We start from the raw sequence: 144179 nt of genomic DNA on the forward strand, positions 1-144179 counted from the left end.
GATATGACGGGTTCAAGTTCATTGAAATTATCCATCCTCGATCACTTTTAGTCAGCTTTGACGAAACTCCTCTCAGCTAGAGCGTCTTCTTGAAGTGACAAGCAGCCTTGTCACCTGACCTGAATACTGCACGCTGATTCGCTAAAACTGACTTATCGGGTTGTGTTCACCAACAACAAGGGTGCTTGGCAGTTTCTGCTGTAAAACATGAACTCCCGATGCCTTGACAGTGACAGAGAGATATCGGCTTTTGTGACAAAATGTGTTTAGGGTTCAGTCAATCTTGTCAGACGTCTATTTCAGCTGAGGAGATTAAAGGAACACTCCACCATTTCATATTAAACTATGTTATTCAATTAACTAAGACGAGTTGATACATACCTCTCTTGTCTCAGTGCGTGCACTCAATCGCTATGGCGCGCGACGACACTTTGATAGCACTTAGCTTAGCCCAGTTCATTCATTAGTGACCTAACAGAGATGAAGTTAGAAGCGACCAAACACCTCCATGTTTTCCCTATTTAAATACAGTTACACGAGTAGTTACACGACCAAGTATGGTGACACAAAATAAAACGTGGCGCTTTTCTAAGCAGGTAAAAAGGATAACTAGATAATGTCGCTTCTAACTTCATCTGTTTGTTCCCTAATGAATGAAGTGGGCTAAGCTAAGTGCTATCAAAGTCTCGCCGCGTGCCAGAGCAATTGAGTGCACACACTGAGACGAGAGAGGTATGTTTCAACTCGTCTTAGTTAAGGGAATAACATAGTTTAATATGAAAAAACGGTGGAGTGCTCCTTTAACGTTATAGAAACACTCCGGCAGACAGTACATTGAGTAAACGAAAATGCGCGCTTTGGCGGAAATGTGTAGATGGACGTTACGTGAGGATGTGGAGAGTGTGAAAGGTACCGTATATCAATATAGACGTTTGATCGATGCATCGATCCATAACAATGTATTGTTACACCCCTAGTCTCTTATCAGTAAAAAGCCAGATCGCCTTTGCTTGTGTGAACAGCATATTTGTGTATTTACTAGTAATTTCATTCTGGTAATTTTAAGGTTACAGTAGGCTACAGTTGGTCTGATGCTCCTAGCCATGCTGGCTTGATTTATCGTGCCTTCTTTGTGCTTGGCCTCTTTGCTGCTTGCAGCTATAGCCTATCTTCTTCTTCTTCTTCTTCTTCTTCTTCTTCTTCTTCTTCTTCTTCTTCTTCTTCTTCTTATTATTATTATTATTATTATTATTATTATTATTATTATTATTATCAACTAGTCATTCCATGAATCATACGCTTTGAAATAAACATTGTAAACTGGAGGTACAAATATGCAGCAACCCTATATCAAAGATAAAGCCAATACTTTAAATAAATTTAAACAGCATATTCCGTGTTTCACAAACTGGGCAAACAGTTGCATTGTATTTCATTCTTTTCAAACATTTATTCATCCAATTGACCACTGAATCATTTGTGTAATTACTACAAACGCCTATAGGGGTCAGTGCTAGCAGCTCCTGCATACTTTCTAAAAAAGGTTTTGGATGCATTAATTCCCTCTGTCTAGTTGTGAAATAGGGAAATTTGGCAAAGTTTAAAGGATAGTGTCCTGACCCTTCTTTCCACTTTTTACATCTAATGTATCCGTAGAGCTGTATAATAGAGGTGAAATGCACCATCTGTTCTAATTCCACCACAAATGAAAGAATTGACTTGTCAAAAATTGGTTGTCAAGGTAACGTGCAATCTGGTGGGACAGGTGTAATGGGGCATTTTATCAGTGTTCTAGGTTTGTGTAACTGAGGCAGCATGTTTTGTATCAGTGACAATGTGAAGCCATTTTATGTTGCTTTCACAGAATATACATTTACAGAGGTGTTTTGTTAATTTGCTTTGAGTTTAAAGAAATGATTAATATTTTAAAGAGGTATCTATTGAAACATTGTGTTACATTGTTACACAATTTCAAGGTTATTGGCTTTAAAAAAAATAAACACATGCAAAAATACACACAGATGCCAAATATACTAAATAGACTTTTTATAATGTCTTTTATTTGCATGTTCTTATGTTTGTCTATTTGTGCATAAGTGGCAGGTTGCCATAGCAATGCCCTGGTACCATTCCATCACAGCTGGGATGAGAGCAAAGACAGGGGCCTGACCCCTGTTTGAACCTGGTGGGGTGTGATGCCTTCAAAACACAAGCCGGTCACTTCACAGTATGAGCCAACATATGTGTTCCACCAGCCATAGGGGGAGAGCTGGAATATAAACAGAGACCTTCATATGGTCCTTTACAACCTCTGTATGTCTTTGGACTTAAGACGTAGTTTTGTTATTTAGATAGAGTGTATCTAAAGTGTATTTCAGTTTATTTGGTATCTTTTTGACTTCAGTGTCGCATTCTGGTTTTAATTTGTAATATTATATACATATGAAGAGTTCAGATGCAAAAGCCTCTAAGTGCCATCTGAAATTTTCTTCTAGAATGATCATTTTTATCAAGCTTGTTTATTTAAGTTCAATAATTTCACTTAAATGGCAATGCAAATTACCTATTAATTGTCATTTAAGTGAAGTTACTTAACTTAAATATACAAGCTTTATAAAAAATATCATTATAGAAGAACATTTCTGATGGCACTAGAGACTTTTGCCTCTGAACTCTTCATATGTATATTATATACACAAGATATGTTGAATTTTATTTCACATTATCATCTCGGGCTCTTTTATTCTCTCTCTTGCATGCACACACATACACACAGATGGTGGGTTTCCATAGACATAATGAATTTTATTCTGTACAAACTATGCATTCTATCAGCCATAACTCTACCCTTAACAAAAACCTCAATGCATTCTGTGTTTTTACATTTTCAAGTATGATTTATAAGCACCACCAGATCAAATATTTCTGGTATTATCCTTTTGGGTACATTTTGTCCCCTCAATGTAGGGAATACCTGATATGAACCAGACACACAAAAGACAACATCCCGTTCGTAAGATCAAGGTGTCTACCTCTATGAAGCCAATATCAATATGGCTTACAGAAAAAACAAATAATATTATGGGTGAGAAGATGTGTTTGTTGATGAGATCGAACATGTAGACATATCCGACTTAAAAGTCTGTTACCATTTGCATCACTTCACCTGTGCAGTGTTTACTGTATATGCAGCATAAAGTAGATGCTTCATTTACAAAGCACACACAATCACATTCAAAGGATCTCTGCCATTATGATGTATTTTCAACACAAGGGGCAGTATTGCTCTCTTTGTACTCCCTTTCACCCTGCAGTATTTTAGAATAGAATTTGTGAGAGAATGTTTTAGCAAATTTAGGATGTTCTGATGGTGTATTGATGGTACCATAATTAGCCTATCTGAGGTTCATAATTTGCAACTTAAAGCCTAAAGTTATTATGACACGCTGTTCATGTTATATATACAATATAGCAGAGACAACCAGTAAACTACAGCCCCTGAAAACATTTACATTTGTATAGGTTTTTAATCTTCTTTGTTTGTATATACGAAGCAGGCTGGAATAATATAATGTATGGAATAGTATTTCTTTGTCAAACATAATGTAATTTGTCTTTGTGTTATCTCTATCAACTGGTATTGAAAATGCAGAAAAGTTTGCAATGCAGAAAAGATGACCTCTCATGGTTTGCTGAACACAATGGATATCATCCTTACAAAACAATACCCTCATACATGCACACACACAAAAAAACATCCTGGCAAAGCACAACAAAACATTTACATATACTCTGATCAAAAAAGGAAGTGGAAGAGCAACTGTAGCTCCGGGCTGCTTAGCAATAATTGACTTGCAGTCTCTGCATTCCAATTCATGAATAACAGTCCTCAAGAGCTGTAATGTGTCATACGAGCCTTGTAGAACAAGAGAAAGAGAAAGTATGAGAGACTGACAGACGATGGAATCTTTATACTTAGCACTGAATACTGATATTAGTGAATGAAAATTAGTAGTATATGAAAGTAATGAAAATATTTGAAAATACTGGACAATGTCCCATTTTCATGATGGTCATTACTTGAGCTGAAACAAGTACAGTGTGAAAACCACACCAAGGAATATTCATTCAAAAGACAAAGAGGGGTTGAAATGAGGCATGTCCCTAAGGCATCAGACATCACAGCTGCAAACTTCAACAAGAGTCACTGTGGGTCACCAAAATGTATGAAACATATTACCTCCATCTCTGCATTACATGTGGCTGCAGGGCTTTGAAAAAATTCCCATTTGAAACTGGTTCAGAGGTGTGGGGTTGGTTGTACAGTGCATAGTTTAGGAGCATTCAATCATTAAGATGGTTCATATATGAGGAAAAAAAATGTAATTTAACTCTCGTGTTGGCCTGTCACACAATATCAGTCTTGAGAACATGAGCTATTTTGTCTTCCACTAGTATACATTAACAGTGAAAACTGCGGAGCCAGCAGTAAAAACTCCCCGAGCTAATTTAAGCATAGATGCATACTTTTTGTTTTTCTCCTTTTCCCTTTAGAATCCTGTGAGGACCTGTTATCTGGACACAGACAACACTGACAATTGCCTTCAGCATCTTATGGGGAAACCTTTGGTTGTTTGAATGTGTTTTGTAAATGAAGGTTTATTTATTAATGTAATTCTACTTTTTTTTTTTTAAATGACCGATTTAGCTTTATTATTGATAAGATTTGAATCCAGGATGTTGTAACTGTGGAGTGTGAGGGGAATATCTCTGCTTAAACCTTCTTGTTTAACTACAAATTGATTGCCGTTCCAAAATAGGCCCTCTCAATTGTGACGTGAACCTGTGACCTAAGGATGATAAAAAAATATCCTAACCTAATGAGATGTTGGTCATCTTGGTCAGCCCCCTGAGACATTGGGAAAAGATTAAACCGCTGTTTACGTCGCTAAGCTAACAGGCTAACACCATGCTAATCCCACTAAGCGGCTGTTTATGTAAACGCTCGAGCCAAGGAATCCCTGATGAGGGCTTTATTGACCTAAGGCTCAGACATGTGCGCGCACACCTCCACGCATTTAGATCACTTCACAGTTCCATGGACGTGTCAATGGAGGGATGGACAGATGGTCCCAAAGGTACTGAAATGGACACACACACCCTGTTCCTCTGACCCTCATCCCCATACAAAAACAGAGAAAATAAGACTAAGTTAAAGGGATAGTTCAACCAAAAATGAAGAGACCTTCATACACAGAGAAGCTATTTTGAAGAATGTTGGTAACCAGTCCGTTGACAGTATAGCCAATGACTTCCATAGTAGGAAAAAAAAAAATGGGGTACATCAACTGTTTGGCTACCAACATTCTTCAAAATAGCTTCTTTTGTGTTCAGCAGAAGAAAGAAACCCATACAGGTTAAAAACAACTTAAAGGTGAGTAAATTATGACATCATTTTTAGGTGAACTATCCCTTTAAGTTAAGTCGATTTCTGAAAATCAAGGACATTTGTAGTTCAGGGGTCAGTAAATCAGTAAACTTCAGTAAACTTCCAATGTCATTGTATATGTATTTAAAAAAAAAGACAATTCAGGTTTTGTGTACTTTGACCATAGTAAATGTACTGTGATGAACTTTGGTATATCATATCATAGTCTTAATATTCAACAATATCATTGATCTGCCTGCATTGACACCATTATATGAGAACTGAACTGAGCTGGACGATGACATCACTGTTTTGGCCAAACAATCTGTATTGTAAAAAGCGCTATATAAATAAAGGTGACTTGACTTGACTTCATCAATGCACACTATGAACAGTTCGAGACTGTTTAGAGTAGTTCGTAGAGCACTCTTGTTACCCCTACCTAACCATTAAATGTTTATGGTTATGTAAAATGTATAAAATATAAATTCATATTTGTGTCAGAAAAACACTACCTGCAATGTTCTGGAAATGTTAATTTATGGGGGTTTAAATAATAGCTTATCTGTATATTTTATTAGGTTTTTTTGTAAGTAAAACTTCTAAGTAAAAGATTTTTCTTTGTAACAAAATTATGTTTATAAACTTTTCTGTCTATGCCATCTACTTCTATCTACTTTGCAGACTGACTGACAGACAGCCATCAACCTCAGTAATCTTAAATATGAAAAATTCAAATATGTACTGATCTGTAACTTTAACTGTAAGTTAAAGACACAGTTATTAGTTTAGCATGATTACATTTTCTCTGTGTTCTTCAACCTATTTAGGCAGAAATATAGTAGACTGTCCTAAAAATGACCTCTTGATAAAACTCTATAGTGATTAATAGATTTATCAAACAAATGGTCTCTTTTGAACAATATAAGACTTTTTTTTTTTTATCTCCTTCAGCAGCCAGCTGCCAGTTGGCTATTGGCGCTTGTGTCTTCAGCCTCTCCCTGTCCTGTCTTAGTATTGCCGTGACTGCGTTAAGTTCCTGTCAGGATATTGGCTGACGGAGTGTTTAGCATGCACGCTGGGATCTGGTGTCTAAACGACCAAAATGCCAGTCTATAGATCACGAGGGGACTAAAGATCACATCACCGGCCACACAGACACATGGGTGACACGTCACGCTCCGATGGAATGATCCCTGCCAACGTCCGGCAGTGATGGTCAGGGTAAAGACAGCTCTGTCATTAGATGCTCGCTTGTACTGGGAATCACTTAACCACTGTTGCACAAATTATAATGTGGGAAGATAATAGTGCACAGGTGTGAGCCTAAAAGCCCAAAGAGGTCAGGATCTGCAAATAGACCTAGGCTGTCTATGCAAAGTTTTTAAAAACGAGGAGCCTACTGAGGCTTTCTGGTCCAACACTAAACAAAACAGCAACAGAGCATTAGTTTACTCATCCTCATGGTGGGCTATTTGTCTGTATGAAATGCCACTAGACTTTAACCTATAACTAAGTGACAAAACAAGGGAAGGAACTGCCAGAAGGTTTCTATTAATCGCAGACCTCTCAAAAGTTGATAACTTCATATTGTCATTAGACATATTCTGAGGATCATGGCGGTCAATGGCCAAAAATATCACAAGCTATATTTACTGTAAACTACCGTATACTGTATACACCCATAATTTTCTCATGCACCCTCGTGTTGTCCCATTGACTTCATTTCTTCTGTCGAAAGCAAATAAGATTCATCAGAATATCTTGTGTGTTCTACAGAAAACCAAAAAATCATACGTTAAATAACAAAAAATAACCATCTGTATTTTTATTAACTAACGTTAACAAAGATTTACAAATAACAAATGTATTGCTCGTGGGTTAGTTCATGTTAGTCAATACATTAACTAATGTTAACTAATGAACCTTGTTGTAAAGTGTTATCAAAGAATTTACGTTTTTTTGGGTGAACTAGGAATCCCTCTATTTATCTTATTATCCACTTGTCTGGATTTGCAGACTTAACCAGTTTAATGTCTCTAGTGTCCTGTCTTCCAAGTCTAGATCAGCACCTGGTGATGATTCAGTTTAGTAACCTGTCCATCATATCCAAGTCAACTATGAACAGCCAATGCCTCGTGGGAGATGTAGTTTGCATTTCATTCCGGTCTCATGCAGGTGTGTGTTAGGTGCGACTTGGCTTTGCCTAGAGGGGACAGGCAATAATTACTCTTGCATAGCTTCACTGTAGATGTCTGACAGCTTGTCTATCTTTGCCTTTCTCTGTTTTGTAAAAGACATTTAGTGTGAGAGTGAGTAGGCGTGTGAAAAAGACATGATGTTTCAGTTCATAAATATATGAGTGTCACAGCCCTCCCCGGGTTGCATTTCAAGAACAAGAATATCATTATTACTCAGACCTTGACAGTGTGACTATTGTTGGCATTAATAGGGAGCAGAGAAGCAGTTGTTGAAAACCATGATGTACAAATGATAACACTAATGTACCTCTAGCCCTACAGTCATTCTTGTCATTGAAGACCATACCTTAAAATGAGCATAACTGACCGTCATTTTACTGGTCTCCGTATTATTTATATGATCTTTATGAAACAAATGCATTTCCTGAAGCTTATCTAAGTATATATATATATATATATATATTCTTTCTTGAAAAAGCAAGATATATGCTTTTAAATGGATTGATTACTCTTCTGATAGCTGAAAACTCCACATCTCTGTACAGCAGAAAAAATAATAATCATCAAATCATCAATTTGTCACACAGAGGACTAATTGCACCTAATCCGCATACAATGTTTAAATGGTAGGCCTGTCAAAAGGCGTGTGAGTGTCATTTTTCATTTTGATCTTGTATGCCTTGTGTATGTGTGTGAATTCTTTGCAAGGAAGTAAGACTATTTCCTCAGGGCTAATTGGTGCAGGTGAGCTGAACTTGAAACAGAATCAGTATTATCTGATGAACTTTGGTTTTGCTTGTAGGAAAAACTGACTATGGAAATTTCCCCCACATTTCATCACCTATCCTTTTAGTCCCCCTCTTTCTTGCACTGAAGGGCATTAATATAACTTATTATTATAACTATTATATTATATTATATTATATTATATTATATTATATTATATTATATTATATTATATTATATTATTTAAAGTTGCTTATCCATACAGGCCCTTTGACTGGACTGTTGTAAATATATTTAGAACAAGAATTTGCAGAAGCTCCTTCAAACACATTTCAGAGCTCTGTGGAGTTTTGGTTTCAAAAGTTGTATATAGTTTTGAAAATCAGAAGGCTTTAATTCAGCTTATTGTCAATTCACGATTACTCCTCTCAGTAACAGGCACAGGTATATGACTAAAATTTTTGCCCTACAGCCATTCTTATGCCATACATTTAAAAAAGCATCAGACAAGTTTATTACTAAATGTTTGATCGGTTTAAGCATGAGCCTTTCAGATAAGAAATACTCTAAAATTAATAGGCTATATGGGCCATTCTACAGAGTTGGTTCAAGGTCAGAGTTGGAAACGTCTTGAAAAAAAAAGGTGTCTTTTCCACAAATTTTGTATGTATAAATTTTATAATATCCAAGGTACACATTTCTAGTAATTGTGCAGTTAATTATCATGTTGTATTTTCAGAAGGTTTTGGAATATTTTTCCTCTCCCCAAATTTGTCACTACCAAAACACAATAATAAATAATTTAATAAGAAGGCTTATATTGACCTATTGATATTTTGTTTACACCTACCTTGTAAATATATATTTTTGCTATTTAAAAAAAGTTTTCACAGGTAAATCAATAACAATTACAATTTTAACAATATTTCAAGTGTAATTTATAAGATTTGTTGTATTTTGAACCTAATCTTTCTTTGTAAAAGGCATTAAGTTAATCATACTGATTTCAAAGTTAAGGATTCATTAGTTTGAATATACATTGAACCAAACACTATAATAACATCTTAGTTGATAATTCAGTATACTTTATTTTAGACAAAACATCCATGTTTTGGTTGTGACGGCACATTTTCTGTTTATTTCCCCAAAATAAATGATTATGTGTTCCCTTTTGTCACTACCAAAACAATGATGACATGTTTCGGTCATGACTGTTTTGGTAGTGACAAATTTAGATACTTTTGAGCCTAACTCAAAGATGCTAATCAGCACATGGTTAACTAGCACAGTTCTGAACAGTTGTACACACGCAACAACAACATTTTATGGAAAAACAATTAAAAAAAACATGATGTCACAACTGAAACTTCACCACGTTTCGGTAGTGACTGTTTTGGTAGTGACAATATTAGATACTTTGAGCCTAGATCAAAGATGATAGCCAGCACATGGTTACTTAGCACAGTTCTGAACAGTTGTAGACACATAAAAACTATATTTTTGCTTAATTGCAGAAAAAAAGGTGCTTGGTAGTGACCTCCCTTAAAGTTACACACAGATTTTCAGACTTTTGAACACATTACCCTCAAAATGATGGTATCTATAATGAAAGAGAGGCAATGAGAGAGAGAGGCACACAAGAATATTTCCTGATCAAAAATGTAGGGGTGTGGTTAAAAGCAGTCTCAGCCAGTGGAAAAAAACACACACTGTTTTGGTAGTGACATGAAAATGCAGGACACATTTTTTTTGCATAAAGTTTTATGATTAAAAAAATAAAAAAAAATAAAAAAAAATAAAAAAAAATAATAATAATATATATATATATATATATATATATATATATATAAACTTTACTTTTTAAAAGAAATCTAAAATATATTTTTAAAAACAACAATGGAAAAAAAATATTTCAATATAATTTTCACAAGTTGAAATTTAGGGGTTAGGGTTCGGGACAGCCACCTTACAATTGAAAGTACCCAATAAATTATTATTTTATATATATTTAGCTTACTTATATTTTTAATATTATTGTGGGATTCAATAGATAATAGAAGGATCTTAGTAAACGTCTAAAATGTGAATACTTAAATGCGTTTTTTGGTTGTCGGACAGCGGTTTGCACCAATTCTGTAGAATGGCCCATTAGTTTGTGTGTGTATGAGCGCATTCCTTTTCCCCCCTCATATAAATGGTTGTGTTCGTATATGGATATGATCTAAGATGCTTTGTGTATTTAAGTTATTGTGGGTCTAGTCATTTCAATCAAGTAGTGGCACTCACATCCGTTAAGTTGTAGCGAGACGTTCTGGGAGGTGTTGACAGATCGCACAAAAAGAGCATGCTAAAACGTTCAGTCCATCTCCACGGTTACCCGATCTCCTGCACAGAGGAGAGGTGCCTCATTGGCTGCCAGGCTGGGGTCACTGTGAGGTTAAGACAGTGTGATGGATGGACCTCTCTCTTTCTGTCCTTTTTACTCTGTCTGTCTCTCTCTACCCCCCATTTCTTCCTCTTTTTCTATCTGATTCTCGCTTGAACACCCCTCTGTAATGTTCTTCTTATATCAGCTTTGCTCTCATCAATTTTAGGCTAAATTATAGGCATAATGTATGACAACGAGAATATGTCTATGTCTATATGTCTATGTCTAATATGTAAATTCTGTGTGTGTTATTACACAATTTGTTTTACTGAAAGGACGGTTACATAATCACAAGAACACTAAGGAAGTGGAAAAGTTAAGGTGTTTACTACAACATGTCTTGTCCATTGCTCTCTAACATGCGATTTCCATTGTCAGCTGCAGGGATGGACATTTGGAGATGTTTTCGTAAATGCTATTGTTTCTAACACAGGAAAAGTCTGAAGTTTAAGTTGCACAAGCATCGTTTAAGCATATAATACTTGTTTTTTCCCCCCTCAAATTATTTGAGAGATGTTTTATATTTATTTTATTCCTTCCCTATCATCCTTGCCTTAAAATGATGTAATTCTTTGTTGACATAATGGAAAGAGCAAAGACAAGATAAGTGCATGTATTTCCATTTCAGTCCCAGTATTTCTTAATTTTGTGTAAATAAAATAACAGTAAGTGCATTTTTGCTATATGTGCATATGTTGCTTAACATGTATTTTGTTAAGAGTGTCTCTGTGTGTGTTATAATACTCTACCACTTACATTAGGTTAGCATTAGGTTGTTGCTGGCTGGATTTTCTGACTCTTAAGGCTAAGTATGTTGCTAAGAGTGCGACTGATCAAAGTAAGACCTCAGGAAAATTAAAGGTTTTAGTCTTGATTCTTCAGTTTTGCCTTATTTACACCTATATGAAAACTAATTGATTTAGAAATTTGGGCTCATATCTCTCTATATGCAGAGTGAGTACATTATTTAATTTATATTTTCCATTTTAAAAAGAGAGAGAGAACAGATTAGAACTGAGTGAAATGTAACTTTTTATTAACCAAACACGCAGACAAAAAACTATAGCACTGTTTGAGGTTTAGAGTTTTCAAAAGAATTAATACATTTTAGGACCAATCCACTAAGATAAAATTAATTTATGTTAGACATTAGTTTTTAACATCAAACCTACAACAGCGTCCGCATAGATGACCTTGCTGTTTTTTCCCCCTCTTGCACTCTCTGTGCATAATCCAAAGTGACCAACAGGTGTACCACCTTCAGCAACACAGACAAAGAAAAAGACTGTAGAAGACATGTGATTTCAAATGGGCCAATGCGTGCAGTATGTGTTGCAGTGTTGTTGTTATGTTTATTCACAATTCAATGGTTAGTCACATAAAATCTTTTAATTTTCAGTCAGATAGAAGAGAATGTTAATTTGGCAAATATTTAATTAAATAGGAAAGGGTTTATATAATGTATATAAATATATAATATATAATAAATAGGTAGATTTTATGTATTTATATGTATATATTTAATAGCTAGAGTCATTGATTGCCATATATGAAATTGCATTAAGTAACCATTACTTTGCGTTAACGTGCCATGACTTTTTTTTTTTTTTGTAAATTTAATTTATATAAATTCCTTATATACAGAGATGTAAAATATGGCCTCTTTCGCTTGATATAGATAATGGTATGATAGCACTCACTCAGTGTAAAGATCTCAAAAATATTATCTCTCAGACTCAGTGACCGATAGGCTAAATTGACCCCGGGGTTTTCTTTCGAAGGTCAGGTCAACCTTTAATGCAAACCCACAACAATTATTCTTTAAATAAATATCCACGTGAAATAATCCATTTTTACCGAAATATTATTTTCTACAAAACAGAAACATTATCATTATATTATTATCATGGGATGATGAATAGAGTTGAATTTGCTCTTGTTAGTTTTTTTATAAGAACTGAATGTAATAGGCTCATTTAATAGTTTCATTTAAAAGAGATAACTCAATTAACAAACAAATGCATCACTTATAAATAATAATAATAATAATAGTGTCTCATTTTAATTAACATTTCAGTGACATATTTCGGGTTTTAATCATTTGTTATCAGTTTCCTTAAAAAAAAGTCAAAATAACCTTTAAATATCGGAAAATATGAAGATTGATATAGGCTATAAAGATAACACAAACGTTTTTTTGTAACCCGTTTTTTTTTTTTTTTATTGACGTGCCTAAACGGAAAAGAATATGATCGCATTTATGTTTTCACAGTCACGAGCCTTACTGCTTAAGTCTGGCGATTAGAGACGCGAAAGGAAGACATTTAAATCTCATGGAGATCACTTGACTTTAAATTGACTTGGCTTTATTTCCTCAGGTTCTTGCTTCGGTTTTATATAGCCTAATTGTAAATTAGGCCTATTTGCCAAATGTTGATTTTTATTATTTATGGTTATTTTGATCAAATTATTTGGGTAACTTTATTAAACTTTAACACAATGCAACCATGCATATTAAATATATTAATATTGGTCATATTGGTAAATGCATAAAAATGGCAAAGAGGGTCATATTTTTGCGTTATAATTGACTTTTCATCACTTAAGCATCACCAAACAAACCAAATTGATAACTCAAAGTATTTTCACCGCGTTCAGGAGTGTGCCCAATGTCAGAAAAAAAAAAAAAACACAGAAAAATCTTATTCATAAAGTTGAATGGAAAAGTTTTCTCTCATTTAATAATATTAAACTGAATACTAATACTTAGCAGTGTTTTCAGTTAAGAAAATACATTAATACGATTATTGTTTTAAACATACAAACAGTCTTAGAAGACCTGACGCAACCGGACCAGCTCCACACGTTCTCACACGCAACCCTCATGTGCAGGTGGTTTTAAGGTAAAGGTGAAGCTCAATCAAGACCGTTGTGTAGTGTGCGTATAGTGAACATTTCGGCCTGTCGCGCTCTCTGTACTCAAGGAAGTAAATAAGTTAACTAAACGAAACTTTTAAGGTGTTGTGTGTGTGTGTGTGTGTGTGTGTGTGTGTGTGTGTGTGTGTGTGTGTGTGTGTGTGTGTGTGTGTGTGTGTGTGTGTGTGTGTGTCTACATAACTATTTTTGATTTGTACCCAGAAGTGACCAAAACCTGACAAAATCTCAAAAAACCTCCCTTTGGGACGTCCTCATTTGTAAATCTTGTAAGCTATAAAATAATGTAATTAAAGGTTTTTTTTTTTTTTTTTTTTTTTTTTTTTTAAGTGTAAAAATGCAGAAGGTTTTGTGTGATGGGTAGGTTTAGGGGTAGGGTTAGTGAGAGGGGATAGAATATATAGAATAAATGTGTATAAGGACATGGGTATTACACTGGTATTACAACATAAACGTGGTGACATTTCCTCATAATGTCCTCGTAATTAAAATCGCTTAAAAGCATTGCAAACAATGTTTTATTAAAAATGCTGAACGTTTTCTGTGATGGTATAAGTTTAGGGGTAGGGTTGGTGTAGAGGGACAGAATATACAGTTTGTATATATATAGAGAGAGAGAGAGAGAGAGAGAGAGTGGCCAGATTTATTGTTCAGACTTTTTGCTCTTTATATTGCTCTTACTGCTTCACTCGACTGATAAATGAAATGAGGAAACACGTCATCAACACGGACGGTGTCAGACCGACTCATTCTTGTCGATAGTTGAGATGATTTAATCGATGTTCACTTTTTTTTTACCCCTTGTCCTTCGTTTGCCTTCATTCGATAAACTAACAGGTCAATCGGGTTGTCATCACGAATGACGGTGACAACACTGCGCATCTTCTTTCGTGGATAAACATGCTTACCATGTGCCAATATATTTTTGTCCCTGAGGAAGAAACAACGCGCGGACGCATACATCAGTTACGGAGCCAGAGAGTGAGGTATTGGTAGATTATGCAAATCGATGACTCAAACATAACAGTCCAGACAAAAAAAAAAAAAAAAAAACTCTATAATGAACACATTTATCTAAACGTTATATCTTGTAGATGGCCGGATTCAAATGTAAAGCCTATCACATTGTCAGTAATATTTTTGAAAGTTAAATGTGGCTGTGTGCGGGATATGACAGGCATTAATACAATCAAGAGTAAAGGACCAGTGTTCAAACAAATTGTATGAGAATTTTTAGTTCACACATTTAATTCACCCGTATCTTGATCTTTTTCTAAAGCATGTTTCTAACGGAGACTTGTGCTTTCATCTCCGACTGATAAAACTCAGTATGACCAACGACAACTTAAAAGAATTGCGCATCATGTTCTCACAACACATTCACAACATCAGGGTTAACACTATTCACGGTCCAGAAAAGTTGTCAGTTTCTTCAAACAAGCATTTGCCGAGAGTTACAGTTGATTAATCTCTCTTAATAATACATTAAATATATTGCACTAGGCTATTTCTTTTGGTTCTTGAGGTAGGCATTTTTGACAAGTGGTGTACAAGTCCGACAAAATACATGTGTAAAGGTGCAGCATTTGCTACTGTGCACGGAAATGCACAATCCACTTGTTCTATCTAGGTGCTTGACAAGGTGCCCAAGACTATTAACAGTCATTTCACAATAACACAAAGTAGCACAGGTAAATACACTGAGTGGTCAAAATGGTCCAGGTCGAAACAAAATTGTGCAATGGTCTCTGTATGTCACATGATGATTTTAACAATGACCTTGAAACAAGAGTAACAGTTCTGCAACAACAGGTTGGCAGAACAAACGCCGTTTAATTCGAGGAGTAGGCATCAACAGGCGGGGAAGTGGGAGAGGGCGTGGAAGGTGCGGAGAGCGACTTTTCGGATGCGTCCTCGGGTTTTTCGAGACCATCCTTCAGTTCGGGCGGAGATTTAGGCAAAATGCCTTCCTTTTCGCGTTTCTTTTGCTTCATGCGGCGATTTTGGAACCAAATCTTCACCTGAGTCTCGTTCAATTGGAGCGCAGCCGCAATCTCCACACGCCTCGCGCGAGTCAAGTACTTATTGAAATGAAACTCCTTTTCAAGCTCTGTCAGCTGTTTTGTGGTAAAATTAGTGCGTACAGTGTTTGGCTGCCCACCAAATCCATACTCCCCAGCTTTCCCTGAAGAGAGACGAAAAACAGATTAAAAAAAAAATGAGTGCGCATGCATTTCATATCAGTCTCTCAGTCTAGTCCCCCCCACAATTTTACACAACCAGGGTGTTTGGAAAGTACTTTTCCTTTTCAATCGTAGCATAAATATTATATCAGTCAAAAAACAGACATGACATTTAAAAGTTCTCCAGGCACTCACCTGTTTTTGGCGGGTTCCGTTTAACCTTCATCCAGTCAAATGTCTGCCCTGTGGACACGCCATCTGATAGAGGTGAACAACAAGCATCGTGATGAGATACATGCAGTGGGGACAGCGGATTTGAGCAGCCCGCCACAAACGTCAGGTTCGCCTGATCTGGACTATTACCATATGTGGCTGAGGCGTACTGGAACTGGCCATGGAGGTGAACGTTTCCGCCACTGTAACCATGGCGATGGTGCTGCACAACAGTGGAGGAAATATTTCCAGAGTAAACTAAAGGGCCGCACTGGGGAAAGCTCACAGACGAGTCCACATCCTGATTTAGGGCATAGTGACTGTATCCGGTGCAAAAACTTTGAGTCCCGTAACTTGGATGGGCGCTGTAGGTAATTGACAGAGTCCCGGGGGACTGGTACGAGCCGGCTTGATGTGGCTGAGGGTTAATTGCGTCTTGTGATGATCTACTGGACATGAACCGCTCGTCCCCACTGCAGCTGTTTACCCTAACAGCACACGATGACTGGAATGTTGAAAGTCCGTGGTCGCCATGGAACGCTCTGACTGAGCACGAGCCTCCGCCACCTCCGTCTCCACCACCACTTATGGACGAGAAATCTAAGAATGTGCTCATTGTAGCATCTTCCTGTGCGTTTCTGCGCGTGGCTGCCACACTGACAGATATTTGGGCCCCGGGACTGATTAACGTCTCACCACTCACCCGGGGTTGTGCCGAGCCACCCTTCTGCCTCCTTCAATCAGTCGTGAATTGGGGGTGTCCGCGCGCTAGTGATATGAATGACCAGTGACAGTCACGTGGGCCGGGTCAGCCAGTGATCAGTTGCTCTGTCTCATCTTGATCTTAAGTGGCCTTGCACTGACAGGTTGTCGTTAAAGACCAGACTTATGTAAATGCCGACCTCTTGTCGATCAACATGACGTAGGCCAACCTTAACCCCCAATTGAAAGGATGGATTCGCTGGCAGAGGAGCAAGTGTCTCACAGACAACGTCCAGGCAGCATCAACATACTGTTGTGGGGAAATATGTTGAAGAAATGCGTAAGGTAAGATGAACCACAGGAAAATAATATAAAGGGAATGTCTTTTTTTCCTTATGCGCTGCTTTGTGAGGCTGTTAGGCTGTAGGCTAAGCATCATCTTTTGTCAAAAAGATAAAAATGCTGAACTGATTGTATTATTTTTGTTTTTGTTTACTATCTTTTCATTAGAATGTTTTCATAATTTAATAAGACTGAGCCTTACTTAATAAAAAGTCTGTGCTAGCCAGCCCACTGCAGCCTATTTATTACCGCTATAAGCGATTTATGTCTAAAACCTAGGCATGTGAATTTCAACACCCGGCAAAAAGGAAGCGGACTCTGTTACAAAGGCTACTCGAAAAGATAAATTAACTTTATTGCTTGTTTTGCTTAATGTGTGTTTTGTGATCAGTGTTCAAAAAGCGATCAGTTATCATAAGCAAGAGAGAGAGTATAACTATATATCTCCTAGCCTGATGGAGCAGGGAGACATGCGCCCCCTGTGGATGAAAATGGGAAAATTTCTTACAGATGTCCAATGTTTTTTTATCCTCAAAATGGCGCTTTCCACAAGGTTCTGACGGCCTAATATGTCTCATCCCCTCTTTTTAACACTCTTTTTTTAAAATCATGGTCCTTCATAAACAAGCAAGCCAGAATATTAACATAGTATAAACAAGAACATTAAAACAGCTTCACAGCCAATGCATTTAAGCAAAAATGTGAAACCGAAGTAAAAAAAAAAAAAAAAACTATAGTAGGCTCTTGCAGTCAATTCACATGAGACAATATTTTTCTGGAAGATGTTTAGGAACATGAAAATACTGCTTTTATTCTAATGATATTTTATTAATATTAAAAAAAACATTTGAAAAGGGTTTTTTACTATAATGGTTATAAACCATTTCTATCACAATATTTCAGTCAGGTTAGGAGGACAAGAAAAAAAAGCTTAAAAGAGACTAAGACAAACTGCGCATGGCACGCACAATGAAATAGTTTATGAGTGGTTTGTGTAATCCTAATGCCGGGTGTTAAAACGGCAATAAAAATGAATTATTAACCGTCCACGTGGGTTGTACTTCATGATCCAAAATCTTCTCAATGATAAACAGAGAGTGAAAACGCTTATTTGGGTAGACGTTTCACATGCAGTGATTGTCTTGGTGCTGTCAGCTTGCCTGAAAGACTTTGATTTATGAGCTCGTTGTGGAAAGATACATTCTTGGCATTTCCCCGCGCGGAGCGGAGAAAAGAGTCTAAGACAAAGAGCGCACCATTGGCGAAGAAACCATACTTGAACACGGTTTTACGACTTAAAATATAACATTTGAAAAGTTTACACCAGTATGTATAATATCACATGTGGTGGGAATAATTATAGAGTTTATATTAATTTGCATCGTTTAAGGGGGAAACAAAACAATATAATATTTACGTAGTGCACATTCATTGAGAAAATTAAATAAATCATTATATTTCTTAAATAAAAACGAAATTAAATAAATTAAAAAAAGTTTCCTAGCACTGATTCATGGCCCCTAATTACATTGCTGCAGCATGTAAGTGAGAAAAAAATGTAAAAATATAAAATCTGTGTGCATTTCACACACATTTGTGTGACTTTTCTTCATTTTCTTCTTTTCATGAATCTGATCATTCATTTTAATTTGGTTCAAGTGTAGGCTAATGATTATAACGTGTTTACATTTCGTAGCATAGCCTATACCAACGCTAATAGGCTAGTTGTTGCTGTGTGTGTTTTTATTTATTTATTATTTTAAAATAGAATATTGTCTTGAAACTAGTATTTACAACGTGTGTTTATTCTTACAAAAATAAGCAACAGACAACATACAAAAATACTAGGAATCTACCCCTTCTGTTATGAATTAGGCCTATGCAATGTAGCCTATTACTGAATACAGCGCCAAAGTCTTATATCTTACCTTCGATATGTTATGATAATCGTGTCGGTTATCACGCATCTTGAAAATAACAACAACAACAAAAAAACTTTCAAAACTCCTGAATTATCCGTCCATTTGTCCACTGATCCACTTTGTTAATCATTAGTTTGAATTTTGTGAATCAGATGTGGTAAATTAATCCGTTAAAAAAAGAAAACCCCGTTGGTATATCATCTGCACATTCCAGAGACTTATTGAAAAGTGTAGGTGAAGTTGCATCAGACAAACATGAGTCGGTCGAAAAAATGTCGAAATCCTGCACAGCCGCGGCCATAACATGCGGGGAACCGCAGTTATCCGGTCTGGCACATCGGTTGTGTGTTATTGTCCCCTTGCCCAGAGCAGTAGGTGGCTTTCAGACTTTTTTCCATAAAGCTGTTAGAAAACATTTCAAAAGTTTGCATGTCGTTATCATTACAGGGCTGCCCGGAGAGTGTTGACAGGTCGTTTTGAAAAGAGTTTGACTCTCGTACACCCAGTCTACCATGAAGCAGGCCACAAATGGAGGCGTCCTCGTCGCTCAGTTCACCACTATCATCAACGACAGTCATCTTGCTTATCTCCCCATAGATGTCCGAAATATGGGTCTAGCGTTTATGTTTCATCCGTCGGTTCTGGAACCACACTTTGACTTGGCGTTCTGTAAGGTCAAGCAACGCGGCTATATCCACACGGCGAGGTCGGCAAATGTATAGCTGTAGTGGAACTCCTTCTCCAGCTCCAAAAGCTGTGTGTTTGTGTATGCTGTTCTCAAGCGGCGCGTACCTCCTTCTCCACTACAAGCCGCCCTCGGGAAGCTCGGGTAAGCCTAGAAAATATAGTCCAAAAAAGAACACACGAATTGTTTTGTTACATAGTCAAAAATAGATACAATAACAAACAATGCATAACATGAAAATACCTAGTATTTTTCTATCGAAATGTTAATGTAATGTTACCTGTAAAATGCGATAAAAAGCTGATAAACTATAAAGCATTATGAAAAACACTGTAGACCGCAAACAGCATCGCCAGTGTGTGCGTGGTACCGACCAGTATCTTCTAATGAATGCCTGAGCGTCCCTCGCGCCACAACAGTAATCTATCATTCTTCGTTAGACGTCAGACATCAGAAAGAACCTTATTGATTCGAATTTAACTAGATAGTCAAACATTTTATATAATTTTCACATAGACTGCAGCTACGAGGTAAACAGCGAGAGGATAGTTCAGATGTAAAGAAGGATATGACGATGCTCATTTTTTCTCTCAGACCTTAAATGACCTTAGTTCTCTTTTCGGTTAGATTTTCCTAAACTCACCTTTTGGAGAGAAGCAAATGACTCCCACTGTAATAGTCAAGGAGCCGGTTGGTGTAGGAAGACGGTTTCTTTTATTGGTCTTCTTTTCGCTCATCCACGGGTTCCGGGGTCAGAGAATTGGAGTAGGCTACAGTGGGCTTCCCCCATCTATGCTGTACCGGGGCCCTACATGGCTTGGCTGACTCCTGAGGTTTAAGGTGGGCTCGAAAGGAGGTAGGATAAGAGGGTAAGGGTTCGTGAGCGCTGAGCTTTTGACTGATGACTTTTGAAATGAGTCGTCAACAGGGGGGAAAGAAGTAAGGCACTCAGCTAGCCATGGCTGACTATTGATGAAACCCGTCTCGCACTCAAACTCGTAATTCATTGTAAACCTGTTGTCTCTTGCTCCGAGAGCGCGGGTAGGAAAAGTTTGGCTTCGTTGAAGTCTATGATTTTTCGCTCTCAATTAAATTAGGCAGGCTATTTAAAGAAAACTATTAATTTTAATATAGCCTAACTATTCATGCCATATATGGACCGCTTAGGCTACTATTCATAATACTGAATTCAAAAAGACACTGGAAAGTCTGAAAAGTCATGTCACATGATTACCTCAATGGCAATTTGGGGTTTATTCAAAAGGATCCAGCTTGAGATCGATCCGAAGAACTTCTTCCAGCAACTCCTCTCTCAAGAGGGAGGTCACTCCTGTACTGTACATCGGTGTCATGGTGAAGGCAATGGCCCTGAAGCTTCCTAGTCAGACTCAAGCCGGTGCGTCTAGAGTCTCCTTTCTGCCATCGTGCATTCGGTCTGTGTATTCGTATCACAAATAAAGTGGACCAGTCTTGCTCCATAGCCTACATTAGCCAAATAAGTTACGCCTGCTACACTGGCAGAGAAGTTTTTTTTTTTTTCTTTTTTTTTTCCCTCATGTGACCTGAAAAGACAGCGGTTTCAGCCCAGCTCCTCTTACCATTAATACTGCACATAATGCATTGGAATCACATATAGCCCTCCCCCACCCAAATCTATTGATGTAACGTTCCGCCTATCGATTCTTAGGATAGCCTACACTGGCTAGACAAAAACGTACAGCTTCATATTTAACAGAACATTCTGTAAGATGATCGCACTGAAATATACGTATTCTAAAATACATTATTAATCTATCTACTTATTTGTAAAATACCGTGCAATATAAAATGTAAATTAAAAGTCTGTATATTTAATTATGCTAAGATGCAGGACCTATACGTCGTTCTCAGTAAATATTTGAAGTAAAAAGCTTCCTGATACCAGATGTTTTCGGCTAGAAGTTTTTTTTTTTTTTTTTTTTTTACTGAGGAATGTTTGAACAGTGTGGATCAGAGTAAATTTGCTACTAAATACGTAATATCAAATACAAACTCTGTATGCTCTGCTCTAGCTCGTTCTACTAACCTTACATTAGTCTACTATGAATATTGTTGGCTTTATGTGAAGTAAAAGTTTGAATTATAATTATTTAAAAAAAAATTGTGCTGAATACAGCCTATATGCGGATTATGTTTAAACTTTAGGAAACGAGTAGCCTACTTGGTCGTTTGTTTTAGTGCTTATATACTAAACAAAGAGTTCTAGAAGCCTGCACGCGATCAATCTTACTTGCCAAAGGGTCTGACAGCCTCATGCCCCCAAAACACATTTAAACCTTCTAACTCTACGCGAATCAGATCCTGGTAGAACGAGAGGCTCCATTGCAGAGTTTTGCCTCTATCTCTCTCATAAACAACCTAAAGTCCACATCCACTTTCACATCGAAGAGTAGGCTAAGTAATTTTCTTTTATATTGCATAATTTGATAAAAGGATGCGCTATTTTTGTTGTGATAAAGGCTTAGTGTTATTTCTTAAGTAGTTATCGTTAGGATTGTGAGAGTAGAAAAGAGGTTGGGGAGTTAGCACTAACTCCAAGTCAGTGAAACATGGCCCTGTTTTCATGAAACCTATAACTGGCTACATATTTAATGTCCTTAAATCGATCAACTTTGCGGCGTGAACTAGATATCCCCAATGTCTCGCGCAAGCTCAAGAAAATGAAAACCAGTTGTTCTGACTTGTCTTGTAAACGTATACCATAGAATGAGGGCATTTTACAATTTATTCCAAGTGTTGCAAAGATTTATAACATTACAACGGACAGTCATGTATATAGGATAGTGAAAAAAAGCTCTTTGCTTACCAATATTTTCAAAGATGACACTCTTTTAATATTTGGACATTAAAGTTAGTATTTTTTACTAGCAATTGTGTTAGTGCGACTTGTGTAAATGAGATTGTTAATCAATCGCCTTTTCATGTAAAGTGAAATTACAAAACTACACTAAAGACTTAAAATTGTTAACAGGAATAATTGTGTATGTCTGTCTCGAGTAGGCTACTGATGACAGTTGAATAACATTTCAATTGAATTGTTTCTGATACTTCTGCGTTCTTATTTTATCATTATTTAATAATCGCATTATCTTTTATGCAGTAACTGTCTATTCTTTTTCTTGCACTGTTGTTGACCCAAAAAGGGGCTGGACTTGAGCATTTCAGAGTTTTAAAGACTTTTTTTTTTAATCCCCCAGGCACTGCTGGAGGCCTATAGGAGACTGCCACTACAAAGGATGGAATTGGTTGCACTTTTCACATACTGCAAGCCTGCAGGAAATGACGGTTCACCACTCATTAAATATATGCAAAAGTTGCTTGTTTGTGGTCTTTTTCCAAATGCCTTTAAAAAAATAAAAATAAGTTTTACATTTTACTTAATTTGAACCAAACAGTGACATGCATTAAGCAAATGATCTGATTATGATTATTTTGATTGCTAATTGTCTGTTTTGGATGCTTTTGTTGTGTAACCCCTTTTCTACGAAGGCAAATACATAAGCTCGTCAGTTAGTTTCTTTTATTTTTCAGAAGTGGAGCAGCATGGAATGTGTGACATCAAAAATATTCGAACAAATAAAAAGTATCTGATGTCTTTTTCGACTGTTTGAGCAAGACATGATTAACATTCGCAAACATTGATTAATATACGAACATAGCCTACTGACCTTTGATAAACCTGTAAAATTGCCTGTTAGCACTTGACAATATGTTTAAGCGCTGACATGACTGTGAAAATCCCCGGATGCATTTTTCCTTTTACCCATTTCTGAATATCTGAAGGGTTTGGGCTACATAACACAAACAATCTACTGTCTATGGAAACAAATAAATACATTTGAAGGACTGACAGACACGAGCTCACGCTGTATAACAAAACTGTTGGGGGAAAAAAACATGTAGGCTACATATGCATCCTTCCTCAAGTGCAAAATGCAAAACAGAAAAGAAATCGTGGACTATAGGGACAATTTAAAAACTTTAAAATCAAAATCAATTTAAAAACATCATAAAACTGTGTTCTTATACCCTGTTTCAGATGAACTTAAAACAATTCAAATAGCCCTACATATGCCATGACATTTAGCCTACGGTTTTAGGAATTTTAACTTATTTTCTATATATGTAAAGTTGAACATAAAACAGGATCGTTTCAACTGAGGCTACGTCAGGAAAACTATGAACAAAATAGTTGGCAGAAAACGCAGTCAAAACGGGGACGCAAATGTGTGCCGTGGACGGGGAGAGAAATACATTGTATCAATCAACACTATAGATGCGTCAGTTTGGGCGCTTCCTGAATTCTTCCCTGAGAATAGTGCGGTGTAAGGTCTGTGAATGTGCATGGGTTTGGTTCGCACCCTCCTTGCTGATGGCTGTTTCCCATGGTGATAGCGCCATTGTAGTCTATATTGCCTTGAGGTGGATGGGGTAGATGTGTCAGGCCAAATACCGAGGCCCCCATACCTACCAAAGAATCCGAGTAGCCTCCACCGCCACTGACATAAACCGGGCTACCCTGCACTTGCGTTCCGTAATTGTTGTTGCCTTGAAGATGATGCGTGTCGTATTCAGGCGTGGCTGTGCCAGTCCCCGGATACCGTTTCTGAGGAGGCGGGCAGTTATTCAAAGGAGGTGGATATGACGTAGGCAGGCTATACGCATTAGGCTGGGGTTTGCTATACGATGCTGGAGAGGGTGAGTCGTAGGGCACGCTGTTAACCAGAGAATGCATTGAACTTAAATATGCAGTCCCACCCCCTCCTCCGCCACCAGATGACAGAGCAACGGGACTGTGAGGGGACTGTGCTCCAGGAGAGGGCATCATTCCAAGCCCCTTCTGGTCCTTTTTGTACTTCATCCTGCGATTCTGGAACCATATTTTAATCTGCCTTTCCGTAAGGTTGAGCAGATTTGCCATTTCCACTCGTCGAGGGCGGCAGAGGTAACGGTTGAAATGGAACTCCTTCTCCAGCTCTACGAGTTGAGCAGACGTGTATGCAGTACGAGCGCGCTTGGAGGCGGCAGAACCTGGGGGACTCTTGTCTCCAGCACAGCTCTCTACTGTTGAGGAAAAAAGTAAAGCGAAAAACGTTATTGTGTATGCCCCACTAAATTGATCTCACTGTAAAACAATCATCACTTTAAAGATTATAGAGTAATACTACCAGGATATCATTGGTAAAACAAGCACATGATTACTGTATGTAATTGCTTCTTCGCAGCAGGTATATTCTATACAAATAAATATGTGGGATAGTCTGCTCCGTAAGTGGGGCAGAGCGAGAGTGCAATCACCTGGCAACTTGTTTTTTTGTTCCCCCACAAATGTGCTATGACTGAACTTTTCAGCACTTTTTGCTGAAAAAAATTCATAGTATAGTAATTATCAAATAAAATGGTTGCCTTCCGAATGAAAGTAAAGCCGGTAGACATACGTGTGTGCTGGATGTGTCATCTGTAAGTCTGACTGCTCAGAAGCCTTTGAAATAATGCTAAGCTCTGAATTGTCACTTGGAGCCAATTAAAAGTAGAAAATGCTAAATTCCATGTAGCATAGATGCGTGTTTACATATGACATTTATGTTAGTTGGCATCATGTTCTAAAAAAAAAAAAAAAAAAAAAAAAACAGAAAGCTGAGAGTAGCCTACTCAAGATTAGATGCGTAATATGGCTCGTATGCGTTTATCTTACTTTATAACATTTTATATCTAGGCTATAAATGTAATCACCTGAAATGGTACTACAGGATTTCTGCTTTGTGTTCTGACGGGACTCCTTCATCCACGGAAAAATGTGTTTTCTTGTAGCTGGCGTTGGAGGTGAGTGCCCAGGATTCTCGGTGGTGGTATCGTTGCTCGGAATTTGGTTCAGGGCACTGGGCGATGATGGACCGGAAGGGGCAGTAGGGGGCTGGTTGTTATCGGGGATGTCTGGTACTGGGGCTTGTGTCCCGTTACTCCGTTGGCAGCCCTCGGAGATTTCATTGGGTTTGTGCAGAGCTGCAGAGCCACCAGGGGACTGCAGGGAGCAGGCCGGTCGATGGTACTCACTTTCCACATGAAGGGCCTGGAGATATTGCTGCTGATTGGCATCATAACCTAAACCGTTTGCGCTTTGATAGGGGAAGCCACTGTAAATTGCCGAGCCGTCGCAGTAGGTCGCTTTTTGCATCTCGCCGTTTCCCAATGTTTATTTCACTTTCTGACAAGGTCCTGACACCTTCGTAGAAGAACATTGGTTCAATGTAGTCACGTGACACCTCTTCGCCAATGGGCTCTACGGGTGAACCTACGGTGAGAGAAGATACGTTGAGCGGGTGAAATAAAGCCTATCCATCTTACTTTTCAAAGCTCAGTTGACACTGTGGCGAGACTGGGAGAGCCAGTCACCACTTACCTTATGGCCAGCTGCAACAATAGCCAAAATAAGCGAAGAGAACTGAGAGCATGATAACTGCTTGAAATATTTAACTTAATCACACTGTCCAATCAAAATAATATATAGCCTAGTCAATATTAACAGGTTTAAATAAATAAACAAATTAGCACATAAAACTATTATTTCCTGTAAAATAGAGCATTGTGTTGACGTAAATAAGTAGTGTGAACCGAAATAAAGTATTAGGGCGATAAATAAGCAACAACCATTGCCGTGAATTTAATGCGATCTTTATTCCAACACGATCTCCTAGTAGGCCTGATAGCACGCATTGTGTTTGTCGTGCTATTTATACAAATAAATTACTTTTTGCGTGCTTGTGCTGAGTTTGTCTTAGATAGCCTTTTAATTTTAATGTTGACTCTCTATATATATTTTTTCTATTCTAAACAAAGTTCATTAATCAAGTTAATCTGTTCTTAAGATCTTAAGGTGTTCCAGAACGTTTTAGTCTACATAAATTCAAGCCCCTGCGTGTATTGTTTGGGTTTGAAAGTTGTTGCAGGAAACCTGAAAAACCGGGCAGACGCGCGTCTCCATAACCACACTGAACTCTTCCTCCAAAAATAATGGATAGTTAACTGGCATCAGTGGATGCATGAGGAGTCGTCAAGCCGGGAAAATGCTATCGCTACGGCCCAGATCTAATGCAGAGCGCGGCAGTAACCACTGAAACGAATTAGGCTATACATTCGCCTGGTACAATGTTCAACTCCGAAGTTTGATAATTGAAAGGTTAATACCCTATTAAATTTATCCCAGAATTCGACATGCTTATATAAGAAACAAAACGAAGATCACAAGAAAGAAAACCAAGAGAATCATGATCAACTTAGCGCACAATAAAAACCATGTAGCCTAAATCATGGACTTTTTCAGGAATTACATCGTTAATAATAACAAATAATACCAGCAACGATAATAATAATAATAATAATATATACCAATATATTTCGGCTCAATAATAATAAAAAATAGAAACAAGCGGTTTTTTTGTCGTTGTTTTTTTTTTTTTTTTTACAACCAACGATGTAACTGTACTGATATCAGGCCCAAATGCCATAGCCTACATGATACCACATAATTACATAAAACCAAACCAACAGGCCTCCTTATTTCCTAGATTAGCCATCCATGTTTGACTTCCAATAATTCACTCTCTGGCACTATCACAGGAAAGCTAAAAGAAAAGCCACTAAAGCCACAAAGCAGGAGACCCAGCTGCTGCACGGGAGGAATCTGGCTTGACTGTGAGTGAGTGTGTGTATGTGCGAGAATGAACTCTTCCTGAACCGAGATTTCAGTCGCGCGGTCATAAATCACAAACTCGCCATTTAACAGCCATGCGAGAACTCTGCCTCTGTCCCGCTTACCTTCCTCTCTGACGAGCAGCGCGCAGCACGGCGCGAGCTTCTCTCATTCAGCGGCAGAAATCGATCAAACAGCGGTCCAGGGTAAAGCTAAATCGGAAAGACAACAAAGCCAGAGCTGCACTTGCAGAAGTCATGGGACGTATCTGCAGTAAAGATGCGACTCCGTCGCGCTCGAGGATTCAAATTCCTTCCTTCTGTCTTTTTCTCTTTTTGACGTAAATCAGTATAGCAGCCAGATAACGAAAGTTGTCTCGTGCGCCCTGGTCGTAAAGATTAAGCACCTTCACACATACACACATATTACATACTACTAAATGACCGCCTGTGTTCTCGGACCTATACTAAATGCCACCATGGGCTGCGCTCTAGTGAGTCTTTCGTGTACCACTAACGTGCACAAACTAGCACGTTAACACATACTCATGCACACCCCAGTGAACTCCCTCGAAACAGAGCGTCACCGTAGACAAGAAAAATTATGCAAATGAAGCGCCTTCTCAAGCACAGAAAGCTGCTTTACTCCCATGTGAACACAGTCAGGATGGAATACATACAACTTCATAAAATCTTTTAAACTAAGCTCAGAACTGGACTATTTGTTGAAACTATGTCAAACCTAATCGTAGCAACACTGTAGGCTACCTATTAGTTATTAAAGAATTCAAAACTGCAATACAGGTATTATACTGAAAAAGACTTAATTACTAAATACTAATAGGCTACAGTAATCACAAATTGTTTAGGGAGATTATACATCGCAGAAGTAAACCACTCAATAAACATAATAATAGTAGCTAATAATAAACAACAACAACAACAACAACAATAATAATAATAATAAATGTAGCAGTAGCCTAGTAATAATAATATACTGCAACATTTCAATAAACTATTTAACATTTAACAAATAATTGGTCATGAAGACTGAATCAAGGACTATCGGCAATAAAAAGCAAAGGATGCTTTTGTTGCTACACAGAAAAAAGGTAATAAAACTCCCGGACCTCCAAAGTAGCAGGAAGAAAAAAAGGGAGCCGCGAGCTGGGGACGGGAGGTTATGGATCAAACTCTTCTGCATACGAATGAATTACCAACATCAGCTTGTGTATTTTCTCGGTCAGACGCGAAGATTTATGTCCTTACGCAGCACGGCAGTAAACACAGAGGCAGATTCCTGTTCCCGCGCGGCCCAATGTGTTACAGATTGCCAAAACTAAAGAGAAAAGAGCGGGCGGCGTGGGTTGGTGAGTGGGATTTAAAAAATCGTTGTGTATGCGGTTTTCCTACAATTTCAGCATTTTGAACATTTGCACCATTGTTTCCTTTTTTCTTTCATTAAAACGATGACTAAGGGGTTTCATTAATGGCGCGGAAACTGGTAAGAAATAGATTAAATGATTGGTCATTTTTGTCAAACATTTCAAATAAAAAATATTGTAAATCACTGCAATTTAACTTCTTATATTAGATGTGTCTTACAGCAAAACATTTATTAATCCGAATGTTAATCCGTAGCCTTTTAAAACCATTTTCTCACGTTAGCTTAAGAGCATTGCAGCATACTCCTTCATAATGACAATTGGACCATAAACGTGGCAAGAAATAAATTCTGTCTTCATTTTACATGTAGCCTAGGTGTGTGCATGCGTGCATGTGTAAGCCTTTAAATAAATGGAATGATACTAAATAATAAAGCAAGACATGGTGGTTGTGAAATGCAATTGAGAGCTCACCTTAAGCAAAACACAGTCTCTTGCAGGCTTAGTGATGGGGCACATTCATTTATTTGGAGATCTACGACAAAAAAAAAATAAAATAAAAGTATTGTCATTTTTTGTCTTTTCTCATAACAATACCTTTGTTTTGTGTTTTCTCATATCAACAAGAACCAGGAGAAATGTAAATAGTTGTAATGTCAATGACACTTAGCTGAACAATTCAGTGGGCGCACTGTGATACTCTCTAAATAAAAATAAACTCGCTTGTGTTTGTCACTCATTTATGTATTTTCTTTATTTTATTTTAATTAAATAATTTAGACAGTAAATACTTTTTTCTTTTCTTTTTTATTTCAGCTGGGTTGCATGCTTCTACTCTAAATCCATTTGAACTCATTACGAATGGTTACTACTTTAACTTCAACTTATATCTGACACAAATAGCGTACATAATAAACAGATATTATTATTATTAGTATTAGGCTACCGAAAACGATCTTGGTAATATCCTTAAGGTTTGTATAAACATGAAAAACAAACGAAAGCTAAAAAACATTAGTGATGAATATCAATTTTAAAATTGATTCTTGCCTTGCTAATATAATTAATTACACTACTAATATATCAAATGCATATGATAAAAATAACCCCTAGGATTAACAGCACAAATAAATCAAATTAATGAATGTATTTTTACAGTTAAAGATAAATATTGATGCAGGTGTGAAAATAAGAATGCATCATCATTAGGAATATCATAAGGAATAAAATACTCGGGCAAATGCATCGAGTTCTCCTCCATTGTGTTTCCTTCCGAGAGAATTTAGATCGAATAGTCATTAGCTCTCAAGCAGCGGCCGCCCTTAGTCCCCCAGCCCATAAATCAAGACTCGAGCGTCGTGACCTCGCGAGGCAGCGTGCTTCTGGATGATACTCCTTATATTATATCCTCGTTTCCCATGCGAGCTCCGCAACAATCCGGCCGCCACTGCTCTGTTGAGTTTTATTCGCTGTCTGGTGATTTATTCTTTCTGGGAAAACCCAGTTTACACACCCTCACAACCTAGAGAGCTTTACAGCCACGCAAGTGTTGCCGATTTGAGTCCACGTGCAATACAAATATATTATCATTAATAATTCACACATTTAAAAATAAAATGTTAGGATAAAAATTAATATTTTCATTCTGAAATTAACTAATTAAATCATAATGGTGTGAGAGAAAATGGTTTTTTTTTTTTTGTTTTTTTTTTTGGGCAGCAGACAAATTTTGAAACGTTTGAAATGTATTAGAAACTACATAAAATAGCAAGTCCATGAAGTAACATTTAGCTACATTTATATTAGATTTATATTTTATTACATACATGCAGACTAGGTATTGATAAAAAACATTTGTTCCTCAGGTTTTGTGAAATGAAGCAGATTCATTCTGATTTATATGACTTTAATACATTTTTTATTTAATAAAAAATCAGTGTAAGTTTCTTTACATTTTTAAACAATATTAGTTTTGTAAAGTGTTGCTTAAAGCAACGTAACATTCATGTAAATGTATGAAACACAAATAGATGTACATTTACGAGTGTAATGGTTGTTTCGGTGCCGGTTAAGTGATGAATAAAGGTTGATTCTTTAATATGCTCGAAGTTGAGTTTATTTGAATGATCTTGAGTCCTACTCTCTCCTGTGTTTATCCGCCATTGTACGGTAACTGACCTTCTCTTTGAGCCGCAAAAACTCACTAGAGTAATGAACAATCAACGGAAATACCTCAAAATAAAATCCATCCTCATGGTGCGCAGGGCTTTCTGTCTTTTTCTGTGTGGAAAAACATATCCGTTCATGACAGCTGTATAACATCATCCGCAAAACGTACCAGGGTCTTTCGTTCTTTTAATTTTTTTCTCTCTCTCTCTATCTCTCCGGCTTTCCAGCAAGTCCACAATGACCCAACCCCACTTTAGTAAAGTAGGCTAGCGCTATCAGCACAGCAGCAGACCGGGGTTCGCATGCCATCCACCCCCTTCATCATAATATCGCAACCATATTATGCGCCCCACTCACGTGACCCAGTGTCTATTAAAAAGGAAACCTTTTTTGATCTGTGAATCATTAATAGAGACTATTGTTGGTCCCCTTTGAGTAGGATCACAAAGATGGAAACGATGGAAGTCTGTGATAAGTCGAAATGTAATATTCTAGTCTTAATTTTGGGCCTTTTTTTAACCAAACGACCGCATCACAGATCAGCTGAAACGTTATAATGAGATTGGTTGTAGTCCGTTGCATGTGAGAACATTTGGTGTTTTTTGGGTTTGTGGGGTGTCTTAAAACCATACCTCATAACATGAATAGTCTGCTTGTGTGCCAGTGTTACTCCTAAAGGAAATAAATGGATTCGCAGAGAACAAATGAAGTTCTTATTTCTTAATAATAATAATAATACAATCAGATTTCCTCCTATTTTTCCCCTCTGACTCTCTCTTAAAAATGCACCATCCAAATGCTTGCTACCAACTAACTACATATATTAAAATCTTATACACCACTGTTATCCTACTAAATAGCCAACCTGTAAAGAACTCGTGTGTGCAAGGTGGCCCTCTCTCGGTGATTACGGTGTATCAGTCAAACAAGACTGCGAGTGGAAGTTCGTGTTAACAGCGGACCTACCAAGCATCTGCTCTCTCTGACCTTATAGAGTTTGCTCTTGTCAACTCTGCAGTACTAAAAATTACAAATGCGCATATGCAATAGTGTATGTGTTAATACTATTGTGTTAATTACTATAGTTACTATTGTGGACATCATAAACTTTAGTTAGCCTACAAGAATCATAGTCGCTGTAAAGTTACATCTTTTTTTTCTTTTCTTTTTTACAGAGCAGTGATCTATCAAGTCCATACCTCAACAAACAAAAGAAAGAAGACCCGTCCCGAAAAGAGGCCTACTCTTTACACCATTTGGTGCTTGTTTTCCGGCAGCAGAGTGTTTACTGAAAGCTCATCCACCAGACGTGGTGAAGCCTTGTAGATAATTAATCACCTCAGTCAGGCAGGACCGCTTCTCCCCCATGCACCAATGCTTTGTTCTCTCAAAAGCCATAACTTGAAGGAGTACAAACTTTTTTCTCTCCAGATTTGAACATGAGCTGAACTATGTTATCATTTTAACTACATATTAATACAATAAGAATCTTTGGACAGAGGCCAGCGCTGTCCTTTTTTGAGTGAACAGTGCAAAAGCGATACAAAATACATCTTCATTTTGATGTAGATGAGTTACTGATGTGCTTTCAAGCGTGACTTATGAAAGTCAGATATTTTAAAGGAGTAAACAATGTTTCAAAACCCGCTTTAGTCGTACTTCTTCTATGTTGTTTGTAGGTGTATTCACCTGCCTGTTATAACTAGAAACCCTGGGGTGTTGCGAGACCCAACGCGAACCTGCTGATTTCCCTGGTGCTGTCTGTTTGCCTTCATACATTTCAGCATGTCTCCATCCTACTCACCCGAGCACTAAGTGCACTACGAAGGCTTTAAAACAAACCATTCTGAACCAGGACAAAGCGGGGTGCGAATATTCTTCGTATTTTAAAAGGCCTATAATTTTGATAACATCACTTATTTTTATATGACTTTATTATTATTAAATTATTAACTTCATACCAACATAAACATATTTCAACAATTTAGTGTTTTTTCCCCCTTAACAAAGTGGCTTTAAAGAAGCCAACAGGCATGGCTGTATTTTCACTCTAAATGGATCGTGGAGAATCGCCAGGGGACAGAACAAATCTGTTCTCAATGCTGACATTTGGAGCTCTTCAAGCAAGCTAAGATTACTACCACACGCAGACGAAGATAATTCTTTTCCGCGGACATTATCAAAGCTAATAATGACGTACAGCTCAAAGCAGTTTGACCATGTTGCCAGTGAAAACGGCAATGATCTTTGACTGCTTATTGGATAGCCTATGAGTTCGGATGACGTTTGTTGAATGTGAATGGAATAAAAAAGTTGAAATATATACTTACGTTTCTTTGTATCCTGTGTTTAGTTCTTAATAGAAACAAGACATTGACACATACACAGTGAAATTATTTTGTGGCTTACGAACAACACATTACGATTATCATAATTGTTATACGTTACTGCACTGTTTACAATTGCCATGTATATGAGTCAAAAAACACTACCACTTAAATGACAGTGATTCACTATTTAACGTTTGCAAATAAACTGACCATCTATAGCCTACTTAACCTCAAAAATCTCAATTATTCATGGAAAAATCGTTGGATAATCTTAGTTCACATCAGTACAAACAACATCTGCATAACCTGTAGCCTACTTCAAACATGTTCTGCATAGTTTTTTTATATATAACCTTCACAATATTAGCTATATTTAAAAAAAGATTAGATTAGGCTACTTACTCCAAAAAACCCTTTTTGAAGACTGACCGGAAGAGGACCAGCTGGTCGGTTCTGAGAGGTCTGACTAAGTCGACGGTCAACTGCAAAATGAAAAATCCTACCGAACCTCGTGTGTCTATTTCTAACCAAGATGTAGCCTATCTATTATTTAATAAGGTCATGTGAGCCAGTCAATTAAATTTTAAGCATGGTAGATTGAGAGGTGAGGTGCTAGTGTCATGATGGAAGTTTAAATTTCCTGTCTGTCAAGATCTGAATCAATGATGACGGACTGAGACTCTCATAGTGGCTGCAGTTTAAGGATTTTCTTTCGAAATCTGAATATTTATACAAACATCATCCTTAAAGTCATCCTTACTGATTTAAAACCACAACAGACCGCAACATATCATGAAACAGATCGTAAAAAGACCAGACACTGTTCAAATTCAAAATCCAATGTTGTCTCTGTGTAATAATATTTGCTATTCTGGTAATAATTACACATAAAAATTATGAGTGCACTTTAGATCCCTAAATTGGTATTCTTAAATGATCGACCATTCCTTTAGTTTCTTCGATCTGTCTATTTAACGTTGAAGTCTAGATTTCTTGTGTTTTCTATAATAAACCTCTTAGATTAGCTTGTTCAAGGGCGAGAAATTTAGAAGATTTGAACATTTAAGAAATATTTTGTCAAATAAGGCACAAAGTAAACGTGTTTCGTCTCCCCTAAATATTTAAATAGGCCATATTCAAGTTCCACTACTGCCCCATGCGTTCGAGGAATAAAAGGACCATGGTCTGTGAGGGTGCCGAATATGGCGAGGTCAGAGGTTAAGGGGTCGTACACAGTGCTTCAGTTTGATGATTGGACAGCTCATTTGTGTCCTTTGCTTGACCCCAGCAGAAGTTTACACCGGTAAGTAGCCTACTGTCCGTCTCTAATTTATTTCAATAGACTTCTATGGGGGAAAGAGTTAATGATATTTGTTATTTAAATAGCCTACATTTTGATTTTTAGAAAGTGACTGCAAAAGAGATTTCGCTACAGTTGGGATCGAATTTAAAAAATGTCTTTGTCCTGACAAATAAAAAGCAAAAAGATTGGGTACACAAACGAGGTCTGTTTATATTGAAAATATCACTGAAATATAATAAGTGAAATCACGAATTAGTCAAATGGTAAAACAACAAATGTGTGGGATTTCATCACAATACCCTAACAGTTTGTATATTTAGAAAAAACTACTGCAAAATACTGCATTCATTTATATAATTCAACAAACAGCAATGCAAGCTCAGCTATCGGAATTTTGTAACGTTTTATCGTATTACAAGTTAGCTTGTAAAGTTAAATCTAAATATAACCATTACAGCTTGTAAAGGAACACCAATATAACCATTATGCGTATGGCGTTTTAATTATTTGATAAACAAAAAAAAACAAATATTAGTCTAGTTGAATAAATAAAAAATCACATGTTTGGTGGAAAAGTAATTAGATTTGTGAAGTGCACCTTTTTATATAATGTTATAATGTCTTGAAAATCATATTAGCAAACATAAAACGTTGGTCTAAACAGTATTGGTCTCGCAATATGCGTAATAAAAATTTCGGAGGCAAGCTTTTAGTCCAATGCGAAAATTTCCTTTCAGTTTTAGGCTATATAAAGTTTTGTTTTTGTTATGGATTATCAAAATACTTGGAATAAAACGGTATTATGCCTCAGTCAACAGCTAAATACCAAAGGCCACCTTAGTCCTTTCTATGGATTAACCTAAAGGGATAATGCACAATAAAGTCATATTTATTATTTCCACGGGTAGCCTACAATTGCATACAGGCTTACTAAAACAACTTGACATCATTCACCAATATACAAATAACCAAATACACGAATATTCACAGCTTTGATGACGTAATTACACTTAACAATACTCTAAAATATGTAACTAAGACAAATAAGATATCTACTCCAGGAAGATTGTTCCTATACTTGTGCCTTCATGTTAAAATGTCAGTTTGTACACGCGTCACTATAGCGTTGATCTTCACAAACAAGACTCGGTATGCCTCGGTTAAAGACAGAAAACATAACGATCCATTGTCCAAGTTAAAGTACATTCTACTGTTGTTCCTTTAAGGGAGAAAAAAAAACTATTTTTACAGGAAGGATGTGATTTCCAGCTCAAATTAGAGTGGAGGAAGAGGTTGGGAAGGCAAAGTTAGGTTGCCTCGTCGGACACTGAATAAAAAGTGACCCTGTGAAATTCCGATCCTAATACTGCAATGTGTTCTTCTTTCTTGTTCAGTTCCGTCTGTGTCGATTTGCTTCTAGCACTATAGGTTCGAGGAACACGGCGTGGGAAGCAGCGTTTGCTGCTGCTGAGTGGCATCCGTTTTCACGTGTTGGTTGGAGGGCGCAGAGCTCGAGGAGCGGATCTTTGTATTGGGCAGCTTGTGGTCTTTCTTCCACTTCATGCGGCGGTTCTGAAACCAGATTTTCACCTGACGCTCAGAAAGACACATAGTGTGTGCTATCTCCACTCGTCGACGTCGAGTCAGGTATCGGTTAAAGTGGAATTCTTTCTCAAGCTCAAGAGCCTGCTGTCGTGTGTAGGCGGTGCGAGACCTCTTGGGCACTCCTCCAGAGTAGCTGGCGGTCACTAAACACATAAACACACAACCAAGCAGGTGTTATTGACATTCTCAGGTATAAGTGAGATGCCGGATAATTAGTACACTTACTGAATTTTTCGAAGAGCACTAAACGAGTAGAGTATGAAACAATGGATACGCGTCGTTCGCCGACTACAGTAGGTTTGATGTAATTAATTTGGTAGCATTGCAACATGAGTCAAAGCCTATGGGAAAATAGCTCAATTAAAAGGCCTGTTTGGTGTGAATATGGTCAACGATAAACTTTCTTTTGATTCATAAGAAACAAAAGGCAAATGGCCCGGGCGGAACATCGAGGGAAATCAAATGTGCGAGAACTCCTTATAACCGGGATCTCGATGGCAGTAAATCCTCTAAATGAGCAATTACAACTGGGTTTGTTCCCTACATGCCTTCCGATAAATGCCCTCCACAGGGCTCCTAGAGCTTTTATTGCCCGTGCACATTACTTACCAGTATTAACATGGACTTTTTTCATCCAGGGATACACCACCGGCTCTTTACCCTTCTGTGCGCCTGGGAGAGCCTCTGACACGAGGCTACAATCCTTGCTCGCAGTTGAACCAGCACAGCTCTCTGTGGTGAGGCGGGGTCCATGATTCTGCGGAACGGATTGAGGTTGCGCGTGATGACGGTCGGTGAAATCGTTGAGGCCGTTGGTTGACACATTACCGTAATCATAGCTCGGCTCTTGGTAGTTTGATCGCGGGTATGATGTCTCCTCGTGATGGGGGAAGCCCGCGTCTTTCTGCCGCTCATAATAATCAGAGGACACGGGCATGTATCCGTTCTGCTGATATTCCTCGCAGGGTGGGAAAGAAGGTTCGATGTAATTTGAATTGATCAAGTAGGAACTCATGATCATTAATTTGAAAAGTGCAACAATTCTAATTTTTATCGTGCTGTCGTTTTTCTGATCTCTCCAAAACCCACCTACTCCTCTGTCAAATGTACAAAGTTGGTCGGTCACGTGAGAAATGCGACCAATCAGCGCCTCCTGTGGGCATCGTGTAAACAAGCACCAATAGCAGGCCAGGCATCATCACAGCAAAAATGTGTTCGAGCGGTATGCGTCTCTTTTTGTTATCGAATTAAAATATGAGAAATTAATTCGATATAGTTACCATATACATTGAATAGTAAACGAAACAGCTGGCTGAATGTATACGATCTATGTTAAAATGATATACAGTGATAAAGGATTGAAGTGCAACAGAAGACGTGATTTATCACGAAAGCATCCCCTTCCAGTGTTAATGCCCTTTCTGATGACAAATGTACAAAAATAAATCTCGTTTGTTGTGTACCACGACCTGCAGTTCTGTAGGCCTACCCTACAGGGACGTTCAAATTTCTATAGGTTCCTCAAAAGAACCTTCAAGAAGGCCCATGACCACTTTCACAAAGCAACTAACACAGTGCACCTGTTAATGAATAGGACAAAGACTATTTTCAAGCCAGCAACAGCATCAACCAATAATTTCACACGTCTTTTGCAACAGTTTTTACAGACACAATAAACGGACTTAGTTGTAGAGGTTCTACCATTGGCATCGTCAATTATTACGAAATATCATCATCTAGACGATCTGCTCAAAGCAGCCCAAGCATGTGCAGTCAATAAAAACGAATGCATACACGAGCCTTTCAGTGTCACAAATTTGCATCTTTTGATTTTGAAATGATTATTATTACCGAATTAGTATAAGAAATACCTCACATATTCATTAAAACCAAAAATACATAAATGTAGGCCTAGTCTAAATAAATAAATATGGCATTCTTTCACAGAAGTCCCAAAATTAAATATGTTGGTCATACACACACAACACACACACACACACACACACACACACACACACACACACACACACGTATATATATATATATATATATATATATATATATATATATATATATATATATATATATATATATATATGAACTGTCCAGTTAAACTGGACAACTTATAAAGAACTTTAATGTTCTGCACAGTAGCTTATATTCAACTATGTTTGAAGGTAGCCACTGCTTAGTTGTATCAGTTGTATTTATTGAAGCAGGCTTTTTATTAACAGCAATACATAGCAGTCTTGATGGAGTTATTTTGTATGAATATTGCTTGAATGGTAATGAAAATATTTTAAAATCGTTATAATAATGTCTGCAATGTCACGTTTATGGTCTTGAAATATCTCTATGGAACACATCTCAATGTTAAGAAGTGTTAAAACTATCAATGATTTTTGTATATTTCCCCTTTCCTGTGAAATGCACAACAACGAATCTATTCCATAACTTTACCATATTTCTATTGGACTTATTGAATTTCAATGTTTATGTGAACACTAAAATATGAAAAGGCCTACCTTGTTTAAGTTCGTGAGCAAAATAATATTCCTGACCTTGAAGCTCATAAGACTGCCCAGATAAACGAATATAAAGAAACATCCCTCTTGCGACAGGTAGTTCCAATGTAACGCTTCTTTATCCTTAATATTTCCATGTAGTGATTCACCAGCCACCCCGAACGGAAAACTCCTGTTCAAGCATCCACGCAAGATTCACGTTATTAGGACCCACAGCCTCAGAACCGCTCTGGCTACCTTTCTTTAGCTACACAGAGATAACTTCGGTTTGACCTCTCCGTGACTCAGCGTCCATTTCGTCTCTTATTAATCTTGTTCATTGACAGTCTTTGTTAAACAACAAGGCGTGCCCCGTGAAAAGGTGACATTTTCATATTTGTTAGACGCAGTGACCTTGCATTTACCCCGGCCTTGGACTTCATTTAGAACAGGGTCTTATATATATATATATATATATATATATATATATATATATATATATATATATATATATATATAATGTAACATTTATCTTAATTTTCAACTTCATTATAACAACATATTTAATAATAATAATAATAATAATAATAATAATTGTTACTGTTATTATTACAAATGTTATTATAAAATAGTTGTATTTGATTTAACCTCTTGATAAATTCATATTGCTAACGTCTAAAGACTTTAACCCGCAAGGTTTTAACAAAAAAAATAAAAAAAATAAAGAAAAAAAAGAAGAAGAAGAAAAGAAGATTTAGATACCATGTCGTCTGCTATTCATTATATACTTCACTTCTTTGTGTAAAAAACTGGAGAACTCAAAACAAACACCAACGCTGCAGTATTTACATATTTAAATCAGGTAAAACAAACAATTTATCAGATGATCAGAAGAAAGAAAATCCTGATTATGGATATTTAAATCTCACAACTACAATTGTTATTTATTGATATATGAATAAAATATAAATAAGAGAGATCGTGGTTAGTTATCACATTTTTTACTCCAATGAATATCTATCAGAGTATTGAAAGTCAATTTCAGGAACGGCGTCTGGTCATATAAGTTGCCAATAAATTGACTATAAAGAAGCTTAAACATTAAACAAATCAACAGTGAATGAAACACGAAAAAATGTAAAAGGTAACATACATTTCGCCAACAGATTAATCACCTTCAGTTTAAACCCGTTAAAAACTGATTTACAAAATAGCCTACTATGGTATTGAAATTTCCGATTTGAGGACAGAATTCCAACATAAAGTTTGCTGAAACCAAAATACAATCAAAAATCTAAATAATTTAAATCGCGAGCATTTCAGTATTTCAATTCATAGCATTTCAATCTTATATTTACAGATATCTCCGCAGTATTTCTCCGTGTCACAACTAAAAAGGGAATTTCCGCCTATAGCAAGTGTCATCGGGTCTTCTGTAAACCATAAACCTGAGGTAAGACCCGTAAATTAAGCTTAATGAATATAACCTTGGACAAAATTATTCGAAATTACTTTCATTAAACAAATTTTGCCGATACAAATGTGTGTGATACAGCTTTATTAATCTTCATATATATCATTATCATTATCACTATCATTAATGCCATTTGTTGTTGAAATTTTCTGTAGGCTATTACAATTTTTTTTCTGGAAATGTCAGATAGCCTATTGCACAAAATATAGCCTAGGCCTATGCATTCTTTAAAAAAAGGCAATTAATAGGCCTATTAAATGACCCCAAAGAGATCCAATAAAGATATCTAAATTCGAGGCTTTAGATTTGAGGCTTGTAGCCTATTCGCGATAACAGAAATATAGAGAATTAAAACATATATATGGCGTCGATGCGTCTTCGCATATCCAAAAGGAGATGGGGATAAGTTGCCTACTAAATAGCCTAAAATTATTTGTAAGACAATTCCAAGTCATTTTATTACAAATCTATATGCAGTCTCGGCCTCGTTCATCCCTAATTAACCGGTAAATAATGCTAGACAGATTATTTTCCTTGTATTGTTTTTCCTTTTTTTCCTTTTTTTCCTTTTATTCAATTAAACTAAACAAATGTTTGGTTTTCAAGAATCCAGACAAAGAGAAATCAACGCTTCAGAACAAAGAAATGCTCCTTGCGGAAATATGATCAATCCTAAATGCAAATGTCTATAGCAGAACTTTTGGTCATCAAATGCGATTTATTCAAAGGAAATTCACCAATCAAACCCCTTAATAAAACCTGAATGCTCAATCTCTGGCATAGGCGGAGGAGGTAGTCTCTTGGGGATGCCAACCCAGGGTCACCCAGCTTGCAGAGTTCATCGCGAGGTTAGACCAGAACTCACGGGATTCACAGCTATTCCATCTTTTGTGCCATTATAAAAGTGGCACTGCGCTCTACAAGAACAGATGACAGCTACTTGTTCTGACGTAAACTTTTGACCCCGGCCCTCCCCCTACCTTTACAATCGCACTCTCTCTCTCTCTCAGACAAACAAGCACAAATAAACAGATGGACACAAACAAGCCTTCGAGCTCATCAACTTTCTTTCGCCCTTTCTCTCTCTCTCCCTCTCTTTCAATCTATGCTATCGTTTTCCCAATGCATCTTTTATATCTTCCATTTATCATGACCATTAATATTAGGCCAAATCTATTAATATGGTATCAAACAACCTTTATATCTGCAGACAGCTTGGCCTGCTGTAGCCATCAATGTCGTTCTGCTGATATCCATGCTGCATCAAGATTTGTGAACCATTTCTATTCTACTGAGAGTCCCTGCAATTAAAGGTGTGTTCAGGAGTTATTATTCTTTCTCTTTCTCTCATTTTTATCCTTATAGGGAAAAGGGGCGCCAATACGGGTGACACTGAACTTGGCCAAAAGCGAGCTCTGCTGGTGGTTTACGGCGTGCGCACATTCATCTTCCTGCCGCCGCTGACCTCACGGTGAACCAGGAGCGAAGACATTTTTCTTCAGCACGTCTCTCTCCTTCATTGTCTATCGAATTCTGTCTATCTCCCACTCATTCTCACACATCGCTTTAAGTATGTAGAAGTTATATGCGCATTTTCTCATCTCATCTGCATTAACGTTTTTATTTTTCGACAATATGCGTTTTATGTGCCGTTAAGATAAAATAAAACAGCATTGCTGAGCATGATAACTACAGTGTTCCTGAGCAGTAGTGGTGCTATAAGATTTTGTTGAATAATAATTACTCATTTTTAATCACAAGATTGTCAGTTGGTTAAAATATCCAGAAATATTAACAAATTATCCATATTGAGAGTATAAAATGATCTTGCTAACAAAGTAGGCAAAATAGCCTATATTTTTGCCATTAAAGATAGATAGATAGATAGATAGATAGATAGATAGATAGATAGATAGATAGATAGATAGATAGATAGATAGATAGATAGATAGATAGATAGATAGATAGATAGATAGATAGATAGATAGATAGATAGATAGATAGATAGATAGATAGATAGATAGATAGATAGATAGATAGATAGATAGAACAACTCCCTATCCTCTGTTTCAAAACTTGTAGGCAGGTCTGGCAGGCGGTAAATTTGTGCATCAACATCCAAAAAGTTTTGAAGGGTGTGGCTGATACTAGAAAAACTGACTTGAAAAAAGTAACCAAAAACGTCTTTACAATTCGTAATTTTATGCAGTAGGAATGAAGCAATTATACAGTCAGAGAGCAATGCCCCCTACCACTCATCTGCCGGACAAGCAGGTCTTCACAGTACAAACCCTCATTAACACAGTTGAAACTGAGTGCATTCATGTTCTGCTCATTTTTTCACTGAGGGCCTAAAGAAAATTATATCTCTTAACAGAAACTAAAAACCGAAACAAACCAACTTGAACTTACCAGGATCTGACTCTCGTCCACCCGAGTGAATCCGGTCGACGTTTTTCCAGTCCATAGCAATCTGGTATGTCAATAGAAGTTGTGGTAAGCAGTCAATGAACACCTCTAAGGTCTGCAGAGAAAGAGAACGAAGCTCCACGTCAGTGCGATTAAACTTTATATGCGATATAGTGTCGACTCCCCAAAACCATAAAACTGACTTTAATTGCCACCACGTGACTGTTTTATGGCCAGTGAGCCTATCTGCCGTTTTACGATCTAATTCGTGGAGAAAACCTCATTATTTATCTTACCCGCCAATGTCACGGATCCAGAATGGCAAAGGGTCTAAAGTTTGCTGCTAAAACCCTTTTCAGATTTCCAGAGAAGAGAAGAGTGCGAAACACTGGGCGTGGACGCACACTCATGTTGAGAAGTTGGCAAGGGGAACATAAGTACCCTTTCCACATTGGGTGAGTAAAGTAGTGATTAGTGCGTCCCATAGGCTACCTGTTGAACCACTCAAACTTTTACAGAAATAAACAAATTGTAAACAAACTAGAAATGGAACATTTCTTGCTACATATTTTATTTAGGTTTTGAAAGTGGAAAAGCTGGCATTTTTGCATTTTATGACTACTCACTCTTACATCAATAATCGAACAATTATGTGGTGCATTTGACTTTTATAGATACGCCTGCCTCTTTTATATACACACAATCCTTATGGGACAACAAACCTGACAACAAATTTAGATCTAACATTTTAAGTAAAAACTTTATTATTATGAACATTGCATTTATCGTTGGCCACATTGTTTTCTGCACTTCCAGTTATCATTCAAATTTCACAAGAAGGTAAATTAAATAATTCTAGCTGAACAGTTCAGTAAAACACACAAACATATTCAAGTATAAAAATGAGGACACGACAAATATTCGGACAAGTCTGAACATAACGATTTTATCAATACACAAAAATGACAGTAACACGAAAAAGAAACAGTCTTCTACTTCAACTTTACAATGAATTAAATACAATCGATATTTAATATCGAATTAAAATAAATACATTAAATACATCAATTTATATGTACAAACAGGAAACATAAAAAAACAACAACAACAAAAAACGCATTTAAGTTATGCTTCATTTAGCAAGAGTCAAAAACCTTTACAGGTTGGCTTACCAAATGCACCAAACATTTTTCGTCAAAACGTGTTATATTAATCGACACCTTTGTGTGGCTTTTCTAAGACAATGCAAAGGTCATCCACATTAGCAACATTACATGAAAACACAGAGGGGACTTGTTTTAATTACTACTATTATTGTTATTCCGACAAAGGCCGCAGAACAGGGCGCAACACTCTCTCACGACCAGTGGAAAGTTCTTTTGTGAAATGGGAAAAACCTTCATCCCCTTGTAAAACATACACTTATACGTGTGCGCGGGTGCGTACACACACGTATTGAAACACTAACAATTTAATTTATTCGTTATATGCACATTTACAATATACACATTTTCAGGGCCGGTATCCGCTTCCTGCAGCCACCATATTCATACTCTTCAATTTGTTGTCCTTTTTCCATTTCATTCTGCGGTTTTGAAACCATATTTTGATTTGTCTCTCTGAGAGACAGAGTGTGTGTGCAATCTCAATTCGTCGGCGACGTGTCAGGTACCGGTTGAAGTGGAACTCCTTCTCAAGCTCAAGTGTCTGGTAGCGTGTGTAGGCTGTCCTGGGCCTTTTCCCCTCCGGTCCGGTCAAATTGTCTGTTATACACAAAAGTGTGACATTTTCACTTTTATAATTGAATGCAGCCTAAAATAATACATGTAATCACAACACAAAACATGGTTTAAAGGACATGCCTCATCTTCAAAGTATGCGTGCATGGCACGCTCTCAATGACAGAAAGCATAACATTTAATTCGTTAAATGATCTCAAATGAAATCAGATTTATAATGAATTTAATAGCACAGCCAATTCATTAATGGGTAATAGACAGGGCAATTGATAATAGCTACAATTGGGTTCTTTCATTTTAATAAAATAAAATATATTTTATATTATGTTCCGAGACATGGAGTCAGTAAACAACATGACAGCATGCTGGAGGTGACAAATTTCGATATAACTGTCCAAAACCAAAGTAAACTACTGTATTTGCATTAGACGTCCCCAACTGAATTTGTGTAATTTGACAGGGGTTCATTCACACCTTACTCCGTCTTACTCCAACAAACATAAAAAAACAGAACTTTGTTTTCCATTTACCATGACTTAGATGAAGTTTTCGCATCCATGGATAAATCTGCGGCGCCTCGGATACATTCTGTGAAGCTGTCTGCGCACTTCCCGGCGGCTTTTCTTCCTCCATGGACGCTTTAGGGACGTCCTCGCGACTGAGAACCGTCCCGACGCTGTTGGTCGCAGAGCCAGCGGTGCTCGCTAGTGAGGTTTTCAGGGCGCGGTGTGACTGCTCGCTGACAGGAGAGTTGGCTAAGGATGAGCAGGGGAGAGGGTCAGAGGAAGTCTCGGCGCTGCGCGCGGTAACCGGTTGATTGTACCGGACAGGCGTCGCAGTTGGACTGTCTGTGTAGCTTTGAGTTTGCTCACCAGATGAGAGAAAGTGTCCGGTGGTAGAGCGCCCGGTGCTGAGATCCATTCCATTGTAGCCGTAAGCATACCTGCCCGAATGCATGCCCGTAGAATCTCTGCATTGGCCACTAGAGCTGTGGTCTCCATAGTTATGTAAGGGATAGTCCGCGCCATTTGGATAGCGACCGCAAAATGAGTTCACAAAATAAGAGCTCATTGGTTGACAATTACCTTATAATTATTTTTAGTTACTACAACTACCTTGATGGAGAGAACAATGCTGCCGTCTGGGTTTGATTTGTATCTCTTGGTGGTTTTGAGCTTCTATTACACCCTTGCACAATTTATGATGAATTATGGAAATGAGTGAGACACAGACTTAATGCTCCCTTACGTAGGCTCCCAAATATGGGGTACGGCTTAGAGTCACGTGTTTTTGTTGACCAGTCGTAAATCCTATTCCGTGACCTCCAGCGGTAAACTCACGCGTAAGCAGGAAATCAGGGTGGAATTGTTTGGATACGGGAGCGCGCAACAAGAGTTTCGCCGAACTAGCTGTTGTTTGCCCCGCTAAAGATTGGAGCCGCGCGCCACCCTCTGGTTAAAAGCGGTACTACATAAACCATCAGACTGGAAGCGAGCACGCGATGGGGTCATTCAGAGGGTAACGACTCTGCGGTAGAAAAATTGTATCTGGTGAAACAATGCACCGTGACCTGCACACAAAACACGCACCAGAATGTCTAATGGATTCAGTAGATCCAAAGACAAATGCATTTAAAGGTTTGAAATAAAGAACCGACAAGGATATAAAAATGTAATACCAAAGGATACCATTCTTAGGTCTATAGCCTACCCACTTAAAATAATAAGGAATAGCCTATAAGGAAAATAAACAGTGGTTTATCAAATAAAGAATTTACGTAATTCGGTATCAGGTACACCACATTCTCTTATATTATCTAATTTTAACATATGGTGCATGATCATCGCTAATTAATATAGTAGCTTATGTTATAAATCAAGAACATATATGGAAATAGTTAAATATGTTGAGCTGTGTGTCTGTGTGTGTCATGTCCTGGTAATCCTACGTCATGCTCGAAGACGGCAATACAATCATTTCTGACCTTGTGCAGGGGACCTTTTTTTTGGTTCCTATGAGGAAACAAGCTTATAAATCATACAGAATGATATTTTTTGAAAATCTAAAATAGCATAGCTTTCTGCAATGGGGTTTAGGGGTAGAGTAAGTGTAGGGGGATAGAATATACAGTTTGTATAGTAGGCCTATAAAAACCACTGCTGAATTAAAATGTTTAATTCTTCTTTTAATACTTTTAATTGATGGCCATCTGGTCTGGTTAAAATAAATTATCTTACATTTACTTATTGTTGTTTGTATGCCAACTGTGATTTTTTGAAGTCTGTGTGATTATGCTGCAAACTTACTTTCCCTATGGGGACAAATAAAACTGACCTCTCATGATTCAAATACGTTGGCCAGTGGCTTCAGAGGGAAAATGTATCTAATATAGCTAACTATATACAATATAGGGAATAGGCACATTCACAAAAATTACAGTTTCTTTGATTATAAGAGGAAAAAAAGAGAAAAAAAGAGAACTTTCATATATGAATGAATGTGTTCTACCGGTTTCCTTGACAAGCTGCCAATACCAACATGCAGGAATAACATCAGCAGGATCTTATGATGAAGAAAAGAGCAAAGCGGTGACAAAGTAGCTTGCCCCTTTATGCTTTTTGTAACATTGTAACCTCGTAATTAACGATACACGGCACTATATGTGCTATACAGCCTATGTATCGTTAAAATTCACCTTAAAAACAACTTTTCTTCTCCGCAGCTGCTGGTTCTGCATTATATAAAACCTTATTTAGGCCTCCTTTGACAAGACGACAAACAACTAGTTGGCGTCCTGAGATATTCGCTTAAGTTTCGGCTCTAGTTCAGCATCTTAAGATCCGACAGTTCCCGTAAATATCGAGCAATCTACTTGCTGGTTTTACGGTGCTCGTCGTATAATTACGCACGAAGATAGTTCCAATGACCTTGAGGTCGCGATTCGTCACAGAAAACACATTGCTTTGTCTTTGGCTGAGCTTGATTAATTTAGCTAAGCTTCGATAATTATGGAAATGTGGTGATAAGGATTAACTGTGAAATGTGGCGCGAAAACGTTATAAAATTCAAACAGAAATAAAAAGATAATAGCCTAAGTGATAATAATAATAATAATAATAATAATAATAATAATAATAATAATTCAATATAGGCCTACTTAGGCCTATTTACGTTTTTTTTTTAAGGCTATACTTGTTCTTCCGAAATTCAACATGCAAATTGTTACATTGTGGTAACACAAGACGCCTGCACATTCTGGCTATTCCAATAGGATAGATCCAGATATTTCAGGCAAGATCATTCTCTGTATAAATGTAATGCCGTTAATGCTATGAAAAGTAATGTTTTTGAGCTGTATCATCGGCAAAGATCTAGACAGATTCCTTGCCGTTTCACTTCACATTTCAGTATGTTACATTGTAACAGCTTGAACAAGTGAACTTAAACCACTTGCTTGTGCAGCCAGTAAAGTAGATCACCATCTAGTGGTGGTTTTGATGTACCATTATTTACCTCGTCATTCGTTCACAATTGAAGAGTTATAGAATTATGCATATCTCTTATGAATTGTATTCGTTTGTAATAATAGATTATATGGGATAAATTAAACATCCTATAGGTTCCATTTCCGATTAGGATAGGATGCTATATCTTCAACTTGTTTGGGGAGATTTTACTTTGCTTGCATTGTTTATAACGTGCTGAAATAAAAAATAAACAACTAAAAGGAAATAAATAAAATAAAAATATGAATGATTTAAAAGTACCATTAGCCTATAGTCTGCCCTATCGGATACTGTACGAAGGCTATAACCCGTTTTAAATTGAGGTGTAATTTTGCGGTTGTCCTACAGGTGACGGCATGTAGGCCTATATCATTATGCACTTTAGCACTCGTACGACGATTTTCAAAAGTCCTAATGATAATAAGCTTTTAATTACTGTATTTCTAATTTTATTAGGCGATTTGTATTAGCCGTTTATAGCCTATTAAATATCCTACTTAGACTTCTTTTTAAGAACATGATCTACAATCTGATTAATTAGCCTACTATTAAGTTATATGACAACAATTATTACTCGAAACCTCAAACTTTTCTGAAACAAGGACCACACCACAGTTCTTGCCTTAACAACGCATGATTAATTAAATAAAATAGCATACTGAATAGTAGGCTCTTATTCGAATACAAATAGCTTATGTAAACTTATTCCAAATAGGAAAATAATAATAAGCAGCCTTCTATTCTTATCAAGTTTTTATCAAGACATGACCATTTTTGCAACGTTTAGGCTACTGCAGTCATATGACATACCCAACAGTTTTTAAGGAACAGCAGTAGACATTCTCTTGTGGATAACAAGAGAATACTACAAACAACAACAGCAACAGCAGCAAACAAAAACAGCATCACCAGAACAACATCAACAACAAACTTAATTTGAATTTTTCCCAAAATGTGCAATATTAGATACATTACTTCAAAATCAGTGCGATGGTACAAAAACAACCCAAGTCCTTACCGTTCAGAGTGTCTGTTGGTCGACGAGGGCAAGAATCAAAAGCTGGTGAAAATACTTCACAGATCTTCGGAAAGCTTCTCTATCATGCCACAGTGTGCCAAACAGGATGAGCAGTTTTCTCTTTTCCGTAGGTCAGTGCTCACTTCGTTGGCAGCGAATGTAGAATATTACCTCAAAATTGAAAGACAAGAAAATAACAACGACGAAATTGTGTGTAAAAGCAGAGGTAAAAGAATGCTAGACAAAGCAAGGTCAGAAGAAGTATGCTGCTCTATTTTGGGTAGGGATACATTCACATAAAAAGTTAACGTTCATGTGGCCTCAGACACGTGACCAACGTGGTAGCCAATAGGAGCTAGCGGCAGCTCATAAAGTTGTATGGCAAAGTAGTAAATTTTCATAAACAACAACAGATTTATAGCTTCTCCAGGGAACAGAACAGAGGTGGGGGCTGGGAAAGCAATGTTTTCAGCCAGGCGCCATTTTACAGAGAGGAGGAGCTCACAGGAAAAGTATCCTAACTCTAAAGACTTATCCGCAGTAGTGTATAAACAACTTTTTTTCATCAATTGTTGAAATTGTCATATTGCTATAAATTTAACCATAATAAAGACATCGATTTATTATTAATAATAATAAAATCATTTCTTTATTAAAATAAAATATTAGTAAAAACATATTTGAAATCATAACGGAAACATAAGGATTTTAAATTATCAAAATATTGTGGAGGATAACTGATCTGTTCAGGTGTTTTTAAAAGAGAAAATAGATGGGACCACCATAATTACACAATATGTTTTACTTTAACACATAGGCATGTCCAATTCAATTAGGCTATAGGTAGCGCAGGGTTACAAGAGAAAAGGTGAGAAGAAGATTTTGTATTATTTAATGGAAAAACCGATCAGTGTTCTTAGTGTCTACATAACCATTTTAGTTGTTAAGTTTCCATTATGCTCCCAGATTTTAGAAAAATTCATATTGATGTTAACAGAGCAATAAAGAAGACGAGTTAACGCATTCTTAAATTGTGGCCATTTGACTTAGGCTATGATTGACTAACTGAACGTGTTAAGACAATAGCATCTAAATTTGATATGCGCAAATATAGGAGTTTTAACATTTGGTGTCCCTTGAGTCTATGGCGTTGGTTGGGTCATGTTGGCCTGTCGCCTTGTCAATAAAAAATGATCGAAATTTTACGTAAAATGCGTAAATTCGTAAAATGATAATTTTTTTTTTTAGATTTAACCATTTTAAACTGCACGATTACTCCAAAGAGAGACATTCACTCCATTTAGCCTTGTATTAGGGTGTCATGATCATACATAGGCTATCATCGCTAATGAAAATGATTCTTGGTTTTGTGTTAATAGATTATATTAGGCCTACAGTTTAAAAGATGCCTGTGAGCTGTAAATAGTATTCTGGTCAGTAGTTACTCTGTAGCCATCTGTTGCAGTAGCCTATAAGGCACAATAACATCGGAGATATAATAGTTTCTTTAACAGAGTATGTTATAAATCTTGCAAGCAGACACAAAGAGAGAAATCAATTATGCAACCAGATACGCATAGGAGATCCTCTAAATTAAGAAGCACTGAGTAATTAATTTATTACCACAGAGCCAAGACATTAAAACGTTTACGACTTCACACATGCATGAACAGCTGCATCGGCGGCTTTGGGTATGCAGTTACGACTCTGTAGCCTCTGACACAATAATATAAGAAAACCTACACAAGATAGACTACAAGCTGTCTCAAACAAACGTGAAAGTCATACCTTGCGTTCTCATTTGAAGATACACATCCGACTGGTTCTGTCCGTGCCATATGAATTTGGGGCGGGATATATCCAAGTTCCTTCTAAATCCCCCATGAGCCACAGCTTGGCCATGTCATGTGTAAGTAACATTTTAGAAAGTCATTTCCTCCTGCTGTATAGACGACCATTTGTTTCACACAAAGCAACATTTCTGGCCAGTGCTGAAGAAGAAGAGTGAGTGAGTGCGCCCTGCCCATGCCTGTGACAAATATTCCAATTTAATTCAAATTCATATTTTTTTCATCGTGCAGAATTGTTGAGCAGGAATCCTTGCTGTCGTTTTTACGAGCCAGGGTGATATACAATCCCATTACAGCCAGAGTTCATATTAAATACCACTTCACTGGCATTGGGTCCATGAAGTCACATGATTACTCCGCAAGCACTTAAACAGCCAATAAGCATTGCTTTTGCCTTTTCGTCAGATTGCATGAGTAGTTAATATCCAAATCAGTCAATGGTCCGCTGAAAATTCTTATGAAAATTAGTATTTAAAAATATAGAAATACTAATGAGACTTAGAATAATACGACTTTAGATCGTTTTTGATTTATTTAGAAAGTCTTCGAAAAAATCCATTGATTTGGCAGAACACATCTTACATTTTAATAGCTTAGTCTTTATTTCTTTTTTCTATTTCTTTTTTTATTTTATTAAAAGTACATTTAACAGGTTCAAAACATTAAAAGAAAAGTTTGTTTAACTATTAAAATTCCATTGTAGTATTCGGTATGTATTTCGTTTTATAGGCTACATTTTTCATTGTTGTGAAATAGAAAGGAGGAAAAATGAAGTATACAGGATGTTTGCATGAAATGTAATTTTATTTTAAAAGACGAGCCCTGAATACACGTAACATAAAAAATATAATGGAAGAAATTTAAATTGTAGATAATTTTGCCAAAAGGAAACAGTATTTGAATAAAACACAGGGTGTTCCAAACAATAACATAGACCTAGCTTTTATTTAAAGTACAGGTTAATCAGAGCATTTTCAAAAGTGCAAAGTTTAAAGTGCGATGTTTAAATGTAAACCAGATAGCCATCTACTCTAAAAACGCCAGGTCGTGCGTGTTATTTAATTTAATTTTATTTATTTATTTTCACTGGAGAGCACACAAGGTAACGCCAAATAGGCATATTACGAATTGCTGTGAGATTGTTTCGGTAACGCTGTATATTTTTATTCGACGTCATTTTACAGACGTGCAAAATTAGCATACAATTTACAAATACAGATGCCACTGCTTTTATGTGCTCATTTCACCTCCGAAAATGTCAATATTATGATTATTGTGTGGACTTTAATGCATTTTGAAAGACAAAGAAAACTTATTACAAAATAAAGATTTATATTACCAGTTATTACGTGTAATTTTGGGTGTGCATAGTAGACTAAATGTTAGTCTAAATTGTAGATGACTTGTAGAATAACCCAATGTTAGATCGATGTTAGTCTCAGAGGGAAACATCTTACGCTATAGGCTACTTGCTGGAAGGACCTCGTATAAAAATCCCAGAAGGTGCTCTTTAGGCAAACATCTTAGCACTTCAGTAGACTGCAAAATATTTAAAAGCCTTTACAGTTGTTTTGGCTGGTCACATTTAGAAAAACAATAGCCTATTTGAAAACACACACACACTGACACACTATGAAGAAGGCTTGTGCCGATATGCATTCATAGATTTTCTACAAAACCGTAACTGGAGTAGTTTAATCCAACATGTGTTCTGTATCAAATTTACCCGATATTTTTGCGAGAGATTTTTTTTTTAAAACGGAATGTCAATAAATAGACATTTTCTATTACCAAGATATATGGATAGAATATGGAACAGTGGATATAGTTAATATGGAATTAACATTAACATAGGCATTAAATGCAAAAATAAATAAATCTCTTTCGGTTCAATAGGCTTACTGACTAATTAAAAATCGAGAATATAAACCAGGCTTGACTCATAATCCAGACGGTGCTCAAATGATTTTGCTTCACTGTTACAATGTAAGTTGTAATTATTGCTTTACATTTACAATAGAAATAGAAGAAAGAGCATCAACATTTTTTTTTTTTTTTTTTGTTTTTTTATCAAACAAAAATGAAACAAAGGAAGCCATAAAAAACAAAACAAGATCATGGAAGCTATTGGAAATAGGCTAGGGCCACTCAAAACATTTCTCAATTATGAGGTTTTACTGACATCAAGTGGCCAAACTGTATAACAATGCAAGCAACTGTAGGCCTCCATAACTACGATATAATTTAATTTTTGCTTGGGCATCCACGATTAGACATTGTGTTATGGCCAAAATAATTCCCGCAAGTGAAAGCAAGAATATGAAAAAAAAATCATCATTTTCATTTTATTAGTGAGCACTGTTTTTTAAACTTCTTTCTGGAGAATTTGCACTGACGCCTGCATTTTACCATGTATAGGTCTACACAAAGGGTGCCATATAGAGTAAACTGCAATTAGAGACCAATAAAACTAGATTATTTCCGCTGGCTTTTTGTGCACGAAGTCGAGTCTCCCTGAAAGCACAGGGTAACTGAAGAAAATAACAGCACCTCTCCAAATGGGTGTCGGGCCTCTGGAAACGGTCTAATTGTGTCTGGACGGCCATAAAGCCATTGAAAACGGAATGCCAATGTCTGTTGCCGCGTCTGCGATTCATTGCCTTGTCTCCATGAGGAGGCCTTTGAAGTCAAAGTCCATCCGCTAGCCTATATCTGTGCCACTTATGGGCTTCCTCCAGGCTATAGTCTACAGTAGGCCTTACATATTCACATACTTTAAGGTTTGTTTAAACAGACAGAATCTGAACAGAACAGAACACCCCGAACTCCGTATCATCAATCACCTCATCATTGAGGTCCAAACGACATGTCTGTTCTTTTAATTCCACAGATTCATGCACACATGGTGCGTTGTTCACTTAGCCCAGCTGTCGAGTCTCATAATATCTCTGTTGTGTTGCGTTCTCTCGCCTCGCAGCGCTTTGCACACCATAAACGGTTATAGCAGTAATTGTCTTTTATGGCTGCATGCAGCTAACAACCTCATCTTACCAGGCCGGTCTACAAGACTGCTCTCCCCGACTCCAAACTCGCCCGGCATACCCTAGCCTCAGAGAACATTCCTCAAGAGCTGACGGCAGGTCTGTGAAATGGTTTGAGTAAATTACAGGCCAAAATTAGCGTCTGTATAAGACTTTAAGGTTTGAACACTCTTTTACTTCTACTTCTTCTTCTTTTTATTGTTATTTACATATCGTTTTGCGTTTTTTTTTTCTCGAAAAACAGCTGCTCCTACTAGGCTTTAAAAAAATCATCTTTCTCAATGAATCCTTTTAATTAGGACTGTTTACACAGCATCCATTAAAGTAAAACAATAAACCAACAGCAACCAATAAAAATAAAATAATTGTAATAATTATACAAAAAAATAAATCTAATAGGCATAGGCCTATATTTCCCTTCCCTTAATGCAAAATACAACTTTACGGAAAAAGTCTGAAAAGGAAAAGCACAAGAAAATCTACCAAAAATTACACAATTAAAACTTTACATGTAGGCTACAAGCAATTTATTACATCGTTACATTACAACTTAATTGTTCTTTCAAAAATGTCACGAGGAATACAAAATATAAGGGAGACTTGTTTGGAGATATGAATTGCTTTTATTATTCAATAAATAAAATCACAAATGACATCTGAGAAAATAGGTAAACAATAAACAAAAATAAAATAAAAATAAAAATATGACGGTCAACAGACCATGAGGTATTTGTAAAGTTGCCTACAGTGCGTTTATATCTACAGCTCAGTATCTAATTTTACTTGTTCCCTGAAGTTCGCAGACTTCACCCATTATCACATCGTGTGATATGGCGTGAAAATGTTGGTCGATTCAAAACAAATAGGTAGTGAAGTGACTAGTGGTAATGGCATATTAAAAAATAATCTAAGGTCACACGATCTCAAGTGTATTATCTTTACATAAAACTGGGCCAAATATTTCTAGACAAAATATAGGAAAAGTTACAGAACAAAAGAAAATGTTAATTGAAGGTCTGAAATACACACCTACAATCGAAGAAATAGCACATATAGCTCCGACATATTTAGGCTATTCATTCCTAATAAATTAGGTCTAAATTAAATACAGATTGTTTAAGGCTGCATCAGCGAACGTCTGAAAAATGGATTTGTGCCGTATTCATTAAAAGTGATCCACATATGACAAATAGCCTATAACTCAATAAAACAACACGATCCCAGCTTGCTTTAAGTCAAATATGGTTTGTTTGAAAAGAATGACACCTAATGTAAAATTCCACGACAATCATTTCATTAAAAGGATGTATCATCTCACATCCTCACATACACGAAGTGCTTCATTCGTCCTTCGTTCCATCTCTTTTAAATTTTTTCATCTTCATCCTGCGGTTTTGGAACCAAATTTTGACCTGTCTCTCCGTGAGGTTCAGTAGACGGGCGACCTCGTACCGCCGGTCGCGCGTGAGGTAAGTGTTAAATAAAAATTCTTTCTCCAGCTCGAGGATCTGGTGCTTAGTATAGGGGCAGCGTTTTTTACGCGTTGAGCTCGCGTGAAGCCAGTTGGACACAGGGTTGTCTAGGGAAAGGTATAGAGGCATATGGGAAGGAGGGTTTCGAAATCATAAGCGAATAGTGAATAGTTTTTACACAATGCCCTATCTAAAATCCAGACGAAGGCATAGCCTAAATCACAGTTACCCAAACATAGCCTATGTCTCAGAGCCTCGTAACAGTCACGTCTCAATGTAAAATATATCACCGTCAAAAATATTACAGCAGTTAACTACCAGAATCGTGTTAAATACATAAGAAAGGTGCATAATATAAGTTTAATTTCATTGTAGCCTACTATCGCACCATCTGGTCAGCCTTACCTGGATGAGCGCCCGGTTTCTCCTCGATATTGCCTCCCTTCTCAGCAGTCCGGCTAGATACTTTCTCTGTGTCGGTAGAACATCCCCCGTTAATGAAGCCTCCGGGAGGGAGTGCAGCATGTGAACTGGCCTCAGTGCCGTCCTCATTCGTTCTATTTGTATCGGGTTTGGTATGATAGTGATGATGTACCGTCGGTAGCTCAGTGAAAGGCAGCCCACATGCAGAGTCCAAAAGCCAAGACTGCACGTAATCCCCAGCTACTTGAGGCTGTGTATGTGGCTGATACACTGACGGTACACCACTGGAGAAATGCGTTGGGATGTGGCCCCAACCTGAGCCACCATAAACGGCTTGCTTTGCCGGGAATGTGCAGGGACCGATCTCTGTATGATCTGTGGGTAAAACGGAGGGCCTGTGCTGAATGAGCCCTGAACCTGAGGAAAAGCGAGTCTCCTCGTTGTCCGGCATTACAAGAGAGTCAATATAGTATCCTGTCAAAGCTCCAGATGTCGACATGGCAGGCACGCACTCTCATGCATACACACACATAAAAACATCCACACACACATACAGTAACACGCTCACAAAATAACAATCTGTGAAAATGGAGAGGCAACTTCCCCCTCGCAAAGCCCCAGTCAAGTAATGAAGTTGAGAGCAGACCGCCATTTGATTGGGTGAGGTACACACGTGACAACACACACACACACACACACACACACACACACACACACACACACACACACACACACACACACACACACACACACACACACACACACACACACACACACACACACACACACACACACACACACACACACAAAATCAATGGAATTTCTCAAAAAAAAAAAAAGAAAAAAAAAGTGAAATGTGTTGCATTGGTTCCAATTAAACTCTTCTATACCTGTATAAACCACAATCGAATAAGCTTTACAAAGAATATACAAAAAAACTATACAAAAGGTTTTCTTTTCTTTCTTCAGACAAAAGCCACGGGTAAGAGACATTGCTAGAAATGTATGTAATCAAACTGACACTATGATGCTATTTTTATTAATAGGATTAGTATTAATATTAATAAAAGCTCTTTCATTTTTCATAAGTGTTCCTTACATTTTCTGTACCAAGTCAGTTTGAATGTTATAACCATTTGACTTTATTGTCTATTCGATTGAGTTTATCGTTAATAAAATAGTTAATATAATGCGTATAATGTAGGCCTATAGCCATTAACTGTCAAATTGTATTTTTTCACATTCGTCATATTCTTTATGGATTTTATACATTGCTTGAGACATGTATAAGGCTTCTGTTTGGCTACAAGGTGCATTGTGTATTTTTCTTGTTTCAGTTTGTTGCAGTTTGTTGATATTCAATAAATTTGCAAATACAGAAGATTCTGTATAATCAATAAGAAGTTATCTCTTTTAGTCCACCATTACAGTATATTCTCAGTCATACTGAATATGTTGGAATAATGTACTATGTGAAGAGTATATTTTAATGCATAAAGGACACACATTTCTTTAGATAGTAATATACCAGCAACAGCTTGTTGTTGAACACCAAGTGAAAATATAAATGAACAGAATTAGCTGAACATGGTAGCTTCCCGTTAATTCAAGTCGTCGTGTCCATAACAATACATCAAACAATGTAACAATGTAACTAACAACTGTAACCATTTTATTTTAACAATAGTGTAACTAATCCCTCTAAATTTCGTTGTTCAGTAAAATAGTAAAGGTAACACTTTACAATGAGGTTTCATTTGTTAACATTAGCTAGCTAATACATTAACAATATGAACTAACGAAATAACGAACTAATGTTAATTAATAAAAAGTTCATGTTCATATTAGTTCACAGTATATTAACTAAAGTTAAGAGATAAAACTTTCGATCTTAAAAATGTAGTAGTAAATATTGAGATTAACATCATTAATAAATCCTGTCCAATTATTGTTCATTGTTAGTTCATGTTAACCAATAAAACATTATTGTCAATTGCAATAGTATTATACGATCCAATATTATTATTATTATTATTGAAAATATAATAGGCTATTATGTAATACTATATTATATTATATTTAAATATTATTATAATAAATGTTGTTGTTGTACGTTTTATTCGGCAAACATTGCCCATAAATAGATTATACTGTATACATTGTATGCTTTAGATATAAATCATGGTAGCCTAAAAAAGAAGAAGAAGAAGGAAAAAAAACAGAATCACACATTTTTTTAACGGCAAAAGCAAACAATATAACACGTAATACAAGAAAACTCAAGAAAAATTAGTAGCCTAATTACTGTTTTTTCAAACTTTTTTTCTTTTACTTTATAATCAGGTATATTTTCTACAGCCATAAATACAAATAAAGAAAGTCTAATGTGCATCGGCTCAGTATTATGAGCCTCGTACAGTAGGCCTGATGACAATGCAGACAAAGGCTATATCAAAAACAAATTACACACACACACACACACACACACACACACACACACACATACATACATACATACATACATACATACATACATACACACATATATATATATATATATATATATATATATATATATATATATATATATATATATATATATATATATATATATATATATATATATATATATATATATTATTATTATTATTATTATTATTATTATATACACACACACATATATATATATATATATATAAAATATATATATATATATAATTTTTCAATTTTTCATATTGCTTATTGGTCCACCAGTGATTACAGATAGTCAGAAGCATTTTACAGCAGGAAACACCACTACTTTTCAAAAAAAGAAGAGAGAGAAAAAGAGACGGAAACCGCATGGCCCTTTGAAGCCGTAAACTGCGATAGGGTGTTTGTTAACACAACCGAGTTTTACCATAGGCGCTATTCATGCTTTTTAGGTCTTTTAGCTGTACTGGAGTGCCACCATAAAGCCAATCTTGTCTTTTGTGTTCAGCCACTTATACGGCGCTAGGCGGAAGCCAGGAAAGGCCATTTCTTTAGCTCAGTGGAACGCCACCGAGGTCGCTGTTGCTTACAGCAGACGTGGCCGATTACGGTGTATTGGACGTAACCGAGGCCTTGTCAAGGCTGTCTACATTGAGTTCGAAAAATCAGTCTCTGCCATCAGCCCGGTTCACTAGCAGAGCGATAAAAATAAAAAATAAATAAAAATATAACTAATGTCGATTATGTTCAAAAAGAGGTTGCATTTCGTACAATTGAAAAAGCAAGGCTGTAAAATGTATAGCCTAATGATCATTTAAATGCTTTCGGTCTGTTTCGATATCCGCTAAAAAAAGATCGTAGGTTACTGACGAATGAAACTGGGGCAATTAAGACAGTTTCGTGTTGTAGGGTTTAATTATACAATCCCAACAACATGAAACTACCTAAACCACTCGACAGTCTGGTTCAAATTCTCGGGAACAAAAAACGAATAGTAGGCTACGCTATGTAAACAAATCTCCGGCATTGTCTTTAATTTAATCTTTACAAAGAACTATCAAACAACATGCATTTTCCGTAACAGCCAAAACCAGTAATGTCAGAATAGCACCTTACCTGTGTTAACTTCAAAAAAATTACCAAAAAATGACTGTTTTCCAACGCTTGAAATCCGAACGTCTTTATTCCTACCTCTATCCAGTCTCTACTGAGGGTATAGTCACTCAGAAAAGTGACGAGCCTCATAAAGTAGCCAGCAATAAAACGCCACAAAAGAGGACTAAACTCGTATAGACTGTCTATACATGTAGTGGCCGGTCGCTGAAGTAGCCTTGGTTTAAATACATTTCCGCCGGAGAGAACGGAAACGAAATTTATGACTTAAAAAATCTAGAACGTATTAAATGTTGAAAATCCTATTTGTTCTCTAAGCGAAACTCAACAAATGTCAAGTAAACACAAATGCAAAAAAGGCCTATACACACACACTGCAAAAGCAACATTGTAGCCTATTCAAACACATTCTGCCCACTATCCACTTTTTTTTTTCTTTTTTCTTTTTTGTCGAGGGTTTATGTCGTTCTTAATTCATTTTATAATTCGTCGTTCAACGACCTTGGTATGTTAAAGATACATAGAAGCAGCCTATGCTAGTAACCAATGATAGGCCTACAGTAATGTGTAGGCTATAAAAAAATAAAGCGCCTGTGCGGGCACGGTTTCAAAATATTTTAACTTATTAGCTAGGCCTATATGATTCTTTAAAAATGCATAGCCCACCATTACAATTAAATTCAAAATAGACACACTAATACATCCATTTTAATTTAAGCTATACTCTTCAATTAGGCCCTATATTTTTTTCTTTTTTCACAATGCTGGGTGCTGTCTAGGCATATTGCAAGAACAAAGATAAATCGATTACATTCCATACGTTAGTAGGCTTTGAACCACATGATTATCATCCTCGAAAATCAGATAAAAAAATCTCGAAGAAAAAGAAGATGCAGAAAACAAGTAACCTAAAAATATGTCGCTAGGCTTCTGGTCATGATGAAAACTCATAACCGTGCTAGAGTCCGCGGGTCTTTTGTCTTTTCGCGGGTAATTTCTCCACTTCATACATGGCGGTTCTAGGGAACTATTTTGACTTGACTATCGGTCAGGTGCACACTGCAGACAATTTCTAGGCGGCGCTCCTGAGTCAAACTACATACCCTATATAGAGTGTAGAGTAACCTCTTCTCCAGCTGTAAGGTTTGTTGTTTAATACAAGGACAGCTCTTCTTCCGGGAAGTCTTCCGTTTGCCAGTTTGTTGAACACTCCATGTTTCCTGTATGAGATATAAAATTAGTAAAGTGAGTGTTTCATTATCAACATAATAAATAAATGTAAGTGTTGTTTTCAAAATTAAACACAAAGTAAAAATATTTTTTAGAAGGCTTTACGAACTAATATCAGTAATCTTCAGTATTGGCCTGGATTGATTGCATGAATACAGTTGATCTTTATTTCTGTATACATTTTTAATAGAATAGTTTTAACCAAAAGTGACATTCTTTTTAAATATATTTTATTTTATTTTATTTTATTTTAGTAATTCATTAGCCTATTAGTATACGACATGATTTAAAACCGTTTCAACACAGTTTAGTAGGCTTAGGTATCTAAACCTTTTTTCTTGAGTCATGCAGATATAGCATTTACCTATATGTTTGTTGTTTATGATATTTACCTTAAACTAAATATCTGGAAATATATTAGGCCTAGCCTACTTTTAATTAAATAAATTCATTTATTTTCTGCACCAGTTTCTTACATTAATGGCTTTAAGTGTAAAGTTAAAGGTATGGAGAGCAGACCAATTACAAACCGATTAACTTACCTTTGTCACATTACACCGAACAATAGGCTATATCAAGTATCAAGTTCTGTAGGCTTGACATATTTCCCAAACGTGCTTTGTTTCTTGTGCATCTTCCTCATCTCCATCTTGTCCCTTGATAATACTAGCCTATAAGCAGCCATAGTAGAGACAGGATTCGACGTCTGATATGATATGGTCTGTCTTATTCCTGCAAGATACCATGATAAAGTTATTGGATGTATAAATCCGACGCATCCCGTGAACTATAATCCTCACTCACTGTGGCTGGCTGCTTCTTTAGTGCACTTCCGCTACTCGAACAACATGCCCGTTTTCTTTGATGTCCTGAGGACAGAGGTAAAAATCTATTCACGATGCGACACGAGCTTCTCCAGACCACATCGCCATAGTGGTCATGGTTTGGACAGCCCCATTTGTTTAGTTTTGTTGGTTTATAAAATAATCATCCAAGTCAGATGCTAAACTCCAGCTGCTGATGCTGGTCAACCTGCCAGGTTCAGTCCGCTTATTAATTAAGGAATCCAAATGACGCTCACTCCCCGCTAACTGGCCCGCCATTACCGGAAAGTGTTTGGAGACGAGAAAGGATGGGCGTCATTTAGGCTATAGCCTACTGCGTTTGACAAACTGGATGTAAAAAGGTGCCCTCATTCAATTCAGTGCAAACATTTCAACCAGTGGAAGCCTAGAAACACAAAGCCACACCCCTTCCATGCCTTCGTCACCTGTCTGTGGTGGAGCAGCAACTTTTGGACTGCAGAGAAGACCATGTGGGGCGGCTAGATTCTCGAAGTAGAGCTAAAAGGTGTGTAGCTATGTGTGGAATTGCGGGTTGCCACAAACTTTTTTTCACCCTCAGTGTTTGAAGAAATACACAACGCTCACACACTAAAAATGCTCGGTTGTCTCAACAGATGTTTGGGTCAAATATGGACAAACCCTATTGGGTTTAAAATTACAATGTAAAAAATGTAAGCGAACGGTTGGGTTTCTCCACATTTGACCCACACAAGGATGAAAAAACCAGCATTTTTTAGATTGTTAAGACGACCAAACAACTATTTTAAGATGCACGCTAATTTTATAGATTATTTAAAAACATATCGGCCTAGCCAACTCGAAATCGGGAGAGTCAGTTTCCCATCAGCGTGCGTTAATAACAATTAAATAATAATGTCGATTCTTTAATTAATACGTGTAGCATTATGTGTGGGACAGACTTTCTGGTGCACAGAAGTAGGCCTACCGTCATCAAACTTGGCCAGAATAGGCCTATTCATTTTCTTTAAAACATCCACATGCTAAAATAAAATAAAACAAACAAAACACTGACAACACAATGTTTCTTGGGTTGCAAAACTCACGCAGTTCGATATGACACTGAACTAAAAAAAATGCTGTTATGGACAAAGCCAGCCGTTGGGTTACATTTTTAAATTACATTTTTAACCCAACGTTTGGGTTTGTCCATATTTGACCCAAAATTGGGTTAAAACAACCCAACATTTTTTAGAGTGTGACGCTGACACTGGCTTGTTAAAATTCAAGTTTTAAAAAAAAATGTGAAAAGGGGATTTATAGTTGTAAGACAATCATAAATTCCACCATAGGACCATTTATCTCTCTTTCGATATTTTAAGTTGATTTTAAAATAAGGGCGATCTAACCTTTAACCTTTATTTAGTAAATGTAACAGTGCAATTTAAGGAACTATGGATATTAAACTAACTAATATTCTTTTGCTTTGCTATTGTGTTGCTATCCTAAGACAATCATCTCTGGAAATTTGTCTTAGGTGTCATTTAGTGGTTAGATTCGTGCATATATGGAAAATAAATACTATAGGTCACATTTGACCCACACAAGGATGAAAACAACCCAGCATTTTTTAGATTGTTAAGCCGACCAAACAACTATTTTAAGATGATACTATAGGTCTATTAGGTCTTAAAGATAAGATACTATAGGTCTATTAGACCTATAGTACTATTTTAATACTATAGGTCTAATAACAAAGTAAGGCTTAGATTGGGGACTACACAAACTTTTAGGCATTACTATTTCAGTCCTCATCAAAATAACAACAGCTGACCAATTCCTTCTTTAATATTTGTCGATCTAAATCTTATCTTTGATATGTCTTTTAGTTATAGGCCAAGGTACCAAAGTTCAAATGTCAGATAAACTCAGCACTTTTGCACGTTTTTTTATTCCCAAGATCGAGTTCGCTGTAAGAGAAACCCAAGAACAAAAATCTCTCATTTTATTGCTATCAGCGGAAGCATTTATTTTGCACCAGAGACAAATAGTCCACACGCACTGTAACACTACCCATTCGCCTGCTCTCTCCTTTTCATGTTGTTACTGAATCCCTCTTGCGGAAAGTCGCGATAATGTATCACAATTACAAACACCATTTATAATGCAATTTGTCAACCGAAGAGAAAAAAAAGAAATGTGCAGACAGCATACTCACTGTTAGCTATATTCTCCAGTTAATGTTCAATGATCGCTGAAAGCTCGAATGAAAACGTAAGCTACTTCATTTCTGAGGCCACAATAAATCCTTGATTACAGCTGGCAATAAATCACCTTAACCATTTTTGTAAAACATTAATCTAATAATTTTGCCTAAAATATATAAGCGAAAACGCATATCTTTCGTATCCTTAATGGATTTCTTAAACGACGGAGCATAGTTAATTTGCCATAAACTTTTTGATTTAGTGGTAAAAGTTGTTTTATTAGTGTTAATGCCCTCATATTTTTCACTATCATATTTAATATAATAAGAACAGTAGACGTTTAATGCGTGTTCTGGATCCAGACAGTTAAAGTTGTGGAATGTTTTAGTGACTTGCTGAATTTAAGGGAGATCGGTTGGAACACCTGCAAAGATCTCAAAAGATTTGAGTCTGCAGTCGATGTTCCACGGCCATGACATTGATCTCACGAGTGCCTCCCAATGGAGGCCGTTTGAACATGCTCGTGATGGGACAGTTATTATTGCAAGTAAATATAGACAGAAAAAAAAATTTTCCAAAAAAGGAAATAAAGCAGATGAAACAGCACAACGCGCCTAAAAAAAAAAGTGTTAAATTAATACAACAGATAGAAAGCACACGAACACTTCGTAATGCCGCCCCTCAATATCTCTTTGCCTCTGTACCCCTGTCCCCTTGGAATCGTGGCTAATAACCTTGGTTCTCAGACAGTTTATGGCACCACACTGCAATTGCCCAAATGCTCCAGACACAGACAGCTTTTATGGTCGTGTTGCTGAAGCAACAAGGAGGATGTCCCCGTAATTAGGCGGATATACCTCAGCGCCTCAAAGGATGCGCCAGCCAGGCCAAGTCGCTTTGCAGCAAGCAACCATAAAGCTCAGTCTTTCTCTCCCCCTCTTATACTTTCTACTTTCTTTCTCCCTCCCTCTGACTTAGTTTATTGCTCGTAGGATGCCATATATGAACGCTACGAGTACGGCCATAAACATTCAGATGATAACTGCAAAAACTGTAACCACAGTGCAATTGAAAAATTGTCAGGTAACAATTGCTTTATCTCATGGTCCGAGAGAGTTCTTGAGAAAAAAGGAGAAAACAACAACAACAACAACAACAATAAACAACAACAATAAACATTGTTCTTCATGAATGCACATAATGCGCATGTTTATGCTCATGCAATATTTTGCCTATATACAATTATAAGAAAACGGTGTACTACAAATATACTTTGTAACTCTTTGGTTATTTAATTTAGGAAATATATGTTAAACATTATGTTCTGGTGATGATGTTCTGGATTACAATCGGCCAAACCTTATTTTAACCCCGTGACAATACGGTGTAGAAGAACATGGGCAAATAAGTTTCTTGTGAGAACAGTTATGTAAAGAGTCCACTTCTTAAAGATAACCTTATTCGAGTCCGGAAATGTTGTTTATGACTGGGATGAGATTGAGCGAGTTTGCATTTTCCGTGCTGTCAACGAGCTTATTGTCTCTTTGTCCAGAGTTTGCACCAAGTGAAAACTTTGAATATAGGACTAATGAGTACATAGTTGCTAGTAATGAGTTTAAATTTACAATCCCGAGACGGCATGTAGAAGAAAGTGTTATTGATTAAAGTGTTCACTAACAACGACAGTGGATATTCCATTTAGCAAATCAAATAAATAATTCGAAAATTGGGTGCAGTCTGCTTCTAGCACTTTTTCTTCTATTTGGTCTCACAAAAGTCATTGGGCCAACTTGTACAACATTCCTCCACAGAAATTAACACGCCATACGAATGGCCTGTCAAAAGTCTTTCCTTGTTTATACCCATATATTTCAGCCATTTGCATGTCCATCATAAATGCAAGGGGAGAAGTAGCCTAGGCCTACTTTTTTAGTGTGTATCACGAGCTTATAATTAAATAATTTCTGTTCGCCACAAAATTGTATACGTTTATTTATTACGAGCATAAAACTTAAAAAACGTACATAAATTATGTGAATTTAAATCCAGTCATAGGACTATATGCTCTCTGTAATTGTATACAAGTGAATGGTGCCTTGTCACGAACTTGAAGTTAACCGCTGAGAGTCTATAACGTCTCGTATGTGATCTCATTATTGCAGCTGTTGTATATTATCTGTTGATATTTCCTTGTTCTAGAGCAGTGGGTTGGTGTAGTACTGTAACCGGTCCCGATTTAGTTTCTTTTCCTTCATGCGCCGGTTCTGGAACCATATTTTTACTTGGCGATCGGTGAGGTTAAGCATCCGTGAGAGCTGAAGTCGTTTCTCTTTGTTGATGTACACGCTGAAGAAGAATTCCCTCTCGAGCTCCCGAATTTGAAATTTAGTGTAGGGACATCTCTTCTTGCGTACCCTGGGTCCACCTGAGACAATGAAAAAAAAAAAAAAAAAAAAAAAAAACGTCATTGCTCTTAGTCTAGATTATAAAAGATAAGAAAAGCCTATAGGCTATACATTATTGATTATTGAAGTTATTAATGTCAAATATATAAATTTAGGCTAAACGAATATATTATTTATTATTACATAGGCTATATTATTATATAACATTATATTACTCATATAGCCTATTATCATTATGAATAGGCTAATAATATTAGTAATGGTTGTCAGCGTTAATTACTAAATACGAAAACAATAAGTCGAACTGTTTTATTTTAGCCTACAAGCTAAATTTTTTTTATCTAAAGCGTTGTAAAATTATATATATATTCTATATATTCTTATTTTTTGAACCAGTGGAAAAAACATGTATGAATTACCAGAGATATACGAGAAGCTTCCTACTCTAAATGTTGTAAGCATTCCTGTGAAATCACTGCGGCCACTTAAACGCATTTTAAAGTTCAAGTTAAAAGTTTCAAGTCTTTTCATGGCCAATTTCAATTCCAAGCACGTGATTCTCACAGTTTATAAGTAGCCTAGGTTTTGTTGGGAAAATCTCGGCCCCTCTATAAACCTTATACGCTTATAAAACAGCATATAAAAATTTAACAGGAGCGGCAAGATTGCAAACTTTCTCGCATGACAGTCTCGCTGAGCTCATACTTACTGCTCGCACCGCTAGTCTTTTCCTCATTGTTTCCGGAAGAAGATTCTGGACTACTGGTCTCCTGTCGCTCCTTTCCTTCGGAGTCCTGCTCCGGCGCGGGCGCTGGCGTTGGCTGTTTGCTGGAGTGCGTTTTATCCCTCGCTGCAAAGTCGCTGTTCGCTACACTGTCCGAGCCGCCGTAAGCGTTGTCGAAAAACTGGTCAAATGCTTGAGGAAGCACCCCGTTTCTTCCAACACTGCCGTAGAAATTGTGCGCGGAGGTCGAGTTCGATGAGTGATAATACGCAGATGCATTATTTTTGGGGAACATTTCACCAACTGTAGTTGCCGCTGGTAAACACTCCCTGTGTACAATGTCCTCCGACGGATAACACTGAGCCAATGGACCCCGGTGAGGCCATTTACCGGACGCGTCAATAGCATAGTCACGGAATGTAACCTCCCTGACATGTTGTACCTGAGGCAGGTTAGAGGAGTAAGAGTAGGTGACGGGACGAGAAGACTGACTTTGAGATAGAAAAGAGGGCAACGTGGAGAAATCAGCACCCGGAACGTAATACGTGCAGCTGGGCAGATACATGTTGGAGCCAACGGAAACCCTCTCGTCAAAATCCATCATTGTACCCGCGCAGCGTCTAGCTTGGGCTAGCGAGACCTATACGCAACGCCCACAACATGCTCTCATGTGCGCGTGCCTCTTACCCGCGTTGTAGGGGTATCGAGAGGCAGAAATGTTGAGACGTAAGATGACGTGGAAATTCATCTCTGTCCAGTCCAACTGAGGCCAGGATCACGTGATCTGGAAAAGAAATTGATAGATCCTCGCTCACTGTTTGTATCGACGAGAAAGCTATCCATGAATTACGAATGTATTTGCAATGTCTTTGCGAAAACTAGTTCGTGAAGATTAAAAAAATCTCTGTTGAGGCGGCGGAACACATAATCAGGGTTGTGTTCAATTGTGTTTGAATATATTTTAAACTGGAAAATAGACGTTATGATGTATTAGGCTACTGTTTTCTAAATGAAATTCTAATAAACAATTAGGCTATAAAGTATTCCCAGAATAGCCTGCTGTATATTCTTATAAGCTTATAAGTTTATAATTTTAATAATTATAAAAAGCAAACAAGTTTTTTTATATAAAGGCTGTTGAGAAAAGTGTATGGTTTACTGTAATCCAGAAATCATATATAGGCCTAAATCAAAACATTTAGAAATATATTCACGATACATACAGTGTTTCAATCATATTTCTTATTTTGTTTTCATTAAGTTATTTGACACATATAGCCGCATGACATTTAACAGTTAATGATTATGCATATAAATCAGAACACATGATTATTCGTAATAATTAGGCCTAGATCGTTAGGCTACTTCTCTGTTCAGTTTTTGCAATACTCATTCCAATACCAATTAATGTATAAAGGACTGACGAATACCTTCAGTTGCGTGTCACCGCGGCCTCTTTGTGCGTTAACGCGATAGGCCTAAAGTTTTGACATAGCCCTAGGTCTACTAAATAAGTGATACATAATTTAAACTTAAATTCAAGAATTCCATTATTCAAGAATACCTTATTTTATATAGGCATCACAAAATTCTGGCAACTATCTCAAATTTCAGAACCTTGTTATTGTTTTTTTAAATATCGTGTGTGTGGCATTTTGTTTTGGCAGCTCTTTTTTTTTTTTTTTTTTTTTACTTTTGAAAGACCCGAGAATAAACAAGTTTAACCGTAGATTTTAAACCTGGATTAGGCCGGTATAAAGGCCTCGCTTTTCCACAACGCATTACCCTTAATCCCCATACGTGCCTCTGAGGAACGCAGAGGGAGGTGAGAAACATGAGCCTCGTTTAGTGCAACGTTTATAATATTTGCACGGTGTGATTGTCGGGCTTTTTAAAATATTCTGATTATAAGATTCTATTACCACCAGTAATAGGTTCTTCACGACAAATAGTAGAATGACACAAACACAAAATCGGTGGCCCCGAGACCAGATGCTCCGCCTCTTCGTCAACTCATGACAAATTCCGCGCCGTGTGCTTTAAAGCTTCCAGCATTTGGGACCTAGTGTTACGGAAACCTGCGATGGGCAAGCAGAGAATTTGATGCAATTTGTACGATCTATATAGTGCGACCCCCTGTACATCTTTTTTTTTTTTTTTTTTTAAACAACTATGCTGCTCAGCCGAGATGAATGGGTAGCACTGACGCATATCTCAGCTAAAGACAACAATTTCTCTGTACTCCAAAAAAGTAAGTAACGACTCTAAAGCGAAGCGCTACAGTTTAAGAGCAAGGTAAGATTAGTTTAAACAAAATAATAGCCTATTTATAATAACAGGAACATGGATTGAAATAATAAGAATATAGCCTATGAATAATAGGCCTACGATATAAAGCCACACGGACATTAATATCCAACTACATACAGGCCTACTTTTTTCTAAGTAAGAGATTGTATCAACTTGCTATAAAGTTATGACATAATGTCATTCTGTTGCTCTTGTGGCTTTCTCTTCCCCAGTGTATCTATGTCTAGTCTGATGTCGCGGCCCGCACCCCCTCCCTCAGGGTCGACTTCAAGTTCGGGGAGGGGGACGGGTTACCGCCCACCGCGCAAGTCTGAAAAAGAGAATGAACAACAAACGCCACGCAAGCCACTCTATGCCCCGGATGGAGTTTCACAAATGTCGCTTTCACATAAGGGAACGACAGAAAGCAATAGTATAACGTGACAAGTAGGGGAAACCGGGCACTTGAGGGGAAAAAAAAGAGAGAGAACGAAACCACCCAATAAAATTGTATAGGCTACTGTCTCTCTCACACTAATGCCACAAAGTAATTCATAACAATAATTGAATAGGCCTAACCTATATCACACGCAGCAACACGCCGTTTTTAGTAACCGTAAAAAATAATAATAAGCTAAATAATATAATATAATCAAAAGAAGAAAAAAAATCATGTTTTTGCAGCCAAACTGGATTTGGATCTTGATGGAGTGGCTGATCCCCATGAATATCACTTTTAGTACGACAAAACTTTGTCAGTTGTATTCTAGAAATCCCCATTAACCTCAGCGAAACACTGCAAGAGCAAGTCTATCACAAGTGCAGAAACAGCAGAACAGTTAATGAGCCCTTTGGTTTTTTTTTTTTTTTTTTTTTGCTTGGCCATGAGGGCGGAGAATTAATGGTCTGCAAAGCTTCAAATTAGATTACAAGTTACTTATTTGTAAAATGTTCCTATATATTAAAATGCATGCAGCATATTATGATAATTTCTATTACATTACCAATTTTTAAAAACAACAGTGTAATGTAGCCTACACAATAATTAACAACAGTGATAATAAAATAAATAATTTTACTGTCGTCAAACAATTGCAAATAACGCTAAATAATGTAATTTAGCGTCTCTTTACTTTGTACATTCCACTGAGCATCAAACGAAGAAAAGAAAACGAATACCAAGATGGAATTAACTCTAAAATTTTCGATTCTATTTGGAACTAAGCTACAAAGACTTGAAATTGGCATGCAACATCCGCTACCCAAACATCCTAAAACTACAACGGATTTAATTTCACTAGTAACTCCTGTGTTATCTACAAAGCGTATCATGTAGATATATTATGTGTATAATTTCAGGCTATGTGACCGCTTAAAACCTGTATCTTTGTATTTTTTTTACACTTTTAAAAATATATTGTCAAAGAAAATTGTTTGAAAGTGCACGACAATTCAGGGGTTGACTGAGGATGCAATAAATTCATGACTTAAACACATGCATGTAAATGTTAGTCATGAATAACTATTTGTTTAAAATGGTTAAAGCAAAAAACATTATATATATATATATATAGCCTACATATATAGGCTACACATAGCCAACATATGGGATTTTTAAAATTGTAAACAACTTTTTCAAGTTTAAGAGTTTGTTACATAATGTATTGATATTCAGCGATGTTGTTTTTGACTAGAACAAGATCAAATAAATAACGTTTTACCATATGAAGAGCATTTTAAGTATGAGCATTTTCTGTGTTTAGAATAGGCCTATAGCGTTGGGATAATTTATGTTTGAATTTGGAGGTTATGATTTTTATTTATATCTCTACCATTTCCTTCACCATTAGAAGTGTTTTAAATACGTTATAGCAATATTATTTGATCGAGTCGTGTTTTAAAAAGGAGCGCGATAAATGCGCATGCATCTAACAAATATATCTCTGTGTCTGACAAAGACTTTGCGTCATGAAATTCTACATCAAACACATTGTCAAGAAAGTACTAATTAACATTATGAAATATAAAATAGACATATAGGCCTATTTTTAATAAAACGGATAAACCAGACGTACGCTTGAGATATTGTATGTGGCCTTGGCTTTCATTGTCTAGACGACCACCCTGAGCTTTCACCCCTTCTAATGGCTCACAGAATGAAACCTGAGAAATACCCGCGCCATTTTACCAGTCATTCACAAATCTCTAATCTTTCTCACAACACATTCCGACATTCTCTCCTGAAACATTCGGGTGTTTGAGCAAAAGTCTTGGGTATCGCCGAATTATAGCTAAAGAACATAGGCTATGCAATAGCCTACTAGTTTCAATTAATAGCCTACTTCTTTGGTCAGTTGTCTATATTTAAATCTTCATTTATAACTATCAACGTTTTTAGTTTCTTTGTTTTCTATCAATACGGACATGTAAAAGGGTTTTATAAACAAAAAAAAATCACATTAAAATGATTTAAAAAAAAATTTATTACAGGTCCGTTTTAGGACAGTAGGCCTATAGGCTACGATACAATCGAATTCGGACTGAAAGTTCACTAACGGACAACTATAGCCTACAAAATCCAGGGAGAGAGAGAGAGAGAGAGAGAGAGAGAGAGAGAGAGAGAGAGAGAGAGAGAGAGAGAGAGAGAGAGAGAGAGAGAGAGAGAGAGAGAGAGAAGGAAATCCAGAGATAAAATTATCCCCCCCCCCCAAAAAAAAAAAAAAAAGATTTGAAGGTGCGGTTCAATTTTTGTTCTGTAGATGGCGCCAGAAACCAGATTTACTAGTGAGCAAAGGACTCGCGAATGGTTCAAATGCATTCACTCTTTCGAGACATTACGTCAACACAACACAACAGACCTTACACACACAGACAGGCTGACGCAGAAACCTGAAACGTGACTTTGGAAGGCATAAGCATTTTTTCATCTTCAGCATCAAGTCAGTTGGCCTACCTAATTATGAAAATCTAGCTAATATAGCTAAAGATCAATATCGGATGTGTATAGCCTACAATAAAGAACCTAGAAACTGTGAAGCCTATTGCCCTAATTATTTGTTTACATGGCATAATAATAACAATAATAAACTATTTTGGAAATTCATGAGGGCCGTCGGAACCATACCATGAAGGTTGTAAGATAGGCCTATCGGCTACACACAGATTGCTGCAAAATAAGGACATTCTGTTTGTCTAATGTTAGGCTACACCAGGGTGTTATAATTTTTTTTTTTTTTTACTTTGAAATTTACTTATGTAGGCTAAATGTGCCAATCGCGTGTTAAATTAAGGTTTAAATTTTTTTATAATTATTCAATATTTTGGCCTAAAGTCTGTTTAGACTAAGTTGTGTCGGTGACAACGATTCAGCAGTCAGCCGAATTCAAAGTTTTCTTGATAAAATCTTGATAAATTTTAACCATCTTGATAAAAATGACTTCCTGTTAATTTTGTTGATCATAATACTTTATTTTTAAACGTAAAAAACACAACAAAGGATGGCTAAAATAATACGTTTAAAAAGCATTTTACATGCACATGTCTGTTTGTGTGCGTCCCTTTTTTGCGTAAAAAAGAGAATTTATTCCCCATGAAACCTGATCTAAAAATTACTCATGACATGATTATAAATAAAGTAGGCTGCTAGCCTACTACAAAAACTATACTGAAATGAAAAGCCAGAGCATAACAACAGAATTCGAGAGGATTCAGCTGCAGTCGTTCTATAAAACAAAATGTAGGCTATTCCAAATTCTATAAGCTTTCTAAAATAAATCTACTTTTTAAAATTCTTTAAAGATGTAGCTATAATTAAAGAAATTTAAACTTAACATCACGTTAAATTAAATTACACTTTATGCCTTGTAGCTATGTCATAAGAAATCAAGCCTGATGAGCAAATTTACAGTTTTATCTTCATGTTGTCCTAAACTATAGGTTCGATGCACATTAAAACGCCAGAGGCTTGATAAACACGATATTCTTAGAATTTGTCCTCTTTGTCCGGCATGTGTAATTGGCACAAATTGACATTTATCTTCAAGTCTTAATTTCTGTCTCAATTAAACAAATAGTCTGCAACTTAAATGTTTCATGTAGGCTATATAAAATACATAATATGCAATCGTACATGAAATTTTATTGACCGAGAAGCAACGTGAACAGATTCAAGCGATCTCAAAATAAGATGGTAACACTTTATTATAATTTTATGATACATTTGTTAAAAACAATATTGTCCCCGAGATCGCTCTTTTGTATAGACTTATATTTTAATTATTTTGAGTCCATAGCCTATTTGTTTTCTTGTTTTTATTTTATTATATTATTAACCAATTTGCATACGCTCTGTGGAAATTAACCTCAAAGACAGGCAAAAGTAAACTGAGTGAGTAGATAATACATTAATACATAACAGATCATTATGTGGGATTCAATTTGTACAAATGTTTCCTTTTAGGCTTATTCATTTTAATAATTAAAATGACTAAGGCCGGCTGCTTCACTTACAAATGTACATCAGAAGATGGCGCAATTGCTCTATCATTCGGCTGAGGTACGCACCCACCTAGTTTTACATAACTCAAGAGCAAATTTGAATGCAACACTTCTTGTTACAGCCTACGGACAGGGGAAAAAATCATAGTATATTCACGCTGAAGACATAGGCTACGTCTTTTACAGTCCATAAAGTTTTGGATACCATCCAACAGGTCATTTACTTGCTTGCATCAACTGCTGCATTTACAAAGATTCTTGGCGTGTTAAATGCAATTCAAGTTCAAGCTTTGTATTTTTGCCATTTTAATGGTTCATTTTTGTCATGTGGTTTGATGTTGCAATACAAGGGTATAAATTAATACGTCGCCATACATATTTTTCTTAAGAATGGTTTATTAGGACGGATTTTGCGCAACACTATACAACACACATAGGCTACTCTTTAACACACACAGTAAGTTTATAGTGTATATTATTTTGGCACAAATATGACCACAGATTGTACATGGACCTGATAAACTACAGGCTCCATGCCTCATATTCTCCAGCATGATACGAAATTTCATGAACTTGAGATTTCAAGCAAAGTATAATATCAATTATAATCGACAATAGGGGTGGTGGAAAAAAGTCGTACCACACTGTAAAGAGTTACAGTATCACAATTTAAATATCCAATGTATTTCTCTTCATTAGATATTTTGGTGAGCAGTAAATAATCTCAACAAACAGACTTATCTTTTGGCCCTCTTTGTCCTGAGTTGGGAATATATGGCCATACACCGTTTGCAGCGCAGAAATGACGCACCGCGTCACTATCATCCCTGTCCGATCCAGAGTGATCACTTCAAAGCAGTAGTCCAAGGAAAACATGTATTCGTCAAAACGTCTATAATTTCATAGCTTTGAGTGTGTGTGGGCCATCACTGTTTACAATTGTTCGTTTACATTTACACAGAGCAAAAGCTAACTGCTGCTTTTTAATTTGTTGACGACTTTTTTCTCCTTTACCCTTCGGTTCTGGAACCAGATAGTGACCTGTCGTTCAGACAGGTTGGTCTGAGCGGATATCCGCCTGCGTTTGTCCTTGGTGATAAACTTGTTGGCGGCATACTCCCGTTCCAGCTCCTTTAGCTGCAGCTTGGTGTATGGAACACGTTTTTTCCTCCCGCGGCGGAAGGAGCTGACGTCTGTCCCTCCATGAGACACTGCCTCTGAAAAGAAAATTGCAATAAGAGTATTGAAATGTGTTTAAGGGTGATTGCACAGTACTGTGTGCTTTGTTATAGATGCAATATGAACACATCGTTTTGATACGCTGAAAAAAACGTAATACTGTATAAAACTTTTTCTTCTTTTTTTTTTTTTTTTTGCGCTATTCTGACAATAGCCTTACCTGGTATAGAAGACTTCCACACGTTTCCAGTCTGTGGCTGCTCTTTGGTGCAGTAGACCTGCCCGTTCCAGCCACTGGCTGTGATAGCCCACGGTTGGTAACTCTCCATTGGTAATAAGGACTCGTGCCGGGGCTCTGCAGGCCCGCTCACTGCCTGGACTACAGGCACATCTAGATAGCTCGGAACCGGCTGATACGGGCTCGAGGCGTAGCTCGAGTAGAAGGCAAACTCCTTGGCGCGCGAAGTGGTGTAATCTTCGCCTGTAGAAGCGGACGTGTCCATGTATTTTTCCCCGTAAGGTGAGGAAGAGACGGGGGATTGGGTGCATGGCTTCACACCTCCACCGCCCCCGTGGTGGTGGGACATTCGGCAAGGATAGTATCCACCGCCACCGAAATATCCGTATGTAATTGAAGCGCTGGCTGAACCCTGGACAGCTGAACATGGGCTGCATTGCTTACCAGGCTCACCCGCTCCAGCGGCAGCCACTTCGCTTGAGGTATAGGCAGCGCTGGGCGCAAGAGAGGCAGGGTGAGCCATCAAATTCCTGCACGGGCTCGGCGAGAAGTTACCTCCCGTGAACCCTTCCATATTCTTGCCGGTGTCGTCCAAGCAGCCACCGTTATCATAGAGAAACATGACCGGGTCAATCCAGCGCGTGCGGAGAAGCAGTGACGTTGTCATAGCCCGTCGGACATTGAGACGTGTGGCTCTTTTTTGAGAAGCCCTGAGACTGAAAAAGAGGAGACAGTCGATTCCGCGAGAGTCAAGCGGCTCTGACGCACCCTGCGCACGTCCAGGATCACGACTCGATTGGCTCAAAACTGGTCATGTGATATGTAAACTAGGACGATAATCACCTCAAGTGCTAACAATTAAACCGAGGAAAAATGCAGTGATGTGAGATTACTATCTGTCAAAGGATTTTACCCGTTTAAATATGTTGAAGAAGTTGAATGGATAGATAAACGGAAAATGGTGAATCCAGATGTGCTCCTTCATGCGATGTCATCTCTGTATCCACTTTCATGGAACTACAACAAAAAGGTTCATTAGGTACTGTTTTGTTATTTAAAATAGTCACGAGCGCTGGAGTAAACATTTAACGAATATTGTGTAATTGTAGGCCTATAAGCGCACAAGATTCCAGTTTTTTTTTTTTTTTGCAAACATCCATTTGTGCACGACCGCCATTTGTGAGCGGCTGGCACTGTTCAGCCCTTGGTGGCCCTGCAATCAATTTGAAGATTAAGATTTCAACAGAACTTTTTAAGATTTTTTTTAAAAAAAACTGCTCACTGTTAACTGCTCAATAGAGAGGTTTAAAAAGTAGACCTACATAATTTTCTCAAAAATGTTTATGCTACTCTCTAAATCTTCGAATAATTTGGACATCCTCAAACAACAGGCTATATAGCCTACTCGTTCATCAAATTGTAAGCATTGCACGACTTATGATGCAATACAACTGTGTGCTACAGCAAGCCAGGTGTGCCCTTTAACGGTTAACAACGAAATCTACTTAGAAAATTGGTTGCAAGTGATGGCTGTTAAAGAAAAAGGTCCAATTTTTGAACGTGGCATGAAGTCCTGCTGCGACGGCTTCCGTTTTGTTTACAAGATGCGGAGACAGAGAACACCCCCTGTATTCGTCTGTGCGTTTTACGTGCGGAGCTGACGCGTCTGCAGGCCAAGGTCAAGTTGAAAGTTGTCGTCTGACCGCGACACTGTGCCTGTTGGCCTATTCAGACTTTGATGGCTAGTCTCAAAGCTTACAAAGGAGAAGAGTCGAATGGTGAGAAATCTTTGGTGAATGAGATACGTCACAGAAGCCTTTTACTTTTACTGGCCAGTCTGGCCTGCCACTTTGTATCACAAATGTAAGCGAATCTGTGGAGAATGAATATAACTTAGTCTACAATTTAATACGATTTCGTTTCGATTTTGTTTTTGGAAGAAAACGACGTAGCCTATAGGTAAGAAGGTTGAAAAGCGTCAAAATATTGGGCGGCCGCATATAGAATGTTTTCTGAATGCAGGAACAAATTAGTATTTGGTTCTGGTGTTGCATGAAAATTATTCTTCAGAAATTTTAGTTAATTTAGTTACAGTTAATTTGCAGTCCAGAGCGCGCGAAATTTCTTTAATGTAATTCTACATAAATTATGCTGATTTATAAAACACATCATGTTTTTTTTAAGTGTAATTACTTCCTGATGTGTAAACTAAGCTACTTTTTGTTTTCTTAGTAGCTCGAAAACTACACAATCGCATTATCCGAGACATTTTATATGTCCTTTTTTTCGCAGACAAAATAAGAATATGCGTAAGTATAAGTAGGCCTCATTATTATGGTGAGCGCATATATAGCCTTTATAAACATATTTTATTATTATATTACATATTTATAATTACATATTTTATATGTTATTTCTTTATTTTCCTGATTATTCCACATGCTCAACTAGAATGTATTAATATGACAATGCAAAGATTTAAAAGTAAACGCATCTGTTGTCTTTATCGGACGACTTTTGAACCTCAACAACACTACAAAAGCCTGCAGAATACTCATTCAGACTTTTTGTCCAGAGAAACACACAGCACGGGCAACATTATTATTATTATTATTATTATTATTATTATTATTTGTAGTAGTAGTAGCAGTAAGACTAGTATTTAAAACTAATATTTTACTATGATTTCAGGCTAGTGAACGTGATGTGATGTGATGTGATGTGATGTGATGTGATGTGAACGCTAGTGATATTAAAAATAAATATATATTTTTTTTAGAAAATTAGGTTAAATAATACTGTGGGGTGGAAGGGAAGCGCTGTGCGTATAGCGCATGTTGTGATCTGTGGGCAGCAAGACTGTGTTAAATAACAATAATGCAGGACACGTTTGTGATTCTAAGCAAGAAGAGTAGCCTATGAGTATCTTGAGATATAGGTATCTTTTATATCACACAATGAATTCTACTCCCACCACATGTTGGGGATATTTCTTGTTTAGGCAACTAAATAGATAACAACATCGAAAGGCTTATTTTCACTGCAAAACCAAAATAATATTTTAATAAAATATTTGTTTAACGTGCATTTCAACTTGTTGTGCATTCAACTGCAATGAATATTTAAAAACAATAGGTTGAATGTTTGTATAATGATTATTACGAAATAACAGAGGTAGCCACAAGCAACATATTTAACCATAAAAATATGGAAATAAGACATGCGGTTATCATCAATTGTACTGGGAACATTTTAATAAAGCCACATTTTAATATTTAGCTGCATGAAGTCAAACGCGTTGAGAAGTTAAGTGCAATGCATAGCATTGGACATTGCTCAATCATCAAACATTATCGGTAGTTAACATTTATTTTTGTGTATTAGGCTAACTTTTCAGTAAAGATGAACACACAAACATAATGTTAAATAATGGTTCATTGCATAAGGCAAATTTTTTTTTTTTTTTTACAAGTTGTATCTCAGTTGCTTTATTGCCCATGAATGAACAAATAGTGTTTTAACGAATGCCTTAAACGAAATAATCGATTATGCACAACATGAATTCCACAGTAAATGCTATATTTTTTTCTGACTTATGAATGAACTGAACACTACAAATTCGCAAATACATGTTTTGTTTATTGATATTATTACATATTTAAAATGTGAATTAAATATGCATTTGTATGACACCTTGACGCATAGAACAATAAAAACGACATTTAACAGTTTAACACTCGTTCGTCGAGTTAACCGTTGTAGTTGTCAGGCCCAAATTCAAGGAAGGCCTTGAAAATAAACCTTGTTGATAGCAAATTGCGTAATATAATCAACACATATATCACATTGTTTATATTGCATATATATCACTTGTTTATCACATTTTGTGATAGGCTATAAACGATCTATTATTAGGTTATTCCTACTCCCCTCGCTCTCATTTTTAACTCAGCATTTAATTTCCTTCAAAGTTTTCAAATTAGAGACGACAATTCGGGTAAAATTCGATTAGTCTTGTATGTATTTATCCACATATGGCTTATTTACAAAAGTCATTTATAGGCCTAAACAAAATTAGCGTGTGAGTTAAAGACAATTTCAAAGCATCTATCAAATAGGCTACAAAGTTCATAACAAAAAGCGATACAAAAATCAGAGACAGTCGATGAACGTCTTAAAATGAATTTAACTCATGTATAGGCCAGTGAGATTTCGGATACGCTTTAAATTTGGACATCCTCCCAAAGTAAATGATATTATGGAAACCAATGTGCACGTGTTTTGACATCTCTTCTGGTACAGCGTCCTTTAGTTGGCCACTGGATCACTGCAGATGTAGAGTTTATTTTATTTTTTTATTTAGAATATGTACTTTTTGTATTACTTTACTTTAAAAAGTATTAAATTACTACATATTTGAAAGTGGGAAAGTGAAGTTAGTGGAGACTATTCTGTGCGCGTCATGGTCAAGTTCAAGTTGGGCACTGTTGTTAAACTTCTAGCGGAAGTTTGGGAAGCACTGTGGGCGGACCTGGTTCAGTCAACGCGCGACAAGGCCTAAAATTCCCCTCTGATCTGCGTTCACACCAGAATTACAGAAACCGCAACATCTTATGAGTCCATTTTGCTATTTAATCCCATAATTAACATTATGGGATTGACAAGGAGAGAGACTTGTCAGGAAGAAACCACGATAAACTGAGAGCAAGTTGAGTTCAGTGTTCCCGTTCTACTAATAGATCACTTGAACTGTCAATCAACCAAAGAAAGGAAACACTGTTGCATGGGGGCCAGGGAGTGATGACATAAAAAAAAGAGAAATCAATCAATAAAATAGCCTACCACTAAGAGTTTAAATATTAGGCTACTGATTTATTACTTACTAGGCCTAAGCATGTGATGGTAGGCTCAGTTTCAAAGGCGTAGCTGGAAGGGAATGCTTTCAAAAAAAAAACAAAAAAAAACAAAAAAACAAAAAAAAAAAACACGGATACTGTTAAGTAGCCTAAGCTTGGTGGCCAAAAAAAAAAAAAAATGGCATTGGGAATATACAAGTATAATGGTAAATTTAAACTTGCTATAGATACGATTTTTATAGAGGAAACGTTGTGTTAAAATTTAAATGTTTCGAAGGGAAAATAGGAATAAGAAAGATTCTTAATTTAAGAATGTGAGAATCATTATTATTATTATTAGATAACTGGGGAGAATTAGTTGCGATAAAATTCCAAAATATTGACCAGCAGCCTAAAGTGTGTGAGGAATTTATGCAACCTCTATATAACTGACAATAATTTGCGAATTTGTCCATTGAATTTAAAGACTTGGTTGAGCAAAAAAAAAAGTACAAGATGCAGCCTGTGCTTTCCAGGAGAGAATTACAAATATATGATTGTTTAAAGTTCAAGGACGCCTGCAAGGACTGCCCACAAAAAGGTTTATATGGAATGTACACAAAATGAGACATGAGGAATGTAAATCAGGGTCCATAGTGTATGAGCCATAGTCAGGCCAAACATATTCATTTATTCAAATAAAATTGTTCTATTTACATAATTTTAAGCAATTTAAATTTGACTTTTATTCTCTATGACCTTGAAGATCGGATGGCACCTCTTGTTAAGAGATTTGATAGGCTATTTGTACAGCCAAAAGTTAACTTGTTGCATTGATACTTAAATATATTTTTGCAAGCTAAAAAAAAGGTCCATGTTTGAGGTAAAAACATGACAACAAAAGATACACAAGTCTACAGATTATTAAGGAATTAAAAAAGGCCAATCACATTCTGAAACCATCTAAAATTCATTATAAAGCTCTGCAATACCAAGAGAGAGAATGCAACGCCAGCTTAAGTCCTGGTGTTTCACTAACCACACTAACACTAGACACAACCACACTAGAAATGGACACTGCAATCAAAACAGACAGAGCCCAATTGGTTGCACTTTATTTTAAGGTGATTTAGTTACATTGTACTCAAATAAGTACTGAATAATATTGATTAATATATTTACTTTGGAGTTACAATAAGGGTTAGGGTTAGGGTTTGGTTTAGGGTTAGTTACTTGTAATTATGCATAATTTACTGTTATTACTTTAGTAAGTAGCCTACGTGCAGTATAACATGTAACTAATAAGTCACTTTAAAATAAAATGTTACCGCCCACTTCTCTGCCAAAATTCACAAATGACAGAATCATCCAGTAAATGTTTAAACAGATACACTGCACATTTGACAATCTTACAGTGAGAAACTCTCAAGGGAAACACAAGCACTGCTGTGTGATTGTATGTGTCTGTCTGCCACAATATGGGACAGTAAGTGATCTGAATCTGTCTCTATTACTAAACAATTACAATGCAGTTCGTCTTTTCGATATTTCGGCAATTCATATTTCTTCTTTAAATTAGTCAATTTTTTTCTCTCAGAGAGAGAGAGAGAGAGAGAGAGAGAGAGAGAGAGAGAGAGAGTTGCAGTGCTCTTATCTTTCCTAACAGGCGAGGGCGCACGAGGACAGCTTTGATGATTCAGAGATCTGTCACCGCGGCCACACAAACAGCGTCTGACGTCACTGCACAACATGCGCGTACCCATCCACTCAAGGCGCACCCGAGGCGCTCCTGAAACATCCCCGGATTTCCCATGCGCTAAACTACAGGAGAGGACGTGAAAGAAGGCTGATGATAAATGAGAAGACGGAATCGTTGAAATGCATACAATATAATAATCACTGAGACAATAATCACTGTTGTCAACAAAGCCTTTGAAACGCAAACTTCATAAAATACTCTACTAATCACCCCTTAACCTGATATGGTCACTTAGGCTTACTCTATTGGCATTTTTAACGATCTCGTGAATTATTTTAATTAACTTAATTAAAATGAAATGATGTTTTTTAATAAAAAAAATTTGGGCAATTTTGAAAAATGTTGTAGGCTACATGTTTTCTTTAAGAGAGATGGGTGGTTTGTGTGCAATTAAGTCGAGCTAATTACATCCCAGTGGGTTATGATTCTATTGCTGCCTATGTGATGTATCAACAGTGTTACAAGTTTATAAGGAAAAGCCACACAGTTGTAGCAGGTTATATTACGCCACCAAAACGATGAAAGTCATTTGGTTTGAGAAGCAATATCAAGTTTAAAACTACTGAGGCCATATTCTTTAAAGCTATTGAACTTCATCACAGCTTTGTTGCGATTTTTACTACCCGAAATCCGACATCAAAGCCTCCTCCCTGAAAGCAAGCAGTGCGCTAGGTTATCTTTGCAGTCTATATAATATACCCGACAGACTCGTCTCCTGGAGCCCGAAACTCATAAGCCTCGCTATCATTAAAGGGTTGGTTTTGTCAACGACCAAGAGACAGAACAGGATTTTGAACTTTGTCCATTTCAGTCTGCTCATGCTTTCAACTATAGGCTATATGTGAGACATGCAGATAAAAATAAATCAAAACAAGTCAAAAATAAAACAAGACAATGGAATCTAAGATTTGTAAAGAAAACGCTTTGAAGAACATCATAAACAACATAAAATGTAATGGGGAAAATAACCAATTTGCATATTGCAATGATGGGCAGGCTTTGAAGACCAATAATTTCTATTTCTATTTCTTTGTTTATTACCTGTATTGTGGTTCATTTAATATTAGAATACGTGAAATTATAACACAATTGGAAAAAATTGGTAGGCTAACACTTTATTTTAAGGTGACGTATTACACGTTATTACATGTTAATAACAGTAAATAATGCGTAATTACAAGTAACTAACCCTATAACTCTATTCTACATGTTAATTAATATTAGGCTACTCAGTACTTATTTGAGTAGTTTCTGTGTAAATACGTCACCTTAAAATAAAGTGTAACCAAAAAAATAACGTGTTAATAATTGTGAATATAGAGTCTAATCATCTGAAACCAAGAGTTCAAATTGAAACATTCCAGAAATAAAACGGGAAAGCTGCTTCCCGCCAGTAGGCGGTGAGGGTATATGCATTGTTGGCGCGGCTCAAACAAATCTAATTAAATGTCAAATAGCCTGTTATTCTTACTCCTGGTCACGGGGGCCTGACCTTTTTGCACTTTACTTGACACCACTTTGGAAGATCGAGTTAGGGCGGGAGGAAAAGCGAAGGGAAGAGAGCGTGACTGAGATGGTGCGTTGAAGAAAGGATGGAACTTGTACACTTCAAATTACGCCACTGGCAGAGAGACAGCCCTCCTCATCTATGGAATATTCCCATTCAGTCTGACGTCCTCCAACGCGCACTGACTGTGTTGATCGGCGAAGAACATGTGCTAATATATTCCGAAAGGCTGCCATTATGACTCCTTCCTATCCAAGTGGGCTTAAGACAGGGAGATAATAGATAGGGTTTTACCATATCTACGTTCTATCACATTATTCCAACCTTGACTGTCCTCGTTAATGGACATTAGTTTTTTTTTTAATCCATCAAAAAGCCCTCAACCACACTTTCTTCTCTTATGTGAGAAGATTATCTGAGTTCAGTAAAACAAAAATTCCATTGATATTCTGGTTATTATATTGGGTCCACTATGATCATTTCAATTAGCCTAACACAATAATAACAAACACCTTCAATTCACTTACGACATTTCTAAGGGAGCAATATGAACAATGCTGAGTCAAACACTTTATTATTATGATGACACAATCATAAAGTGTGAACATCTTGTAATTTAAACGTGTTAAAAAAGGTAAAGCTGGTGCATCTTTCATGCTTCTAGTATTCGGTGATGTAGCCTTGAATTCACCTCTGTCTCTGCTAGACTACTCTCCCACTCTGTTTATTCACTCTAAATCGACGCGTGGCGTCACTGAGCCTTCTATTATGACGACTGCCCTATTAACAATGACAGCGCGTGAGGAGAGAGAGGGCAATGGTGATCCCTCCCAGAGTTCGTGCAGCACTCTCGAGCGCTCGCATCGCACAGCTCCTCGTCTGCGTTTGCTGCTCCAAACTGTTTACCAATCTCCGAGAGATCTGGCCGTCTGCTCTCGTCTAACGGTTATGGACAGCGCTAAGGACATGCTGATGCGCGCCGAGGGTGGTCAGATTGGCACACTGTCTGCCAAAACTGGCTCTAATTTGACGGAAGCTACCGGAGACCCCATGCGCAAGTTACCGGACAAACAGATTAACCAGAGCAGACTAAGCCCAGTGCCTTATTCGCAAAACCTAGTGGATGACGCGACAAAGGGACACCGTAGCGCGAAGTACGGAGATGTGACACTTGCTAGCAAGCCCTCCGCGCCGGACAGAGACCTGTCAGACATTCCCAACAAAGAGGCCAGCAGCTCGGATGCGGAATCAGACCTCTATGAGGAAATAGATGTCAGCTGTACCCCAGAGAGCATGGATTACCCGAGTGGACAAGGTAAAAAAACAACAACAACAAAAAAATGTTTTATAACGACTCATCGTATTCTTGTTTTATTTGCATTTATTTATTCACATTTTCTTCTCGTGTTTTTAAATTCTCGCTGAGAGAGAATACACGCGAGCATATTGTCACGTTTAATCGATCTGCCGTGTAGCTCACTGCTTGTGAGCGCGTTAGATTGTCAGCTCATGTAACGTTATTGCAAGCCTTTTGAATTAACGAGTCAATTATAAGGCCACTGTGTACCTGGGGTGTTGTCTGGGCTTTAACATGTTGTTAAGTCATCTTCCACCAATCTCTAACAACTCGTTAACTTCTTTTTTTCTTCATTTTTTTGTTTAAGAATGTTCTTTGTAAATACGGTTGCATTTAACTATTCAGTGTATCATGTGTTCTTTAAAATTCTTACGGAGTCTCTCAATTCATACTATTTCATACTATTAAACATTAATGAAAGAAATAGTGCAAATATTAATGAATGATCTTGCTGTTTTTAGGATATGCATATAATCAACAAATTAATGATTCAAATAATTTTCCTCCTAAGTGCACATCAATTCAAATTAAATGCAATATCAAAGCAGAGCATTGTTTAGTCTATATTTCGAAAATAAATCATAATATGTTTAGAGATTAAGAGTGCATGTTTTATTAGATTTTGATAAAGAAAAGCTAATAAAAACATGCAGTCTTAATCTCTGAAGCTTTTATGCTTTGTTATTGTTGTTGTTGATGTAGTAGTAGTTGTTTGCGCTATCGTTTGTCCGAAATGATTCCGTAATATTAAAATATGGAACTGAATTCAGACTCATCTTATATTTTTTTTCTGTTATCATGCAACCAAAAATCATCAGCAAGAGATGTAGTGAGAACTCTTTTAATTAATACTTCCAATGCAAGGTTTCTGCTTACCGATTTATGTCCTAAAATTACTAATGTTTATTTTCTGTAAGGACTGGCGATGGGCTCGCCGAACCACGGTAAAGAAGTCGGTGTGGACAACAAGATGGGCTCAGGCCCCGGTTCTCTCAACTATGCTTCTGACCAGATGCGAAGGTATCGAACAGCTTTCACGAGGGATCAGATATCACGACTGGAGAAAGAGTTTTACCGGGAAAATTACGTGTCCAGGCCACGTAGGTGCGAGTTGGCGGCTGCCCTAAATTTACCGGAAACAACAATAAAGGTATTGCATTGCGCCACCGATTCTATATTGAAAAAGGTGAACTGATTGATAAGGCTACCAACGAGCAATGAGTATAAAAACTCTGCCAAGATTGCTCCAATCAATCAATGCGGGCAATTCATCAAACAATGAGAATGGTTAAAAATGACGATAAGAAATACAACGATCACAATTCCATATGAAATATGCATCATACCTGTTTTTTGCTTAATTATGGGAGCATTCCTCTTGGTTTATTTCTTATCCAAATTGGCTTTGCTTACATGCACCAGGCCTCAGTCATTACTATTATTTTACGCCTTCTTTGCTGCTTTTGGTTACAGGTTTGGTTTCAGAACCGTCGCATGAAGGACAAGAGACAGCGGCTGGCTATGACATGGCCGCATCCTGCCGACCCCGCCTTTTACACCTATATGATGAGCCATGCTGCAGCCACGGGCAGCCTGCCCTATCCATTCCAATCTCACCTTCCTCTACCTTACTACTCTCCACTCAGCGGTGTGACTGCAGGTTCAGCCTCTGCTACTGGGAGTCCATTCTCCAATCCTCTGCGCTCGCTGGACAGCTTTCGGGTGCTTTCGCATCCATACCCGCGTCCTGAGCTACTGTGCGCCTTCAGACACCCATCACTGTACCCCAGCCCGGGTCACGGGCTTGGTCCTGGGGGAAGCCCATGCTCTTGCCTTGCCTGTCACGCTGCCAGTCAATCAAACGGGCTCTCACACAGGTCCAATAACGCAGACTTCTCGTGTTCGCCCACGACCAGGACTGAGGCCTTCCTCACGTTCTCGCCAGCAGTCATCAGCAAATCAACTTCAGTGTCTTTGGACCAGAGGGAGGAAGTGCCACTTACCAGATAAGACGACAGAAAGAGGCCATGGATTCTTCGGGTATCCGGATCAGTTTTGGGCACTTTGGCAGTATTTAACAAGTCAACGCATGAACTACTCAAAGCAGCTTTCACAACACAAAAGCAATCTGCTTTAGTTAAGGTTTCGAAACTGTGGATGTTTTCCAGTTAAGAGGCTATATGTTGTGCAGAGTCTTATTTTAACACTGTCAGGTCACGGACTTTTAAATAATCTTTGGAGAAATTAGATACTGATAACAGAGATATCATATTAACTCAAATACATTTTAAGTAGGCTACACCCGATACAAAAATGTGACAAAGGAGACAAGGAAATGTATTTGTAAAAAAAACGACTGAAGGATATAGCGCAAGAATCTATGATAATTTATACTCTTTCATAACCAAATTGACCCACATGCAGTTTTTCACATTAAAACGATGTTTTTCATCTAGCTTTTTAACAAGGGGATTTGTTAACCGAGCACGGTTGGCTCATTATTCCTCCTCCACGAACACCCGGTCCCGGTAGCACACCGAAATGTGCAGATGCGAGGGAAATTAAGGAGTGATGTATTCGGAAGGGAGAAATTTTGAATGTTGAATTAATGATAATGCTGCACGCTCAGAGACTTGTCTGCCAAACCGGTAACAAGGCGCCAGGGGAGCGGATTAAGAAGCTCCATGCGAGGCTTGCTGGCTTGACGGGAGAACATGCGCTAGAGATCCATTGGACAATCAGATGCGGCAAATTGGGGCGAGCCAGAGATGTCTGTCTTCCCCGCATACCGTCAGCTGAATACCATCCTGTACCGTCTCTTCCCGGCCTTGCTGTCGGCTTCACCTTCACTCTGAGACACACAATACAATTGCCTAAATATACACACAAGTAAAATGGTAAATCCCGCATTTATAACGCTAATATTTATGGACATAATCAGATGGCATTATTTATTGATTTATTGACCATAATGTTTTCCATTTATGTATTTTGAATTTAACTCTTGCATCAAGTTTTCTTTTATGTATAGTTGCATACTCCTATTCTGCTCAGTTGGGTTGATTTCGGGTTGTGGAAAATGCGCGAAAAATGGGTCAGTAGTGTTCTGGTTAAGTTGAATTTCATAATAAACTATTTCAAACGAAAAGTGACGAGTGACTAATGTTTATTCTTAAAACGCCAAAGGTGTAATTTGAAAATCTTTTACATTAGTGATGGAAGACTGTAAGTAATAAGCTACTTTCTTTCAAGATTTGTAGAATTAATTTATTTTATTCGCAAATGTATCTTTCTAGACTTTCTGAAAGACGAACAAATCATTCAGATGTGAAGAATCTGAGAATGAAAATTGATGAAAACCGACAAGTAAATGACAATAAAAGTAGGACAGCAGCAATCTTAAATTTGACACAAAGTATTGCTTTCAAATGACAGTTTATCACCTTTATCTCTTATATATGGCCTCTATTTTTTCATCTGAAACACTGAAATGATCTAGTAGCTTGGACATAACTGAACATCTTTATCTGAAGGAGCTGTTAAGTAGTCCCCTGCCGGGCACCGTTAGTACAAGCAATATTCCGGCGATGTTAATAGAAAGATTGGAATGGAATGTCTAGTGGAAATATTGGAATGCAGAAAGATCGATGATGGCTCCACCTTACCAATCAACTCACGTTAATTAGCTGGGTTGTCTGCGTAATTGTGGCACCTGGAGCGGCAAATTAAAGCTTTCTTGACATAATAGAGAAGGTTGGATATTGCGTCTAACCATCACATGTCGAACTGCCTAGCAAAAACTACAATATTAAAAAATTCAAATATAAAAAAGAACAAACTTGACTGCCCTGTATCAGTTTACAGAATTAAAAACAAATAGACAAACTAAAATGCATTGCAATTTTCAGAATTGCAGTTATTGCATAGCTGTTTAATTATTTAAAAAAGAAAAGAAAATAATAATCTTGTTTGTTTTTCAATTAACCGTGTATGGGTTATAGCATGTTCAGTCACTTTTAACTAGGCTATATGTTTTAAAATAATTATATGAAAATAGGTGTTTCCATTTTGCTCTTTTCATCTGATATGTTACAAACAAAATGTCAACAATTGCTTGTGATCGCTTGCCCAAACAATTTACCTCCTCCCACACTCGAGCCCCACCGGAACGTCCTGGTTGCGCACGTGATTGATGGCCTTATTAGAAGCAGCTCTTGTAAGTGTGACCAAGTTGATTAAAATGCATATGTTTGGAATAATACGCCATTTAAACCAGAGCAGTTAACTCGAAGTCGGATTTATGTCCGCTTGTTACATTAAATTACCAAAGGCAAAGGTAAGAAATGGCCAACGATTCAACTGACAATTAATAATAAAAGGGAAAAAATACCACATGGGGCTGATAGTTCACCAACGTCTAATAAATTTCAGCATGTTTGATAGCCTACTTAAAATGTGACATTTTATGCGCGTAACCAACGCCGGTTTACCTGCAACCAATGAGCATATGGGATAAAAAATAGGCCTAATAATAATAATCAATAAAATAAAACCTATGTCCGTTCATATAGTTATTTTCAGTCTTATACAAGTAGAATTGCTTACTTTCAGCCCTCGGAATAATTAATCTGGTCTCTGATGTAACCTCGGCTCATGTCACCTCTCTGCATATCCATCATCTTAAAAATGTAATAATGAATGGAAATAGTCCGATGATAATAGTACACACCAACAGTACTAGGTCTATGAAAAAGAGCGTGTTGAAGATCATATGACTGTAATTGTGAAAATAAGATTTGACATCTCGTTTCCTTTTTTCTGGAGCGACAATACTCTAGGCAGGGGCGGTCCCGCGCATCTGTCCGTTGGAGCGCATCTCAAGGCGGCGACTGTTTAAAAGGCTGTTTACGTTCTAATTTACAGCAGGCAGAGCAAGGCGTGAATGGACCGCTCACTGCCTAATGATGATGAATGGGGAATTAATGCACAAGTGTACGGGACAATCTGAGCCTTCATCTGGTTAAATAGGCATCCAGTGGTATTAAGAAAGTAGAGGTCACATTAAATCAATCGGGTGTGTGAAAGTCATATTCCTCTGGCATCTATCCGCGTTATTTACGGTGCATCGAAGACAGTGAGTCCAGACTGAAGAAACAAAGCAAAAATTGTCCGTTGTAATTTACTCAAAAGGGAGCAAGTATGATGAACACCGTTTTAATGTTATAGAACTGGTCTGGTTATTTAACCTATATGTTATTGAAGTACATGTCTTTATTTATAGCATTTCTGCACAGCTTATTCTGTTCTTTTTTTTTTTTTTTTTTTTTTTTTTTTTTACCAAGGCAGCCAAGTTAGGCCTAAGATTGGCTGCTTAGCATATTAAATTTCCTCCTCCCAGGTGAAGAGGGAAGCTCATATCTCAAAAGCAGTCTTGATCACCTAGGCTAACTCAAGAATCAGATTTTGTTGGTCATACTAAGACAAATTTGCAACCTCCATACATATCTGAGAACATTTTCCAAAAATTAATCGTATCTTTCACAGCATGATCATTTTAATAAGATTTGTTTAATAAAAAAATACTATTTAAAGGATGTCTTGATGAATATTAAATGGATCTGCACCATTTACTGTAAGAAATTAGAATGGGTTGATCATTTTCCAAACCTTCTGCTTTACTCTTCTAGCCTCATTTGAAATGTGGGTTATCTTGCAATGAGATAATAGTAAAAACAAAATATTTCAGAAACATCACTGAATATTAGGCATTCAGTACTGGCTAATCAGTCCTTCAAAGAACCTATTTATCTTTTTGGATCTGTTATAAGCACTCAAACATAGGTTCACACCATTAGTTACCTTGGAGAGCTCGAGGAAAATGTTGTAGAAACACAAAGGCCAGAAGGAGTTAAACATTCTGATTAGTAATACCTGAATAAATATTATGATTTCAAACAATAGTGCTGTGGTATATGTTCACTAAGGTGAAAAACATTTGTGGAATTTCATTTAATATATTAGGTAATCATTAATCATTAATATACCAAGCATTTCTTTGTTCTTTGCTTTTGCTCTCAATCATTAGATCATGTTGCTGAGGTGTTTCCCTGCCTTCAGAATGTAAATCCAAATCTCACTGAGCACCCAAATGATCATTTAAAACATTGGTTTTTAATCTGGGTACTCCAGCATTGCACATTTTAGATGCATACCTATGCCATATTTTAGATGCATTTAGATGCATTAATTGACACACTTGATAGTTGAGGCTCCAAGACCTGAACCGGATGTGCCAGATGGGTGGAGATATCCAAAATGTGCAGTGCCAAAGGTACTCCAGAACCAGAAGCCAAACCCTATATATTACAACATCCTTAAGTGTAAACAAGAATCAAGCAGGTAAACATTGTAAAAAAAAAAAGAAGAAGAAAAAAACATATTGTTGTATGTAAAATATGTTGTAGATATGAAAGAGATCCAAATGAGACTCCAAATAATAAATTATAATAAAAGACTCCAGATAATATTTATCAAAACCTAACTGTTTGTTAGCCTCTTAGCATAATTGTTGACAGTGAGCAATATTTTTCTGGAATAAAATCTATAATGTAGATTTTTATTTTTATTTTACTTTGAGAAGGAGACTGTAAATCCCAATGATGATTACATAATGTTAGACTGCTCTATGTGTTTTGGTGATCTTTAAAGCTTGACGCAAAATCATATTGGTAAAATATACACAGTCAATTAAATTATTCAGTGCTGTATTAGAACACTATTGTTCAGTGCTTTGTCCATGGCTATCAATGCACACTTAAGGATGTATGGTCAATTTCACCACAGAGAGTCATAAATAATATTTAGCTATAAACCCCTGGTAGAGTTATTTTCTCTCTCTCTCTCTCTCTCTCTCTCTCTCTCTCTCTCTCTCTCTCTCTCTCTCTCTCTCTCTCTCTCTCTCTCTCTCTCTCTCTCTCTCTCTCTCTCTCTCTCTCTCTCTCTCTCTCTCTCTCTCGTTCTATATAGATCTACTGTGTCCATCTCCAGTAGATGCAGTAGTAATAGTGGCTCTGTCCAGCTCTTCATTGCCTATACTGATGGATTCCCATATCAAAAGAGCGGCCGGTCGATGCCCCCACATTCTTCATTAACCAGTGAGTGAGAGAGAGACAGAGGCCAAGCAATGTGTTTAACCCGGCCAATGCTCAGAGCTGAGATGAAGCCAGAATCTCTCCTGCTGGTAAGGGTGCAAGATGGACCACTGGATCATTGGCTCTTGCTTAGAAGGCTGTTATTAAACTTGATCAAAGTGGACATATTCCATGTGCATCTATTAACAAACAACAGTGTAGTAGGGCTGGGCGATATGTCCAAAAATATTATAACAATATTTTTTTCCATATCATTCGACATAGATATTTATCACAATATTCATTTACCATTAATGGGGAAGGAATTGCTTTACACATATTTGTTAGACCTTGAGAATGAATGTAAACATGTAAACTTTACAGCACAGTCCACAGTATATACTTTTAAATTTGAGGCCCCATGAAATACATTTTATTTTCCCCTAAATTCTGTGTTTTCCAATTTATTTATTTTATTTATTTGGGGGGGGGGGGGATACTATTATTAGTTATTATTATTACTATTATTATTATAATAGTACTATTATTACTTTGAGAAGTAAACACTGTTAAACATTTTAGTGTGAAATTACAGTATAAACTATAGGTTAATAATTGCATTACTCTCACAGTAATTTCACAGTAGGACTTTTCTTGTATCTTACTGCACTAAAAAAGTTGTACAAAAAACATGATTTTACTGTGTTTACTATGAGTTTGGAAAACACACAACTGTAAAGACACAACTCTATTTATTCTAAACAAACAACATCATATTTCTATAGTGCATATGTGCTATGAAGGTACCAGTGCGGCATGAATAGATTATGCAGTGGAGTTTCTTGATTCTTGTTGGTTTTGTGCTGCTGAACTTATTTTTGCTTCTCTTTTAGCCGTTTGTGTTGTTGGTAGATTTGATAATGTTGGTTTATGTTGTATAAGTGTTTTCATTATTTGTTCAGTGTCACTATTGTTGTGTTTTCTATGTTAAGGTTTGATGTCTGTGCATCATTAGGCGATGTTTATAAGATGATGTCCTCTTTCAAAGATGAATTTCAGCAGTTTCTTCACTGTTGTGAAAGATCATTTAACAGTTATGAATTTGAAAAAAGTTATTGGTAAATCTTCATGCTTAAATAATACTAAAACAAAATCTTCATATTCTTGCTAAGAATAGTTTGACTAAACTATTTCATATTCTAGTTTGTCATCCTTTTAACAAATGTTTTTTTTTTTTTTTGTCACATTTCTGACTTGGCTAGAACAGAAATTTGAGTATGAATACAGATGGCACAAGATCCCAAGCCAATGGAACACTAATCACCTCTATGGTGACTTCAAAACAATTACAGTGGTAAAGAATAAAATTTATTACAGTGGCATGGTTAAAGACAACATTATAATTTGAAATCACAGTAAAACAAGAGCAGTGAGTTACAGCATCATTCTGCAGTTTATTCACAGCAATTTGTAAGAAAATGATCCAGCATGCATTGATTTCACAGTACATTTCTGACTACAGTAATTTATTGTAAAACAATTCAATCCTGTAAATTCCTTGGCATTTTTTTACAGTAAGCATTTTAGTATACAGTAGTGATATATGTCTGTCATAATTAGTTGAAGTTAAACTTTTACTTTGACAGTTTGTCATGAAGATCTTCCAGTTTTAGTTTCAGTTTCAGTATTTGACGCTTGTTTTTCTCGGTGAAAAGGTTCTGAAGTGACTCTATAAGCAGCTCTGGAAAAAGTGTGAGTTTGTGTATCAGACGAATCCGCACTGTTCATTCATGCAAAAGCACATTGCACTGACTGGCTTTTTTCGCGATAATTTCTGATGTGTGATAGTCTGTTTATGTGTCAAATATCCAGAGCTTATGATATTGATGTAAATTTTATCGCAATCTTGATATGAGCACTTATGTAGCTTCTAAAAACAAAATCCACAAAAAGGAATTATGAGCATATGGTACATTAACATTTTTGGCTCAGGATGTAGAAGATACAAATTTGGTCCGTCCACTGTGACAGTATGATGGTTAATTTCACCTTCCAAGCAGTTTATGGATGTAATGTAATTCTGGATCCAGAGGCATACCTGAGTTATGAGAAAACATTTTGTTTATCAAATGTCAAAACAATCTTATTAGATAAAAGATGGAATCAAAAAATATTTAAGCCATAGCTATATTCAATTTCAATCTTTATTTTTAAAAGAAAGCATACAAATAAAGAGCACAAGGTTCATATTATTTATTCACCTTGGTGACTTGGTGAATACAGAGTTGAGGAAATCTTATAGTCCAACACTGCACAAATATTACGATGCTTTAAAAACTGTTATTTGGATAAGCTGGACTTGTAATTGCGCACTGGTTAAGTCATTATTAATTATGAAGACAGAAATAGTAAAACATTTTCATTTTAAAATAAACCCATTTTATTTGAGGCTCTAAGGACATTTAAAACAAAAATCATTTAGTGCCATCAACAATATAAAATCAATAGCCAAGGTCATGGTTGTCTGTTTTTTCATCTAGTAACTCCACCCCTTTCTTATGTCTCTGCACTAGTCGGCTAACACGAATAAATTGAATGGTGTGAACCCAAATATCTATTGTTACAATAGTACATTGCAAACATCCATCTGACCGGTTTTGTGTAAAGTTATAATTAGGTTTTTATTAAGGATGGTACTATTCAAGTACATCAGTTCAGTTTATAATATTCTTATGTTTTATTTATAAAATTACTTTTCTGAAATTCCTGTTTTTAACAACAACACAAAAATCACAGTTCAAAAAGATTATTCCTTGTGATCACGATTAAGAATATGTGTAAATGTCCTATTGCTTTCACATTCATGTAGGCCTACATTGGTAAGTGCCAGTGCTGCTGAAGTTCCTCTTCAATTTATTTTCTCACGCAGCTGCAAGCGTGAAGCACAGCTGAAGTGCGCCCAAATCATGCGATATTGTCTAAAATAATTTAATAAGCACTTTGTTTTATGGGAGTGAGTTATTGTTTTATGATGACAAAGGCAGCCAATGGCTTTGCAGTGCTCTCCAGCTCTCTCCACACCTCGTTTTATTTTACAGCACTATGCTTTATTACTCGGCAACCATGCCGCCGAGCTGCACGGCAACCATGCCAAACCCTGAGTTTTCCCATCCGTTCTGAGAAATGAGAAATCTATAGCATTGTGAAATATCAAAATAACTTGATGCATGCTGAAGAATATCAATGTATACCGTATATTGTAAAAATGTACAGTTCAATGAATGTTCTCAAAAACAAAGCTTGTGAGTATTTATACTCTACTGGCAATTGCTAATAAAGATGAATATTTTACCTAAACTTTTAGAAAGTATGATAAGAAGTGGTGGATAGAGAAGTGTGTATGCGAGTACTGTATGCGTGTGATGCTGTAACCCTGGGAACAAGTGATGTGTTTTCATTACAGCTCTCTGGCCCTTTTACTTGTGTCCGATATGCTCCAACCCCCAACCCCCAGAAGGCAACAGGACAAGGCGCGCACACTGACAGGAGAATCATTGGCGCATGACAGGGGTGTCCTGGTTTTCCCCCTCTACACGCTGGCTGCTGTTAAAGATTCAAGACATGAGCTATGTGCACTGGCTAAGCTGCTTGCTCAAGCTTTCATTAGATTAAGCTATACTTATTATAGTATATACACTTTTGTCTTCATATTCAGATGGAATCAAGCAAGAATAACAGATTTCAGCAAGCAGCATAACACTGTCATTTTCACATGGACAGCCCTGTGTCACATTGAAAACATAAGAACTATATTGAATTGAATTCAACTGGCCTCACTCCACATGAAGTTCGAATTTCAGTTGGAATGAAAGGAAGAGGAATTTGACTAAACTGCAATTCAAATTCTACACATGTATTCTGCTAACTTATTCTAATGCACCCCATATGATAAAATATATTAACTAAATGCAAATTTCTAGGTGACACTCAAACAAGGATTTTAAAGTTTACCTTGACAATCTTCACTTTAAAAAATACACTTTTGAATTTCTTTCTAATTGGATTCATTTGAATTCTATTCATCAAACTCGAATTGGATTTCCACATGCTGTTTGTAAAATTCAAATTCAGGAATTTAAATTGAATTTAACTGGCTTTCTTATCTCTACTAAATGGTCCACAACCCTTAATGATACAATAGTTTTTGCAGCATTTATTCTTATAGCAGCATGACGATCATTTTCTGAAGTAAATCTTTGCCAGTTATGGCGGTGACAAGACTTATATGCCATACATATATGCTATTTCAGTGACACTATGAAAGAACGTTCTATGATGGACATCGAGTGCACATAAAGTGTACCGTTTGGGACAGGGCCTGACTTCAGTGTGCGTTACAAAACCCAAGTTCGAATGGAATAAGAATATATTTTTTGAAAAGGAAGAAGAATAGGAAAGAAGGGATGAAAGAAAAAGGGATGGAAGCACAGAAGGTGGATCTGAGTTTCCATCTTTAATGGACAACTTTAAAGATAACTCAATGTTTGTGTTTGAGCCACTCACTTTGTGAGTAGGAGTCAAGCACATTAAATCACGCACAAACGTCAACACACACACTGGCGTCTCTATCTTGTGACTCATTCAGAGGAAATGCACGGCTTTAAGCTCGACCAGATCAAGTATGTTGAAGATAACAGGACTCCAGTGTAACCTGTATGCGTGTTTGGTTTTTATGGTGATGTTCTGTTTGTGCTAGTTGTCTGTAGCCAAGCTGAACAAGCTCTTAACTCTGAACAGGTTAATGGAACTTTTATGGGTCTCACTTACAATCAGTTGACCTCTTGAATTTCCCTCTGTCTATTTTACTCTCTCTCTCTATTCTGTCTCTTTCACCTAATGGAAAATGTTGTTACAAAAACTGCAAGATCATCCTCTTTCAAATAATACATCCAGGGGCAGTTTTACAGACAGGTACACATAACTGCAAGCAGATTTACAGTTCCCTTACATGCACAAAATTCATAAATGACAGAAAGTAATACTTCGAACAATAAGGTATATGGGTATTAATGGCTGACCTCCACTTTGATGGATTTTGCAGATTTTGAAAGTGTCAACGGCATTGGATTTATCAGCGACAGCTGAAAAAAACCCTACTGAATATGAGCTCCCAACTCTCTTTCTCTCACCATTTCACTCTATTGTCATTCCCTGTTCTCTGAATGCCCTGTCCAGTACTCAGACACATACTCACTCACTCACACACACACACACACACACATACACACAGGTGATAAAGGTGGGTGAGAGATAGCCTTGTAAAAGTCTTATCTCATCACAGTCACTTTTATTCATGTCCATCATCAGAGTGTCAATAGTAATCATGGACCAATCAGAAACAGTGTGATGGAGCTCCAACCATGAAAGGACACACACACACACACACACACACACACACACACACACACACACACACACACACACACACACACACACACACACACACACACACACACACACACACACACACACACACACACACACACACACACACACACACACACACATTCAAGCTAGCACACACAAGTTCAAAGTACACGTTCTCTGGAATACATTTAATATATATTAAGATTAGGCTTGTCATGGCTTTGAAAATGTTAATTGAATGCAATAAGGCTGAAATGGTAACTTAGCATATAAAGTTAATGTGTGATTCGAACACATACACTTTCCTCTCCTCCATTCATAAAAGAAATCAATATGGGCTGCCTTAGGTTGTATGTCTTTCTTTCTCTCCTCCTCCTCATTCTCATTTCCCCTCGCATCCTTCTTTTCTCTTCTCTTGGAATTTATGCGCACTGATAAGTAGTAACTCCTGCACAGTAGATATGATGATGATGTGAAATAAAATACAGCCATGCTGCCTCGCTTCTCTCTATGCTGCAGACTAGACATGACTCTTAAAAAATAATAATCAATATTGATTTTTAGTGAGTGAGAGGGAATGAAAGGGGGGAATAATAGAGGAAAGCAAAGGAGAAGGATGCATGGAGAGGAAGAAAAGGAAAAATAAGTGTGCATGTTGGGGTGGCAAAGGCAGGAGGGCGAGAGAAAGAGAGAGAGAGGGTTGAATGGACTCCTCTCCATTTGAAGCTCAACAGAATCAATGAGCTTTAGAGGATAGATAGAGCCTCAATGTGCTCTGTTAAAGAGGTGTGTGTGTGTGTGTGTGTGTGTGTGTCAGTCCGCTCAGTTTGCAGCATAAGTGGACCGTCATATGAAACTCATGCTGTAGGCTGAAGCAGAAGTAAAAAAAAAAAAAACTTATTTGTAATCCTTATCCCTTATTTATGTAAGTTTATGTATGTTTTTACGTGAAATTAAGTTGCTTGTTTGCAGGGTCATCTGTTCACACTAACAGCAATTTGCTCCCTAAAGCTATATCTGGTCACATGGGCCACTGTCATCTCAGGAGATAATTCTGTAAACTGTATGTAAATGAGCAATAACACAATGCAAAGACTACCAATGGGAATGCAGACAGTGATTCAACACAATTCAATACAGCGACAGAGTATGAACGCCTAAACCAACAGCAGAGTGAATTTGGAATGTACAGATTTCGGAATATAAAGATTTTTGCCTTCATTTGTGTTTTTTCAATTACAGTGTTAGACATGTTTTTTAGGTTGCAGTGCCTTTAAAACCTCTACGTAAACATGCTTTTTGCATTTAAAATGAGTAACAGCCCCGCTAGAAATTTTAGCGTGGACCTTTAGGACGTTACTTGGCGGACATTCATGGAGCATTCAGGATGTTCTCGGAACGTTTAGGGGACCATATTTTATTTGGAAATTTGATGTTCCCAGAACTTTCTCAGAACATTCCCGATGATGTCAAGGACGCCGTCTGGTGACGTTCCCAGAATGTTCAGAGACGGTCACGATGAGGAGTTCATTTAAGAGTTGGGGGATGTAATTTGGCGGACCTTCAGGGAACATTCAGGACGTTCTGGGAATGTTTAGGGGACCATTACTATAGGACGTTCCATGTAGTTCTCTACACTACATTCCCATAACATTTGCAGGACCTTTAGGGGACCAACCTGTTATTTTTTGGTCCTATTTAGGTCCTTTCATCACGTTTACTGAATATTTTCAAAACCTGTAGTAACATTACAGGACCCTTTAAAATACAAAGCAGGAATCCATCATTCCATCATTCCAACATCAACGATGAACCACTTAAAAGTAGGCCTAGATTTTAACAATTGCATCCCTTATTGTATATATATTTGTTTGTTCGAATTTATTTGGTCAGATGTGCGGTCGGACTGTTTCAAAAAAGAAAAGAAAATGGAAGGGGGTGTTTGTTTATTGTGCTGTTTTTGCCTATTCAAATAAAAGCACGTAATGTAACCCTACACTGAATGTTTTACCTGTTGTTCTTCTTTACATAGATAGTAGCCTAGCCCACATAATCTGGATTTGGTAATCTGAAATAAATCTGGATCTAAACAATGTTGTTTTGAAAAAAAATGGCACAAAAAGTAATAGATTACAGTTTACTGTACACTCACCTAGAGGATTATTGAACACCATACTAATACTGTGTTTGACCCCCTTTCGCCTTCAGAACTGCCTTAATTCTACATGGCATTGATTCAGCAAGGTGCTGAAAGCATTCTTTAGAAATGTTGGCCCATATTGATAGGAAAGCATTTTGCAGTTGATGGAGATTTGTGGGATGCACATCCAGGTCACGAAGCTCCCGTTCCACCACATCCCAAAGATGCTCTATTGGGTTGAGATCTGGTGACTGTGGGGGCCATTTTAGTACAGTGAACTCATTGTCATGTTCAAGAAACCAATTTGAAATGATTCGAGCTTTGTGACATGGTGCATTATCAGAGGATGGGTACATGGTGGTCATAAAGGGATGGACATGGTCAGAAACAATGCTCAAGTAGGCTGAGGCATTTAAATGATGCCCAATTGGCACTAAGGGGCCTAAAGTGTGCCAAGAAAACATCCCCCACACCATTACACCACCACCACCAGCCTGCAGAGTGGTAACAAGGCATGATGGATCCATGTTCTCATTACCATCTGAATGTCTCAACAGAAATCGAGACTCATCAGACCAGGCAACATTTTTCCAGTCTTCAACTGTCCAATTTTGGTGAGCTTGTGCAAATTGTAGCCTCTTTTTCCTATTTGTAGTGGAGATGAGTGGTACCCGGTGGGGTCTTCTGCTGTTGTAGCCCATCCGCCTCAAGGTTGTGCGTGTTGTGGCTTCACAAATGCTTTGCTGCATACCTCGGTTGTAACGAGTGGTTATTTCAGTCAAAGTTGCTCTTCTATCAACTTGAATCAGTCGGTCCATTCTCCTCTGACCTCTAGCATCAACAAGGTATTTTCGCCCACAGGACTGCCGCATACTGGATGTTTTTCCCTTTTCACACCATTCTTTGTAAACCCTAGAAATGGTTGTGCGTGAAAATCCCAATAACTGAGCAGATTGTGAAATACTCAGACCGGCCCGTCTGGCACCAACAACCATGCCACGCTCAAAATTGCTTAAATCACCTTTCTTTCCAATTCTGACATTCAGTTTGGAGTTCAGGAGATTGTCTTGACCAGGACCACACCCCTAAATGCATTGAAGCAACTGCCATGTGATTGGTTGATTAGATAATTGCATTAATGAGAAATTGAACAGGTGTTCCTAATAATCCTTTAGGTGAGTGTATATAGATTATAAAGATTACCTGATCCTAGCTTGCAAAACATGGGATTTCCAAATCCAGATCACTCATCCAGATTAAACCTTTTTGAGAAACGATAGGAAAATTGATCGCAAAAAAATGATTTCGGAATAATAAACTTTGTGCTTTGCAAAGTTTGCTGCTTTGGTTTTTGCAGATTCTTTTTTCATGTTTTTATGGTATACTGGAAAATTCTAAGTATTTCATAACTTTTAAAGACTTCTATTGGCAAAAATATTCAATATATGCAAAGAGTCAATATTTACAGTGTTTTTAACCCTTCTTCATAACCTCTGCAATTCACTCTGGCATGCTGGATATCAGCTTCTGGGCCAAATCCTGACCAATGCCGATCCATTCTTTCCTTATTAGTGCTCAAAGTTGAGCTTTGGCTTGTCCACTTGCCTTTTGAAGATTGACCACAGGTTCTCTATGGAATTAAGATCTGGGGAATTGCCTGGCCAACGATCCAAAATTTCAATGTAATGATCTCTGAGCTACTTCATTATTACTCTTGCCTTCTTTCAAGGTGCTCCATCATGCTGGAAAATGCACAGATCATCACCAAGGTGCTCTTGGATAGTTCAGAGAAGTTGCTCTTGCAGGACGTTTTGATACCATTCTCAAGTCATTGTGGTGGTTCTGGGAAGAACTGTGAGAGAGCCCACTCCCTTGGATGAAAAGCAACCCCACACATGGATGGTCGCAGGATGCTTCACTGTTGGCCTGACATGACTCATGCTAGTGTTCACCTTTTCTTCAATTGATTTTCCAGATGTCCCAAACAGTCTGAGAAAATCAGAGAAAATAACTTAAGTCTTCTGCTGTCCAATCCTTCTGCTTCGTGCAGAATTTCAGTCTGTCTTTAAAGTTTTTCTTGGAGAGAAGTGGCTTTTTTACTGCCCTGCTTGACACTAGGCCGTTGTCCAAAAGTCTTCACCTCACTATGTGTGCAGATGCACTCGAAACCACTTGCTGCCAATACTGAGCAAGCTCTGCACTGGTGGTGACATGATGCCATAGCGGACTCTTCAGGAGGAGATGGTCCTGCTTTCTGGACTCTCTGGGATGCCCTGAAGCTTTTCTCACTACAGTTGAACCTCTCTCCTTGAAGTTCTTGATGATCCGGTAAATGGGTCTTTAGGGTGCAATAATTTGCAGTAATTTCCTAGGATGTGAGGCCATTTTGATGTAAAGCAATGATGGCTGCATGTCTTTCTTTGGTATGAATCATCGCTAACACAAGAACACAAGGATTGGAAGGACTTCTTCCCTGCTTTTATAACATCCAGTCTGCTCTTATAATCCAATAAGAATGATGGTCATTTGGTAGCCTAGAAATCTATACGCACCCTAGCGGCAGCAAAATGTATTTTGCAGCCAGGGCAGTCTAGCAACTCTTTATAGACTTTCGAGCTGCAAAAACCTAAATTGGGTCAGGCCAATCACATCGCGTATAGAGTAGGCGGGGCGGGCTTAACATATGACGACAGAGTTGCGACGGTTACCTGCTGCTACTTGAAAACAAAGAATGACGGCTGCTGGAGAACAGTCTTTCGAATCGGCTTTGGCCGCGACTCTGGAGGACTTGGAGTTAAGTTTTTCTTTGAGAAAAGAGCAAAGAACGGCACTTAAAGGGATACTTCACCTCTGGAAAGATGAATGTGTATTTAAAATAGGTCATTTATGTAGAAGAAATGTGAAGAAATTTTTTAATTTGGAGCTTTCTAGACTGAGAAAAGCCAGAAAATGTATTTTTGGCTTATGTGGATGAAAGACAACAACTCCCAGAATGCCCTAGGAGGCCACGCCTACCGGTTAGAGAGCGCAGTTGAAAACAACAAGGTTAGGCTACCAGTGAGTCTCCGTGACGAGTCTGCCTGGGATTTCGAGATCGGCCAAAATGTCTGGGATTCGGCTTTTGCGTTCAACAGTCGCCATTCATCATGTTTACTGTGGCGAGCAGGGCGAGGCTGACGGCCGCGGGAGAACGGCGCGAGGCCGGTGGCGTCATTACTGAGACGCGCTGGTCTCGTATCTCTCACAGAGGTGCGGGAATTTTCTTAGCAGTGTTAAAACGCACATCAACCGATCACTTGTTTAGCGTTCATGTAAACACTACATTCAGATTCACCAATTGGAATGAATTCAGTTAGATTGAAACAAGAGGTGTGCATGTAAACAATGAATGGCGACCGCAGAAAGCACAAAGACAAGTCCGGGAAAAGGAGGATGGTAAACCCCTACTACTCAGCTTTCTCCTACTACTCAGCTTTCTTCACAGAACAAGAGCCTGCAAGCTTAGCTTCCAAAGAAAGACGGCTGACTGTGTGTACATTATGTGAGTGAGATCCCACCCTCTATGGGTGGGTTGAACACATGCGGAACAGCCCCATACTGGCTTTAGCCTCTGGCCAGAAAATCCTCCGATGACGCAAAATGACGATTTTTGCGTCATCGGAGGATTTTTTCCAGACAAAAAATACATAAATCTCTCCTCTCAGGGGGATATGAGGGTGGAAAGCACGGTAATTCGAAAATACTACAGGTTTTCTACTAATACAAAGCTTAAAGCTAAATCCTGAAGTATCCCTTTAAGTCATTCTTAAAAAAAGGAAGATGTGTTCGTTGTTTTACCGGCCAGATATGGCAAAAGTTGAATCTATCAACTAGCTCGGCTGTTGGGAAAACACTCTGGTTGGTTGAAGCGCTGTCCTATTGCGTGGAGAGGGAATTTGAAAGACAGCCGTTTATCCCGCCCCTCGGATTAAACCGCGTCTATGGTGAGTTTCCAGACCTAACATCTTGATGTAGGTCTGGCTTGCCAGGCTAGTCATTTGGTGCAAGGGCCAGAAAACAGTGAAATTTGGGTTTTTGTGATAAAGTTAATATTTTTGGCAAATTAAGCTCTTTGCAATTATTTAACCTGATTAATATAGATATTGAAGAAATATCTTTAATATCTGGTCTTCAATGTGGATATTGAAGAAATTCTATTGTCTGATCACAAGCCTATTATTTTCAACATAGTTCTTTCTAGTCCTTAATTAGACAGAGTCTGTAGGTCGACACATTCGCTCTTTTAACTCACTTTTGCAGCTAGAAAATTCTCATTACTTCCTCCCATCACTTATGTTATAAAGTCATCCTATCTTAATGTACATTTTGATGAGTTAGTGAGCATGTTCAATATGGTGTGTTCTAATATTCTGGATGTTGTTGCCCCTTTTAAATTGAAGAGATCAAAAAGTTGAATACAACCTCGGCTCAATAATAAAACTCATGTTACCAGACAGAAATTCAGGAAGGTGGAAAATAAATAAACGAGTGACAGTCTCTTATGAATAACATGCCATTAAGACTGCAAAAGCAAAATATTTTTCGGATCATATCACAAAATATTCATAGTCCCAAAATACCACTTAATCTATTTCCTGATCCTACTCCCACAGTTTGTGAAAATTGTCTCAAGTTTTTACGGATAAAATTGAAGGAATATGATTGTGTATTTTTCTCATGTATCTCACAGTAATTTGGTGTAAATTCTCCAACATTGGAAGCACATTTTGTTCACATTGTTGTTGTTTCTCCCCACGTTTTACTGGATACACTTGACATTATTTGCTCCAGTTTTTAAAAAAAAAATTTCACCATAAATGCGATTAATTAAATAAAATTTAGTAATCTCAACATAAATGTATTTAAATACTTTTTTTTTTCACTTTAAGACCGGGGTAAAGCAAGGAAAGCTACAATTTACCTCAACAAGGTGACATAATGAACAACACTTGTCTCATTCGTGGAGGTGGAAAAACAAGTTCTTAGTGATATGCAAGATTTATTGTATTCAAATTTAAATGAAAAAGAAAAGGCATGAGAGTCGGCTGTTTTTGTCAATTTTAAGTTTTAATTTAAAATGTTTGCGATTTAATATAAAGTACATGGTTAAATATTTGCCCACTTGCTTGAGCAACTTAATATAAGTAAAAGTAATCCATTGAATAATAGGCTGACGTTGTTTAAATTGTGTATAAACGTGCGTCTGTTAAAGAGTGTATATGCGTACAAAGACAATCGGAATGCTGAGACGTTAAGACCGGGGTAAATCAAGGGAAAATACCATTTACTTCAATAAGACAACATAATGAACAACACTCGTCTCATTCGTGGAGGTGGAAAAACAAGTTATTAGTGACATGCAAGATTTATTGTATAAAGATTTAAATTATGCAAAAGAAAGGCAAGGGTATGAGTCTGCTGTTTTTGTCAATTTTAAGTTTTAATTTAAAATGTAGGCTATGCGATTTTAATAGTATAGCCTACATGGTAAAACATTTTTACCACTTGCTTGAGCAACTTAATATATAATTATATAGAAGTAATGCTTTTAATAATATGTTGTTTAAATTGTGTTTAAACGTGAATACGTCTATTAAACAGTGTATATGTGTACAAAGAGAATCGCAATGCTGACAAAAAAAACTTTTTTTAAATAAAAGTTGCTGATAACTTCTGGATTTGAAATAGGCTACAAATAGTGAGTATGTATTCGTGGTATAACAGCAGCGAATCAGTTACGCACTGCAAACGCAGCATATGTGAAAGCACTATTGCGCCTGCTGCTCCTGCACTGCATACGCACTGCAACACGCACCGCATATGCACTGCACACGGAGTATGTGTGAAACGGGCGTAAGAGTGGTTCAGACCAAACTTCCGAACGTATGACTTAGGCTACAGAAGGTATACTTAACTAAGAACGTTTCGGGAAACACGTATTAACAATAAGGTACAGCTTAAGGTGTAACTTAAAGGGTTAGTTTACCCAAAAATGAAAATTCTGTCAGTAATTACTCACCCTCATGTTGTTCCAACCCCGTAAGACTTTCGTTCATCTTCGGAACACAAATTAAGATATTTTTGATGAAATCTGAGAGCTGGATCACTCCTCCTGCAGGCTTATGGACACCTTAACTTGCTGGCCCAGAAAATGTATTAAAGACATTGTTAATATAGTCCAAGTGACTCCAGTGGCTCAATCTTAAGTTTATAAAGCGACGAGAATACTTTTTGTGCGCAAAAACAAACAAAAATAACGACTTTATTACACTTTTCATTTCATTCTCTCTGGACCTCGAGTTTTTTTTACGTAGTGTAATAGCGTAGCGCGTCTGTGTTGCACGTCACCACGTATCACACATGACCAGAGTCGCCCAATAGTGAGCCTACGTGGTGACGTGAAACACAGATGCTACGCTTAAACACTACGTAAAAAGACTCGAGGTCCAGAGAGAAGGAAATGAAAAGTGGAATAAAGTCGTTATTTTTGTTTGTTTTTGCGCACAAAAAGTATTCTCGTCGCTTTATAAACTTAAGATTGAGGAGGAGTGATCCAGCTCTCAGATTTCATCAAAAATATCTTAATTTGTGTTCCGAAGATGAACGAAAGTCTTACGGGGTTGGAACAACATGAGGGTGAGTAATTACTGACAGAATTTTCATTTTTGAGTGAACTAACCCTTTAAGAACGACGTAGCGTTAAGGTCATAGACAGTAAAAGAAATGGACACAGCGACCCCATTGGATTCAACGGAGACAAAGTGAAGTCAATTAGAAGCACTCACTTCCTGGGGGTCGAGCGTACTGCGCAGACTCAAACTGAGCTTGACGACGTAGATGTGACGTGAGCCGTCTGTCTTCTAGTAGCAGTGTCAAGAGAAATCTGAATCATTCCCTTCCGAAACTTGCAGAGGTGGAGAGTGTGAGTAGGAGGTGTCCATGAGCTAGGAGCAGGAGAAACTTTTGCTAAGTATTCTGATTAATTATTTTGTCACTTTGTCTCCACGTCTCCCCGATTGCCCGCGAGCTTCTCCTCCTGTCCATACGGTAATCTCTCTACTGTGCGACAGAGAGTCGCTTGGTTATGACGCAATCGTTAGCCTATTTTTATAAAAACGGCTTCTACGGGGCCATAACGTAAGATCCAAGGTAATGGAGCCTTTTATACATTTTTGTGTTTCTTTAGAAATAAATAATGGACAAATGGAGTCTTTAAACGCCTCAGATGTAAAGTTATTCGCTGTCAAAGTGACGCCAAAATGAATGGGAGTCAATGGAATGCTAACAGCAGGTGGGGGTCCGCTAATCAATGGCGGCGCCCGGGGAAGCTTCAGTGTTTTCCGAAACATTGGCCCCCTGGTTAAGGTTTCGGGAAACGCAGCCCAAGACAGAATATGCTAATCAATGACTTGAAGATAACTAAGCTACATAAATTCATCAACAAACCATTCAGAAATGTTGTCACGTCTTCTTGAGTCTCTCCATCTTTGTCTGACTCCGGTTTGAACACAAAAGGCTAAAAGTTTTTGAAATTTTCAGTGCATGTCTGTGTAAGGTAAAAGGACACAAGCTGTTGAAGCACAACACAGACGCGCTACACAGTTACACTACGTGAAATAGCTCGAGACCCAGACAGAAGAAAAAGAATAGTGGAATAAAGTCGTTATTTTTGTTTACTTTTTGCGCACAAAAAGTATTCTCGTCGCTTGAACTTAAGATCGAGCCACTGATGTCACATGGACTACTTTGATGACGTCTGTATTGCCTTTCTGGACGTGAACAGTATGCCGTCCATTGACTTTCAATGGAGGAACAGAAAGCTCTCGGACTAAATCTGAAATATCTTAAACTGTGTTCCGAAGATGAACGGAGGTCTTACGGGCTTGGAACGACACGAGGGTGAGTCATTAATGACATAATTTTCATTTCTGAGTGAGCTAACCCTTTAAGGCATGGTTCTGTTGTGACAATTTGCGCCACATGTAGTGTGACAACTTTTCTGGATATTTGGCCATGTTTTGTGTTCTGTTCTCATGTACTTTGCTTTCACTGTCTGGTCCATCTCACCCATCTCAACCTTTCATCCAGTCAAGAGTTTGGCTCGTATTGTATTTACACTTCATGCACCATACATTGCAGAAATAGAAATTCTGCATCAGATATTACAAATGCAGTATAGAAGCACAGAATTTCCAGTGTGTGAATGCTTGTTTAAAAATGACCAGTTAGCTAATAATAACAAGAGATGTTTTTATGTGCAAGGAAAACGTTTTGTGTATATTTGTATATGTTGTGTGTGTGTGTGTGTGTGTGTGTGTTAGAAAGGCAGTGAGAGGGCAACCCCATGTCCATTTATTATCTTTACCCTCTGACAGCCACACAGGAACTCACTGGCCTTTTCTATTCCAATCAAACCAATTCTATCTATATTTACTCCATCTGCCCAGCCCAATGCTTCATTGAGCTGTATGTGTGCGTGTGTAAGTGTGTGCAGCAGCTTTAATGGCACAGGGTCTCGCTGATAGATGAAGATTTAGCTCAGTGGATGAGAGCGCCAGATTAGTGATGACATTGCGACTGCGCTATCCCATCATTCCCTGTCTAGCACCGTATCCCAGAAGCCCCTGGCCAGTTCCACTCCATCGAGAGGGCATGATGGGGTGATGAATGTTTGGAGCTGTGGGAAAAGGGAGGGAAAACGATACACTGTGACCACCTTTGTCCTCCGTATCTTTTCTCTCTGTTATTCAAAACACACACACTCGCTTTTGCTTTTGTATAGACGCAAACACGCACACACACGCACAGTTAAAAGCTTTTCATTGGCTATCCCTGCTGAAGAACAATGGCTAATTCCCGGGTCCATTATCCACAGGCTCCTCCCATCTCTAAATGAGCCAATTATGGGTGTTTATGTGTTTGTGTTGCTGTGATGAGGCTGAGTTGGCCGAGAAACACTGCAAAGCTGAACAGCAAATCAATGGTGCTTTAGTGCTAAATCACTTTCTCTCTCTTGCACACATTTTTCTACCATCTTTTCAACACCAACTCCCCCTCTCAGTCTCTCTATCTCTTGCCTTCTTACCTCGTTCAATTAACAGAGGCATGGTTGAACTGCCAAGTCAATTGACCATGAAGCAAACATCAAGTGCAGCAGCAGTGGTATTGGAAACAGTTGTTCTTTCATTACGACATGATGGCTTTAAGAGCTTTATCTCCATAATGCGAATTCCGCTGTTAAAGTGGCATGCTTAGGTGTATTGATTACATTGTTATATTGCCTAATTTATACAACTTGATTGCCCTGGTTCATCCAACCCAATTAGTGTCGCCAAACAATCCCTGAAGAAGTGTTTAGAGGCTGTCAAAGTCAATTTAGAAACATAAAGAGGAGAAAAATAAACCAAATATTGTCAGAAAGAAAGCCCACTAGGGTACTACAATTGACATGAAAATATAAAATGTGATCTGAAGAATGCATATCACTGGTTTATAGAATTATGATGTGGAACAATAAAGCATTTGTGGGAGCATTTTAGTGTCAGATATGTTTGCTTCTGAAGGCCCAGGTATCACAATATGGTACACACAGCTGCACACATTTTAAAAAATGGGTTATTTCCACACAAAAGCACTGGGAAATTTTAATAAACCTGTCAGAGTAATAAGTTGCACTATAAAATTTGGCAGAGAAGTATCGGCTAGCAGCGGACTGCTGCTAGCCTAGCCTGTGCTAACATAAATAAATGTACAATACCCACCCCGTGGGGTACAGTGTGCCATCAGCCCTTACACTACTGTCATCATTTACCAGGCCAATCGTCATGGGAACCGGCTGGCGATGGATTCTGATCACCACGGGAACCAGCATGTGATGGATTCTGATTGGGTCGATGATCACTCTTCCAATAAGAGTAATTAATATAATGAAGACCCTCCGAACACGTGCAAGAGCGGGTGATGAATTTCGCTGCACGTCGCTCGTTACTCATATATGACATTATACAGAGAGAGAGCAATGGGAAAAGATTCACATAATACACAAAACAAGCACATGCTCCAAAAAAAAAAAAAAAAAAAGCTCAAGAAAGGCACGATATATTTATAATACAGCAAAAAAAAAAAAAAAGAAGCTCACTAGCCCAAAAAAGTGCCATTATATTATATTATGTTATATTATATTATGTTATATTATATTATATTATATTATATTATATTATATTATATTATATTATATTATATTATATTATATTATATTATATTATTATTGATTAACAGCATGCACGCTTCTTTGGAGATGCCACCGCTGTGTACCAAAACACAAGACGCATTAGGAAGCACCAAGTGATGTAGTGTCTGAAATTACAGATTGCCCTTTCAAGACACTGGAAATGAATCAAGGGCCCTTGATATACTAGCCTGAACAGCCCTCCCCACCTCCTACCCCTAGGGCACTTACGCATGCATCTCTCTATCTGTAAAAGCCGCAGTTCTAGTTATTAGAGTATGATAATGAACACAGTGGAATGAACTGAGGGCTCACCACAGAGGAATCTAAATGAGTCTACATACATACACTCACTGGGGAAAGGGCAATTAGTGTAGGCCTTTTTTTACCTGACCCCCATAACACACACACACACACACACACACACACACACACACACACAAGAAGACAGAGAGGGACCTCCCACTGCACAACATGAGTACATATGCAGATATGTCGTGGGATGTGACTAATTGGCTAATCTAGTGCCTCTCACACACTTAATCATCTTAAGCACTTTTAAAGGGCTGGGCAACAGGAATGTAATGAGAGAAAACCGCAGACTACCAGTGGAGCAGAATGTCTCATCCTCTTTCGTTCTGCTCTCTCTCTATTTTTCATCCCTTTTTTCCACCATTAATCAGCGATTCTTAAACGCAATTGTTAATCCACAATCGTTTCCCATCTGTCCATTTTTGACAGGCTTCCTGTTGTACACTGCTTAAGTAGCCTTCTCCCCTTGTACATTATTTAAAAGGTATCCATCCTCAGACGATGATAGGCCTATCTGTGGTATATTGTTGCTGTCTTTGTTGAAAAGGGAAACTCTATATTTCAGTTATTTATTAAGATGGAGAGATACAGGAATACATATTGTACAATCAGCCACAATCAAAACTTCCCAGTATTAAATAGTCTGGAATTTAAAGGCAGAGACTGACAAATAAAATATTCTGAAATATATGAATGCACATTTAACAGTCCATTACTTGATTCTTGAAGTTATTTTTGAAAATATTTGGAATGAAAAACTAAAACTAAAGTGTTATGTATAATATAAGATACAAACTATATAAAACCTTAAAATTATTCATTATCAGCCTCATTTACATTTTTTATTTTGTGCTCTGTACAATGTACGTACATTGGAGAGAACAAATATTTGATACACTGCCAATTTTGCAGGTTTTCTTACTTACAAAGCATGTAGAGGTCTGTAATTTTTATCATAGGTACACTTCAACTGTGAGATCTAAAATCAAAAATCCAGAAAATCACATTGTATGATTTTTAAATAATTAATTTGCATTTTATTGCATGACATAAGTATTTGATCACCTACCAACCAGTAAGAATTCCGGCTCTCACAGACCTGTTAGTTTTTCTTTAAGAAGCCCTCCTGTTCTCCACTCATTACCTGTATTAACTGCACCTGTTTGAACTCGTTAACTGTATAAAAGACACCTGTCCACACACTCAATCAAACATAATCAAACTTCTCCACAATGGCCAAGACCAGAGAGCTGTGTAAGGACATCAGGGATAAAATTGTAGACCTGCACAAGGCTGGGATGGGCTACAGGACAATAGGCAAGCAGCTTGGTGAGAAGGCAACAACTGTTGGCACAATTATTAAAAAATGGAAGAAGTTCAAGATGACGGTCAGTCTCCCTCGGTCTAGGGCACCATGCAAGATCTCACCTCGTGGGGCATCAATGATCATGAGGAAGGTGAGGGATCAGCCCAGAACTACACGCAGGACCTGGTCAATGACCTGAAGAGAGCTGGGACCACAGTCTCAAAGAAAACCATTAGTAACACACTACGCCGTCATGGATTAAAATCCTGCAGCGCACGCAAGGTCCCCCTGCTCAAGCCAGCGCATGTCCAGGCCCGTCTGAAGTTTGCCAATGACCATCTGGATGATCCAGAGGAGGAATGGGAGAAGGTCATGTGGTCTGATGAGACAAAAATAGAGGTTTTTGGTCTAAATTCCACCTGCCATGTTTGGAGGAAGAAGGATGAGTACAACCCCAAGAACACCATCCCAACCGTGAAGAATGGAGGTGGAAACATCATTCTTTGGGGATGCTTTTCTGCAAAGGGGACAGGACGACTGCACCGTATTGAGGGGAGGATGGATGGGGGATCTTGGCCAACAACCTCCTTCCCTCAGTAAGAGCATTGAAGATGGGTCGTGGCTGGGTCTTCCAGCATGACAACGACCCGAAACACACAGCCAGGGCAACTAAGGAGTGGCTCCGTAAGAAGCATCTCAAGGTCCTGGAGTGGCCTAGCCCAATAGAAAATCTTTGGAGGGAGCTGAAAGTCCGTATTGCCCAGCGACAGCCCCGAAACCTGAAGGATCTGGAGAAGGTCTGTATGGTGGGCCAAAATCCCTGCTGCAGTGTGTGCAAACCTGGTCAAGAACTACAGGAAACGTATGATCTCTGTAATTGCAAACAAAGGTTTCTGTACCAAATATTAAGTTCTGCTTTTCTGATGTATCAAATACTTATGTCATGCAATAAAATGCAAATTAATTACTTAAAAATCATACAATGTGATTTTCTGGATTTTTGTTTTAGATTCCGTCACTCACAGTTGTATCGAGCAAAACATAAAATGTTACATCAAAACATTACTGATTGTTTATCATTTCAAACCATTCTTACGGATGCTTCCAAGTCTATTACAAGTGATCATTAGCCAACTGGATAATGTTTAGGTGTGCAAGTTTTAAAAAGTAACATTTAGTGACACTGCAGTATTAGCCCAAAAGCACAAGTGACAGTTTCTCTCAACTGGTCTGAAACTCACTTAAACAATCCTTGTGTAAGTGTATCTTTGAAGAGGCAGCAACTGTACATGACATGTATTAACGTTCAGTTCAAACGGTAAAAATGACAGTTTTCTTTATAAATACAAATGTTATTTGTTTCTGTGATGGCAAAGCTTTTCATCAGACATTACTCCATTCTTCAGTGTCACATGACCCTTTAGAAATCATTCTGATTTGCTGCTCAAGATAGCATTTCTTGCTATTATAAATGTTGAAAACAGTTGTGCTGCTCAATTATGGTAACACTTCATTTCAATTGTCCACTTTAGACATTCAAAGAACTATAAGTAACTTTGCAACGTCAACTAACTCAGAGTATTACTAGACTTTTCTACTTAATATCTGCAAACTCTTTATTTTGATGGTCCCCCAACAGACATTCTACAGAATATGAGTAACTGTACAACTAAATGTCAACTTATTCTACTAACCCTAACCCTCACCTAACAGTCTACTAATACTCTGTCTGAAAGTCAGTTTAGTTAGTTGATGTGTAGTTGGAAAGTTACTAGAATGTCTAAAGTGGACCATCGAAATAAATGTGTAACCCTTAATATTTTTATAGAAACATTAACGTGATACATTTTTTATCTTTGATGGATACAAAGCATTTTTTGAAAGAGAAATCTTTACTGTCACTTTTGATCAATATATTGCATCTTTGTGGAATAAAAGTAATATTTTCTAAATATACAGAAAATATATATATATATATATAAAGTATATATCTTACTGACATTAAACTTTTGAACAGTAGCTCATATTAAAAGATCCTTTAAATTATCATGTCTATAACTGGATGACATCTTGATTGCAGGGTGGGTTGAGATGCTTAAGATAGTTATGACCTCTGCAGTGGATGTGAGACCAGGCCTGTCTAAAGAGTCTGCATGTCCGTGTGTGTGTGTGAATGCACAGACGTCAGTGTGGGCCGGTTTCACCGCTGCACTCTTTACAGCTCCTTTCATGTCCTGTTAATGAGAAAACCACAGCACCCAGCATTCCCCTTGTAAACGACGACAAATTAAACCCCAAATATGAATCACACTCAACATGGCTGACGCTCAAAAGTTGTAGATGTTCTCCGAGGTCAGACTGGACAGCACATCGTCTGGGCAGCTAATGACACACAGTCATGGCATGTCTGAATTATTGCTGCAACTTAGCAAATGTCTCTTTCTCAGTTTGGTTATATCTTTAATATAAGTATAACCTATTAAAAAAACTTTGTCTTTAAGATAAATACAAGTTATATGGTTCCATTTGAAACTATTCCTGATGAATTTAGCTAGTGTTTTAAAAGTAGATGGCAAAATTAAATGCACTAAATTTGGGATCAATGCAGTTTATTTTAAAGAAATTATTCAAAAAGGAACTTACTAATCATCAAAAAATGTATCCACAAAAATATTAAGCAACACAAGAGTTTTTAACATTAATGATAATAAGAAATGTTTCTTTAGCACCAAATCATCATATTAGAATGATTTCTGAAGGATAATGAAAAGTTATTTTAAATTCTAATAGTATTTCATATTATAATATTATTTTAACTATTTTTGATCAAATAAATGCAGTCTTGATGAGCATAAGATAATTCCAAGGATGCCCTTTGAAAAAGAGTAGGGGTGTAACCTGGCCAAAGGTAAATCCTGGCCAAATTTGCCCATTGGCCTCCGTCCATCATGGACTCCTAATCATCCCCATATATAGCCTATATTGGCTTTATCACGTCTCCTCTCCACCAATAAGCTGGTGTGTGGTGGGCGTTCTAGCGCAATATGGCTGCCGTCGCATCATCCAGGTGGATGCTGCACATTAGTGGTGGTTGAGGAGATCCCCCCCTTCTATGTAAAGCGCTTTGAGTGCCAAGAAAAGTGATATATAAATGTAACGAATTATTATTATGAATTCTTTCAAAATCATTTACATTTCTTCAGTCACTAAACATTTGAACGGTACTGTAATTACATTTAAAAGGGCTATTATTATGTAGATTTCAGACCCTTGTTGTTAGCGACACCGGTGGCCACTGAGTGAACTGCAGCCAGACATTTATTCATCGTGCTCACACCAGTGCCCCACGTAACATACAAGAGGCTGAATGTGATTCAATACCCAATATACTCACGGTGAAGTTGTTTTTCATTCTTTGCTTAGCAGTAAAAAGAAGTTGGAAATACCGTTGCAGCGATATACCGTTAACGAACATGCTATCCACGCTGAGAGCGACGTTTAGATAATGAATATGCAATGTGCTTTCCTCTCAATAACAAAATAAACACATAACAAAAACGACAGTGGTGAGAAATTCAATTGGAGAGTTTCTGCGATTCACCGACAAATTAGGTAATTAAGGGTGTGTTCACACTTGTAGTTTGGTTCGCCTGGTCCGGATAAAAAAAATTGGTCGGCAATTATGACGTATTGCCCATTTTGAGAAGGAACTTACTGAACATCCAAACATGTTGTGTGCTGGGATAAAAGCTCTTGTTGTGTGCGTATGTATCCTGAATATGATTGTATTTTGAACAGCTAAGAACTCATGAAGTGCTTATTATATTATGTGTGTAAGGGGTCAAAACAGCAGCAGGAATCCCTCTGTCACACACACAAACACAACATCTGCTGCGAGGAGATGCGGTTCTGATGCCTGTACCGAACTGTGATGGCAACATGAGAAAAAAAAAAAAACGATACGCATGAGCATTCTGCCTTTTTTAGGGTCTCGTCTTCCTGTTTTTGGTTTGTTTACATGTCTTTGGTCTGTCTTGCGCTCACATATAATTCGAACTGGACAAAAGTTCGTTTGGAAGCGGGCCAAGACCCATTTTTTCTTCAGCGGTCTCTGTCCACTTGTTTGGTGCATACCAGAGTTCGGATGGCAGCGTTCACGCATTCAGATAAATCGCACTAACACAGCAATCGCACCAGGGTTCGTTTTAATAGAACCAAACATGCCAAGTGTGAACACACCCTAAAATTACACTGTTATGATACTTTGAATAGAAAGTATGTCTGAGGCTATAGACTACATATATCTGGCTATATGAGACTTATAGTTTATAGCCCCTTTGAATTTGTAGAGAATTTCTCAACAGCATGGCCTAGATGTTTACACATTACTGCGAAGTTAAAAAAGGGTGTGGACTATGAACTTTGTGATCTATAATTAGATCATGCAAACCAGAGGTCTATTGCTCCTATTAAACACTAAATTAATACATTTTCTTTTTAAAACATTCAGTAAAGCATCACTATTCATTAAAACTCACCATTTTGTAAAGCTATAATATCTGCATTTCAGTTTAAAACACGCTTCTCCAGCTACAGTCTTTAAGCTCCCAGTTAACAACCGGCAGTCTCAGTTAAACAATTAGTGCACTTATAGTGTGTAGGACTGTCTGAGACTACAGCCACATAACTGCACATCACGAGCATTGGTCATAAAATTAAGTCCTACAATTAAAAGTTGAGGATAAGAGCGGTTTTAACGACCTCTACACTAGTTCAGACTGGGTTGGCCTGTCTGAGGCTGTCTACAGACACAAACAGCACTGCCGAAATAATAAAAACACAAGAACGAAAGACCAAAAACACTATTAAAGAAAGAGCCCACGGGTGATGCCTTGTTTTGTTGGCTTTCTGATTGTGATGATGGAAATAAGGGAATCATTTGTGGAGCATGAGTGCATGCGAGCACGTGGAAAGAACAATGGAAAAGCCGCAGACATCGGAGGACCAGCATCAGGACAGGAAGTCAGAGGGCATTTGTACTGTTACTTTAAACTTACTTCTCCTTTTGTAAAAATCATAAGCTATAAACAGTGATCATTTTTACATGTAGAACTGTAAATCTTTGATTTTCTTGTTATAGCTAACTTATGTTAACATCTAAACCTGAAAGAGATATCAAGTCCCTTGTCCTTACCTAACCGATACACACCAGCCCTTTAGTTAAACAGACATCAAACACAAACGCAGCCTTGTTAAACACTCATATATAGGCGAAAGTTATAAATAGCAATATATCAGCGAGACAGCATAAAGGTCATGTTTAAATGTTAAAATACTCTCAGATTAAATTGCAGGGACAACTATAAATAAGCCATTTTTAGGCTGATTTCATCGAACCAACCCATAAACACTGCAGTGCTATCAAAACTTTGTTCTTTTCGTTTGACCATTCCGACCAGCCTAACACAGTCACATTCATGCAACCAAACAGTGTGAGTTCGAGGCGGGACGATGTGTTTTCCAGATCAATGGCAGAAAAAGTTTCATTCATTATTGTTGAAAATCTGTTTGATAATGCAGATACAGTATTATAACCTTCGTCAAGTTAATAACTTAATTAACTTCTTTATTGAGGACAAAATATAAACAAGAACATTTTTGTATAGAGGACATGGGCGAGTGTATGTGCCGAGCACAGATGGCATCTGTCTCCTCTTAGTGCGTGTCTCAACAGGACCTTTATAAAGCAGAGACAATTAACACTGCTCATTCTCAATACAGCACCTTTACAAAAAGACTATAAGTATGTACATACACACCAGGGTGGCTTAAAGCCTTTTGTTTAGTGGAAAAGAAATGGAGAACGAGATAAATTATGCTCGGAATCAAGTAAAAATAATATAGAGATGTAAATATATAAACAAGGCTATTCAATGTAAAATTGGTCAGTTTTAATGTGAAGTGCGCAAAATCCCAAAAAAAAAAAAAAAAAAAAAAGAGGGACCTACACCTTTTCTGTAACACTTTTCACAGTTTAGATTCAGTTTAACCAAAACTGGCATGAATGAGGTATGTCTTATGGATCCTTAAGCATTTTTAGCAGCGTCTGATCAGGACCTAAAATCAATTTTGGCTCAGAACTGGGTCAAAGTAAAATGAAATGAAAGTGCATTATTGTAAACGATTGCACGTAAATGTGTGGTGTAAGCAAGCTTAGGTATTTGAGTAACAGTTTGAACCGGTCATACAGAACTAGCTAAAAATGGTTCTGAAAAGTTTTGAATGTCAACATCAGGCTACAACCAAACAGAGTTATCAGACTCTCAATGTCACACTCATTAGCTTCAACATACAACATCCCTTTCAAAACAGACACACATGCATATCAATACTAAACCGGCTTATCATAGTGTCTGTTTTAACCCACACAGAGTCTGGGTCACATCCACTTGAACCGGATTACACAGACCTATTGTACCCCCTCCTCTCGTAAGAACTGGAAGACGGAGGAAAAGTCTTTGTTAGAGTAGCCACCAGCACACATGGCGCGGTAGATCTGGTGTGCCAAAGAACCAAGAGGAATGGGGGTCCGAGTGCTGGTCGCGGTGTTCTGAGCAAAACCAAGATCCTGTGAACACAACATTGTTATATTCTTTTGTTTAAAAAAACAAACAATTATATACATAAGTTATATAATATATATTTATACACACACACAGTAAATTTACAGTATATAGCCGTTTATAATAAATGCTGTTTATAATGGATGGCACTATAATTTATGTATGTTTTATACTTGTATTTTTCATTGCTTTTCTGTTCTCAATATTGTTAAATGTAAAGTATTTGTTTTGAAGTGAGGGAAAAAATAAAATGCATGTTTATAGTGTTTTTAATATTTGTAAATGTTTCATTTTATTTAATGGTATTTTTCATTATTTCTGAATGATTCTGAATGTTACCGTTGTGTTACGCGGTGTTCAGAAGCACACGGATTATAAGATTTGGTTTCAAAGCAAAACGTAAAAGCACCTATTTAGCAATATTGTGGATTTAAACCCAATGCTAATAGGGAACCTGCAAACATTAATGAGGCAATCTGTAAACTTTGCCTGATGAAGTTGGCAGCATCCAGAGGTAACACTTCTAATTAACCTATCGGTAAGCCCCTCCCAGAACCCAGATGAGCCAATGGCTGTTGAGTATCAGTTGCACGGGGACCGGAACTCGTACTCCTTTAGGTTTCAGCACCAAAGGGAAACATTGGAAGATCCGATGCGCTCATCGTTTTGATGGTGTTTATGCTACAAAAATGGTAAAACGATGTGCCTGGGGTACTTGTAACACTGATTGCAGGTATCCTGAGAGGATTTTAAATCACCACACTGTGCGCACATTCACCAGCGTGTTTCAAAAGTGTGATAAGATTTGCTCAAAAGAACCAATTATAACCTGTTCCTATACCTAACTGTTCTTACGTCATGTACAGTGTAGGTCAAAACACATAAACGAAGGTCTACATTTCAGTTTTTCACACTGACAGCTGTCATTGTAAAGGCCCTTTCACACTGGACGCGATTTTTACGCACGAATAATTCGCGCGATGGTTTTATTTTTTGATCAGCTGTTTGTGTAATGAGTGCTTTCACACCGAACGCGAATGTGCTGCGGCGAAAAAACGACTTTTTTTTTTTTCCGTTTCGATGTCGATTTTTTTTTCCTTTTGCGGCGACAGAAAAGACTTCAGCCAATCATATACTACAAGGACAATTTGCCAACCAACTCGGTTATCACGACTGTGAGTATGTTGTGTGATAGTTTTAGTTGTTGTATAGTCCTGTGCTGTGTAGGCTAGCAGGCTAAACTACATTTGGGATAGAAAGCTAATCGTCAAAGATAGAGATAGAGACCGTGTTTACGCGGCTCATGTGATTGGTTTTGACGCGAACTATTCGCACATGAACTATTCGCTTTTTCGTTACGCATCCGGTGTGAAAGGGCCTTAAGACAGTTAGCAACTCTGTTTGTTTGTCCGAGTTAGCAACAGTAACTAAGGGGGGGGGCGGGGCTTACCGATAGGTCAAACCTATAAATATATATGTGTGTGTGTGTGTGTGTGTGTGTGTTTAAAAGAAAGAAGAAGAAGAAGAAAAAAAAAACTTTACTTACTTTAGCCATTAACAATGTGCCGAAGCCTCCCTGGTAGTTGTTTGCGGAAGGCACTCCTTCCATGACACCTGGAACGGGGTTATACGTGTCGCTGGACCAACATCGCCCTGAGCTCATGTTCAGAATCTTCGCCAGCATTTTCGGATCCAAACCCAGTCTGATCGAAAGGGAGACAGAGAAAAAGGTCAAAGGACAGAGGTCAGACAGACTGCTGACCTTTAGGCTCAGGACTAGATCATCCCTAAGTGGAAAGTGGGCCTGGATAATACAGTATTGATATTTAACAGGAGCTGCAGTTCATCATTTTCCACTCTCTCGCTTGTTGTCCCCCACACAAATGCAGGGGTAATAAAACTCTGACACAAGCAGCTGTCTTATTAACTCACCCCCACCAATCTGTCCCCCTATAAGAGTAACCGGGGTGATTTCAGTCCTGCATTTAAAGTAGATCTGAGTGAAATGGGCCTTGCTGCTTTACAGATGATTGTGCACCTAAATAACATTGAATAATAAAGAAAGAAACTGACAGACAGCAAACACAACTATTTGTGACATTTCCTAAAGAAAGCGGTTGTCATGATGATAAGTGTGTGGTTGCCAGGGCTTAGAATGTGGTTGCTAGGGCATTGTTAGGTGCTTGTTTACTGGCTAAGTCAAAAGTGTTCACATGATATTAAGAAAAAAGCACTAAGATTCAAGAAAATTATATGTGCATTAGAAGTTCTTAGAAATATACTCTTTGTATCCATGTTGGTTTTTGATCTAATCACTCTAAATATATTATGTGTTCAAGCCATCAATTGAAAAATAATAGCATATTTACCTTACACTTTGAATATTATGAATATATTATGAAACACATTTCATTTTTATACAAAATAAATCATAAATACACACACTCGGCTCAGTTGCTCACGGCCCATGCGAACGCTCCACTCATTAACCGCTCACCGGAAAAGCAAATTCCGCTCAAATAACGTGCCGACATGAAACTTCTATATATTAGACTTGTTTCTGTTTGTAATAGCACTTCTGTGCTCCACTCCCTGCTATCTGCTCACATGCTCCGATAATAATAGCTTTGTAGGACTATACATTATTTGGATAATTGGTCAAAAAATAAATCTGTTAAATCTGAATCTGTGGCATAGACCTTAATAAAGAAAAATATATTAATATTAATATCTTTTCTGCACGATTTTAGTGTGCTACTTTCAATAAAAGTATGTGTTTTTTTTGGCTTGTATTTTAAAAATTCAGTATAATTAAAATGATTGAATTTCATAATTTTTTTATTAATATAAAATTTCATTAAAGTCTAATATTAATACCAGTATACCAAAAAAAACTAATTTACTATATTTAATAAATAATTTTTCAAAAGTATTTTTGGTTTCAGTTTTCAACTTTCATTTCTGTGCATCCCTAATACATACACACATATACATACATATATACATACACACACATACATATATATATATATATATATATATATATATAATATATCACGCACGCACGCACACACACACACACACACACACTTACTCACATTCACTCACTCACATTCACTCAACATGAAATGACCTTGGCTTGTGACAAAGAGGTCAAATTATCTAATAACATAGACGTTTTAATAGATTTTAATATATTGAAAATACTTTTTTCTAAGAAACAATTAAATATTTTGATAAAATATTCTTCATTATGATAGGGACAATGAGGATAGATTAGGACAGTTGTCTCACTGTGACATTTTCAACTTTATCCCAGAAACTAACTATGTATAACTATGTAAACTATGTATTTTCGAATAAGTTAACAGATAGAAAAAAAAGAGGATCACAATATTGACCAAAACACCACTAATAAGTAATAAACTAACAACAAAAAAACCCCTGTCAAATAGCAGACTGTTTACTGAGACAAAAGGTGGTAGTTGACAAAAAGCCATTTTGAAAGAAAAGGATGAAGAGAAGAGGGATAAAAGAGGGAAATCTGTGGATGATGTGTAACTGGGCAAAGAGCTGCCGCCTCTTCCTTTAACAAGAACATAAATATGACCACATCAAGAGCAACTCGACACACACGCGTGTGCGTGCCGGAGCGGCAGCGGTGGTGAGACAGTAAAGTGCGCTTTTTAGCTTTCTTATGTCTGTTAAACTATGATGAGTGTTTAAGGGCAGTTATACAGTAACTCCACCTGTCTCTCATACAGGGGGCCGCGCCTTCATACACACACACTCACATGCACCAAGACTTTTATAAGTCTATGCAATAATTAAGATACAAGGGCACACATCTGTGCATAAAATGTCTATTTCTTTCCCTTTTCTATTATTCCATCCATCCGTCCGTCTCACTCTGTCTGTTTTTACAGACTGTTTTGGAAAATTTTATCTCAATGATGTGCGTGTTTGTGAGCTATGTTGTCATTTGACAGTTGTTTTTGGGGGGTTTTAATGTCTGTAAACAGCCCACTGACTGACCTCGTATCAATCTCCTGTTCTCTCTCACTCTCCCTTTATGTCTGTGTCTCTCGGTCTCTTGGGGACAACCGGTGACATATGTTCAACATCGTCCCCCTCCTTCCCCCAGCTCACACTCATACACACACGCTCTCACACACACACGCGTTCTGGGTCAGTGACTGAAAAGGTTACCGCCTCAACTGCAACCTGGCTTCTCTGCTACAACACAAATCACTCTCTCTGCACGAGAAACGAGAGCGTGTGTGTGAAGAGGAAGCACCCTCACAGTTAAAATGTTAAACGTCACTTTGTATAGCACTCATTCTGCTCCTATGGATATTATCCAAACCATTTAAACATCAAATTTACATGAAAGAGACACTTTCTAAAAGACACTCGGGCAGATTTGGCAGAAAATTTGGCAGATGAAACTGTGTAAAGTGTGGGCAGGTTAATACCATGGCAGCAAGGGAAAGGAAAACAGATGTGAGAGTCTGGTTAAACAGGATGAGTAAATTACAGTTTAAGAAAAAGGAAAGGAGGAAATAAACTAGAGGCGTTTGATGTTTGATCACTGCATTAGAAGGGGGTCCCATTTTGTTAAAGACTTATGTTTATACACTATGCCTCTTGTTCTCATTTCATCTTCATCAAACCCTGATGCTCTCAAGATTATAAACACATAGTCTTATAAGCAAACACACACAGGCCACAATTTTATTAATGTCTTTAAGAGGCAACAAACTAGTTTATTACCAAATGTCAATTATCTTTTTAAACATCTGTACACAGGCTGTGTGTGTGTGTGTGAGGGCGTTTGTGTAGTGGATGAACTTTCAAAACCTCTCAATTCAGTGTGTATGTGGCATCGTTAAAAAATAGGGCTCATTCTCAGTTTTTGCTACTGTTTGTAAAGTGTAGACAGCAGCATATGCATGCGTAAGTGAAGATAAATGGAGAGAGAGCGAGCGAGCGAGAGGGGAGATAACGGTCATTTGGGGACACTTCTTTTCCAAACGAAACATCATGCATGACTAGAGACACCCAGCACTCGTTGGGAAAAATTTAAGTAAAATGACTTTTTCTACAAAGAGGGAGCAGTGTCCCATTACTCTTTTAAAGTGTTAGAGGCAAATCAAATGTTTTTTGGGGGAGGGGGGGTTTGATTAAAATCATATAGGCCAAAATGTTGACATAATACAAATTCAATATTGAATGAATCACAGTAAACACTTTTCAATTATTGACCCAGTTGGGTAACACTTTACAATAAGGTTCCATGAGTTAACATTAATTAGTTGTTAACTAAATTAGTTAACATTAACTAACAATGAAAAATGCTTCTAAAGCATTTATTAATCTCAGTAATATTAATTTAACCATTTACTAGTTGTATCTGTAAATGCTATTTATTGGACCTGAGCTAACTTGAACTAACAATGAACAGTTGTATTTCTATTAACTAATGTTGACAAAGATTAACAAATACGTTAACAAATGTATTGATTATTGTTAGTTAATGTTAACTAATAAGACTATTGTAAAGTGTTACCACTTATGGTATTTACAAGTAAATAATCTGATTCCATTTTACTATTATTTTTACACAAATTTTAGTGGTGACTGCATTCAGCCTTGCTGAAATATTTACAACAAAATAATTTTTTTTTTTGAATTTTTGTGGAGGTTTGCAACCCTGTTACATTGCATTTCTATTTTATGTATTTTTAAATTGTATTACTTAAATTTTATTTAAAATGAATACTTTAGGCGTCCTTCTCCATTTTGGCAAGAGGGCAGCAAAACTGGAAAAACAAATAAATAATAATAATCCCAAAAATGAAGGTAAAACCCAGAAAGAACAAAAGAAAAGAACATGAAAGGTGGACATTTTTTCTTTAATAATTCTCCATAGTGAGAGATTGATTATTCCTCCCGTGCATCCCCTTTGCTTTCCGGTGGAAAAAGAAAAAAAATCATAATATCTCAGTCAAACATTCATCCTCTTTACATTCTCTATGTGCAGTTTGCTGCATGAGAAGACAGGCTGCAGTGCAGCATGGGAGATTTATGACAGCCAGGAACCCAAGGCATCTAAATGAGCCTGCTTAAGTGTATATGAGTGTGCATATGCCTACACCCTCCTGATATCCCTGAAAAGAGGGATAACATCACTTGGTGTGTGCTAGATTTTAAGACTGCACTCAAGTGAATATGAAAACACATCTCATCTACAAGTGAATCTGTTGAGTCTAACCTTATTAAACTGTATATGCAAGCAAAACTGCCTACCAATATCTTCTAATATCATTTTACCCTCTTCTCACTCTAAAAATATTTATCTTTTAAAAATCATGTTCTGCATTCATCAGTACTAAGAAGAAAAGATATTGCCTACACATTGTCACGGGATGTCTTTTAAATGCAGTAAACTAAGAACAAACTCTTTTAAGCTTAAAAACACACGGCGCATGGCGATCTGTTACAACAAACAATGGTGTCTGTCATCACTGTTGTCAAACGTGGCGAACCGAATTTTAATGAACGCAAATGAGATTTGAGAACGGATGGCAAGATTTTCAGTGAAAGCTTCAAAGGAGCCACAGCACTAAAATGGAGCGATTCCGACAAACGGTCAATATAAAAAAACAGAAAATAAATATTTTTTTGCAAATATGTATTTTTTTTGGGGCAAAAAACTTCACTAGCATTATAAGTGAACATCATGGTAAAATGTTCCTAATTTAAATAAAGTCATGGCAGGACCCCTTAAATTTCAGTCTGTTTCTTACACAAAGTTATCGTGTGGCATTTTAAAGGAACACGCCGACTTTTTGGGACTTTAGCTTATTCACCGCATCCCCCAGAGTTAAATAAGTCCATACATACCCTTTTCATTTCCGTGCGTGCTGTAACTCTGTCTGACGCACCCACCGCTAGCCTAGCTTAGCACAAAGACTGGAGGTAAACGGGTCCAGCTAGCATACTGCTCCCAATAAGTGACAAAATAATGCCAACATTTTCCTATTTACGTGTTGTGATTAGTATAGTCACAGCGTGTACAAATAACAAGGTCACATGAGACACAGCCATCTTCTAACCGTATACATACTGGGAACTATATTCTCAGAAGGCGAAGCACTGCTACTACTGCGGAGTGATTTACTCCAACTCTGAGCGAACTCTCTGCTCCTCACCACAGGGCTTCTCAGGTGCTGCGAGCAAATCACTCCGCAGAAGTAGCAGTGCTTCGCCTTCTGAGAATATAGTTCCCAGTATGTATACGGTTAGAAGATGGCTGTGTCTCATGTGACCTTGTTATTTGTACACGCTGTGACTATACAAATCACAACATGTAAATAGGAAAATGTTGGCGTTATTTTGTCACTTATTTGGAGCAGTATGCTAGCTGGAGCCGTTTACCTCCAGTCTTTGTGCTAAGCTAGGCTAGTGGTTGCGGCTAGCCTTTGCGGCTAGCGGCAGAGGGTGCATCAGACAGAGTTACGGCACGCACGGAGATGAAAAAGGTATGTATGGACTTATCTAACTCTGGGGGATACGGTGAATAAGCTAAAGTCCCAAAAAGTCGGCGTGTTCCTTTAAAGCAGCTTGAATCTAGAGCAGAGAACATTTGGTCTACTTTTAAAACTTTTTTTCTCATTTTAGACAGCACCCTCATTCTCTCTCTCTCTCTCTCTCTCTCTCTCACACACACACACACACACACACACACACACACACACACACACACACACACACACACACACACACACACACACACACACACACACACACACACACACACACACACACACACACACACACACACACACACACACACACACACACACACACACACACACACACACACACACACACACACACACACACACACACACACACACACACACACACACACACACACACACACACACACACACACACACTCACACACACTCACCTAATTCCGAGGTTCATGGTCTCTGCTGTACCAATCATGCCAATTGCTAACAGCATGTTGTTGCAGATTTTTGCTGCCTGAAAAAGAAAATTGCAAAACATCAGTTCAGCCATAGAAGTCATTTAATTTAAAGGTTTTGTAGTAACATTTGGTCTTTTATTGTCATTATTTTAGAAATTTGTTATGCATCAATTAACACGAGGAGTCTAATGCCATCTAATAATATGCATCTCCACAGATCAGATCACAGATCAACACAAAACATTCACATCAAACATTCCAAATGGGCAGTGTTGGGGAAAGTTACTTTTAAAAGTAATGCATTACAATATTGCATTACTCCCTAAAAATCTAACTAATTGCATTACTTAGTTACTTAAAATGAAAAGTAATGTATTACGTTACTTTTGCGTTACTTTTCTCACCTGGGCTGGGGTTGCTCGTTTGCTTTTTAATAACAAAAAACAAAACAAAAATTATATTTTTGGAAAATGTAAAGGCCCTTTACCATCAAAAGTGAAATGGATAAGCCTCAGGCTGAATGAAATGCAAATTACGGTTGTACAGTAGAGGGCACAGCTCAAAACAAACCTTTCTGGATTGCGAAAAAATACGAGAAAAAAGTACAACACTCTTCAGTAATAAAAACAAAAAATTGAAACACAAATGTGATGTTTATCTAAAATCATTTTTGCGTATTAATATGATTGAATTGGATCATCAGAGGTAAGCAGCAAAGACATTGTTTAATAAAGTGAGATTAAATACATAAAAGTAGATTTGTATTTAACATTTAATTATTGCATTTCACTGTTTTTATTCATTTTAAGGAATAGTGAATCTGTTTTTGTGCAAATGAGAGGAGCAAAAACATGCTCACATTTAGTCTAGAACCACAATAAGAATCATGTTTACACAACGCCTCTGGCTCTGCACCTCACCCTCAATTTCTCTCAACATGGGGACAGGATAAGTGTCAGTGAATAAATAGGAAAAACAAAACTGCATTACTTATTTGAATGTTGTAAATTTAAAAGTAATGTGTTACTTAACCAGTTACTTGAAAAAGTAATCTGATTACATAACTCCTGTTACTTGTAATGCGTAACCCCCACCACTGCTAATGAGTGTTCATAAACTTGACACAGGATAGAGTAGAAGCTTTTATTTCTAAACGGCAGAAAAACTAACAATATAAAAATGGAAAATAAGATAAAAGTTGGAAGTGAGCAGCGGAAGTTTACTTTTAACACATTCCTGACCATTTTAGAGTGATCTTAACTGATTGTTTCATTATCTAGTCACAAAGGGTAATAAAATGTACAAAAAAAACTAAATTACAGAATATGTTTTAAATGCATAAAAAAGTAAATCTCTTGGGGGGGAAATGACCCCATTAAAAGACAACAGCGTCTCTTAAAGGTAGGGTAGGCAATGTTTTTCATAAACACTTTTTGTTATACTGATTAAAACTCTCTTCACATCCTGATAGCAATCAATAATAGAAGTGGTCTAAATATAAAGATATTTTTAAATTACATATATCTTCTGTGGAAGTCTCAGGACCAAAAAATCAAGGCAATCCTTTCATTTCGACACCATCAACGGCGAAATGAATCTGCAGCAGTCAGGTGGTACAAGTCAGAGTTGTTTATGTTCATTATTATTGTAATGTTGTGTGCTTTGAGACATGAGGTAATTTAACACCGTCTCTTGTAATGCTTTACATACTCTGCTAAGGCTGTGTACATTCATGTGTTTTGAGGTGGCATGGCTTTGGAGACTTTGACTCTGAAGGGAGGGTGGGATCTTATAAGCTAACCTGCTTTTGCAAGCACCTTTAATGTCTTTTAGCAGAAAGTACACTGTCTTTGGCATTTTAGAAGATAGCAAGACATGTAGCATGAAGATAGCATTTTCTTTTTCCATGGTATTCTTTAAAGCAATGTTGATGTCACCATCACTGTACTACATTATCTAATCAATTACAATCTAAAGGACATTAATGTTTGCGTGTATTTACCTGTCCACTTCCCACTTGGCCACAGTACACTACTGTTGCTCCCATACAGGTGAGCAGCTCCTGGGCAGCATTATATTCCTCCTCGACGCCGCCCACCATGAAGGTGAGTTTAGCCAGACTAGCTGCCCCAACACCTGGACAGAACACAGTCACGCTTTTGAAAATCATTACAAAATGTGCTCAAAATCAATGATTCGCATTTAATTCAGTACTGTGGTGGAATCATTATAATGATGGCATTAAGACGGTTATGTCAAGATACTAAATTAAAATAAAACAAAAATAAATACAATAAAATAATTAACAAATAAATAAATATTTTCATATACCATGGTATGTACTCCAAAGTATTTCTAAGAAAATCATGGTACACATAAACATGGTACAAAAAAACCCAATAGTACAGACATGTGACATGTTCAAAGATCCAAAGATTTTTTTCATGATGTAATCATCATTTAATTTGTACACTTATTTTATAACTTAGCGCAACCTGCTAATTTAACTAAAGCAGATCAGGTTTCAGTCAACATAGTATGTGTGTGTGTTTTGGGGCAGAGGAGGGTATTAATAAGCTGTCTGGCACCAGCGGGACAGCATTTGAGTGTTTGCCTTTAAAAGCCAATTGTCCAAATCATCCTTCACAACTCTCTAAGGACAAGGACCCATTGTCCTCCTCCCCACAAACACATACACTTGCGTACGACAGCTGTGCCTAAAGCGACACTCCTCCCCCTAAGTGAACACGCCCCCTGGGGTATGAGTGACAGCTCTAAGGGGTAATTAACTTTACACTTTATCATGTTCAATTAAGCGCCACGCCTTAAGAAGACCAAGCGTGGCCAATCACGTTAAAGCGTGCCATGTTCTACATGGGAGGGGTGCTTTTAATGCTACTGACATAGATATGTGTGTCCAGGGATTTGCCCGATTAGAATGCAATTAAAGCAATAAAATTGGGCAATTTCTTTTTTTTACATTACAACCTCATCTGCTGCACTAAAACCCTAAATACCCACATAAAACAATCCAATTCATCCTAATTTATATCAAACACTGGATACAATGTGATCTGGGAAAAAAAGCATGCAGTGCTTTGAGATGAGTGGTCTGTTTGTGTGTCAACACTAATGAATAGGCTGTTTATACTGAGAAGCTAATAATGTTGAAGTTAATTATTAAAGACCAAGAGAAAAGAGCTGATGCAAGATAGATCGAGAGAAATGGGGATAAAGCAAGAGAGTGAGAGAGAAAAGGAAAAGAGAGAGTTTATGACTTCCCCTGTATTGATTTTTGCCGTACTTATCAGTCATCAATAATTCTCTCATTAACTCAGCGTGTCTGTCATTTCCCTTATGCTGAGTAAATGTGTGCGTATTTGTGTGCTTTGTTTATACAAGCATTAATATGCAGTTTTACATTTTTAAAAATGTGCACATTATTGAAATTAAACTGGTTTATCACATAAAATGAAGACATCACATTAGCATATTTACAATGCTAATAAGAATCCATGTAAAGTCAATTCAGAAACAAAATGCAAACGCAGACAGAGGCATATACAAATATCAAACCAAAGGAGGAATGCTTTCTGCATTCTGCTGTCAATTATGTATAATGTCTTCTAAACTGTGTTATTGAAACTATGCATTTGTCTCAGACAATGCTAGTTTCATATTGAGACTTAAAGCCACATTATAAATCTATATTTAATTTGATGACATTTCTTTGCATTTGTGTATTCATCCAGTCATTTAACAAGAGAGATACAAGTATAATTATCTTTGCATTGTAAAATTAATATTTAAAATGGCAAAATGTGTTAAACTTGACTGACTGAGCATCTCTTATTAGAAGCTGACAACATAATCTAGTTAGCCAAAGTACTCAAACAAGTAGAAAGTCAAATCAAAGTCTATAACAGCAAATACATAATGAAGAAACCCACATGAACGCTGACAGCCGTACACAGTTGTTTGTGGTGTTAGTTACCCAAAACTCTCTTTCTAGCATCTTAAACATCCAAAAAAGCCACTTAAAGCTTTCAGTACTTTTTAAAACACCAAAAACATTTAATTAGTGCCACAGTTACATTAAACTACATTTGTGGATATGAGCCTCTTTTCCCAGGCAGTACGAGACGTTGAACCACCTCAACGAGCGTGTAGATCTCTGATCTTTTATTGTGTGTAAATAAAACCTCAATGCAACCTCTTGTCATCTTTCAACAAACCTCTAGAACTGCGGAGAGTAATAAAGACTCTAAATTACTAAATCATTTATTTTTCCAGCCCACCCCAACAGACGCAATGACGCATACACACACACAAACAAACACACTTGCGATCTATCAGCTAGCCTCCTGAGCTGATCAATAACTTTTTCTTTTTGACTGTAAAAAGACCAGCATTGATTGCAAACAGACAAAAGGGATTCGAAAGTGATTGTCTCTCTAAACGACTGCGCTGGCAGGGCATTAAAGAGATCTCGAGAGAACATTCTAGGAACTGCTCTTATTGTGTTTCCAATACCAGAAACACTGCTGTAAAAACATTAGGCAAACCTCGATAAAATAGACGCTAAATCAGAGGATGTCAATGATTCATTCAGTTTTACGATCAAAGCTATATTTGTCCATATTGGATAATCAGGCCTATAAATGCATACAGTCCTCATGCCACTTAAACTCCTCAAAATGAGTTTTCAAAAGTCAGTTTAGTTTTTCTCATACTGCACTTTTTACAATGAAAAATCTGTAATTTCTTCTCCCGCATGTCTTTCTTGCGTGGAACAACAAAAGAGGATATTTTGAAGAATGTTTCAGTTGTTTTTGTCCATATAATGAAGGCCATTGGGGTCCAAAACAATACTGTATGAAGAAAAATAAAGAAAAAAATAAGGAAAAAACACCACCACCACCACTGACAAATGGGGCTTCAGGATTTGGGAAAAATATCTAATAAAAACTGGGATTCTGATTTAAAACTCAAATTTTGTTATTATATATAATTATTGTAAATATAATATAATAATAAATAAATATAAATATATATTTTAAAGATAAATATAATATCAAATATATCAATATAAGTATGAAATAATTTTTTTTGTGAGTTTTTTTGTTGACGACCGTTTATTAGTGCTTCCCATTACAAGTTTGGGAAGATGGTTGTGACGTTGCATTCTTAAATGCATGTTATAAGTGACTTAAAGGGATAGTTCACCCAAAAAAGAAAATTCTGTCATCATTTACTCCCACTCATGTCGTTCCAAATCCGTAAGGCTTTCGTTCATCTTCAGAACACAAATCAAGATATTTTGAATAAAATCTGAGAGATTTCTGTCCCTCCATTGACAATCTAGACTCTAGTTAAAGGTGGTATCAGTGATTTCAGGCCCAAAAATAGCATCTTTTGCAGCGATTTTTGTGTGAGCATATCAGTGAACACCCCTGACCACTCGGTGAGTTTCACGTCTTTGTAAACGAAAGTTTAATTTGTTTTAGGAAGGATTGTTCCAGTGCACCTATGCAGCCATTCTGGAGGTGGGGGGGGGGAAAGCGAAAGAAACCGAAAATTCTCGGGACAGCAGCATGTGTCCAAATTTTAATCTTAACCGTTCTATTTAATTAGAAACGATCTGAAAACAGGGCTTTAAGTGTAAAATACTGAACTTGTCCTTTAAGCACCGTAAATAAATGATAAATGTTAGCTAGATTATGTTCATTACCTGTCTAGTGATATATGAAATATGATGACATAATGGTTTGTATTTTTAAAAACTTCTATCACATATCGTTATGTGTAGTAAGCTGGCTCACTTGATTTAAGTTTCCTGCTTTAGAACTTCTGTTAAGGAAACATAGTGACCATAGATGCTCCCTGGCTTTCACATTGCATTGTGGGACTTTTTAGGGAGCGAACGTTTCACTGAAAGGATTCTGCAACTGATCAGTGCCCTGACTACTAGGGAGCTGATTGAGATGCACTCCTAGTTTCCTAGTGGGCACCAATCTGTTAGCTTAGTAACCTATTGTGTCCACCTGCCCATTGTTAACTTACTCGTTTAGTCCTGTGTATATATACCCCTTGATTAGTTGAGCCACTTGTGCATATATATATATATATATATATATATATATATATGCATATAATATTAAAGGAGAACTCCGGTCAATTTTAACATTGAGCTCATTTTTTTGTAAATTTGGAGTGCTGTCAATACAGAGAACAACGACAAAAATCGGTGTTGCCTACACCATGTTATCCTCTTTTTAAAATTTGCACCCTGTTGACTTCAATGGGGCAAGTTTTAAACCTGCTTTTAGCCTCTTAACATCCTTGATGTGTCATTACAAGTGCCCAGGTCATGTACAGGTAATATCTTTCACATCTACTGCAGTCAGATTCACCCGTGATCACTCTGAAGGAACCACTCACATTGGCTGTGCACTTGTAATGACACATCAAGGATGTTAAGAGGCTAAAAGCAGGTTTAAAACTTGCCCCATTGAAGTCAACAGGGTACAAATTTTAAAAAGAGGATAACATGGTGTAGGCAACACCGATTTTTGTCATTGTTCTCTGTATTGACAGCACTCCAAATTTACAAAAAAATTAGCTCAATGTTAAAATTGACCGGAGTTCTCCTTTAATAAGTATAAATATATAGGCTATAGTATATTTTTTATATATATATATATATATATATATATATATAGAGAGAGAGAGAGAGAGAGAGAGAGAGAGAGAGAGAGAGAGAGAGAGTATACAACTTTATATGAATACATATTGTACACTAACATAAAGCAATATACTATATAGCAAATTTCAACTTCCTGATGTATTTTGTCGCAAAATGTAACTATTATTGCCTAGCTCTATATAGAAATTATATATCTATATATAATTTTTCAGCATGCATACAGTTACTTGCATAGGGCGATACATACTATATAGAATATCTCAATGGCTTGCTCACTTTTTAATATTATTGTCCAGCTCTAATATGCTGAATGTGACCAAAAGGCATGAAGTTATTAGGATATAATAAACATTAACATCCTGAAATTGAATTTCTGTAGAAATAAATTTTACTTGACCTTGATCTTCTGTTGTATTTCACAGAAGAAAGTAAGTCATACACGTTATGAGGGTGAGTAAATTATGGCGTAAGATTGTTTTTGGCATAGTTCCTGAGTGAATTATCCCTTTAAGAAACTTATCCCTTTTTGTATTTTTTGGCTTTTGATGCAGTGGGAACACTCTTACTAGCGTAACAGGAACAAACATATTTACTAGCTTCATGTGGCTAAACCTTATAATTACAACCAAGAGGAGATATTTTCTCAGACGAATTAAAACAAGCAAATTACAACCAAGAGGAGATATTTTCTCAGACAAATTAAAACTCCAAGAAAACTTAATACACTTCTTTTTGTATATAAAAACACGCTCATGAGAACTTCACATGGATTAATAGTTTCTACGCCAGCAGCGCTTGTGGCGTACTGACAGAATCACAGAGGCAAAAGAGTTTACAAGCCACCGCACAAAAATGTAAACCTTCACACGGTCACAAGAGAGTCTTGCACATACAGAGGCAGCTATTGGATTATCTTCATCATTCAGATAAGCAGGACTTTAATCACCACTATCGTCACCCACTTCCTCTACACGCGACCGCACGGTCCCTTTGAGTGTGGACAACAAGTGAAGAATGATCTGGAATCAATGCTCTCCCAAGCCAGGAGCCATCAGTGTATCGGCTCCTAAGGATGCTGATTAGCGGCCCTTCACACATGTTCCTCTAATAGTACCATCATCAGCATTTTAAAAATATCCATAATTAAGGACTTAAAAGCTGCTTAATAACACTCATCTTTTACACACTCGCACACAAAAACACACATTTCTGTGATCCACAGTGACTGTTTAAGTGTGTGTGTGTGGGGGGGGTGAATGACAGTTCCTCGACAGGGGGCATGAGTGCATACCAGATGACGCCAGAATATGACGGACAGCTATTAATTCACTTCTTAGTAGCAATCATGAACAGATAATGCATCAGAATATACAGACATTGAGAGACTTAGGCTTAAAAACGCTTGATATCGTAATATCTGATTATTCTTTCCTGCTCAATCAGACTCAACAATATAACACAAACACACAGACAGTGCTATAAAAGTCCTGGTTAGACAGCTGCTATGGGTCTGTTTCCATCTGGAGTTCAGGACAGACACCGACCACCCCCTTCACACACGTCTCCCAGTCCCTGGCCTTCCCAGCGAGGATCTTGTTATGCTAATTCCTCTGTCACTCACCTATCCATCAGCCAGCCTCTTCCTCCCCCTCCTGCTCTGGCCGACAGAGGGCAGAGATATTAATGAGTGCACTCACGGAGCCCAAAACCGGCACGGGGAAAGCTGATCTACATTAGGACGTATCTGGGGTCCCACCTCTCCATGAGTGATCTTGTTTCTGGTCAATCTGAAAACCAGATTTTTTTTATTGTGAAGGGGCATCTGCTGTCCCATCAGGATAGCGAATCTACCGTTATGAGCGAGTTATGTTAATACTATCAGCTAACAGCTTAACAGACCCCATTAACACTGAATGTCTAGTATAACTCTTGTCAGATATTTAAAAACAGAAATAAAAGGAGATAGGATGTGCTACATATGCTGGAACACATGCATTAATAATATATTTGTATAATATTGGTTCTAAGGTTCCATTATAATTTTTGTTAAAATTTTTTGAAAAATATATATAAATATTATCTTTCAAGAAAAAGCACTGAAAATATTGGAAATGATTTTTAAAATGATTTTAAAAATGTTTTGCTAATTCATTCAAGAATATATTTAGAGAGTAGGGACTGCCAAAAATGTATTTGTTTAAATATCATCATTAGTCTATTTGATTAACATATTTAATATTACTTTTAATTTGTATTTGTATTTGTTTACTCATTTTGCTACGTATGAAAATGAGAAAATTGATGAAAACCCCCCCCACACATTTAAGTGTCAAAACTGGTCTGACTAAAGAACTGATTTAATAAAACCAATATGTAAATATTCTCTTCATGTCTGTTTGGTCACATGAGGGACTTAGTTGACACATTAACACATAAACTTGTAATGCATTTTGAAAGGACCATCTGAAAACCTGAGACTGTTATTTTCTCCTTTATTAGCGCTGATCTACATATTGGCCTGATGGGTGAAGGCTGTTCCACTGAGACAGCTCATGCATGCAGGCTGTTAGATCAGTGATAATAAATGAGAGGAGAGAAGAAAAGAAGACAACTTCACACATTCAGTAAAGGCCTAAATTTGAGACAAGGAAAACAAAGGGTAGTTTAACTGTTAAACGTGAATATGGCACCGTTAGTGACCACGTTAGATAAATATACATTATGAGTTACGTACGTTAGTAAATACCACACTGACTTGAGGTTAAGACACCATGAGAGCAAAGCACAAACACTGCCTTACAAAATGCAAAATCAACAGATTTAACCCGGTCCCACCACACACAAAACTGTGACACAAACGCACTCTCGCACAGAGGGTCGAAGTTTTCCCACGTGAGCTTCATAGTGAGAGTGAGCAACAGTGTGGCCGCAATCTCAGCGAAAACCGAGGAATGTGGGTAATTACCGTTAACTAGCCGAGCACTTGTTAGACGCGGCAACGGCCACACACCCCACGTTTCAGAGAGTGTGACGTTAGCCGGGGGTTTGTTGTGGGTCCAATTCTGCAACAGCAGACAGTGAGGTTTGTGCCTTTGAGTTTATTACAAATCTACGCAAAAGAGGACAAAGAGAGAGAAAAAGAAAGAGAGACAGAGTTCCTTCGTCATTTTACGAGTGTATTATTTGAGAAACATAGTCTGACGTGCCAAACCTTAGTGACGCACAGAGAGAGGAACACAAAACCAAGAGTATAAAATTATATCAAAAGAAAATCAGCTTTTAAAAAAATACAACATGATCTCACACACACATGAAAATTATCCTTTCCACAACAGAGACCTGAGAGGACAGGCGATGGGAGATTGCTGTGAACGGGCACAATGGCGTCATGATGGCTGGAGTGCCACCTTCTGGACACTCTGTTTAGAAGTGCTAGTGCAGCTGTGTTTTGTGGTCTGATAAATGTTCCGCATAGACCTGATGAAAGTGTGGAGGCCATAAAAAACTATTTGTTGTCCCGCACTACTGACGCGTATTCATTCTCTCTTAAAGTTCAGCTCATAATCTATTGTTTATCTGTACTATGTTTGGATTAATTGAATGCTGATTGCTTCATACTATGTGTAGTGTTGTATTTTTGATCTGATAGCACTTAATGTGCTCTATAAAATGCATTTGTCATGACTTTGTTTTGTTTTTTTGGTCAAATGAATGGGCAAAAAAGGGACAGTTCAAATGTTTGAATTTCTGTGGAACACAAAAAGAGAATTATGCAATTACAATAGGACTGATAAAAATGGGTTACACTATTTTAAGGTGATGTAGTTACATTGTACTTAAGTGCTGAGTAATATTAATTAACTACATGTTACTTACTATAGAGTTATGGTTAAGGTTTGGTTTAGGGTTAGTTACTTGTACTTATCCATTATACTATAGTAATTACATATAATTAATGTAGCAATAAGTAATGTGTAATAAATATAAGTAATGTGTAACTGTCGCCTTAAAATAAAGTGTTACCAAAGAATGAATTACTTAAATTTTGGTCTTTTCTCCACAAAAAGCTATTTTATGGTGCAGGAGTTGTACGGACTATATACTTTTATAGCAAACTCTTTTTGTCATCTTTGAGCATGATTGTCCTCATTCACTTTTTATAGTTAATAGTGACCAGGATAGTCTTAAAAACAAAATCTACATTTTTGCATCATGATAATTGCTTTATTTTGCAAAAAAAAGTTTTGTTACAAGTCTCTGACCCCTCCATTTGGCTTCCAACCAAAATGAAAGAAGGATTTAATCTGGGGAAAATGGCAAATCGTAACTGCTAAGATGTTAAGGAGGGATTAGATCACAGTCTAGTCCAAGGGCATGGACACACACACCCATTCACTTTTTTATAGCCTAGTCCAAACACAGGCTCTTTAAAATCTTGTCTGCACTACAGACGCCAATCAGTAAACATACATCCAGCAAACCTTTAATGCCTGAGGAGTTTCCCCACTCACACAAGTTGTGCATCTTAAACATGTGCTTGTCCAAGGCAGTTTCTCAGCTCTTTATGGCCTTTTATCTACATGAAAGGCCCAGGCACTGGGAGAGCCAACATTACGGCTCCATCAAAGTGAAATCTACTGACAGCGCTGTCCTCCATAACGGCTCAGGCCATTAAAGGCCCTGTCACAGAGCCTTCCCAGAGAATCTGCATAATATAACTGGAGTGTGCTTGCGTTTCTGGGAAATTGTAGGTTTCTTTATATTAACTCTACAGAAATTGATTTCGCTGCACTGACACTAGAGGCTGGTTCACACTAAAAGACTTTTAAAATCTCATCAGATTTTCAAAATGTGAGAGACCACGCACATGACGATAAACAAACAAAAACAAAAGCAGTTCTGCTCCTATAGTACGTGGAGTGCCGCAATGTGACCATTACATCACACACATAACAGATTCATTCACAAACAACCAGAGTCCCAACTGCGAACACGGTCAAACGTGACTTTAGAGTAAACAAACATGGTGAAGAAATTTAGGCTGATTTAAAGATCGCAGGAAAAAAAAGAAAAGGGTTTCCGTTAGCCCGTTTTCTGATTGGGTATCGTTTTGTTCCACGTGACAATCTACAGAGTTTGTATGCATTTGTCATTGGGGTTCCCCCCACACAACAGGATTTCTGATTCTACATGTTGGATATTCACAATTTGACATCAGAGCGGTGGCGACATTCTTCCAAGCAGATTCAATCACTCTTAACACAGATCACACCACAGGAAAGTGCCATTGTTCTGCAGAGTTTAACGCTAACCCTAATCAAACACACCTAATCAAACTCAATATCTTCAGGATCACTAAGGCTACAGGAAGGGGAGTTAATTCATTAATTTATTTTATTTATTACTCTGAAGGACAGCGGCATTCCAGGACCGACATTGTCCATTCCTGTTCTAGTGTGTGAGTGCCTAAAAGGTAAGGTAGGCTATTTTTTTTATAAACACTTTTTGTTATACTGGTTGAAACTCTCTTCACATCCTGATAGCAATCAATAATAGAAGTGGTCTAAATATAAAAAAAAGTGTCCATATATCTTCTGCGGAAGTCTCAGGACCAAAAAAAAGCCGTTTGGTCCGAATGCAATGATACGATGTCCTACTTGCCTGTCAACATATGTATATCCATACCTCCACGCACCCTGCTCGTGCAGACATCAAACGCATTCCATAAGGCTATGCAGAGTTATAGACACACATTCACCGAGAGCCGCAAACAAACAGCAGCCACCTTCTACAGTTCCTCCTGAACTAAAACAACAAGCTTACGCTGAGTTCATGCCATGTCATAACCGTAATTACAAGATGGCAGCCGTGACGGTCTACCCAGAGATGTTTGCATCCTTAGACTTGGATTTTTTGTGTTTCTATGTCAACCCTACCAATGGCGAAATGATCTGCAGCAGTCAGGTGGTATAAGTAAGAGCTCTGTAAATTGTTTACGTTCATTATTATTGTAATGTTATGTTCTTTGAGACATGAGGTAATTTAACACGGTCTCTCGTGATGCTTTGCAGACCCTGGCTTTGGAGAAGCTCTGAAGGGATCTCATGCTTTCAAAGCTAGCTTGCTATTGCTAGCCTCTCCGAAATTGCCTACTCTACCTTTAAGGTAAACAATTACAAACATAAATTCAAACATAAATGCACATTAAAAGGGACTAAAATTAATTTAGACATTAAAAAAATAATAAAAAAAATCTTATATTACAAAATTTTAACTTTCTGAGCTTATTGGTTAACTTCAGTGTTGCTATATCTAACGGATCTGTAAATAGAGCATTAGCCATAGGAATAAGCCTGTCTATATAATTTATAGACAGACACATGCAGCACATCAGTGAACCAGAGCCATAGAGAGAAAGAGTTGCGACACTCTTTGATGTCGCCGCTATGGCTGTCACGTGGTTCATGTAAGCCCCAATAGTTCCAAAACATACGCTGGCTGTCATGTTCTTCTATGGGACAGACAGCAGCGATTGCATTATTGAACGGTAAATATAAAATAAAACACACACCCAAGTACTTTTTCAGCTGTTATTGCATTATTGCATTTTGTTAATGTCAGTTTTGCATTTGGAGAGGCAGGGTGACAACGAAATACTGTATATTACTAATTACTTAGATAAGTTTAGGCTATAAAAGCTTAGTGTTCATGTTCGCATGGGTAGCAACTTTAATTTAATTTTTGGGATATACTAACTTTTCATTATGTGACCTGTTGGCTGAGTTTGAGTGGTGAATGCTGCGCGTCGAGTTGTTCCAGAGGTAACGTAAGTTTCTGAAATATCGACCTCTTTTGAATTGTCAACTGTCTATATTGTAAAATAGTTGCTATAAAGGTGGTAGCGATTCATTACTGAACTAATTAGATGCTACATTCACAGCTGGCGAAGTCGCACTAGCTAACTAGCAAGCAGGCAATGCTAGAAAATTGGTTGAAACAACCAAGATAAAATATAAATAATTACGCTGTGCATATACAAATGAAGACCAGTATAAGCATCGCAAAGGGCCTCTGATACAATATAGACAGCTGACAATTCAAAAGAGGTCGATATTTCAGAAACTTACCTCTGGAACAACTCGACGCGCAGCAATGTAAGTGAATGGTGTCCAACGCCCAAATGACAGTGTTTGGAACTAATCCGATCTTCAAATCCAGGAAGTAGGCGGTTAAAAGCGCCGCCATTTTTTACAACGGAGGTCTATGGGAGTGTCGCAACTCTTTCTCTCTATGGCTCTGCAGTGAACCTACTGACCACAAAAAATCCTAAATGACAACACAGTTCAATCATTAAACAACACGTAACACTGTAACTGCATCTCCACAGTGAACACTTCCAAGAAATCGAAACAACGTGATCTTGTCAATCAAACTCAAAGAGAATATTACGTTGATGGTAATAAGAGGTTGTTTCCAGGTTGGTCATACCTCCTGACACTGGAGCATCCATGAACACTGCACCCATCTTCTCAGCAGCAATAGCCATCTCCTTGGACACCGATGGGTCGATGGTGCTGGAGTCAATGAGAAGGGTGCCCTTTTTTATCTTCCTGAAGAAGAGGACAAAATCAGGAAACAGAAGGCTAAATATCACAGGAAAGACAAGAAGCTTAGGAATATTTAAACAGGTCTATTGTGTTGTGCAATCCAAATTTTGACATGTTACATTGGCCTATATTTTAGGATGGATGGATGGATGGATGGATGGATGGATGGATGGATGGATGGATGGATGGATGGATGGATGGATGGATGGATGGATGGATGGATGGATGGATGGGTGGATGGGTGGATGGATGGGTGGGTGGATGGATGGGTGGATGGGTGGATGGATGGGTGGATGGATGGGTGGATGGATGTTGTTTAGGATTTTTATTTATCTGAACTTGAAATACAAAAGTTGGGCATTCCAAGTAATGTCAGAGCTAAACATTTACTTATCAATATATATATAATAAACAAATATTCTAAATAAATATTGTGTAAAATAAGCTCATCTTATTTGCTTGGGGTCAGTAAGGTTTTTTTTATGTTTTTGAAATCATTTTTTATACTAATCAAGGCTGCATTTATTTGATAAAAAATATATACAGTAAAAACACTAATATTGTGAAATGTTATTACAATTTAAAATAACTGTTTTTTTTTACTTGAATTTGTTCATTATTCCTGTGATGGCAACTCTACATTTTCAGCACCATTACTTCAGAAATCATTCTAATATGCTGATTTGTTGCTCAATGAACATTATTTATTATTATCAATGTTACAAACAATTTAATACTTTTGGGGAATGATACATGCAAAACATTTTTTTGAACTGTATTGACCCCAAACTTTGCAATGATAGCGTATAAACCAGCATTATATTAGCTATCAGCCATTAAAAAGCAAATATTGGCCAACTACTAGTGTAAAGTGCTGTAAATACAGCTATTACTTCAATACTATTACATATAATGTTACTTTAGTATTACATTTTACATGCCTCCCCTCCAAGCTCATTCTCCTGTAAAACACTACAGACCAGATTTTCCCAGATTTAAGCCTAGGAAACTCATAAATGATCTAGACAAATCTTTCTCCAATCTGTTAAAAATCAGTAAGTATGGATTTAAGAGTAAACACTGCTGACAGTTTATTCTGAGAGGACATACTTAAGAATGCCATTGGAACCTGTGTAAACCTCAATGACATTGGGGCTGGATGGTAGCATGGTGATGATGCGGTCAGCTTTATCGGCCACTTCAGCGGGGGTGTCCAAGATCTGAGAGGAAAAGCAGGGTAATTATTTCCATAGACTCATACACAGATCTGTACAGTCTAGACATAAATCAAAAAAGGGAATGATGGTGATTTATTTTGTTTTGAGAGCATTTTGAGAGAAACATACACTTATACCTGTGCTCCTGAATCCTGAAGCTCTTTGCAAGACTCTGGGAAGACATCAGTAGCAATGACAGGATATCCATGCTTCAGTAAGTTTCTAGCCATAGGTGTCCCCATGTTACCCAGTCCAATAAAACCCACTGGGGTCTTGGAAGCCATTGATCTACTACAGGATACTGAAAAGCCACACACAGAAAAAAAAAATGTATAATGCAATCTACTCTATTTAAACCGAAAGCCATAATAGTCAAAGAGTGCACCAAAACTGACAACAGAAGATGTTTTTAACATAGGTCTATAAATCAGTAACACGTGAGAGCAATCCTGTAAAAATCACTGTAATGTCAGTATAACAGGGGTCTAATCAATCAAATTCATATAATACAGCATTGAGCACCACTAAGAAGTCTTCACAAGATAATATCAATAGTTTTTAAAGACTTTCAAAACCATACAGATCCAGATGTTTAGAGGAAAACTCAAAATAATCATATTTATTATGTTTAAACTGACTAAATGAGGTTGAAAAAAAGCTTTAGTCCATTATCTGAAGTTGGTGAGAAGGGTGACAAGTGTCTTAATTTCATAACACTTAATTGTTAGTTTACAGTTAAGCTCTCTAACCCCAAGCTGCATTTCACAACTTACATTTCTGATGCATAAAAAGCAAACAGTGACTTGGTTATTATGCACAATGTCTGTTCATATATTTTGACATAAAAGTTCAAGTATATTATACATGTTCACATATTTTGCAGACTGACAAACAAATCAGATGAAAAAAAAATGGAATTTTCAAAGTGCTCTGTGCAATACATTAGCGGTACTTTAATCCAGTTGGACAGTCAATTAAGAATTAATGCAGAAATAACATACCCAATGTGAGCTCCACATGTCTATAGCTTCTTTTATAAAAATTCCGACACCCTCTTAACAAAGCGGCCATGCTTATTTCTCTTGACCTCAGCGCCTCATTGACAGTGAACGAGTCAGGAACTCAGGGGGCGGGCTCTATGATTGACAGCACCATTCCTCCAATCACTGATAAGGATTTGTCGGCAAGATATCAGGCAGTTTCTCCCCGAGTTCCTCCTGCTGTGATTTCTTTGAATAAAGTTGCAGGTAATACTTCTTTAAAGATTAAGAATGGCTAGACGTTTTAAGCTTCTAAGTGAACTTATGATTGTGTTTGTCCTTGCACATTTCCAAATCCTAGAGTGACAGTTTGTGCTAATCTCTTCGGTATTCTAGGTGCTATATACATGAATATTTGAAAAAAATGTGCAATAAATAAATAAAACAAAACAAAATACATTTTCCTAAATCACTGACTGCACCAATAGTTTAGGGTTCCCTTTATAAACGTGGTAATTTTTTACTAGTTATGTCTAAAATATATATTCACTACAAACTGTTGTTTGTGAGGTTAATATTCAAAAATGATTTAAAAATATTTGATCCAGTATCAAGAAAGTCATACTTTATACGTACTAAAAAACTATCTATATTAAACTATGCACTTTTGATACACACAGCCGTACATGTATAAGTTTTAACTTCCAAATATAATTTCACACTAAATATATTAAATGATCAAAGGTTGCATAATGACTATTTCCTATTCCAAATTGGGTAATGATTGGCATTTTTCCATAATTCCCACGTATGTTTTGGTGAAGCAATGCCCGATTCGTTAACGAGTCGGATTGAAAGGATTTGTTTACGAATCGAACGAAATCAGTAAGCTAATACTAGACAGAAAATTTGAAGTGAACCGAGTTTTTTTTAACCGGTTCCAGTCCGAAAGAACCGAATTTGCTGGAAAGAGTCGGACCTCCCAGTCCCATCCCTATTTTGTTGGGGTTATTCACTAACCAATAGTAAACAGCGAATTTCTGTGACAAGGGTAAATAAACCAATCACAGGGCGCAACCGACCGGAAGTAGCAATGACGTTTCTAGATTCCCAAAACATGTTGACACCCGGTTCAGCTACATGACAGAGACTCGCTTAATCTGCGTTGTCTTGCAATCTAACCAACAAGAGTTACAGATCTTCAAGTAAACATGGATTACAGGTATAACGGACTTTACATATAGCGATAATCTTGGAAATATATGATGGAATTGCATGCGGCCCATCCATTTTTTACAGTCTATGGGCCCATCTCGATGTATTTAGGGGTGGGATTGCAGTGCAGTGATTAAAACTCATTTTATCAGCTCATCCTTTAAGGACACCGGCAGTGATTATGTCGAATGATATATAGAAGAAATGCTGTATCATCTAGTATACTTCTAACTGTCATTAAAACCCGCAGTGACTTGGTAGTTAGCAACATGATGCAAGTGAAATGTATCTAGAAAGTGGCTTTTGGTTTAAGAATGTCATGTTTTAGTAAGACCTAGAATGAATGTTACGTGTAATGAGTTCAGTGCGCGTATATCATTTTCTATATTCATTCATTCTCGCTGTCATTGAGGTGAAAGGCCTGAACAGTGATTGCAGCAGCATCAGCAGCACTGGCATCTACACAGGCCTTCTCGGCATCGCCCCATCCAGGTCTTCCTAATGCAGCTGCTCTTAGGCGTAAACCAAATGTATGTCAGCTAGGAAATACTTAAGCATCTAATAACATTTTTATTCAGTAGAATGATATATAGTTTATTGCAATTTGTGTATGGCTTAAACACACCATCATGCAATTTTCAATAAAAACTCCTCTAGCCTATAACATCACTAAACTTTCACGGTAACATCATGAACTAAATAGAAACTTATGTGAACATCTCGGGAATTAAAATGAATCAGGAGAGATGTTATGTAAGCTTTATGTAATACTTGATTCTGATTCTTGATTGAAAATTTCAGGGCAACGTTTCTTTTAAACCAATGTTTTCTACATAGCTGTGCCTGTGTTATGGGTTTTTCCATGGTCTCTACAAGTAAGATAAGATCATTTCAAATGCTGTCAAATCGATTAAT

At 37.3% G+C, this 144179-nt stretch overlaps 9 protein-coding genes and 1 pseudogene across 18 annotated transcripts in view; 2 read left to right on the forward strand and 8 right to left on the reverse strand.

The window, feature by feature from the left end:
- Positions 1-14155: 14155 nt before the first annotated feature.
- Positions 14156-16751, reverse strand: hoxa1a (homeobox A1a). The gene is made up of 2 exons (XM_081377458.1): positions 16096-16751; positions 14156-15902 (listed from the first exon to the last, which is right to left on the reverse strand). The coding sequence occupies exons 1-2, from the start codon at positions 16727-16729 to the stop codon at positions 15550-15552; spliced, it is 987 nt and encodes a 328-aa protein (XP_081233584.1). The 5' UTR covers positions 16730-16751; the 3' UTR covers positions 14156-15549.
- Positions 16752-19693: 2942 nt separating this feature from the next.
- On the reverse strand, positions 19694-20790 carry LOC308697348 (homeobox protein Hox-A2a-like; annotated as a pseudogene). Its single transcript, XR_014032258.1, has 3 exons — positions 20539-20790; positions 20045-20195; positions 19694-19914 (listed from the first exon to the last, which is right to left on the reverse strand). The product of XR_014032258.1 is annotated as a homeobox protein Hox-A2a-like (transcript).
- A 79-nt stretch (positions 20791-20869) lies between these two features.
- On the reverse strand, positions 20870-48953 carry hoxa3a (homeobox A3a). 5 transcript variants are annotated; one of them, XM_081377453.1, is made up of 5 exons: positions 48935-48951; positions 42675-42786; positions 29352-29412; positions 25537-26095; positions 20870-24867 (listed from the first exon to the last, which is right to left on the reverse strand). In XM_081377453.1, the coding sequence occupies exons 4-5, from the start codon at positions 25976-25978 to the stop codon at positions 24074-24076; spliced, it is 1236 nt and encodes a 411-aa protein (XP_081233579.1). In that variant the 5' UTR covers positions 25979-26095; positions 29352-29412; positions 42675-42786; positions 48935-48951; the 3' UTR covers positions 20870-24073. The 5 variants fall into 5 exon arrangements, with proteins under 5 accessions (XP_081233579.1, XP_081233582.1, XP_081233581.1 ...); XM_081377456.1 differs by lacking the exon at positions 29352-29412 and having other exon boundaries at positions 48935-48953; XM_081377455.1 differs by lacking the exons at positions 42675-42786; positions 48935-48951 and adding an exon at positions 33779-36088 and having other exon boundaries at positions 29352-33401.
- hoxa5a (homeobox A5a) lies at positions 42828-45996 on the reverse strand. 2 transcript variants are annotated; one of them, XM_081377460.1, is made up of 3 exons: positions 45283-45996; positions 44941-45165; positions 42828-44434 (listed from the first exon to the last, which is right to left on the reverse strand). In XM_081377460.1, exons 1-3 carry the CDS (start codon positions 45479-45481, stop codon positions 44184-44186), a joined length of 675 nt encoding a protein of 224 aa, XP_081233586.1. In that variant the 5' UTR covers positions 45482-45996; the 3' UTR covers positions 42828-44183. The 2 variants fall into 2 exon arrangements, with proteins under 2 accessions (XP_081233586.1, XP_081233585.1); XM_081377459.1 differs by having other exon boundaries at positions 44941-45996.
- Positions 48954-48961: 8 nt separating the features above from the next.
- hoxa9a (homeobox A9a) lies at positions 48962-56347 on the reverse strand. 2 transcript variants are annotated; one of them, XR_014031002.1, is made up of 3 exons: positions 55703-56347; positions 50723-55404; positions 48978-49105 (listed from the first exon to the last, which is right to left on the reverse strand). XR_014031002.1 is itself a non-coding variant. In XM_081377461.1 (2 exons), the coding sequence occupies exons 1-2, from the start codon at positions 56217-56219 to the stop codon at positions 55166-55168; spliced, it is 756 nt and encodes a 251-aa protein (XP_081233587.1). In that variant the 5' UTR covers positions 56220-56347; the 3' UTR covers positions 48962-55165. The 2 variants fall into 2 exon arrangements, 1 of the variants encoding a protein (XP_081233587.1); XM_081377461.1 differs by having other exon boundaries at positions 48962-55404.
- An 8278-nt stretch (positions 56348-64625) lies between these two features.
- hoxa11a (homeobox A11a) lies at positions 64626-67376 on the reverse strand. Its single transcript, XM_081376149.1, has 2 exons — positions 66660-67376; positions 64626-65970 (listed from the first exon to the last, which is right to left on the reverse strand). The coding sequence occupies exons 1-2, from the start codon at positions 67276-67278 to the stop codon at positions 65741-65743; spliced, it is 849 nt and encodes a 282-aa protein (XP_081232275.1). The 5' UTR covers positions 67279-67376; the 3' UTR covers positions 64626-65740.
- Positions 67377-73760: 6384 nt separating this feature from the next.
- hoxa13a (homeobox A13a) lies at positions 73761-75589 on the reverse strand. The gene is made up of 2 exons (XM_081376434.1): positions 74860-75589; positions 73761-74677 (listed from the first exon to the last, which is right to left on the reverse strand). Exons 1-2 carry the CDS (start codon positions 75542-75544, stop codon positions 74430-74432), a joined length of 933 nt encoding a protein of 310 aa, XP_081232560.1. The 5' UTR covers positions 75545-75589; the 3' UTR covers positions 73761-74429.
- An 8337-nt stretch (positions 75590-83926) lies between these two features.
- On the forward strand, positions 83927-86345 carry evx1 (even-skipped homeobox 1; the record flags this gene model as incomplete). Its single annotated transcript, XM_081377696.1, has 3 exons — positions 83927-84293; positions 85253-85485; positions 85809-86345. The coding sequence occupies 3 exons, from the start codon at positions 83927-83929 to the stop codon at positions 86343-86345; spliced, it is 1137 nt and encodes a 378-aa protein (XP_081233822.1).
- A 30162-nt stretch (positions 86346-116507) lies between these two features.
- hibadha (3-hydroxyisobutyrate dehydrogenase a) lies at positions 116508-142230 on the reverse strand. The gene is made up of 8 exons (XM_081375959.1): positions 142071-142230; positions 141207-141370; positions 140963-141072; positions 139734-139855; positions 127542-127675; positions 125519-125595; positions 119087-119243; positions 116508-117545 (listed from the first exon to the last, which is right to left on the reverse strand). The coding sequence occupies exons 1-8, from the start codon at positions 142138-142140 to the stop codon at positions 117387-117389; spliced, it is 993 nt and encodes a 330-aa protein (XP_081232085.1). The 5' UTR covers positions 142141-142230; the 3' UTR covers positions 116508-117386.
- Positions 142231-143132: 902 nt separating this feature from the next.
- The window catches only part of tax1bp1a (Tax1 (human T-cell leukemia virus type I) binding protein 1a), a 35858-nt gene continuing 34811 nt past the window's right edge, over positions 143133-144179 (forward strand). The window contains exons 1-2 of one of the 3 annotated variants that reach the window (XM_081377167.1): positions 143185-143271; positions 143677-143794. The gene's annotated coding sequence lies outside the window, so the exon portion shown is untranslated. Of the gene's footprint in view, positions 143272-143676; positions 143795-144179 lie in introns of all 3 variants that reach the window. The other 2 variants (XM_081377168.1, XM_081377169.1) reach the window with 2 other exon arrangements.

The sequence above is a fragment of the Scardinius erythrophthalmus genome (assembly GCF_964197995.2).
Source record: "Scardinius erythrophthalmus genome assembly, chromosome: 10".
Taxonomy (NCBI): Eukaryota; Metazoa; Chordata; class Actinopteri; order Cypriniformes; family Leuciscidae; genus Scardinius; species Scardinius erythrophthalmus.

What these genes read in the sequence shown, in the direction of transcription:
- hoxa1a (XM_081377458.1), bottom strand. Translation starts at nt 16,729, where the DNA reads ATGAGCACATTCTTAGATTTCTCGTCCATAAGTGGTGGTGGAGACGGA. An exon ending in ACGGAACCCGCCAAAAACAG is followed by an intron (nt 15,903 to 16,095) that starts GTGAGTGCCTGG and finishes GTCTCTCTTCAG; the next exon opens with GGAAAGCTGGGGAGTATGGA.
- hoxa3a (XM_081377456.1), bottom strand. Translation starts at nt 25,978, where the DNA reads ATGCAAAAAGCGACCTACTGCGACGGCTCGGCAATTTACAGTGGCTTC. An exon ending in ATCCTGTAGTACCATTTCAG is followed by an intron (nt 24,868 to 25,536) that starts GTGATTACATTT and finishes TTTCCTCAACAG; the next exon opens with TAGAGAGCTGTGCTGGAGAC.
- hoxa5a (XM_081377459.1), bottom strand. Translation starts at nt 45,481, where the DNA reads ATGAGCTCTTATTTTGTGAACTCATTTTGCGGTCGCTATCCAAATGGC. An exon ending in AAAACTTCATCTAAGTCATG is followed by an intron (nt 44,435 to 44,940) that starts GTAAATGGAAAA and finishes TGTGTATAACAG; the next exon opens with ACAATTTGACCGGACCGGAG.
- hoxa9a (XM_081377461.1), bottom strand. Translation starts at nt 56,219, where the DNA reads ATGTCGACATCTGGAGCTTTGACAGGATACTATATTGACTCTCTTGTA. An exon ending in GAAACCGGGCGCTCATCCAG is followed by an intron (nt 55,405 to 55,702) that starts GTAAGGCTGACC and finishes ACCTTTCCCTAG; the next exon opens with ACAACCCTGTGTCCAACTGG.
- hoxa11a (XM_081376149.1), bottom strand. Translation starts at nt 67,278, where the DNA reads ATGATGGATTTTGACGAGAGGGTTTCCGTTGGCTCCAACATGTATCTG. An exon ending in AAAGACTAGCGGTGCGAGCA is followed by an intron (nt 65,971 to 66,659) that starts GTAAGTATGAGC and finishes TCATTGTCTCAG; the next exon opens with GTGGACCCAGGGTACGCAAG.
- hoxa13a (XM_081376434.1), bottom strand. Translation starts at nt 75,544, where the DNA reads ATGACAACGTCACTGCTTCTCCGCACGCGCTGGATTGACCCGGTCATG. An exon ending in GTGGAAGTCTTCTATACCAG is followed by an intron (nt 74,678 to 74,859) that starts GTAAGGCTATTG and finishes TTTTCTTTTCAG; the next exon opens with AGGCAGTGTCTCATGGAGGG.
- hibadha (XM_081375959.1), bottom strand. Translation starts at nt 142,140, where the DNA reads ATGGCCGCTTTGTTAAGAGGGTGTCGGAATTTTTATAAAAGAAGCTAT. An exon ending in ACATGTGGAGCTCACATTGG is followed by an intron (nt 141,371 to 142,070) that starts GTATGTTATTTC and finishes GTGGCTTTTCAG; the next exon opens with TATCCTGTAGTAGATCAATG. An exon ending in ACCATGAACCTCGGAATTAG is followed by an intron (nt 119,244 to 125,518) that starts GTGAGTGTGTGT and finishes CCTTTCGATCAG; the next exon opens with ACTGGGTTTGGATCCGAAAA.